Source organism: Dermacentor andersoni, chromosome 2, assembly GCF_023375885.2.
Source record: "Dermacentor andersoni chromosome 2, qqDerAnde1_hic_scaffold, whole genome shotgun sequence".
In the NCBI taxonomy this organism is placed as follows: Eukaryota; Metazoa; Arthropoda; class Arachnida; order Ixodida; family Ixodidae; genus Dermacentor; species Dermacentor andersoni.
The window spans coordinates 136047793-136171399 of NC_092815.1; the positions used below are offsets into that span (position 1 = coordinate 136047793).

The 123607-nt window shown below is 49.0% G+C and overlaps 4 protein-coding genes and 1 non-coding gene across 9 annotated transcripts; 3 read left to right on the forward strand and 2 right to left on the reverse strand.

Annotated features, from left to right (window-relative positions):
• Nucleotides 1-7699: 7699 nt before the first annotated feature.
• On the forward strand, nt 7700-18186 carry LOC126540049 (NPC intracellular cholesterol transporter 2 homolog a-like). Its single transcript, XM_050186855.3, has 4 exons — nt 7700-7894; nt 13589-13687; nt 16214-16389; nt 17751-18186. The coding sequence occupies exons 1-4, from the start codon at nt 7783-7785 to the stop codon at nt 17832-17834; spliced, it is 471 nt and encodes a 156-aa protein (XP_050042812.1). The 5' UTR covers nt 7700-7782; the 3' UTR covers nt 17835-18186.
• A 3349-nt stretch (nt 18187-21535) lies between these two features.
• Nucleotides 21536-65322, forward strand: LOC126540035 (uncharacterized). 5 transcript variants are annotated; one of them, XM_050186837.3, is made up of 8 exons: nt 21536-22058; nt 46681-46907; nt 49662-49922; nt 58409-58511; nt 59531-59653; nt 61969-62132; nt 63609-63678; nt 65092-65322. In XM_050186837.3, the coding sequence occupies exons 2-8, from the start codon at nt 46689-46691 to the stop codon at nt 65241-65243; spliced, it is 1092 nt and encodes a 363-aa protein (XP_050042794.1). In that variant the 5' UTR covers nt 21536-22058; nt 46681-46688; the 3' UTR covers nt 65244-65322. The 5 variants fall into 5 exon arrangements, with proteins under 5 accessions (XP_050042794.1, XP_050042792.1, XP_050042796.1 ...); XM_050186835.3 differs by having other exon boundaries at nt 21539-22058; nt 61966-62132; XM_050186839.3 differs by lacking the exon at nt 59531-59653 and having other exon boundaries at nt 21542-22058.
• On the reverse strand, nt 32883-33758 carry LOC126540042 (uncharacterized). The gene has a single exon (XM_050186849.2). The coding sequence runs from the start codon at nt 33748-33750 to the stop codon at nt 32902-32904; it is 849 nt and encodes a 282-aa protein (XP_050042806.1). The 5' UTR covers nt 33751-33758; the 3' UTR covers nt 32883-32901.
• Nucleotides 65323-92535: 27213 nt separating the features above from the next.
• On the forward strand, nt 92536-122827 carry LOC126540054 (intraflagellar transport protein 81 homolog). Its single transcript, XM_050186861.2, has 14 exons — nt 92536-92766; nt 93642-93737; nt 96280-96495; nt 97207-97362; nt 98247-98357; nt 99514-99598; nt 101002-101165; nt 101566-101661; nt 102771-102911; nt 102970-103119; nt 105537-105755; nt 107165-107251; nt 108011-108174; nt 122168-122827. Exons 1-14 carry the CDS (start codon nt 92623-92625, stop codon nt 122421-122423), a joined length of 2085 nt encoding a protein of 694 aa, XP_050042818.1. The 5' UTR covers nt 92536-92622; the 3' UTR covers nt 122424-122827.
• On the reverse strand, nt 112340-112411 carry TRNAT-CGU (transfer RNA threonine (anticodon CGU)). Its single transcript has one exon. It is a non-coding gene; the product is annotated as a tRNA-Thr (tRNA).
• Nucleotides 122828-123607: the final 780 nt, after the last annotated feature.

Below are 123607 nucleotides of genomic sequence, written 5' to 3' on the forward strand. Positions count from 1 at the left end.
CGAAAGCGACTTGTCCATATTGAGACAATGTGGGACACCAAGTGCGAGCCACACATTAGCGGCCTCCGAAAGAAAAGTAACGTGCAGGTTGGAAAGGAGTTAAGGCTAAAATGCCGGGTAGTCCATGTCGCTGTGTTGGCTGCGGCAGCAGATGCCTGGTTCACCCGATTGTTTCGCAGTGCAAGTTGCTCATCTTTAACGGCGACTGCCGCTGCAAACAGGCGGGACACTGACCAATCTGCATAAGCCGCTGGTTGTCGCTCGTTACTAGACCGCCATGTGTGACGACGACGGTGAGCCGTTTACGAGCTCGCGTCGAAGATTCCAGTGTATCTCGACATACAAATTTTATTTCTGCTATTGCACGAGAATGTACATACACTGCTTGTCTTCTGCCAATAAAGTCGCACGTTCTGTTCACTCACTTGTGGCTTGTTTGTATGGGCGTCAGTAGAGGCTCTTTGGTCTCCTGGCAATTAGAACGCACCGGCTACGCGGCAGCCGAGGCGAGTACGGCGCGTACGAGCGGATACAAGCGTACACGAGCGGATACAAGCGGCCATATTGAATAATGCTCTAAAAAAAAATGCGCATTTCCGCTTCCTGTTTTAGCAACGTCATCTGGCGTCCACCTAGGTAAGTTCCATGCGCTGCCGCTGCTTATTTTCGAACCACTGCGGAAGGTACAGTTTCCCTTCTCTAAAGTTGTTCTTTATTCTATGACGCCCATAAGCTGGTACTTCATTCTATGGCGCAAACTTCGACGCTCGTCGCAATGGACCCTGACACCGACAGATTGGCTCGCGATGGTGGGCTCAACTTCAGCGATTTGAGCACCGACGAGCGCGACCTGCTGCTGAGGGCTCGCACTGCCGGCGTCGTTGCGTACTACGACGGCGGCCTCGACACCGGCTCTCCGGAGCGGGAAAGCAACGAGGGTTTCCCACGACATCACATGGACGTGGCATTCTCGCTGCTTGTTCCAAATGAAAGTGTCGCGAGCCAGCAGAACCCTCACAGCACGACGCGATAACGAAAGTACTGAAACTCCAAAGCGTGCGCGGCGCAGAGTCGAGCGCGCAGAGTCGAGCGAAAACGAAACCTTTCGAACACCCATATTACTGAAGGGTAACGTCAAAATGTTATTTTTTCTTAGAGTCGAATAGACGTAGACAAGTAGCATTTTTTCCGTCTTATAATCGAATGAAATGATATTTTTAATACGAGTAGTTGAGTATTAGTAACACAAATTATGAGGAGTCCTTTCGTCATCGGGCTAGTACCGGAATGTCGCTGGGGGGTCTCAAATCGTGTCATGCATTTACCTCAATTTCTCGGTTACTAAAGCTCTGTTCGCGATTAAATTGACGCCTTAGACGTTCTAGAACATTGCTCTACCACTTTAACTTGAGTTTCTGGTAACCTTTAGTGTCCCTTTAAAGGGCCTCGGAGAGCGGACATTTCAGCGAATTGCCTTTCTCGTTTAATATGTGCGCAACGCTCATTATTAATTAAGCAAGCACTCAATTGGGACGACCGATTCACAGTGCGCAGCAGCTCGCGTACTGCACGCCAACTTCCAAATAAGGTTTACGGGTCGCCGAAACATCACAGATAAACGCAATGGCTACGAAAGAACATTCGTGCCTCCGGCAGTTAAAGAAACACATTCTTTACAGCGAAGCTGTTTGTGGCTAGGGTCTCGTGAAACTGCCATGCGTGCGAGTGAAAACTATCATCATCAGCAATGGATTATGCCACTGCTCGCGCATTCGTCGTCTTCTCCCACAGCTGGCTCCGTTGCCGCTCATCACGCCAGCGTTGCTGCCATACTGCCCCTCCCTCTGCGAAGGCGTTGACGGCACTGGCCCACTGCCAGTGGGTCCGATGACTTCGGTCCCAAATTCTTGCCTCAGTATATCGCGAAATGAAAACACGAATGTGCATAACGAATGTGTATAACGAATAATAACACGAATGAACACGAATATATAAATATAAATGTGTGTGCGTACCTTTCGTCACGATGACCACCGATCAAGACAATGAATGTGCTCGTATCTCTGATTGATTGATTGATTGATTGATTGATTGATTGATTGATTGATTGATTGATTGATTGAAAACTTTATTATTCCACCGAGCTGGGGTGCCCGCCTCTTAATCTACACGTAGTTAGGGGGGGAGGACGAAGCAGTCCCTGCGCGTTGAGGACGGTGAGTCTTCACAGCCTCAACGCCCAGGCGGACTGCTCGACGCTGGTCGTCTTCAGCCTCACTCTGGATCAAGGCCTCCCAGGCGTCTCTTTATCGTGTGCTACACAGCTTCGCTGGTCATCTACCTTCACAGAGTCGAATGGCTCATGATTTAAGTCCCTAATTCTAAGCAGCGTTAACATTCATGGCTGTTACGAACATATTGTTTTACACAGTCATGGCTTACAGGGACAAAGATCACCGTTCTATGTGGCTTCGAGAAGGCCTTGAAAGGTAAGACGACAACGACGACGAAGACGACGACGAAGACGACGACGACAGCAGTAACAGCAGAGATCACGCCGGCAAGATTTCGGATGCAATCAATTAGATTAGCCTTATCAAGCCCACATTTGACTGTTTCTCCAGAGTATAAGCACCTGGCACTTCCCTGGCATAGCGAATCCTGTTACACTGCTGCATTCCCTCCCTAAACTTCTATTTACACAGGTCGGGTTTGGTTCCTTCCCCCCTCTGTTCTTTGTGTAATGAGGAGGAGACGATATAGCATTTTCTTCTATCTTGTCGCCGCTTTACTGCGTTAAGAAAAAGATTGTTGGAGATAAGTTTTCGAAGAATTGGCCTGGACTTGACAGAACCTGCAATTCTTTCGTTCGGGATGTCCACTTTGGGATTCAGCCACAGGGATGCATGCTTCGCTGTCCAAACATTCCTTACAGAATCTAAACGAATGCCCTGCTAAATTCTTTCTTTTCTTGTTTTTACTTTTAAATGAATTATTACTCATTCAATATGACCTTCCTGATTTTATTTTAACAGGTAATCCTACACTATTCAATGCTATTCCCATAGATATTAGGAAATTTATGGTCCATAATAATTTGGAATAATCCACCCATTTCTTGGCCAATCCCCCATCGTGGGTAGGAGCCACACGTTTAACAGGCTACAACAACAACAACAACAATATACCATTTTGTGGCAACGAACGCATTCTCGACGCAACGCATGAGGCCTTTAAAGAATTACAAAACACCGGTGCCACAATCTTGATCGCCTTGTTCGTTTTTAAGAGAGAGAGAGAGAGAGAGAGAGAGAGAGAGAAAGAGAGAGAGGGAGAGAGAGGTAATTCTTATTCAATAGCAAGCCAGCTACGGGGCGACGTTTCCTTGCGGAAGGCAAATCGGCGGCATGTGAGTCAAGCGGTGCATTCGAGGAACCGCGTCGTGTAACACCTACAAAAACTCCGAACGAGGTTTCATCTCAGTGACGCGTCCCGTAAACAAACCCTTAGCTTCGGTCGCATTGTGTGTCAGCGAATTCAAAGATGAGCTCGAGTTCCTGTGCCTTCCGAGCAGCTACGTGGCGTCAGCTCAAGCATCACGTCGAGGGCTTTCGGGCGATTCTCGTAGCAACTGCAGGGCAGGTACACAGTCTGTGCCGGGCTTTGTTGGTGCACCATGCGTAGATAAGATAGCGGACTCCAAGCGAAAATCCAAAAAACGAACAGAAAACACAGGGGTAGCGCAGTTCGATGCTGTATATATCATTCACAATCGATTGTTTATATAACTCCGTGGCTTCCTAATAGTTTAAGAATGTGTATAATAAGAGTAGGGTATTGGGGTATGACATGGGACGGAGATACGAGAGAACAACGCAAAGGGGACGTCTGAGTGCGCTGCTAGAAGTTTGGAGTAGAGGAATTGCTCTTTGCTCTCCCGCGCTGCAGTTCAAACTGTGTGAGTGAGTGAGTGAATAAACTTTTATTTGGTCCAGCAAAGCGCGATAAAACGCGCACCCGGCTAATCCCACGACGGGACTGACAGATCTAGTCTGCCGGCCCGATCGCGGGCGCGCTGGACGGCCAGGATTTGATCCTCAAAGACAGGACTTCGCAGGAGCGCGTCCCACTCTTCCTTGGTGAACTTCGGGCCCAGCGACCCGCACTCCCAGAGCATATGAGGCAACGTAGCTACCTCACCACAGGCCATGCAAGAACAATTTGGATAAATCTCTGGATATATGCTATTAAGGGACGCCGGATTTGGGTACGAATTCGTTTGCAGAAGTCTTAGTGTGACCGCCTGCGGCCTGCTTAGCTTGGAGTGAGGCGGGGGGAAAACCCTTCTCTCTAAGTAAAAGAATTTCGTGATTTCGTTGTGTGTGAGAGGAGCGTCTCTGTGTCCGGGGAGAGAGTCGCCCGATCCGAGGGCAGCGCGGTCGGTAAAGCCACGCGCAGCCTCGTGGGCAGACTCGTTGAGGTTCAGAGGAACCCGTGTGCACTTTTGACTCTTAAGGCAGCGATGCTCTTTCATAAATGCAAACAACGCCGTGTCTGCCATTGAAGGACCGTGTATTGAGATAAATCGCAACAGCTACTGCGTGTGGCCGTAGCGCCGTGTTGTGTAGTGAAATCTGCCTATATATAATAAAGTGCTAATACTGCATTGTATCTCCTGCCTGTGACGTGGAAGAGCTCTTGTTCGTTGTCAGGCCCCGGAAAATCAATATATGTATATTCATGTTAGCATTTTTTTTAATTAGGTGTGTGACTTAGGAAATCATTGCTGGACGACGTAAAATTTGACGCGGGATCACCAACGAACGCACACACACTCAAAGGAATGAGAAGAAAATCATGGGACCTATATATTATATTCAATATCTGTCTCTACGTCTTTGCTTTTTGTGCTTTCCCAATGTTTATCACTACTTTTTTTTTGTGCGGTCGTGTGCGAGCTGTCTCAACTTCGTACCCTGTTGCTAGTTTCATGGTTAATTAAACGAAAACGACTGGGAAGGCGGCCTTCTGCGTAGGAAGGACATTTGCTTTCGTCACAGGAATGGTAGCGCATTGACGCCGCCTTGTGGATGGCATTGCAAGACCAAGCGGGATCTTGACTTCCGCCGTGGCAACGAAAGCTTTATTGACCATAACGGAGGTCTTACATATTATAGTTGCACGAGTCTCTCACTCTGCGCATAAACCCAAGAGATCTTATTACTGGCTTTGTTCTTAGTTAACATTTAACAATTGTTAAATGTTAACAATTGTTTAAAAAAGTTAACAATTGAACACTAAGCCAAACCAGCTTCTGGTTCACACTCCTGCTGAATTCAGTTTTTTTTCTCTTCTCGTCTCCTAACACCCAATGAGTGTCTTTCCTCTTGGTTGCCATAGTCGGGGACCTCCCACCCCCACCCTCCCCACCCCTATCGGTGACCCCACCCCCCTGACGCTATCGTAATAAACACAAGCGGCTATGACCGCTTCGGTGGTTTAGTGCGGATGGTGTACACCCCCTGCCGCTCCTATGTAAATGACTGTTCGAGCACTGCTGCGACTAACTCTGCCGTCGACGCCTATGGCAACAGACGTGTCGCGGCGTTGAACTGCACGCAAATGGTGTAAGCAGTGGGGACTCTTTATTGGCTTATCCCTGTCTACTAATTGGCGGCGACGAATGCAGAGCACACATTAGGCGGGGCAGAACTGTGCATCGGACGCGCCGTGTTATCTTCAATTGTCCTTGCAGTGCCGTCATGACGTAGATGCCATTTCCGAGAGGCGCGCTGATACTGTCCGCGAAGTTGACAGTGTGAGTTCGCAGCGGCGCCATAAACATATAGTAAAACACGTTACCGTGAGGCAGTGCCGGTAGTGTGTATACGGGAGTGTTCCCCTATTATCGTATATACTGCCGCACAACTATTTAGAAAGTGTAGTACGCCTGTTCATATCACACTTTTTTTGCACGAGCATGGTGATCAACGGATTTACGTTTCTATATCTCTCTCCCTAAATGTAAGCAGGTGTGGTGCCATTCCCGGTGGCTGTTGCCAGCCTGATCCATCGCTATTTTCCCAATTGTCCATTGTATATGTGTGTTTTCATACCAAATATTCACATAATAATATGTGCGTGTTAATAGCCTGCACTATCTCCGGGATCGGAGTCTTCAGAATCTGCGGTATCGGACCACGAAAAAGGTTTTAGGCTTCGCTGTCTCCGGGATTGGTCCACAAAAGGGGTCCGAAGCATACCCGTCACAGAAAAATGGTGGTAAGTCGCTGAGAAAGACTTTGTCTTTAATAGCCAAAGCTAAATTAAATTTGTCTGACCACAGTATTCGAACAAAGGACCCCTAGCCCCATTGGTGTGGAGCAGCCAAGCTGATTACAAAAAACAAGGAGAAAGAAAACAAGAGAGATTTAAATAACTCGGTGCACGACACAATTTTAAGATAAACGGTATTGGGTTGTTAGGCCTCTTATGACCGAACACCGCTTATCTTATAATTGTATCTAGCAGTGTTTCTTTCTTTATTATTATTCTTTTTCTCGTTGAGCAGCTTGGCTAACATTAGCTGGGACACACAGTATAGCGGAAAGGTCGGGACAGACAAAGCAACCTCAATTGCGAAATCGTGCAGTAACAGTTGCATTTGCATCTGGAAATTAAAGCTTTTGGTTACGTCCAGAGGAAAAAATTGCAGCGCTCGCAGTGTATCAATGTTCGCGAAAGCAGGTGTACTTCGGTTATTTCAGTCAGCGTCTGCCAATGACAACGAAAGTCAACCAATTCTATTCAGAATGAGAACGTACGTGACGGTCTATTTCCGATCCAAGTAAGTATACCGTAGCTGTTGCTTGATCGTGCACCTACAACCTGATCAAATCAAATGCGTAAGCCGCATTCACGCGCCACTCGAAGAGACAATTAAAGCTGTCATAATGGGCTGGTGTGTTACAATTCGCGGAACTGCGAGTAGGTTTCCCTGACCCGACTATTCGCCGCTACTGTTTTGCATCAACCGCCGCGGTGGCTTCGCAGCTAATGGTGCTGCGCTGCTAAGCACGAGGTCGCGGCGGCCGCATTTCGATGGGGGCGAAATGCAAAAAACGCCCGCGTCCCGCCCATTTGGTGGCACGTTAAACAACCCCATGCGGACAAAATTTATCTGTAGACGCCCCCACCACGGCGTGCCTCATGAACAAATCGTGGTTTCGACACGCAAAACCAAATAATTCAGTTCAATTCCTGTTCGCATCGCTGAATAAAGAGGAAAGAAACTCAATTCGGTTCGCAATGAAAACTGCGTATGACGTCTTATTACCAATCTAGGTAAACAACGCATATCCTGCTTCCTTGCGCGCCAAAAGCGTGACAACTAAAGCCCAATGTGTAAGCCACTGTCACGTGACACTCGAGGCGAAAGGCTAGCCTCGGCGGTTCATCTATCCGATCCCAAAGTTTGCGATCCGGAGTCCACGTGCTGTGTGCTCACTGCACCAAGTAACCCTTCTGCGTTCTCACTTCATTCTCTCTCTCTCTTTCCGCGCAAGAGCGTCGACAAGGAGGAACGCCGCCGCTGACGACAGCCGCCGCGGCCTTTGCGTTACTCACGCGCTGCCCGCAGTGACTCCGCTGCTGCAGGGTTCCGATTACGGCCGCCGCCTTCAAAAAGCGCGAGCACGAGGCACGCGTAACTCCTTCAAGCACGCTACTCTCCCTAACCGGGCGCTCGAGTCCCATCGTGCGCGCGCGTCTCGACGTGCAGCGATGGCCGACCGGAACTCGACGTGGACGCCGACGATTTTGGCGGCGCTCTCCGTCCTGCTCACGGCATCGCTGGCGGGGGCCAGCTTCAGCACCGTGGAATTCACATCCTGCGGTGGGTGCACAGACGCAAGGAATTTGATGATCAGGGTATCCGCTTGTAAGCGACGATTACTCGGTGATGTGTGTGTGTGTGTGTGCGTTCGAACCTGATATTTTAATACGTAGCTAGTATGTAGCGTTCACGTTGAACGCTATATCTCGTTGGGCACCCTGAGTAAGGGCTAAATTTTTAGAGGAGCACTTATGATTCCGATGCGGAGTGTCGCCGAAACAAGGGGACGGCCAAAGCTACCGCGCTATATTGGTATGTTGCAATTACGGAATTGCAAATCGGTATGCCTGTTGCAAAAAAGATGTCAAACTTATAGGTATGTCCTGTACGTGGCGAGTAAGCAATGGGGACGATGCCACTTTCAAATCCTTGCGCCATCTCCCATTAACATAACAGAGTGCGGCAACGTCCGTCTTGCTGAGGCTACGTGTGTCTTGTTTGTAACAAAATTAACCGCGCTGTTTTCTTAAATAAGCTAAAACTCACCTTCGTACCCTCAGCTAGCGTACTGTAGCAACACGGATGATATCGTAGCCAACCTCCCTAGCTTCTTTCTTACTTCTTTCTCGCCTCCAAACAGATCATTCAAATCAATCAATACGCCCCGAAATAACGATTGACGTGACGTCACACACTGATGCAGCACCCTGTGATCAGGGGGCCGTAACGAATGTCCGCCATTATTAACTCCGCTATTTCCTCACTCCTCCCCATCGAACAAAGGCTGAGGCAGTTTCAGAGTACGAGTGCAGTTTGATTATAGGAAACTTCGCAGGTCGAGGAAGAAATACGGGAGAAAGCGTGAGAAGAGAGAGGCCGCCCCTTTTTCCCAGTTGCATCACAGGTACAACTGAACGAACTGACGTTTCTGAAACGGTCTAAATACTTTCCCAAGAGGGCTCGTGTAAGCCTCCTGTAGGATGTGTAGGATGCCTAGCCATTATTACTACTGGTTGCTGCCGGACTCCAATTTATGCGTGTGGTGCTGACAAGTACGCGCATACGTTTACTTCGCTCTTGCCAACTACCCCTAAACGTGCGTGCTGTGTTGTCACAGCTCACTTGCGCTGCACCAGACGATGTCCTGTCACCAGTGCAGCAGTTAAGGTCGTCTGTGCGTCACATATGTGCGACGGTGCTGTGGAACGCGCCACCCGATCCTTGACGTCTGCTAGTGGTACACAGAGAGCAGACACCCAATCAAACATTCATATATCGAATGCGTCCAAAAGCAGCGCTCGTTCCGAGCGATTCCAGCAGCTGACTCCCAGTCATGCAGACCAATCAATGTCCCGTGTAAGGCAATGCGCATCTGCTTATCCCGGCAACCACTCTCGGCGCCGCACACGCGGGCAAAATATTGGGCGCGCACTGTTTTCGTGAGCAGGATCGTTTACGTGGACTGCATAGTGAGGCGATAATGGATTTCTCGTTGCACCTTTCCTGGTGACTCGTAGTGCGAGGATTTGGTGGGAAAGATAAAACCAGCTCAGACATGAGGAAAACAAACATGTTAAAATCTTTCAAATCTTTCAAGCAATCGCAGAGGGCGTAGGCCTAAACAATGGAATTTCGCATACTCTTGTTCTCTTGTCCGACGCAGTCACGTTTATGTCACTAAAATTAATCAAACATGTCAAACTGTGACATGTCTCTGTGTTGTACTTGTCACATTCGGGAGTCGCTGACTGCGCGTATTGACTGTGGCGTCGGAACTGCACGAGGTCGTTGCCACGTTCCAAAAGCCCTCTATCACATGCTATCCGCATCTGCGACTAGTGATGATAGGCATCATTAGTGTTGAAAAAAAAAGAAAAAAAACATACAATAGCCGCATTTCAGGCTAAATGTAACCACCCCGTTAAACACTGGTTCATTGCTTCTTGAGACTGGACCACTATTCACATTTCATTTAGATTCATCTCTTCAATACCTTACCGAGGAAGTCCATATTATTTAGGCGGGAGTCACCTACTTCTTATACGTAACATCTCCTGCTTTTTAATGCGAACAATGGATTCGTGAGCTTACTTCCAGGCACGTTGCAGTAGTTAGGTAGGTATCTTTCTGCCTCGCCTCGTTTCAATAAAAGGAATATTCAAGCGCCCGCGATGATGGGATCGAACCTCTCGCTCTAGCCTCATAAGCAGCCCAACGCTTCAACCGTAAGGCCACGACTGCACGCATGTTTCTCTCGTGCCAACGTCAACTAGCTCTTTCAGACGGATAGATCCAGGTCGTAACGGAACAAGTTGTAAAGTTTCTTTGGCGAAAAAGAAAAAATTCACAGTCTCTTATGTTATCCTTAAGACGACTTGAAGGCGAAAGCCCAAGCGCCGATGCATTAAAGACGGACACAGGATGTACATATCCCCCTTTAATTCGCTTAGTCTATTTCGCTTAGTCATCCCCCATGATTTCAAAGGTCGTGGTTTCGACTCCCACACGAGATCGTGGGTTCGAGTGCCTTAATTAACTCTATCTTAATTAATTTTACCTTAATGAACTTAGCATTCATTAACACGAAATGTCGTGGGTTCGACTCCCACCAAAGGTCGAGGATTCGCAGCCATTTTGTACCTTTCGCGTCGTCGACGCGACTCGTTTTCGCTCAAGGTCGACTGCCTAATAAGATAAATGAGGCTGTCGTTTTAATAATAACAATAATTCCAGTAATGCCGTCGTTGTCACATATCGTCTTCGTCTTGCCTCTGTCGTCACACACAGACTCAAGTGACACACGTGCGCAATTGCTTGCTTTACACCTTGGTCCATCTAGTACCTCTTGAGGAACCCCAGACGACGGTGGATAGCCAGCTACCAGCAAAATGCTTCGCCTGACATTGATTCCCACAGAGCGTGAGGTATGGGTGGATGGATGGATGGAAAAACTTTATTTTCGTCAGAACGCATGTGCGGACGATTCCGTGCTAGATGGCCATCAGCTCATGGCTGACGGCGACCTAGGTGGCCCACTCCGCGGCCCTGGTCTGGACGACCGGGTCTGAGCTGGCCAACACGGCCTCCCACTGCTCGAGAGAAGGATCACGCATAATATCCGCCGGTGGCGGCGCTATGCTACAGCTCCATAATATGTGGTCATAGGTGGCCAGTTCCTGGCATGCGTAATTTCTTTTTAACGTTGTCGTCGGCTCGAGTAACCTATAACTCCCCTCGGTGGTTTAGCGGCTATGGCGTTGCGCTGCTCAACACGGCGTCGCGGGATCAAACAGCCGGTAGCGGCGGCCGCAATGCGACGGGGCCGAAATGCAAGAAGGCGCATGTGCCGTGCATTTGGTGCACGTTAAAGAAACTTTTCAAAAGACAGAGGCATGGGTCTCTCATACGCAAAAACACCCGTGCTTCCTTTCACTAGACGACAGCTGAATAATTTCCAACTTAGGCTTGAAGGGCAAGCTTTGATGTTCGTGAAAGAACATAACCTTCTTGGCGCTATTCGTGACCGCCAGTTGACATGGGCATCACACGTCCACGCAATTGAAAAAGCAGTAGACCAAAAATGTAATAAACCTACTTCGGCGACTCACTGGCACAACATAGAGAGGATCAGTCTCTTCACTATTACAAGTTCATAACGCACACACAAAACAAAAAGGAATTGCTAATTCGGCACCTATTCTCTATGGTTTATCGCAAACTTTGGAGGAACGTCTTCAACATTTACCGGCAAGGGGGCTGCGAGTGTGTCTTGGGGTTCCGCAGGTTACCTCGAGTTCTCTAGTAATTGCTGAAGCTCGTCACCCACCATTTTCAGTCATATGATGGGCTGAAACATGCCGACATTTTTATTGCGTCTTAGCTCAGCACGAGAAGCATCCATTAAACCTCGCGCTTAGTGAATGAAACAAAAGTGAAATTCACGACGTTGTTCAAGAACATAAAACATTATTACATTATGTGAATTATGCAAAGTGGATGTTAGTTGCCATCCTTGTATGTTAATAAGTCCTAAAATAGAATTATCGGTCGAGGGAATTATATCTAAGAGAGATGCGTTCACGGTAGCAGCGCAGCAACTGGCACTATTCCAAATTTACTCATTATATCCCCAGTAAATCCACGTGTATACAGACGGTTCATGTCATAAAAATTCCTCGACTTCAGCATTTGTCTATCCACATTTGGAGCCAGAGCAAACATTTAAATTATCCCGAGAGGCATATTACACCGTGGCAGAACTATTTGCAATACTATGTGCTTTGCGTTTCATAACATCAGAAAAAAAATACGCTAAAATGGGCTATATTTAGCGATTCGCAAGCCGCTCTCACATTACTACAAAGCAATGAGAAACATTCTTTGAACATTGCTATTGTATGAGACGCTCAAATAACACGCAAAAGCAAGCACAATGAATCACGTAACTGCATTTAAGTGGATACCCGGGCACTGCAATACTTCATGTAACACTGCAGCGGACGCAGCTGTGAATCGGACGCACAGTAAAGCAGAGATAATCAAGCTTCCTATCTCGCTTAGTGAAGTCCGTCTGTTCCTGAGACAGATATCCTGTCATCTCATCGAAACTGCTTGGTTTGATCAGTAATCTAAGAACATGGAGTTATATTTTATGGGATCATGTATAAACATATCAATTGCGTCAAATCTGAGAGAAAACAGAAAATTAGAAGCATTATAGTGCACCACCTGCGACTTGGTACTGCACTTACGAGACACCTTTTATACAGGATAAAACGTGCCTCTAGTCCGCAGTGCTCTTGTTGCCATTTAGATGCAGATGTGCATCATGTCCTCCTCGAGTGCACTACATATGATCCACAACGAAGGGCATTGCAAACAAAATTGTTGCTTTTAGACAGAAGGCTATTCACTCTAGAAAAGATGCTTGGTCCATGGCCAACTGCGGGCCTTCAGAAAAGAGCACTTCCTGCTTAAAACAAAAGTTCTTCGAGGGCACCAACATTTCGTGGAAATACCAAATTTCAGTTTATCCTAAGTTAAATAAGTGATAGAAATGTTGCTCGGGGTTCAGAATTGATTTATGTGGTGATCGTAATCTGTACGCTTTGTGTAATTACTTGTGTTTTGTACCTGCAGTGTAATTACATGCGTTCTGTGTTTGGGTATTCCAAATATTTGACTTTATATATGCGTATGTGTACTGAACTCGTGCATAAAACTTTGCTATTCATGCACTGAAGGACGGTGTAGTGTTTATTCATCTTGCTTTATACTGAGCGCCATATTTCGTGACATTATTCTCCCTTTTTGTGCATATTTGTTTCCTTTACTAAGTGGCGAGGAGCCGCCGGTGCCGCCATGAAGGCGCCAACCTCTCCTATTATTCATTTCAATAAAAATAAACAGGTGGTGAAAATTGATCCCCAGTCCACCAGTACGGCATGCTTCATAGTCAGATCGTGGTTCTGGCACGTAAAATCCCAGAATTTAATTTAATTGAGTAAGCTATAGCCGTCTTTAATGTTTTGCAATTTGTTTTTGTTAGAACTTATGCAAGCGCTACGCAAAGTCTAGCGGCTAGCGTTCTAGTAGCTTTAGTGGGTTTTTGTTTCTCTTTGTGGTACACAAGGTCGAGGCGTTAGAATAAATCGCCGCCTACGATCCCATGAAAGAAATAATCTTTAGCCACTATTTCATTCTTATTTCAATATTATTCAAGACTAATTATCTGTCTTATTTTTTCTGGCACAGGGGGCGATGTAATACAGGTTCGCGTGGACCCCTGCGAAAAGCTGCCTTGCACATTTAAGAAAGGCCGATCGGCGAAGATCGAGATGGACTTTCACAGCGGTAAGAGTTGTTTTCCAGTTCTGTAGTGGTGAACCAGGAAACGCTTGCAGGCGATAAAGGCGACGTAGCTCCGTGTTTGTCGTCTCTTTCTTTGTTTAAACTTGACACATTGACATTGACAAATGTCATGATCAATCGAATCAAGACATTATGCTTAATGCAACCAGATTTCGAAGTGCAGGGCTGTACGCTGATTGTTTTGACAAAAAGAAACTTTGTTACAACGAATACAATGTGTGCTTTGTTTGTAGAGATCGCAGAAAAGAGAGAGGTGAAGCGAGGAAGGGCAGGGAGCTGTTAGCCAGGCAGGCGTTCGGCTTCCTACCCTACAGTAGAGAAAAGGAGATGGAGACATAAGTGCTGGAAAGCGATCAGATAGCTCATTTGGATGGCACTGTGCGTTGAATTGATTGTCATCGGCGAGGGCAATTTCTTTCCTCGGAGGCCTACGAAATACTGGAGTCAATTTTTTGCGAGAGAGAGGGAGAGAAACAGAGGGGAAGAAAAGCAGGGAGGTCAACCGAGATGCACGTTCAGTTTCGTACCCTGTATAGGGGGTAGAGGGGTGAAGAGAGAGAGAGAGAGAGAGAGAGAGCACCGTTTCGCCCACATTTGAAGGTGCGCACTGAGTCTACAAATGGTCGCCAAGACCTGCCGACTTCAGGTGCTGTAATAACGCTTTCGTGGCCTTGTGCCATTGACACGCACGGTCCAAGGATCTTTTTCTCCTTAAATGGTCTAGAGCCCAGCCGGTTCAATTCCGTCCAGAGAGGTTCACGCTTGACGTCGTACAGGGGACAGAGACATAAGATGTGTTCAGTTGTTCCTGTAGTTCTACAAGAGTCGCACATGGGCGTGTACCTTATTCCGATGCGCAACTAGTAGGCATTTCTAAATGCCACCGCTTACCTACAGTCTCTACTACGCCAAGGTCGTAATTTTCACACCGTGTTTTTCCAGATTCATTTATTTTTCCAGTGCAGTTTTACGTAGTGTTATATGTTGGGTTCCTATTTGTCGCGCCTGGCCGTAAACTGTTCGGCATAGGAATTCTTACGTGATTGCAGTCGCTATGTAGCGTGTTATTCTGCTTGTTTGCTAGTTATTGTGTTTTCTTGTTTGTGAGTGACACCATGTTATGTTTTGAAGCTGTGTAAGTGTACAGAAAAGCATCTTTTCTCTCACACGCTCACTATAAGAGGAAACGTATCTATAAGCAGTACTCCTGTTCTGTTGATTTTAATAATGCCATAGATACATGTGTAGCTTTCTGTGCTTTTGAACCCATCGCAAAGGGAAGCGGCATCTCCCTGTTGCAAATAGGTTACGCGTCGGTGCTAATTCGTATTGACAGAACAGAAAAGGCGGAGTGCAAGGCGACCTTTTGAAATAAAATTAAGACGATTACATGCGGCTCTTTAAAGGTACGCTTTGCAATGTGTTGAATGTTGCGGGCAACGCTAGGGACGCGCAAAAAAAAAGAAAACAAAAGTAGGAGCAGAGGCACAGCGATGCCGTACTTGTAGTTATCTGCGGGAATAAAACAAAAAATTTAACTATTCGTTAAATTCGGCTGTCTCGTCTGACTTTTTACTCTGTTTCTTTCGTGCCCTAGGAGTACTGTTGCTACAACGCTATAGATTACATGCTTATGTAAAACGTATGTGCAACAGAAGCTGGCTTCTCCTCACAACCATGCTTTTTGCGAAAAAGCCAGCTTTAAAGGTGTATGCTACATGGGAGCGGACATCTTCGAAATTGCTTCGAAGTTCGCACGAGCGGCTTTAACTAGCAATACACACTAGTACGTGGTAGCCCTAGCGCGAAGTTGTGTAGTCGCTGCTGTTGCCATCAGCGATTGTTCCAGTTTCCTTAAATAAGAAGTGGGATTATATAACAACGCACACGTCGTTGAATTTTTCTTCTAGAAATTCATAAGCGATTTTTTTTTCTGAACCTGTCGTTCCGAATTAGGACTGCATGATGAATATCACTCAACTGATGGTGATAACACTAACAGGGCTCACTTGAGATCGTTGTGTATACATGGCTCTGAGAGTAGCAATTGAACATAGAAGGAAGCGTTCTATCGAAATAAAAATAAAAATTCGGCGTAGAAAAGTCGTCGACAGGAACACAGTGCACATGATGAGTGCTGCTGCTGAGGCAGTGAACCGCCAAGAGTGGAAAAAGAATGTTTCCATAATTATTTTTCTTCTGCTCGTTTGTACTCGGCGAAAAACTAAAAAAAAAAAAAGATGTCGCGCAGGAAACCACAAGGACAAGAACACAGAAAGAACTGAAGGAAAGAAAACAGAACAGCGATCTTCCTGCGCACCAGTATCCTTGTCCTTGTCCTTTGTGCGCTAAGTTTTTTCACCTTCATTACCAGCCAACTATATCCGGGGAAGAAACGTTTTGTAAAACTCAACGTTTTACGTCTTCATCGATGTGTGTAGTATTTTGTGCTGCGTAGCGGCTCATCGGGAGTAAGCGTTTGCTGTACCGCGAGGCTTCTTCTTGCAGTGAAGAACCAGTCCAGCGTGAGCGTGGCCATCATGGGAAAGTCTCACGGCGTGCTTCTTCCGCTGCCGTTCAATCAGAAGGACGGCTGTACCAGCTCGGGCCTCGATTGCCCTCTGCAAGCCGGTCGGAACTACACAGTCGCGCGAGCTGTCAGGGTCTACCGGATCTATCCAAAGGTGAGTCAAAATGGTTTAGCTGCACTGCGATTCCACATTGCACAGAAAGGAGAGAGATATGAACAAAGTGTGGACTACGGGAAAATTAGAGGTCCCCTTACCAGCCTTCTACACTGCAAACAAACAAGCCCGGTGCGCAGTTCATACATTGTCGATCGCGTCTTCACGGTATTGCACCTATGCACGCTGCTAAAATAGCCCGTGCGTAAGCTATTCCCAACGCAGCCAGCCTCCTCGCCAAAGCAGACTACGTCACAGCTTCCCCTACCGCGCCACTGGCACCGCCTGCAATGCATCGATCGCCTGCAACAAAGGCGGACATGCTCACACTTCGGTGGCTTACTAATAGCCACGAAACGCAGAGCGCGCGAAACCGACACAGGAAATGAGCCGTGAAGCAAGACATCGTATTTTCATCTTGTTTTGATGCTCGAAAGGAAAAAGACAGAAAAAGAGAGAGAAACGTGCCGTGCCCTCTCAGCTTCGATATGGGAGAATGCCGAAGAGGAATGTTGCCTGCGCATGCTCCAGTCGAGGCAATGGGAGAGAGCCTCTACTAAGGTGATGGTAGCTTGCTCCCTCGAAAAATTCGCCTCCCAATATGTCATTTGACATATTGATAAATGTGCTGCTAAATTCTTCTGAAAAATTCTTGCGCTAGAGCGCTCTCTAGACGGCACCTTATAATTTCAAGTATATATTAAAAAAAATTCTGACGGAGTTTAGTGAGGAATCCTTAAGCATGGGTCGAGCCCGGTTGGCTATCCTGCATTCGGGGAAGGGGAAAGAGCTAGGAAGCTCAGTTCACGCGCAACCACAGAGCTAGGAGCTTTCACTGACACAACCATAGCCTGTCATTGGTTCTACGTACTTACCTTCAGGAAACCCAAGAAGCTTCATACATTTACGAATGTCCAGACGCAAAATTTGGTCAATGTTAGTTGTTAATCGCTGTTCAAAGAATGCACCCCTCGTATGTAAGCTTAATATGAGAATATTTTTGTTCATTGTTACGGTAGGTAGAGCTAATTCATTACCAAAAGGCTGAGAAGTCGGCCTATGATAGCGCGCACTAGGTTGTTGTTCTGATAGGACGAAAGGGACCATAACATGTATATTATACATGTTATGTATATTACTTGTATATTTACTTGTATATTACTTGTATATTACTTGTGTATTTGGGTAATCCCAAATATACAAGTTTTATCTGTTGTTAGGTCGTATTCATTCATTGCCCGATATTAATCCTGTTCAGCCATAAGTTGTTATTGGGTGTTCGATGTCTCTCTCTCTCTCTGTTCTTTTTTTTTAGCACTACCTTTGTAAGCCGTGCGCGTCGTATCTTTTCGCCGTCGCAGATGGAGATCCTCGCGGTGTTTCAAGTAAGCGGCAAAGGAGGAGACGTCTTAGCCTGCGTCGAATTCCCCATTCACATTATGTGAACCACAAGGAACGGCTACAGGAAGCTACCTGGATACCGGGCAGCTCAAACAGCCCGCTGCGCGGTATCCCAAGAAAGCAGGCAGCAAAAACAAATCGTGGACGCGAACGACAATGCGGGCCATCGACCAGCGTGCGACGTGCAAACGACCACAAAAGAAGTTTCAACAAAGCCGCGTATCGTTGGTTGCGGCAGCGACAACTGTAAAGTGCACCGATGTGGTTGAGAGGACCGCTGCCTTTGTGTAAAAAAAAAAATGGGGGGGGGGGGGGGGGACAGAGATGTGTGTACAGCGTTGAGAGCATAACGTTATTGACACGAATAAAACACAGCTACAAACACGTTTAGACTGATCTGGAAGACTGCCGAATGTCACATATGTTGCGCGACAGGAGCAATCAGGGCGTACGTGCCGGACCCAGAAAGAATGAATTATGAACAGACGATGGTGCTCTGGGAGTGCGTGGGTCAGCACTAAAAGCCATGCGCGGTGTAGGTGCGTGTAAGTGTGGAGATGTGCCGGTACGTATGGTTGCGCAGAACGTGAATTTAGAAGTGGCGAAGTGGCGCTGTGCTCAGCGGAGCGATCACGTTCGTCTCATGCGAGTGGTTTGTGAGCAGTGCGGTGTTGACTGAGGTTTTATGTTTTCGTTTTTCCGTATAACCTGATGAAGTCTGTCATAATTCGTCACCAATCACTGTAAAGAGCCTGCGAGACTGCTTGCAACGTTTGGTAATTGAAGAATAGCTAGCTAAATCTTAGTGGACGCTGTCGAACATAACTACAAAACGGCCCAAGTGGATACAATTTCCGCGCATTCAGTATCAACAAATGAACGAATGAATGGTGCGCACCAATGTCACCAAGAAAAACTGTAATTCAAATACTAAAACGTGTAGAGAGTTTGACGTTGCGAGAAGTCAATCATGCTCTATTTCTATCAACCATTTCCATTGCCTCAACCTTTCCATGCGGAAAGGTTGTGGTAATGTTAAACAAAAGAAATATATTTTATCATCATGATAAGCTGGAAAAAAAGTGAAGGTTGCTACGACGCAGCGTTCGAGCAGTACCAAACTGTCGTTCAAGCTACTACAAGAAAGCGTGATGCAGTCTTTTACCTTCAGTGAATAACTTATCCATGTGCTAACACGTATGGAAGGCTTAAAAACAAAGCTTTGTTCGAGATTAGTACACAGTGTATAGTGAACTTAACCACTGCCCACATCCTTACACAACATCATTGATCATATTATCACACAAAGTGCATATCGCCCTGTGTCCACGAAGAATTCTTGTAAGATGTTAGCATTTTGTTGAAGTCGGCTCACCGACATTATTGAATGTTTCTAGTGCTTTATATATATATATATATATATATATATATATATATATATATATATATATATATATATATATATATATATATATATATATATATATATATATATATACATATATATATATATATATATATATATATATATATATATATATATATATATATATATATATATATATATATATATATATATATATATATATATATATATATATATATATATATAAATGGGTACGACAATAGGTCGACGGAGGAGAATGGAGGTAGGAGTGGCCGTTGGTCTTTCTAATTCTGTTCCTAGTCTTTTTATTGGAAACAATAGAAATTTTCACATTTTTAACTAGCCGAACTTTCTGCATTGACTCCTCGACCACGATCCTAGTATGAGAGAGAGTAGGGACGAAGGAAAGGCAGAGAGGTTTACTAGACTTTGTCGAGTTTGCTACCCTGCACGTGGGGAGGGGGAGTGAAAGAAAAAGAGAGAGAACATTATGCACAGTGTGCTAGGGCCGTTTAAGATAGCCCTAGTATACTGTGTAGAACAGAACGACGATTGCCCAGACTGCCTATTTTATGTGTCAATGTGTTTTTTTTTTTTTTTTCATGGCCACGACAGTACTAAGGAGTAGTGGAGAGCCGTATCCTTTAGAGGAAGCTATTTGTGTGCACCACTTCCAGTCGACGAAGATTGATAACTGTATTCCGTTATCATCAAGGATCGTTTTTCTCATCGCCAACAAAATTACTTCGTACAGTTGACGTCCCACACCAGCAAATTACACGCTCAAATCGGCCGAATGTATACCTATCGTACCGCAGATACGGTAGTGCCCGGCGAATGTAGGAAGGTTCCTCTCTCTCTCTCTCTCTCTCTCTCTCTCTCTCTCTCTCTCTCTCTCTCTCTCTCTCTCTCTCTCTCTCTCTCTCTCTCTCTCTCTCATTTTTCGCTGTCAGACTGCGAAGTGAGCGTAGCGTCTGGTCATAAAGTACAGACATTCCATGTCACGAGCTCCATAAGGTACACGAGAAATGCACTGGCATGGTAAAGACGACCAACATTGTAGACACGCATCACCCGCGCGACCGCGTCTTTCAACCGACCTGCTTGAAATCGCCTTTTGTGCGTCCTGAATCGTGTTCCGCATTCTCTTTGTCCTCTACGAAACAAAAGGTGCGCGTGTGTGAGCTAGACCGAAGCTGGTCGAAGAACGTAGGTTGAAGAAAGAAAACTGTACGGACGACGGCTTTTCTCGTAGCATACGTGCCCGCCCGGCTTGAAGTGTGCTTACGCCTTTCCTGCGAGGGAGGGCTTTATTTGTGGACTTCATTGATGGCTCGTGCCCATACAATTGCTGGTGCAGGCAAAATGGTTGACATGCGCGTGCGTAACGGGCGTCTTCCAAAGGTCGAACTGTTATCACATTCAAGCTCGGGGCTCGATTCAGCGCCCTTTCACCGCCCAACCACGCCTGCCATAGCTTTATCACTGCTACTTAGCCGGCAGCGTCAATTCTTCTTGCGAGGCAACGAATAGGCTGCCTTCAAGAAAGCGTGACAATAGATTTCTGCGTTTTTATTGTGTCGTATGATGCCCTATCATGGACGTTGTTAAAAATTTTGTTACTCGCCCATCCAAAGATTAAGTGAACCGTGGGAGCAAATTAATCAAGAAAATATTACGCTGGTTGTGACAAATGACGCCCTAAGCTGATTTGCAGGGATGGATGGAGTGTGGATAAGCGATAGCTTAGGAATAGAGGTCGCTAACTAGGTGGGAAAATCTCGGTGGAGGTCTAGTCGTCACCTTGAACGTGAAAACAGGTACACTAATGTTGCGGATTGCGCTGAATGACAACTCCGACGTGTAGGTAACACACGGATCTCCATGGTATGTCATGAAAAACAGTACGTCCTTCCTTCCTGTTGTAAAGAACCACTAGTCTCTGTCAATGCCGTAATAGTTGACCACCTACAGAACGTCACGTGCCCTCCTATCTTCAGCATGCGTGGCGCAACGAAGACACGCGGCCAGAAGTCGAATCAAAGGCGTTTCACCACCTTGGCAACGGTATCTCAGCGTTGTCAATGAGTTTCACGCCCATCTGAATATATATCCGCGGAATGGGAGCGAGCCGGGAGGATTTGCGTGCATTGCCGTAATTGCTAATCTCTCTTGCTACCAGCACACGCTTACCCATAGCGGCCGCTCGCACACTCGCGAGCGCACCTTCCTAGGAAGCCACGCGATCACCCTGGCATCTACGCGGTATGCGCTGAGGTGTGGGCTCGAAAAAGTACTCGGACGCACGGACAAAGGCGGACGCTACGCGTGCCCTGAATTCATCGCGGCGTGCGCCGCGATAGCGAAGCACTGCGACGCCGCGCAGTTTCCGCAATGCCCTCCTCTAGTTTCTGGACTTAACAGTGCAGAGCGACACAGGGAGGATCCTCCGCACGTTCTATTCAACGCAGAAAATAAAGCGACTGCGTGTATAGGCGCGCTCTGCGCACTTATTTGGAGAGACGCATAGGCACGCGTTTCCAAAGTCGTCGGCTCGCGACTCCGTTCTGTGATGCGCTCGTCGTAATTGGAAAGGCCTCGCGAGCAGCAATTAATCCAGCGGAGCGGGGAGACCGAGCCCATCGACCGCGCCCACGCAGCCACGTCGCGCTGGCGCGGTTACGGAACAGCGGGCTCGGACCGCGGCCAAGACTAAGCGAGCCGTGACCAGCGCCGTCGACGTCACGGTCAGCGCGCCGCTTGGCCGCACTCCAGCGGGCTCCGCCGCCATTAGTGGACGACCGAGCTGCCGCAACCACCGAGGGACCCAGAGGCGGAGCTGCTCGCTCTTCACCGAGCTGCGTCTACGCCGCGGCAGCAGGTAAGCGATGACCCTCTCGTAGTTCCTTTCACTCGGCGAGCCGCCTGACGAATCCGTGATTATACGAACTTAACAGCGTACCTGCTCGGTCGCTAGGACCACATACCCCTTGTCGGAGACCCAGGAAGCCCCCAAGCGCGGACTTTGAACTTCGGCACCATGCTGGTTTGATTCCTTAAAGAACTAAATAAAAGAGGACAGTTTCAGGTAGGGGTGGAGGGAGGCCTGAAGTATCAGGGCCCGTATTCGCAAAAAAAAAAAAAAAGAAAGAAACACGCCTTCTTACGCTAGAAATATACGAAAGAGCAGGTGGTAGGTAATAGTGATCGTGCACACATTATTCCAGGGACGAAGGCCGGCCGACACAGCTCTTATTCGAATGAAAAACTTAGCGAATTCGAGTCCAGCAGAAGCGAGAAGAATTGAAATGTGATCATTTTCGCCCAAGCACGGACATGTCAGTAGCATACACGAGCGAGCCCATAGATAAAGGAGAACCCCGTTGCAGGGAGAATATTTTCGTGGGTGATTTCGTCACAAAGCCTACAGCAAAGCTGTTACGGCGCAACGAGAAGGCAACGGCTGAATCGTGTGAGACTGGTAGTTAACTGTAATAGCCGGACGCCGTGGCCGGTCATCGTAGCAGATTTCGTCTGTAAGCTTTTGCGGCGGTTCCTCTTGGACGCAGGGACAAAGAGAGAGAGAAAGCAAGGACAGGAAAGGCAGGGAGGTCAACCAGAAGACCACCCGGTGTTCTACCAGTGACAAAGTGTTCACGAGCATCGTATGGTCTGAAGAGCAAGCCACGCCCTATCGCGCGAGGAACGTTTTGACATTTAGAATTAATTTGTCCGCTTCACAACGACGTAGCGCACTGTGACCTTCTCTCTCATCCCTAAAGGTGTTAAAACTGAAAATTCACGCGATTAAGGAAAGAATGGCGTGGACTGCTGCACGCGCTCGGCCACTGTACTTGCACTACGATTTTCGTTCTTTGTTATGAACAACCTAGCCCAAAAAACACCTCACTCGATCAATTAATAAGTTCACCCAGCGACGTAGGGAAAAAAAAAAAGCGGGGAGGGAGGGGGGAGCCGAACTTCAGCTGATTTATTTACACACTTGGACGCACTTCAAGAAAATCGTCAACTGAAAGCGAGTCTCCGCGCAAAGATTTCCGAATATAACTTCAAGAGTCCTTTTTGAACGTTTTAAGTTAATTACATACCCTAAAATTCTACCGCGCCATCATTGAATGCCTCGTTAATATCCTCACTGTCAATATAAGCTTTCACTTTCTCCCGGCTGCGACGATTCTTTGTAAATACGCTTACAAACATAACTTCCAGTGACGACCGGTCGATTTATCGTTTGATTCATGGGGTTTCATGTCTTAAGCCAACTCCGGGGTTATTAGAGAGGCCGCAGTAAAGGGCCACAAATAAATTTTGGCCACTCGGGATTCTTTAAGGTGCACCTAAATGAAAGTACAGGACCGTTTTTGTATTTCGCCACCATCGTAATGCCGCCACGGCCGGTAGTCGAAACTGCGACCTCATACTCGCCAGCGGAATGCCGTAGCCAATGCTCCACCGCGGCGGTTAACGAAAGTTGGGGAAGCCGGGTGCAGGGCATTGCAGTATTGGCACCTATCTTTCCACGTAGCTCCCACTTCGCCTTAATCCAGTGAGGAGCAGCAGAATAGTGCACGTCCTGCCGTCTTTCTTGCCCATGTGAATCCAGCGCTATGACGTTTGAGGTGTAGCAGGCTAGAGCCACGCTCTCCAGGCCGACCTCTCCTCCTTTCTCTTCGTTAAAATCTACTCCTCTTCATGTCCAACTCATTGCATCAGCCGCACTTACGAAAATGCATGAATATTTGTTAATGAATTCCCGGCTGCAGAATTTTGCCAGGAACAACTTAAGGAACTCACCAATATCTGTTTTATGCATGAGTTTTACTTACTATCATAGACACTTGCGAAAGACGGCGTATCAGAGCCCCTTTCAAGCTCGCGGCCACTAGATGCGCTGACTTTAAAAAAAAATAATTGTGGCGTTCGACGTCCCGAAACTGCACAGTGACTTACGAGGGAGGCCTTATTGGAGGGCTCTGTATTAAATTATGATCCGCCGGAGTTGGTTAACGTGCACTTAAATACAAGTATGTACATGAGTGTTCTTGCCTTTTGCCTCTATCGAAACGCGGCCGCCACTGCCGCAATAGAAAATCAAGATATTCTGGAGCGCCACCTGCATTCTCAGCGTGTCCCAGCAAAACCTATAACGTTATGTTCTACAATAACGAATATAGGCTGCAGATTTGCATGTACGTATGGTATGCACAAAATCTGTCCCATAAGTTCATGCAGTGCGTCAGCAAAAAAAGTGGCAGCGGGTGGATTGGCACCACTCGCTCAGTCTCTCCACTCGATAGGACCCGGTTGACCTCTAGTACGAGCTGGTCTGCTCATATATGATGAAACACAATACTTCTATGCGTGCAAATGTTGTGTAACCTATGTATAGCGTTTGTCCGAATGACGATCTACGAACAGAAAAAACAAAGAATGAATGTCGAATTTCTGGCGATTTCGGGCAATAATGCTGCAGAAATTCATGAAATGTTGCAAAATGTATTTGTAAAAGATGCCCTATAAAGGAAGGAACGGTGTTCAAGTTGGATCAGCATTTTCGGAAAGGCCGTGAGGACCCTCAAGAACTACTCAATATCAGGACGTCGATCCACCTCGTACGACGATGAAAACATCGATCCTGTGCGTTCTTTCGAGCTCAGTGACTGCCGACTGACTGTTAGAAATGATATTAGGAGCACTTGGTTTGGAAAAATCACCCGTTCACTAGAATTTAACTTAACATTTGGAAATAAAAACAATATGAGCCATGCTGGTGCCGGAACTTCTGACTACTCAGCGAAAATTGGGACGAAGGAGTGTTGCAATGATTGGAACACTTCGCACGAAACCCGTTAATTCTTCCAAGAAGTCGTCACCGGCGATGAAACTTGTATTTACGATCACGGCATCGAGCTTATGCCGCATAGCAAGTAGTGAAAAACAAAGCTAAGCAATGGCTAAAAAATAAAAAATAAAATAAATAACTAAACAAATAAAGTCACAGTTTCGCCAGACTGGTGAAGCGCTGGTTGAAATAGCAAATTGTTAGATAGCTATACATTGTAAGGAGAATAGCTTTATCGGCCGTATAAGCTCGTAAACATTCGCTTATTCCCTAAATTAACCAGCACGGTGTCACGCGCACACAGGCAAACAAAGACAACTCACTCGGTGACCACGGACACTCGCTGCCAAAACGCTGGCGTGAGGAAGAGCGGCAGCCGCAGTGAGCGAATTTACCTTCGTGCTGTCGATCGCTTCAACGCGAACTAAGCGGCGAGAACACAGCGCCCACGAAGTTAACAGCCCTCGGCGCACCTAGACGTTGAATATGGCAGGGACCCTGCCATTTTCATGCGGCTCGGACGACACCTACGTGGAGGACTGGCTGACGACATATGAGAGGGTAAGCGCCCACAACAAATCGGACGATCCCACAAAACTGAGCAACGTGTTCTTCTATCGCGCTGGTGTCGCCACTCTTTGGTACAACAACCATGAAACCGATTTTGCGACGTGGTCCTCGTTCAAGACCTCTTTAGTGCATGGCTGTGTTTGGTCGCCCTGCTGTGCGCAAGCTGCGTGCGGAATCGCTTTTGCGAGAATGCACACAGAAGCCGGGTAAATCATTTGCCAGCTAAATTGAATATGTTCTGGACTTGCGTAAGAGAGTCAACGCGACGATGTCGAAGTTCCGTAAAATCCGAAATGTCATGAAAAGGATAGAGGACCATGCTTTCAACATGCTACTTGCAAAGAATACTCACTCCGTGACTCACATCGTCACTCTCTGTTAAAGCTACGAGGAGCTACGCAAGCAGCGCTCGTTGACACGTCGCCCTTCATCGCGTGAGGAAAACCACTTCCGGTTTATATACCACCTCCGACCAGTCAGCGCTGCTTGCAGAAATGAAGGCTTTCGTCCTGGAGGAAGTTGTACACCAGCTCTCCTTGATGACATTCACTCAGCCGCCGCGTATACAACAGCCTGCCTCGAATTTTATGCCTCCGCTCCGCCGCGCGATCGAGCAAGAAATCGCCGAAGGTTTGCCAGGCCAGCGCCAATATCTTCCTGCGGCGGCACCACTCAACTACGCTGAAGTCGTTGCGACGACCCAGTGGCTACACCACTCGGCTACGCTGAAGTCGTCGCGATGACCTCTCTCCATACTTGCGGAGGAACTCTCTCCAAGGATGCCTCTCCGTTACGGCAACGTCGTGGCGGGACCCCGACTGCAGCCCGCCATGCAGCCATATCAGCAGCCGCCTCGTACTTACGCGTCGTGTGACATGGATGGGACCTGCCCAGCGAACAGGTGGCGTATCCCCGACAACCTGACAATATGCTTTGCGTGTGGCTGTGCCAGTCACATCGCATATTATTGTAATCGTGCGCATCCGCTAATCGCCGCGCCACCCATGACGAGCCAGCCCAACCGTTAATATTACGACCCCCCGTCGGCTATGTCACTGACACTGCGCTCAACGCCAATCACCCGCCGTTCACCAGCTCCTCGCCATCGCTCACTGCTGCCGATGAGACCTCACCCCGTAACTCGGGACGAGGAAAACTAATCGTCGCAGTCCAAGAGGCACGGGCTACGACACCGCCGAAATGTGAAAGTCCTCAACGCAGTCCCTCGAACGTAACCGAATTGTTTGTTGACGGTGTTCACGCATCTGCATTCGTGGACACAGGAGCGGCCGTATGTGTTATGGACGCTTCGCCGCTTAATTACTGCGGAAAGTCACGACGCGCCTTTCTGGGTTGTCCCTCCGCACAGCCAGTGCTCAGCATATTCAAGCCTTGGCGGCTTGCACTGCTCTTTATTTCCTTAACGATGTTCCATACTCCATAAAATTCATCATCCTTTCCTCGTGTTCTCATTTCGTTATCGTCGGCTGAGATTTTATCTCGCGTCAAAATGCCGTTATCCATTGCGCACGGGCCGAAATAGAACTCTCGCTGCTGTTAGAATTGCCGCTCACCTACAAATCTTTGTTTTCGAGCAAACTACTTGTCCAAGCCGACACCCACGTTTCTCCGAACGCGTCAACGGTCGTGTCTATGTATGTACTGCAGTGGAATCTCAGGCGCTGTTGGACTACTGTCTCCATCCTACCGCTTTCTCACTCGGAAAAGCCTGCTGCTACCTTTTGCTACAGTGGACATCACACAGGGCTACAGCACCGTTTTCGTTTGCAAGCCGTTCCCATACCCTATGATGCTGCTCCGAGGGGAATGTCTTGGCAATGTAGGAGCCATCGAAGACGTACAAATTATGGACGTGCCCGATGACAGTTAATGTGCTAGTTCCAGTGAGCTCAGTGCTGTTTCTACGTGTGGCCTATCGCCGAGTGGTGTGTTCGGTTCTTCTATTGCCGATGACCTTACACCGGTCCAGCGGTCTCGGCTTTCGTGCCTCTCAGAATAATTTCGTGCTTCTTCTTTCGATGTAGGGCAATCTTCTCTGGGCCGGACTTTAACTGTTGCACATCGCATCGACACTGGCTCGCAACCGCCATTACGGCAACGTCCGTTTTCTGTATCTCCTGCAGGAGGTCGTGTAATCAACGAACAAGTCGACGAAATCCTACGCCGGGAGGTGATACGACTTTCCAACAGTCCATGGGCATGCCGTGTCGTCCTTGTTACGAAGAAACATGGTTCTGCGCGGTTCTGTGTAAACGACCGGTGCCTCAACAAGATCACTAGGAAGGACGTCTACCCTCTTCCACGCATAGACGGACAGTCTACAAGGCGCAAAATTATTTTAATCTCTAGATTTTAGCTCAAGCGCCCATGACAGAACCCGATCGGCCGAAGACAGCTTTTCTCACACCCGGCGGTTTATACAAATTTAACGTAATGCCATTTGGACTTTGTAATGCACCCGCAACTTTTGAGCGCCTGATGGACACAGTACTGCGCGGCTTGAAGTGGCACACGTGCTTGCATCTTGATGACGTTGTTGTTTTTGCTCCTGACTTCACCACGCACCTTCAACGACTGCGGTGTGTTTTGACGTGTTGAACAAACGCTGGCCTACAATTAAACCTAAAGAAGAGCCGATTTGTGGCTTGGCAGCTGACGATTCTAGGGGCCCTATAACGTAAAACTATTCCAATATGTTTTTATTCCAATCTCCTGACGTCAAATTTGCGTAACCGTCGACGCAAGCATCGGGCGGTGTCCTGCAGGGTAGTCCGAACAGACCAATCAAACGCTCTCCTCGTTTATAGGAGGTCACTTTTGTTGGCTTTAAAAACGAATGAAATTGCCTACGGTGGGCTGCTTGTCTAATATAATTGGCTGACAAGAGGCGAGGAGCACGCTCAAGAGAAGAAGGATTCGATAGGGCCGAGCCAGTGCTCTGAAAATCAATAACTGGATGAAGAGGGTGGTGCCGGCGTCTGCGATTGGTCCGCTTTCCCTTACTTTGCTTGTGGTGGCTGGTCGAAAATCGCGGCGGCATGCGACGGAAGGTTAAAAATGCCGCTAAAACAAAACCTCAGCAAAGAAGAGTTGGCAGAGCGAAGTCGTAAACGTGTCCAAAGTGCTAGAAAACGTTACACGGCCACGCAAAAAGGTTTATTGTACGCAAATAAATCCATGCTCCACGGCAGGTGCGAGTAGCCAGTGCCTGAGCGATCGGCGGCAGCCAACTTTTAATCCTTTCGGAGCGGGGCAGCCTCCGGCTATTCAGAAAAAAATTCAGTGTTGTTCGGCATATTAATGCATCTTTAACGCGTACACGTCACCTTGACGCGGTGAGTTTTCGCGTTCTTGTGACGTCACGTGACAGGCAGGTGAAGTAGGTGCAGCCCGACAACTTTTGACCAATAACCGAGTGTTAATGGCTAAAAGGCGTCGGATCAGAAATAACAATTTCGTTTGTTCGGTCCAATGTTGCATAATCAGTGCGTGCGCACCATATCAGATGGGGAGCTATCGCGGTTTTCGTGACGTCGCGTGACATACAGGCGAAGTGGGGGTGGTCCAAAAATGTTTTTGAGCAACCGCGGAGGGCTGATTGCAGAATTGGAATGGAAAAGTTTGGAATAGCTTTACACTACAGCGCCCTAGGTTACGTCGTTTCCAAGGATCGAACTCTCCCCGATCCAGTCAAACTTCGAGCCGTCGCCGAATTCCCTCAGCCGACGTCCGTCCAAAAAAATTAAAGTATGAGGTTTTACGTGCCAAAACCACGATCTGATTATGAGGCACGCCGTAGTGGGGGACTCGGGAAATTTAGACCGCCTGGGGTTTTTTAACGTGCACCTAAATCTAAGTACACGGGTGTTTTCGTATTTCGCCCCCATCGAAATGCGGCCGCCGTGGCCCGGATTCGATCCCGCGACCTCGTGCTTAGCAGCCAAACACCACAGCCACTAAGCAACCGCGGCAAGTTTCTGTCAAAGAATTGCGCAGTTTCATAGCTACGTGCTCTTACTTCAGACGCTTCGTTCGCAATTTTGTCGCCGTCATATCGCCCCTGACGAAGCTACTTCAAAGCAACGGGCCCCTCACTTCGTAGTCGTCCGAGTGCGACGAGGCCTTGACAAAGCTCTCTCGTTTACTAACGTCTCCGCCAATTTTGCGCCATTACGAACCGACAGCACCCACCGAGGTGTACACAGATGCCAGCGGTATTGGCCTCGGCTCTGTTCTTGCCCAGCGCAGACAAGGGTTTCCTGAATATGTCATGGTTTGTGCAAGTCGTGCGCTTATGAAACCTGAGACAAATTACACCTTGACAGAAAAGAATGCCTGACCATCATCTGGGCACTTACTAAATGCCAGCTTTATTTGTATGGCCGTCCATTTGATATAGTCACGGACCACCATGCACTATGTTGTTTGTCGTCCTTGAAAGATCCCTCAGGCCATCTTGCTCGATGGGCATTTCGCGTGCAGTACTACGATATCCGCGTGCTGTACCGCAGCGGACGCCAGAATTCTGACGCAGACGCCTTCTCGCGCACGCCTTTGCCGGACGACAATGCCTGCTGCTTACTATGCCGGTTTGTGTTTCTCCGCTCGACCTTACCACCATCGCTTCTGAGCAGCGCAAGGACCATTGGATTGCCTCCCTTATAGAACTGCTTTCTTGTTCACCAGGACAACCAGCTTGCGTCGTCAAGCTCACCATTTCGCCATTCGCGACAACCTGCTTCACCGACGCAATTATAACCCCGACGGGTGCCAGTGATTGCTAGTAGTACCTCGCAGTTTGCGTTCTGAAATATGCGTAGCTTTCCACGCCGATCCACACTGTGCATGCTTGGGAATTTTCAAAACTTATCAACGCCTTCGACAGCGGTACTACTGGCGAGGGATGTACAGCTACGTTCAGAATTTCGCTCGCTCTTGCCCCGATTGTCAGCGCCGCAAATCTTCACCCCGCCTCTTGCCACGCGTTCTGCAACCTTTACCTTGCCCTACCCGCCCGTTTGGGCACATCGGCATTGATTTATATAGGCCCCTTCTGCTGATATCGGGTGGAAACAGCAGGGCCATTGTGGCAGTCGAACACCTCAAGCAATATGCCGAAATTGCCACCCTCTCGGCAGCTACCACGCGCAATGTTGCCACCTTCCTGCTTCGTGGGTTACCTCAGGAACTGCTCAGTGATCGCGGACATGTCTTCCTGTCCTAAGCAGCTGAAGCCATTCTTAAAGAATGTCACGTTGTTCATCGCGCAACTACGGCGTACCATCTTCAAACCAATGACCTTACAGAACACTTCAACCGTCCGCTCAACGATACGCTTGCCATGTACGTCGTCTCCGACCACACATATTCGGACGTCATTTTGCCCTTCGTAACCTACGCATACAACACAGTTACTCAGAGCACCATCAGCTTTTCCCCCTTATTCTTCGCCCGAAGGGCGAAGCACTGACTGCGATAGGCTTAGCTTTGCGGTCGAACTTCTCCGACTGTATTCCAACTGTATGTGGGTACAACTAACGTGGACACGACATACGGAGGTATGGTATGGTGTGGTGTGGCAAAACCTTAATGAGGTCCTGCAGACCGTGAGTCTTCACGAAGCGGGCCGCTCCCACGTAGGAACCGGAAGGCCGAGCCTCTCGGCCGCATCGTGGGCCTGCTGGACAGCCCAGAGTTGGTCAGCCAGAAGAGGGCTGCGGAGAACCGCCTCCCATCTGGCCGAGCTGTTATTGATGATAGAGAGTGACCGGACACACCGCCAGAGCATGCGGTCTAACGGAGGTGCGCCAGAATTTCTGGCTTAACGCGCTATGTATGTTCTGTAATGACATTGCACGGGCGCCACTACGCGGCCCGTAGAGATTCGCGCCAATAAAATTACGTCACTTTCATGTTTGAGCACTCAAATCGTATTGCACTTTTAATATTTAATAGTCTGAAAAGATTTAAGACCCGTGCGCCGTGAATGTTATGTTTAATGCCATTCGTTTATGCGCAGTCATTCTCAAAATCCTCAGGAATGATTTAGTCAAGAACTTAAGACCTGGTATGAGCTACTTTCGTGATTGAATAGTGTAGCAACATAACCCGCTTACACGGCATGGATAAGGCTAATTATTGCCTACATTAACCTAAATGCAGTAGAACCTCACCGATACGTTCCCGTTACGTACGTTTTCCCAGCGCCAACGTTCGCAGTCAAGAACACAAGAAATGACCCAAGAGTTACGCTCGTATTTACCAGTTCATATGTTCACGGAAAACGCGATTTGTCGGCAGCAACGTTCATTACGTCGCCAAACTGCGATCGCATTATACGTTTTCCGGCCGCTAGATCCCATGTAAACAAGGAAATACACGAGGTGCGCGCGATCGACATCAGTATATAGCTGCCCGCCGCAGCAGCTTCACCGCAATACTCGCACGTCCGTCTCACGTGAAAACGCCGGCGCCCACTCATTTTCTCATTTCGGTACCAGCAAATTTTCTCCGGGTCGTCGCATGCGGCATTCACAGCAATCACCACCAATCCAACTGCGATAAGCATCTTCACTTATCTGTGTTACAGCACGTGGTGCGTAGTACCATTGGTAGCGTACTGCACGCTTTTAGTAGGCGATAATCCAGACGACGGCGCGATGTGGGCATCACGTTTCGCTTCGGCGGCATCCGGCTTCGCCCATCAGTTCGATTTCGTTTCGGTTCCCCGTCACCCCCTTAAAACATCACGCAATAGGAAAACAACAAAACGCGTCTCGGGCAGCCGGAGTACCACCAACGCGCGTGGTCGTCTCGTGCCGCAACGATCCGAGCGATGCTTCGCATTACGCAGATGTCAACAATAGCCGAGTCTGTCGAATTTCAGTTATTCGGATCGTACATTTTCCCGGTTAGTACGTTATTCTCGCGGCTTTTTTTCGAAACTATGAACGAGGTTCTACTGTATATGTGCGGAGCCCCACGGCGACATCGACGGAGAAAATTTGCTTGGAGTGTCCATATAAAGGGCGCCCCACATTCAGTGTTCTTTCGGCGTTTATTGGCGTTTCGTCACCCGGCGTCGTCCCTAGGCGTCGACGATGAGGGTGGCGCGCTCTTAGCGCGATGAAAACACGGAAACAAGAAAGGCGAACAAGGACAAACGCAGCGCCGCCGGAAGCGGCTCGATGAGCGCAGACCAATCAGCGCTGGTCTGTCTGAAAAACATTTATTTAGACAAGTTTTGCGTCAACACTAGGTGGGCTCCCCCTTACGGGAGCCCATTGGCGTCGGCCGCCGCCCGGGCCCGCTCGACCAAGGCCCGTTGGGCCGTCAGGTCAGAGCAGCCGAGCAGGGCTGCCTCCCAGTCCTCCCGGGAAGGGTTGGGTAGGGGGGTTAGATTTGGGGTTTTTTGACATTCCCATACCATGTGGAAAATGTCTGAGGACTTTTCCCCACAGTGCGGGCACTCCCCCGTGCAAGCGGGGTCAAAGTATTTTAAGGCTGCCGGGCACAGCAGAGTTTTGGTATAAAGGCGAAGGAGAATGCACTCCTCCGCCTTTGTGAGGCCCTTACAGGGCTTGGGATAGATGGCATGGCCGGATTGGTAGAGCTGAACGATCTCTTTGAAAGTATAGGCAGGATTGGGTTCGGGGTCCGGATCGTTGGGGGACGAAGGTGATGCCCGGAAAGTGAGCGCGCGGGCGACGGCATCGGCCGTCTCGTTTCCTTCGAGGCCCCTGTGAGCGGGAGTCCAGATAATCGTACGGTGGGATGGGGCACCGAGATAGTCGCTGTTTTGCAAAATTTTGTAGGCAAGGTACGGTATGTGCCCCTGCTCAATATTGCGGCAAGCACCCCTCGAGTCGGTGATGATGACCCGCGAGTGTTGATCTGCGGCGGCTAGCGCGATGGCAACCACCTCCGCGTGTGTAATGTTGTGTGCACGGAAAGTGAGTCCGTTTACTGCTGTGTTTTGGTGGACGACTGCGGCCGTGTACCAACCCCCATGGTACGGGCCGGAGGCGTCCACGTAGAAGACTCCGTGTTTGTGTCCGTAGTGGCGAGCCAAGGCTTCCGCCCTCGCGAGGCGTCTGCCACTATGGTCCTCTCGTGTCATGTTGACCGGAAGAGTGCGCACGTGCAGGGCATACCTCCACTGTGATGGGATAAGTACGTGCTCTTCCGTATGTATTGAATGATGGATGTGTAGTCGGGCAAGGAGGCGGCGACCCGACGGCGTTTTAGAGAGTCTCGTGTATTGGTTCATCAAGTGTGCCTCTCGCAGCTCTTTAAAGGTGTTCACCATCCCCAGGCCCAGGAGGCGCAGGTTGGAGGTACTGACCGGGAGGTCGAGGGCACGCTTGTAGATTTTACGGAGAATGACTTCGAGTGCATTCTCGTCAAGTTTGCGTAGGTGGAGGTATGGAGCCGAGTAAAGGACTCGACTGGTTACAAATGCATGCGCCAGCCGCAAGGCGTCTTTGCATCGTAACCCCCCGCGCTTGTTCGAAACCCGGCGGACCATCCGGCCCACCTGGTCCCCCACCTTACGCAATTTGGCCAATGTTGTGTCAGCTTTGCGATTTTTGTGAATAAAGAGCCCCAGTACTCGGATCTCGTCGTGTTCGGGTATGGGTCCACTGTTAAGGGAGAGGTCGATTTTGGCGGTGCACTTTGGTGAGGGGCGTATGTGCACAAATTCAGATTTGGACGGGGAGCACTGAAGGCCGCATCGACGGGCATAGTTGTCTACGATGTCCGCCGCATGCTGCAGGTTGGCCTCCATTTCTCCTACCGAGCCGTGTTTAGCCCAGATGGTGATGTCGTCGGCATACAGCGCGTGCTGGATGCCGTCGACCCTCGCCAGCTGAGCGGGAAGTCTCATCATCGCCAAATTGAATAGGAGGGGCGAGAGGACCGCTCCCTGCGGGGTCCCTCGCGTGCCTAATAGGTATGGGCCGTGTTCGCTGTCCTGAATCCGAATGTATGATTGTCGGTCAGTGAGAAATTGCCTAATGTGGTTAAAGGTGTTTCGGCCGCAATCTGTTTGGGAAAGATGTGTTAGAATAATTTCGTGGGTCACGTTGTCGAAGGCCCCCTTCAAATCCAAAGCGAGTACTACTTTGTCACTTAGGGGATATTCGATCGGGTCGAGAATTTCTCGGTCAAGTTGAAGCAAGACATCTTGTGCGGACCGGTGTGGGCGGAATCCGAACATGGTGTCTGCGAAAACATTTTTGTTCTCCAGAAACTTAGACAGCCTGTCGCGCACCATCGTCTCCATTAATTTTCCCACACAAGAAGTAAGGGAGATGGGGCGGAGGCTGTCTGTGTTGATGGCTTTACCAGCTTTTGGAATGAAGGTGACCAGAGCGGTCTTCCAATCAATTGGGAGGGGTGTTTCCCCGATCCAAATGGAGTTCATGTAAGCGAGGAGTGTGGAGTAGGCAGAGTCGGGAAGGTTGGCAAGTAATTTGACTGTAATTTTATCCCGTCCCGGTGCCGTTCCTCGCTTCATTTTTGCTAGAGAGAGAGAGAGAGAGAGGAAAGGCAGGGAGGTTAACCAGAGAAAAAGATCCGGTTGGCTACCCTACGCTGGGGAGAGAGGGGAGGGGGAGGTAAAGCGGTAAAAAAGTAGAGATAAGGAAAGGAAGGAGAATAGACACACAATCACAGGCGGTCACTGTCACTGAATACTGTCATCGCACAGCACAGTGACACTTGAAGCACTGTCAACACCTGTTCAGGCTACAGCCGCCTGTCCAATTCTGTCGCCCTCAAGAACCGCAACAGTGCACTCGTCGCCCTCTGCTGCGAAGGCTTATGATGGCGGTATTTTAAAATAAGTTCCTCTGTGAGAGGTCTTTTGTCAAAGCGCGCTATCGCGGTTGCGAGTAATTGTCTCTGTAAATTATATCGAGGACAGTCACAAAGAAGGTGTTGAAAAGTCTCCTCGTCACCACAGTCCTCACACGAGGCGTCGTCGGCCCATCCAATTCGGTAAGCGAAAGACTTGGTGAAAGCCACCCCTAGCCATAGTCGACAAAGCAGGGTAGCTTCGCGACGGCAGAGTCCAGGTGGAATACAAAGGCGTAGAGAGGAGTCAAGATTGTGGAGTCGGTAGCCGTGAAAACTTCCAGCGTTCCACAAGGAGAACGTGATGTCACGGCTGATCAATCGAAGTTTTCGAGCGGCATCTGTCCTTGATAACGGTATCGGCTCCTCTTCGTCCCCTTGAAGAGCCGACCGAGCAGCGTTATCAGCGTGTTCGTTCCCTATGACTCCGCAGTGACTTGGAAGCCACTGAAATCACGTGGTGTCCTTTATCAGTTAAGGTATGAATGAGTTCTCTAATCTCAAATACCAGTTGTTCGTGTGGTCCGCGCCGCAGGGCCGATAGCAGAGATTGCAGTGCAACCTTCGAGTCACTGAATATTGACCATCTTCGAGGTTGTTCTTGGCTGACGAGACGAAGTGCAGCGCGAAGGGCTGCAAGTTCCGCGGCCATCGGTGTCGTTGGGTGACATGTCTTGAAACTGATGGTGGTGGCTTTCGCTGGGAAGACCACGGCTCCAGAGGAACACTGGAGAGTTGCCGATCCATCAGTATAAATATGTACGTGTTCGGCGTACCTCTCGTGCAAAAGGAGCAGAGTTAGTTGTTTAAGAGCAGGTGATGATAGCTCAGATTTTTTCCTGATTCCTGGTACGGTGAGGTGTACTGCGGGTCGAGCCAAACACCATGGAGGAATCGATGGCTTAGTTGCGGGGGTGAAGCCTGATGGGAGGCAGGTATAATACTTCGAAATCGTAGTACAAAATGCTGCCTGAGGCCTTTCTGATGGTAGTGCTGCCAGATGGTGGGAACAGGCACGGGCAACGTGCCTAATGTGCACTCTCAACACCTCTACCGCAATGTGTGTTTGTATAGGTTGGTCCCGAGCAATCGTAATAGTCGCTGCTGTCGATGTGCATTTTGGCAAACCAAGACAAACCCTGAGAGCCCGAGCTTGAATAGCCTGTAGAGCACGAAGATTTGTCTGGCAGGTGTTGGTCAGTAAGGGCAAACTGTATCTCAAGAAGCCCAGAAAAAGAGCCCTGTACAATTCCAACATTGCATACACTGACATTCCCCAAGTCTTTCCTCCCAGAAACTTGAAAAGTTGGGAGATTGCTGTCAGGCGCTTTTTCAAGTAGGTCACGTGCGGGCTGCATGACAGATCTCTATCAATGATTATGCCAAGAAATTTGTGTCTTCTCATAAGAAACTATCTGGCCATTTATTGATATGGCGTAGGGTGTCATTGGTTTGCGAGTGAACGCCAGCAGTGCGCATTTGTCTGACGAGATTTCAAGACCTTGGTTGCGGAGGTATATAGCTGTTAGAGTAGCAGCTTTTTGAAGTCTTGCACGTATCTGAGGACGTGTCACACCTGAGGTCCATATACATATGTCGTCGGCGTACATTGATATCTTGATCACTGCTGGCAGATGATCAACGAGACCAATGAGTGTGAGGTTAAATAGGGTAGGGCTTAGTACACCGCCTTGAGGAACACCTCGGTACGTGTAGTGTAGTGCCGTTTTGCCATCACCGGTACAGACAAAGAACGATCTCATAAAAAGGTAATGAGAGATCCATTGGAAAACTCGACCACCTAGGCCAACCATCTCAAGAGCATCGAGGATAGCCTCGTGAGATACGTTATCGTATGCGCCCTTGACATCCAAGAACAAAGCTGCAGATAGTCTTTTGCGTGACTTTTGAAGCTGGACGTACGTAGCGAGATCATTTTTGCTAGGCCCTCCTTCAGGTCGTGCAGCTAGAACGGTTGGTCCATCTCCGCGTTCTCGGAACCTGCATACGAATACGCGGGCCCTCGGGGGTCCTGCTGAGTACAGAGGTATTGATCTCGGAGTTTGCATGCCAATTTTGAAGTGTCTCCATCGAAGCAGTGAATGGCTCGTTGGAGATGTTTTTGTGTTTCTGCTCGAGTTTGGGTGGGGTCGATTAGGGCGCGGAAGGGGCGCCACGTACTCCGGCTGGACATTTGTCGCGCGGCCGTGTTGCATCGGTCCACCCAGTTAGAGTCAGCGAGTTGGGCCGCGTACTCTGCCGCTCGTTGGGTGAGCTCAGCGATGCGAATTTTGAGTTTCCGATTGTGTTTTTGCCGGCGCCATCGGCGGACAAGGCTGTGCCGGGCCTCCCAGAGATGAAGGAGGTGGTTGTCCACCTCCGGGGTCGCCTCTGAGAGTTGAATTTGAGTTTCCGTGGAGCGAAGGGTGGAAACCAATTGCTGGGACCAGACGTGGTACCCTTGCTCCTGAATGGGGGTCGAGTTGGTGTATGTTTGTCGGAATTTGGTCCAATCGGGCGATTTTGCCTGTGCGAAAGGTCTTGCCAGGATGGGTGCGAATAGTTGTATTGAGTATGCAGTGGTCGCTACCGAGGGTTTCTTCGGTGTTGACCCAGTCTACATATTGAATGTTTTTGGTGAGGGTAAGGTCCGGACACGTGTCCCGGGTCACGGAGTTACCCACGCGAGTTGGGTGGGCAGGGTCGGTGTGGAGAGTAAGGCCCATCGTGGACATCAGTTCCGCCAGCTTACGTCCACGTTTCTCTTCACGCGCGTATCCCCAAAGTGTGCTGGGGGCGTTGAAATCGCCCACGATCACCAGGGGATACCTGCCCGCAGCCTTTAAGGCGCGGCTAAAAAGGTCTGCGAAAGTGATGTTGGCTAACTTAGGGGAACAATAAATGTTGAGAACGTGTAGTGGTGGGTCCTGTTTTCGTAGCGGAAGGAGGGTCACCATCACGTACGAGAATTCTGTTTTGAGGTCAAGGTCAACGAAGTTGGCTGTGTAATTTTTATGCACGCAGATACAGGAGAGGGGGTCCTGCTGAAACGTGGTGTAATTTGTAAGTGTGGCGCCGCTCCCTGGCTCCTGGAGGGCTACCACAGCAGGAAGGTGCTCGAATGTTGTGAGGAAAAATCGTAGGTTGGCCCGCTTAGCGTGGGCCTTGAAACCTCGACAGTTCCACTGGGTAATTAGGATGGGGATGGCCAATTTGGATCGGGGGAAGTTCCTGAATTTAGGGGTGCCCGCCATGATCGGTAAGAGTGGTAGGGGGTTGCGAAGACGATGTTCCATCGCCAGCACTCACGGGGAGGAGAGCATCCTCCATTCCGGAGAGTGAGCAACTGTCTTCGTCATCGAAATCGAGTTGTCGTCGAAACATTTGGGGTACCGGCCGGACACGTCTTTAATTGGGCCGCCTTGCCGGGTGGTGCGAGAGGTTTGCGCGATTTGTTGAGTTATGAGAGAGGGAATCATCTCTGTCAACTTGGCAATCGCGGCATTCATGGCCGCGGAGATTTGGGTTTCAAGAGCGCTAATCCGGCTGTCCATACGGGCCTCGAGGGCGTTGATCCGGGCCTCGAAAGCGGCTACCGCGCTAGGTGCCTCCGCCGGCGCTTCTGTCTCGCTTTCCATTACTTCTACTGCGGGAGTAGGGAGGGGTTGCGTCAATTTTGCTTCGAGTGCTGTAATTTTCTTTAGCAGCATCTCATTTTGCGCCTGGAGAGCCGCGATCACGTTTTGTTCGGCGCTGAGCGCCGCAGGAGGAGTAGAGGGAGGGGAAGAGGAAGCAGCCCTGCCCGCGCCGCTCACCTGTTTTCCTTTTTTGACGGCGTCGGCCCAGGCCCCGGCCGCGTATTTAGAATTGCTCGTAGGTACAACGGGGCGTGCCACTTTTGACGGAGCTCGACGTTTCTGCGCAGGCGCGAGTAAGAGCGGGCGCGAGAGAGAAAATCTGGGGGCTTTTGCTCCTTGAATATATGACTCAGCCTAGGCACTACGGAGGAGGTTTCTTAGATTGCGTTGTATTCGTTTGTCCCCTGACATGCCGGCATTGCGGAGTTCGGTCGAGTTGGTTTATACGCTCCGCCGCTGGCTGCCCGCGCGGTGAGGCAGTGGGCGCGGACGCCGCTTGGTGATCGCTGTGTCTGAAGGGACAATGTTCTGACTGGTGTTTTATAAGTCGCGGGTCGAATTTTTCGTCGCGACGATAGATCGGATTTTTTACAAGCACTGCTCCAGGAGGGCACATGTAACCGGCAAACGGAGGCCTCAGGAGAGCACCTGAGGTTATATTAAAGCAGGCGGCGCAGGATCTCCGGGGCACCCAAGCGGTAGCGGGGGGATCAAAGCTGGAAGCCGGGCGGCCCGTGGGTTGGGGCCGCAGAGGCCGAAGCGTGCCTGGGGGTGTTCGCATAAAACATTGGCTGTCCGCGATAGCGGACAGCCGATCTTATACTCCCCTGGCACGCGCAGGCCTCTGCGAGCCCCAACCCACGGACCAGTCCGGCTTCTAGCTTTGATATCCCCGTTGCCGCTTTGGTGTCCTGGAGGCGCCGCCAATAATGCGAAATAATGACACGTTGTTTTCATTAGTAAAAACATGATCGATTAAATATGATTGCGTCGAGCCGCCAACTTGCGATGCTAAGTTCAGCACAACCGCGCCCCGCGACTTCTGCCGGCACGGCGCGCCTAGGGACAAGCGCATACACCGCGCCCCAAGGGACTCCTCCGTAGTACCTAGGCAGAGTCGTATTTTCAAGAATCAAAACTCCCCACATTTCCTCTCTCGCACCCGCTCTCACTCGCGCATGCGCGCAAACGTCCGTCGTCTCCGCAAGTTCCACTCCCCGTTGTACCTACGAGCAGTTGGAAATACGCGCCCCGGCCACGCCGTGTGGTGGCGCCGTAGATTGCCTCCCGGCTTCTCCGGTAGGGGGCGCTGGCTTGCCGGTCTTGGTAGAGTTACTGTATATGCTACCACAGGTAGCTACCTGTGGTAGCATATACAGTAACTCTAGGTCTTGGTGACGTCCCGGTGCGGCGACCTACCGGGAAGCTCAAGATGGCGGTGTTTTTTCTTGATCGCCGTTATGGTCTTGCCGCCCTTTTGGGCGGCTATTTTGGAGTTGCGGAACTTTGCAGTGCACTCGCGGGAGTTCATGGCGTGTCCACCACCGCACACTGAACACTTGGGCACGCATTCGTGAGGGGCCCGCACCCCCTCCACGAGTGGAATCTGTTGCCCGCACAGACCGCAAGTGTCCTGTCTCAGGTTTGGGCATGCATCCATCCTATGGCCGACAGCACCGCACTTGCCGCAGGCCGGGATTGTACGGTAGTAGGGTTGGACGGGTACCACCATGTTGTCATAGTGAACAAAACGCGGTTTGTCCTTTCCGGCGAAGGTGACACGCGCTTTGTTCGATGTGCCAAATTTTCTCACTTCAACAATGGTACCTGCTCTCCAACGCACCTTTTGCTGAAGTGTCTCCGTCGTGTCCGAGTTGCACACCACGATGACACCGTGGCAAACGTTTCCGCCATCTTGCCGTAGGTATCCGTGGAGCGGGACCGCTCCGCGTTCGGTGTTGACAGAAAAATCCCCGATCACTCGGTCTGCCGTCTCGAGGTCCGGAGTATGGATCACAATCAAATTTTGTTCTCTCGAAGGGAGAATCGATGCGGTCTCTGCCCGCTCGGACCCGAGGTAAGCCGTGAAAGCGGTCCCGTAGCGATTCTCTGAGAAGGCTTCGTGCAAGGAAATATGCTCACGTGGCTTTACAACGATCACGTAGTCATCCGGGTTCGGTTTTAGTAGCGGGCGAGGCTTCCACTTCGTGAAGACCTTGCCCTTGCTTCCAGCAGCGTGCGAGGCAGGAGGCTGCGTCTTGCCGGCTGCGTTGCCGGACGCCGGGGCGGCGGCGGGCGCCACAATCTTGGCTTTCTCTTGCAAGCGGCGAGCGGCCGCGTTGAGGAGAGCTTGGCTTCGAATATTCGAAGGAATCGCAGAATTGGGCTCCTCAGTCGTCGGAACCGTCGTCCAGGACATCGCGTCCGGGTCGTAGCCACGCTGGGTTAGCGTAGAGACGGCCATATTGCCTTGGGAAGCAGTCTTCACGCCGCCGGTCATCGGCGTCGCCGTCAGGCTGGACGGCGTCGCCTACGTGGCGGGGTGAAAAACTGCTCTAAAATTGCGGAAAACCGGCCCACCTGGTTGAAATCGGTGTCCACGTGCGCCGGGTGACTTGCTTTATCAGATGGTAACAAATTTGGTGGCGTACCGTGAAGTTATCCGTGGCTCCGGCCGAGAATTGGCGGAGCCGATGCTCAGCACGTCTGAAGCGAACGCTCCGGTTACGGCGCCTCCAATCAGCGCTGGTCCGCGTGCCGCTACTGCGATTGGACACTCCCTTTCTGGCGGCGTTCGTGCGACGACGCCGAGAGAAGCAACGCCAGAAAACGTCGGTAAAAACGCTGAATGTGCGGCGGCCTTAATTGCTATCGCAATAAAACGACGAAGAGAAGTGGACTTACCGTCAACGCTGTATATACGCTCAATTGCCTAGCAGTGGAACACAGAGCGAAAACGCCTATAACCTGCACCACAACAAGTGCTTAAACATTGGTGTTATATACTCGTAGCCGTCCTGTGCGTTTTAATGCGCAAGCATTCTTTGGCGGGTACCCCAGCCCCGTCACGCGAAAAGTGTAATGTCTTGTATCTGAACATACATGCGTAATTTTCAAAAATATTTAACCGCTATAACAGTGTAAATGTAGATGAATGGTAGCTTTATAAGCGATAACGGACAACTTAAACAAAAAAAAAGAACAAAAAGAGAATGGCCATAGAGATACGTACATAGGGCTCCTTATAAAATGCATGTGGAAGCTGATAGTAGCGGTGGGCCAACTGAAATTAGGGGCTGGATCCACCTGAAATTTGGGGTTGGGTCAACTTGAATTTTAAAGGTGGGCCTGCTCAAATATTGTGGTGGGCCAAATTAAATTATAGGGTGGGTCAACTTAAAATTTGAGGTTGGGCCAACTTGAACGTTGAACATGGGCCAACTGAAATTTGGGGTGGGCTAACCTAAAATTTGCGGGCGGGCAACTTAAATTTGGGGCGGGGCTAACTTAAATAGGAGGGTGGGCCAACTGAAATGTGGACGGTGGTCAGCTTGAAATTTGGGGGTGGGCCAACTAAAGTTTGGGGGCGGGCAAACTTAAATTTGGGGGTATGCATACTTAGAAAACTCCAGTGAAGTTTCCGCATTCTTTTTTCGTCCATTTTACCAAACACCAACGTTCGCACAACAGACGTCAGGACCTAATTCGTACGTCGCAGAGACATTTGTGGTTTACTGGGCTGGATGTAGCAGCGAGCACAGCTTCGAGCGGTGTAGCACGACATAGCAGTGTTTGCTCTTGTGCCCCAATTGTAGGCGTAAAGTTTCAAGGTACGAGACTTGATTAATTCTTGAAAAAAAAATTTACAGCTCCAAGAGAAAATTTTTATTGACAGGAAAGACAGAGAGGTACGTCGACCCGAGCTGGTGATCTCTAGCTTGCTACTCTGCATTGGGAAAGAGGGGAGGGAAGGGAAAGTACTGGGATGGATGATGATGAGAAAAGTGTTGAGTGCTTCTGTACATTCGCCGGTGACCCTACAGCTCCAACGCACATGTTGGAATCTATGTGAATATACCGAAAAGGTGGCTGCGTTCCTCAAGGTCGAAAGTATGCGCTAGTTTACCCAGACTTACCTGCTTAATTGTGACGTCAGTGATTCCAGCTGCCACGACACCGAAACTACTTATTACAGTTTGGATATGTTTGTACGAACATTGCTCGGAGACATCTGAACAACACTGTCGGACCTGAATGAGAGGCAAGGTATACCGGTAACATTAAGGCCGACCGCAAGTACATAAAGCTCTAGAGCCCTGGCGTTGAAATTGGGCAGCAAGGAATGTATAGCTTGTTTGCGAAAACTTATCGCAGAATTAACGTTATTTTGTAAGTTAGCTTGTGTATACATGCGAGTGTTATTCTTTTTTCCTTCTCGGTAAATGGCTGACGGTCGTCGCAATGCAAGCTGCAATGTCTTGCTTGTCGCGGCAAGATGGCGGTCATGGCGCTTCCGAGCTTCATTTGCCTTGATACCCGGAGATGCAGCGAGTCGCTTCAAACGCATTGCCTCTCTTGCGTTGGTCCGTCGCGTCCCTGGACTATGTGGTGTCGGACGCGCCTCGCAGCCCTGATGCATGCGACTTATACGCTCAGCCTCTCTTGAGCGCCGCTTGCGTTCAGCGGCTGCCGCACGTCGCGTGTTGGGAGACACTGGTTTGGCGAGAGCAGGCATCCTTCCCACACGATACCGCAAAGTAAACTGCCGCCACCGCCGCTGCCACACCACACCCAAGCAGACGGTCGCCACGCGCGCCTCGCGGCAGTGACGTCAGGCCACACAGCGCCGAAGTGGGAGGACACCTCAAGCGCCTGACGACAGTGACGTCAGGGCGCACCGTCGAACACACGGCCGCCACGCGTGCCGATGTGATGAGTCATCCCACGCGGCGCCGAACCACCCCGACACCCGCACTTGACGACAGTGACGTCACGCACGCGAGCCAATCAGGAGGCGCACACCTGCGCCTAGCGACAGTGACGTCACTACACAGAGTGGACCAATCAGGAGGCCGGAAAGCTGTGACATTTTCTGCTAACGGCAGATGACCTTGACAATGAGCCATTAAAGGCTTCCTTCCCCCTTAATACAGCAAGCGCTTGAGCACTGACTCTTCGGCGAGGGCGGTTGCTGGCCATGTACATACGTATATTGATAAAATAACCCACGTGTGTTACTATGCAAAAAAACACTAAATAATAATATGTGTCTAGAAAAAGCATTTGAGGCGTTTTAAGGGCACGTAAAGAGAAATACTAAAAGTTTAGAATCATTATCTATTTTTTCAAGTCGCTGCTTTAACTTGTAGGGATAAAAAAAATGGGGCGGGGAGGTCGGGTTCATTGCCTTTTTTTAATTAAGTCGAAAGTTTGCCCCTCCGTCATCAAACGTGTGAAGCACGCATGTTATGCTACATAATTGAAAAACACGTGTAGGCCACTTTTGAATTTCGTGCGCAAACAGCAATATCTGTACCACAGTGTTACACCTGCCGCGGTAGCACAATAGATATGGCGTTGCGCCGCAGAGGTCGCGGGTTCGATCCTCGCAGCGACTGGCGCATTTCGATGGGGGCAATAACGCCGGCGTACTTATACCTAGGTGCTCATTATAGAGCCCCAGATGGTCAACGCTACAATTTACTAACCTTAACGTCAGTGTGACGACGCGTTTTTTGCCTTTTTTTCTTTCACTCATTAGGCTAAGTCATTGTTTGCATTAGGATGAAATGCCCTCCTTTAGCTCTTTATAAAAGCGAAGCTTTCTTTAACTCGCCGGTTTTTGTGACAGTTGCTGCGGCCTGGCTGTTCCCTTGCCGAATAGGCCAACCAATCACAGCGGAGTATGCGCGCCGACTGCGTCGTCGGATTCCTTGCGCCAACACAATATGGCGCTCGCCTCCGGCGGCCGTGTGGAGGACAGACAAAAAAAGAACCAGAAAGCTCGCCTTCGAGCAACCGCGGCTGCTCGGCAATGAGGAAGTAAACGCTTCTTGCAGATAGAATGAATTCGAACTTCGCTACGTACGTATGCACATGCTGCCTCTGAAACCATGATGTGTTTATGTGTGCATGCGTGCGTGCGCGCTTCGACTCTTTAAACACTCACATTAAGCTTCGCTGTATATAGATTCCAACTGATTAGATCTGCTGCATTTTTAATCGACAAAAGGTAAAATAGTTACGAAGAGACGGCGCCCAATTTGGTGTCGCCGACCGCTAGCACGGAAAATCTAAAGGCCAAATTTTGCAGGCAACCGCAAGCTGGCGTTCTCGCACAGATGGTGCGGGACAGCTCGTGCAGGTAGATAGGACAGCTCGTGCGTCGAAACGCAGCGAGAGCGCAGAAATGTGTTCCAGACAGATATGGGCGCTTCGGCTGCTCGCGTCACCACGCGCCTGGAGCCACGTCGAGCGTATAAGCGTATAGCGCTACGTTTCCTATATGCGCGATCTGGCTGCAGTACGCGCTCGCGCTCATGTGCTCGTCTGGCCGCGCAACGTGGTGCGAAGCGGCTTTGTCCTGCATCTGCTCGACCGACGGATAGTAGCTAAATCCAGGATTGTAATCAAATCCGGGGCTGTCACTAGCTAAGTACGAAGCGATGTCTGTTAAGGCGTCTTTGCCACCATACCAGCAGTTAAAGAACTGGCGCGCGTGTCTTGTAGATGCAAGCAGCCATTCCACGCGAGACGCAGCAGAAGCAAGGCGCATAGACGCGCACTTACACGCGTCGGCAAACCCACGTGTAGTCGCCACCGACCTTAAGCCGAAACCACACGTACGCTTGCGGACGCTCACAAGCTCGCGTCTACGCGCCTTGCGCCTGCCATGTCTCGCGAGGAATAGTAATTTGCATCCACAAATACTCGCGGCAGCGCGCGCTCACTGGGCTCATCACAGATGCCTTGGAAGACGCCACTTTGGAAGAAGCCACTTCGCACGGTTATTGAGTGTTTCAAAATGCTTCGATACCTGTAAAAGTAATTGTTATATGTTTAGAGCTGTTAGAGCAGCACAAAGAGGAAAGGTTAAGTCCTTTCTTGCGTGATACAAATCTGCTTCGCGCAGAGTTGAATGTACCGCGCCGTAGCTGCGTAGCTAGGCGCGCCGACGCGAGGCAGCCCAAGCGCGCGATAACAGAGCAGCTGTTCATGACCGCTCACTGAGATCGCGCCGCGTTTTCCACGCGTGCGAGCCGTGCCGCACTGTCTGCGCATGCGCGGGCGCGCGGACGCGAGCTTGCGCGCGTCCGCAAGCGTACGTGTGGTCTGGGCTTCACGCTTTCGCGTCTTTACTGCGTTACCGCGTTAATAATGGCAGTTTCAGTGTCCTAGGACTACAATTTTGCAACATAGTTTAACGCAGTATTCCCCGTTAGTGTCCCTTTAACTGCCAAGATTGCAGCGTGCGTCCTGCTTTGCCGACGAAAACGGGGTTCTGAGCGTGGTCGACCCCAGTGTGGTTACCGCGTTGTCTTCCCTCGCCGAAGCGCACGGCATGGCGGGATACCAGCTGCTGCTTAAGTGGTTGCTCCTGGGAGCTGCCACGTGTCCCTCGGGCGCTCTGATTGGGCCGGGAGAGGAGAAGACGACGGCCATATTCCTCACCAGCAGCGGAGGCGCGTCCGTAGTCGCCAGCTCCAGCAAGAAGCCCGCCACGACAGCGGGCCGCATCACTACGAGAGGCCCGCGTCCAGCCGGAAGCCCGCGTCCAGCTGTAAGCTCTCAACCAAATGTGTACTAACTTAGTGCATGCCACAGCATACGGCTTTATCAACGATTCATTCACAGCTTCAATACTCTTTACTACCAACAACATTACTGGTGATTATTATTATTATTATTATTATTATTATTATTATTAGTAGTAGTAGTAGTAGTAGTAGTAGTGTGTAATTTCGATGTAGAGGCATCGGAAGGAAGCTTAAGCTCTGCCAGATCTGTCTACCCCAAAATACCAAATTAGCCTCTCACGAAAAAAGAAAAAAAGAAAAGAAAGTATAACATATCGAAGAAGCACGATACACACACGAACACATGCGCACAAAGATTGTCACTTCTACGGGAACCAGCCCCGAAAGCACAGTCCAGCAACTGTAGGATAATCCGTGATTACGCAGGACTGAATGAGTCCACATAGTGTTCTTCATATACGCACAAGGACAACACCGCTCGGACATCCGCTCGTTAAAAAAGTTCTAAGCGGAACCTAAAAGACAAAATACAAATTTCATTTGTAGACAGTGTATAAGATTAGTCTCCACTAAAAAATCGCGAAGGGCACTTGCAGCACGCCCCTCCTTATCAGGGCATCATCACAGTCCAAGTGCTTTGCTCACTGTGAGAAGGCGTCTGTCAAGGGTGTTCAAACGACGACCACACAGGCGAACCAGCTATTGGTCATATTCAGCACCTTCTACGACATGCTCCACTGAAGCGTCGGATGTTGTTGTTGTTGTTGTTGTTGTTGTTGTTGTTGTTGTTGTTGTTGTCGTCGTCGTCGTCGTCGTCGACGACGACGACGACGACGACTGAATGACCGACTTATTCATTGATCGATTATATTGACTTAAATAACAATAGGGAGCTGTTAGCGCTCCTCATAGGTGCTGATTACAACTATGCTTCGTCCGACATATGAAAGAAAAGAAAGCCCAGGACGAAGAATAAAGCGATAGTGTGACAGACATAGTGCGTCACATAGTGTGACTCGTACATAAGACAACTGAAGAATAGTTAATGTAGTGCAAACACCAGTCTTCACAAGGAGTACTAAAATTAGTTCCTGCATTGTTACCGCACTGGAACGCGCAGGTTTCAAAAGGGAAAAAGCAGGAAACGCGAAGAAGAAAACTGCGGGCAGGTTCACAAATAAGGATCTACATCTAACAACAGCGTAACAGAGTACTGCGCCACAGAGTAATGGAAAGGCAGTTGTAGAATTCACACGAGACGACCACGTGCCACGTAGAAATTTTAGGAGGAGCTGAAGCTCTCCTAAATAGCCAAGGTCCTAGCGGGAACCAAATGTTACCTGCGCTGGAGTGCCGGGCCATCTTCTTCTTTAGTCCATCTATTAAATATTTACGCTCTGCGTCAAATTCAGGGCACCCTAAGAAGTAATGATCAATGTCACCAAGAGATTAACAATGCACACACTATGATGATGTGCCAAGTTTTGTCTTGAACCACCACGCTGGAGTTTGCGCTGACCCCGTGCGGATGCGATTAAGGAGAGTGGTTTCAGTTCTGTTGAGTTCCTTAATCGTACAAGGCTGGTGCGGTGGAGACCACAACGAACATGGATGGCTTAAGGTGACCTGCTTCGTGTCTCTTTTTTACCTCCTGAGCAGCCGTCTTCGTTGGCCCGAATCACAACGCCTTGAGCACAAAACTGTCAGCGGCTTCGTTGCCTGCTACACCGATATGTGAAGTTACCACATGTCGGAAACCACGGTAAATTCGACGTTCTGTAATTTTGCGACAGCGTGTAATGCGCGCTGGATGCACTTGTCAAGGGGAAGCCCGCGCTGTAATAAATAAAGCGCATCCTTGCTGTCAGAAAAGAGAGCAGCAAGCTGAGGATGATGTGAATTCAATTTGCACAAGGCTGCTTGAATGAGGACACTTTGACATGCGGCAGGAGACACGACGCGGACACGTTTGGCAGTCCATGAGATATACTGAGAACCGGGATTGCACAAGCCGCTGCACCAGCTCCATTCTATTTGTCCACAGGGCCGTCCAGTCGTTCTCTCGGCCTCCTTGCATCACAGTGTCTGCTCTTGAAGCTGCACCACCTCAGTGAGAGTTATGCGGGGTGAGCTCTTCTTCAGAGACTTCGGAGGCGGTCTAAATCTCGCATCTTTCTGGCACTAAACCCACTTCGTTTCCTTGGCCTGCAATTATTTACTAGAAAACTAGAACGTCAGCTAGTAGTGGCTCCTGGCGTTCTCGTTCTTTCGTAAACTGCACATTCGCGTCAAGCGCCTTACACCTGAGGCGGAATTAAGACCTCTGGTGATCGAACACCTCGGCAAAATAAATATCCGACATCCCTAACACTTGAAATATTTGCGTTAACTGAAAAACTGCCTTTACTTGGGACATTTCTTTTGGTCTTCACGTCCAAAAAAAAAAAAAAGGCGAGAGAGAGAGAGAGAGAAAGAAAAGGCGGGTAAAGGCAGGGAGGTTAACCAGACAGATGTTCGGTTGGCTACTCTGCGCGGGGGAAATGGGATGAAAGAAAGAAGGAAAAACTGAAAGGAGGCAGAGTTCACGCGCACAGTCGGATCAGAGTTCTTCAGGTATCTGGCGTGTCACACGGTGTGTCACAGCCACAGGGTGTCTACTGTATACGTGTCTTCTCAAAAATGTTGATTTTAGGAAAGTCATTGGAGAGCGCTTAGCTCTAAGGGACCCAAAACTTCCGTCGACGCCTATACCGCACTCTTCCTTCCCTGTCTTCCAGGGCGGCAACAGCGGCTTCGCGAGCTGCAAGTCGCGTCGGGGCGCCGTGCCGGACATGGAGCCGATCGAGGTGCTGTCCAGCCTGAGCAGCCCCGTGCAGTGCCTGGCGGCGTGCCTGCTCAAGTCGCCGCGCTGCAAGGCGTTCGCATTCGGCAACCGCAGCTGCGATCTCCTGCAGCGCTCCCCGTGCGACTCGCGGAGGCCGATGCGCGACGCGCCGGGATTCGCTCACTACGACGTGCTCACGCGGGACCAACTCCTGGTGCGGCTCCCCGCAGAAACTTCGTTCGTTTACGCGAGGTCTTCGGTACAGCAGGATTATTTGCCGGGCTAGTTGGCGAAAAAACATGCCGGAAGTGTAGCGCACGAAATTCGGCATATCGACGGAAAAAAAAAAAGAAAAAGGAAAGCTTTAGCAGATGTATGACAATCCGCGCAACTTGTATGCCATGAGAGAGGGCGAAGCTGTACGAGAGAGTTCTCACGCCTCACGGAGGCCTGTTTTACCTCTGCCGGAAACCTTATACCCAAGACCTCGCAAACGCTTTTCTACTACAATGTCCGCGGTTCAGTTCCTTCTCTATACTCGGTTTCTTTTTTAAATACCTTCGCTATATCCAAACCTGTCACTTCTATTAGCACCGACGGCCCGCAAGAGGCATGCGCTGCTGGCTGTTCATGGACATTTGATACCGATTAGGCTGTCGCACGAAGACTGCTGCGGAACTCGCTATAACAGCATCGCTATAGAAGGTGGCCACAGTGCGGAGCGCTGTTCTTCAACGTCAACAGAAAATGCGAAACGGATGATGAGGTGCTCTTACACGAAAGAAATGACATCCATCGAGTTCTTCGGGCTGAAAGCCTCTTTGATATTGTTAACTGCTAAAAACGTTTCAGTACGAAGAACTCGATGAATGTCAGTTTCCTTTTTTTTAGATAAAGATAAAAAGAGGAGTTGTTATCGCCGCTTTCTGGCGACCGTTATACCTCTTTTCGCTTGATTGATAATATAGGATAACAACTAAGGTGACTATAACTGCCTGCACACTTTTGAAAGCCATGCGGTCTTTTCAAGCGAAGCTTGCATTGACTTACTAGTTTCAGTGGCGTTGTCGTTGTCACGCAAAAAAAAAAAAACAGTTGCTCCCAGAGCAGAGCAGCTGCGGGAAAGGGCTGTTTGATGAGTTGACAGCTGCGCCGGCGCCTGAGCGTGAGTCATCAGCAAGGATTCCAGCTGCATAGGCGCGCGCTCACACCAAGCGCGCAACCAATCAGACCTGTTTGGCTTCTGCCGGGGACGAAGAGGGCAGGAAAGGGTATCGCGCGCGCTGCGCCGGCTTCGTTTCCGTTCAGTTCAGTCTCGGTAAACGAATCGGACAGCCACGCGCTGTGCGTTCCCCGAGAAACAGGCAGCCTTCGACGAGCGGCGGCGAGAGCTCGCCCGTGAAACGGCTCGCCGTCATCGCGCCGATCCAGCCGTTAGAGCCGCCCGAGCCCGAGCAATCCGACAGCAACGAAAAGAAGGTCCCGAGCTGATGCAGCGGGAAGCCGAAGAAATCTGAGCTACGCCGCAGCAATTTTCTTTTATGAGCAGCTTTGGCCAACGTTTCCACCACTTCATTTAATTACGCAGTGCCTTGTAACCCAGTGGTATCTCACATGTTGTTTTAACGCTGTAGATTGAGTACGCTGTTTTAGTAGAGCATAGGATGTCATCCTTTTTCTTGCAAGAGCACTACGCAATCTATCTCGCCTTTTCTGTTGACGCTGAAGAGTAGCGCCCAATTTTATTGTTTTCCAAGTATTCGCACTACTTCCATCATGGTTTCAGTCATTTCAACAGCCGCTGAGGAAAGAGGTTTCCAGGGAGAAGTAACGTTCTTCAAAGGTGGTACAGCGATGGTAACTGTGAGAAGCGTGTGTAACTATAGAACGCATATTGCTCTAAAAGCTTGTGGTCATATATATTGACACGTGTACTTATATTTATCGGGTGACCACGTTTCGCCGCCTAACAAATCTTATCGCACAGCGCGGGACGCGCTTGCATGTATCTGAAGTTTCTGGAAAGTTATCGATGCTTCTATCCGCAGTCTGTTGTCGCCGAACCTTGTGTTATCTGATTTATTCGCCTGACGCGAATGCTGTAGAACTTTGTGGAAGGCACGCGAGTCCCAACGATTAGTCTGGAACATTCGACGATTCTGTATAAAAGCCGACGCGCTTGACCCGCTGATCGGATTTCCGACGATCGCCGACTGTGTTCGCCGCTTTCGTTGTGCTATAAGTGTAGCCTGTTTTGTGGGCACAAGTTCGCCCAATAAAAGTTAGTTTTCTCGTTCACAGTATTGCTACTGTGTTCTTCTACGTCACCACCACGTGACATCTGGTGGAGGTGCTTTGCGTTCATGTACCGGACGCCCCCACAAAGCCGTGACTCAAGCCCTCACTCGGAAGACACCAACGTCGCCAAGAACCAGCGAGGTAGCCGCAGGCTGCAAGGACTGCCCCCGGAGCACGGACTTTTGCCTGAGACGACTAGGAAGATGGCCACCACGTCCACCCCAATGGCAGCCCCAGCGTCACCCGTCGTGCTGCAGCAGCCCAGGGAGCCTCCGACGTTCCGCGGTTCAACTTTCGAGGACCCGGAAAGCTGGCTTGAGACGTACGAGAGAGTCGCTACCTTTAACAACTGGAACAGCGACGACAAACTGCGATATGTCTTCTTCGCTTTGGGAGACGCGGCCAGGACGTGGTTCGAGAACCGAGAAGCCACCTTAACGACCTGGGAACTCTTCCGAAGCGGCTTCCTGCAGACATTCGCAAGCGTCGTACGCCGAGAACGAGCCCAAGCGCTATTAGAAACCCGGGTGCAGCTCCCTAATGAGACGACCGCAATCTACACGGAAGAAATGAGCCGTCTCTTCCGCCACGCCGACCCTGACATGCCCGAGGAGAAGAAAGTCCGCCTGCTGATGCGTGGTGTGAAGGAGGAACTTTTTGCCGGAATGGTACGAAGTCCACCGAAGACCGTCGACGAGTTTCTTCGCGAGGCCATCAGCATCGAGAAGACACTCGAGATGCGAAACCGGCAATTCGACCGCCGCACAAACTCGACAAACTACGCCGGAGTTCAATCACTGGCCACCGACGACCTGCGCGAGACTATCCGAGCGGTCGTGCGGGAGGAGCTACAAAAGCTATTCCCACCATCACAGCCTCAAGTGGCTTCGATTGCCGACGCCGTCCGTGAGGAGCTCCAGCAACAACTTGGAGTAGCCCCTGTATCGCCGCAGCCTGAGCCGCAAGCGATGACCTACGCCGCCGTCGCACGCCGTCAAGGTCCCCCTACGCGACCGCGCCAGGGCCCTGTCACGCCGCAGTTCCGTCGTCCGCCGCCGCCAGCGCCAGCACGACCACCCGTCGCCCAGCGCACCTACGCGAGGAAGACGGACATTTGGCGAGCCCCCGACCACCGCCCGCTCTGCTACCACTGCGGTGAAGCAGGGCACATCTACCGCCGATGCCCATACCGGGAGATGGGACTCCGAGGGTTCGCCGTTAACGCGCCGCGACCACAGATTGGCGAAAGACCTCGCGATATCGCCGACTACCTCGCCGCTACTCAGTGGAGCTCTCGACGACCGTCGCGTTCGCCATCACCAGGCCGCTACCTGTCGCCGCAGCGCCGACCATACACTGGCCCAGCCCGGGGCCGGTCAGCGAGCCCATATCCGGAAAACTAAAAGCAGCAACCGATGGAGGTGCGGTTGCTGTTCGTCGAACTGACGAAGATCCTCCGCCGCCGACGAAGACACCGACGAAACTACCTCGACGACATAACGACACGCCGCCGTCCCGACGAAATCAGGAAGCCAAGACTACACCGATGAAAGAAGACTTGACGACGCGACGTTCCAACTTCAGTTCAACACGACGCAGCCGTGATCCGACGCCAAGACCTAACTGTAACGCAAGACAGAGAACCACCGACCTCGACGTGCTTCTCGACGGCCACGCAGTCACCGCCTTAGTAGACACAGGAGCCGATTACTCCGTCATGAGTGGACACATCGCCGTCCAGTTGAAGAAGGTTAAGACTGCATGGGAAGGCCCTCAAATGTGGACCGCTGGAGGACACCTGATTACGCCGACAGGAATGTGCACGGCAAGAATTACCATCCACGACCGGACTTACCCTGTCACCTTCGTTATCCTCCAACAGTGTTCACGAGACGTCATTCTCGGCATGGACTTCCTCAACCAACACGGCGCAGTCATCGACCTGAAGTCGAAGTCAATAACGCTGTCGGAAGATAATGCGATACCGCCGGAGCGCCCTCGTAGTCACCACGCCTTGAGTGTGCTCGAACATCAAGTGAGCATCCCGCCTCGCTCCAGCATTTTTATTTCGGTCAGCACCGAAACACCCACTGACGTAGAAGGCGTCATCGAAGGCGACCAACGTCTACTGCTAGACCGTGAAATTTGCGTCGCAAGAGGGATCGCTCGACTGCACGGAGGACACACGAAAGTGTTGCTGACAAACTTCAGCCAGGAGTTCAAGCACATCAACAAGGGCACGACGATCGCATACATCGAGGAAATTCTGGAAAACAGCAATGCGTTTGTCCTCTCGGATTCTGCCGCATCTACCCCGACGACCGTAGTTCCCGAGCCAGACTTCGACATAAATCCAAGTCTCCCCACGATTAAGCAACAACAGCTCAGAAGTCTACTTCGACGATACAAAGAGTGCTTTTCGACGTCATCAAGGATTCGACAAACCCCAGTCGCAAAGCATCGCATAATAACCGAAGAGGGCGCTCGACCTCTCCGCCAGAGCCCATACCGAGTTTCGACGCGAGAACGTGAAGCTATAAGGCACCAAGTCGACGAAATGCTGCGCGACGACATCATCCAGCCGTCCAAAAGCCCGTGGGCATCTCCTGTAGTCTTGGTGAAAAAAAAGGACGGAACCCTGCGTTTCTGCGTCGATTATCGTCGTCTGAACAAGATCACCAAGAAGGACGTATACCCCCTCCCACGGATAGACGACGCACTGGATCGGCTCTGCAACGCTAAATACTTCTCGTCAATGGACCTCAAGTCTGGCTATTGGCAAATAGAAGTCGATGAAAGAGATCGCGAAAAGACGGCCTTCGTCACCCCAGACGGCCTCTACGAGTTCAAGGTTATGCCATTCGGACTGTGCTCCGCTCCTGCAACGTTCCAGCGCATGATGGACACAGTTTTAGCAGGATTGAAGTGGCAGACCTGTCTCGTTTACTTGGATGACGTCGTCGTCTTCGCCGGAAATTTCGACGATCACCTGAGGCGGCTTGCGACAGTACTAGAGGCCATCAAGTCATCAGGGCTCACTCTGAAGCCGGAAAAGTGTCGATTCGCTTACGATGAGCTTTTGTTCCTAGGCCACGTCATCAGCAAATCAGGAGTACGCCCCGACCCACAGAAGACAGCTGCCATCGCAAAGTTCCCGCAGCCAACCGACAAGAAGGCAGTGCGCAGATTCCTTGGCATGTGTGCCTACTATAGACGCTTTGTCAAGGACTTTTCACGCATCGCGGAGCCGCTAACACATCTAACCAAATGTGATGTCGAGTTCAAGTGGGAAACGCCGCAGGCCAAGGCATTTCAAGAACTCAAACGACGCATGCAGTCGCCGCCGGTACTTGCACACTTCGACGAGGACGCCGATACCGAAATCCACACTGACGCCAGTAGCCTAGGCCTCGGTGCCGTCCTAGTCCAGAGGAAAGAAGGACTTGAACGGGTGATATCGTATGCTAGCCGGTCGCTGTCAAAAGCGGAAAGCAATTATTCTACGACTGAAAAGGAATGCCTCGCCATCATTTGGGCTACAGCTAAATTCCGCCCTTACCTCTATGGCAGGCCATTCAAAGTCGTCAGCGACCACCACGCGTTGTGTTGGCTAGCTAACTTAAAGGACCCTTCAGGACGGCTGGCGCGGTGGAGCCTCAGACTACAAGAATACGACATCACTGTAACATACAAGTCCGGAAGAAAACACTCAGATGCCGATTGCCTATCACGCGCCCCCATTGACCCACCGCCGCAAGATGACGAGGATGACGACGCCTTCCTTGGCATAATAAGCGCGGAAGACTTCGCCGAACAACAAAGAGGGGACCCGGAGCTAAAAGGCCTAGTCGAGTATTTGGAAGGGCACACCGATGTTGTCCCTAGGGCATTTAAGCGTGGATTATCTTCGTTCACGCTTCAAAACAACCTACTCGTGAAGAAGAACTTCTCACCAGTCCGCGCCAGCTACCTTCTTGTTGTACCGTCAGCGCTGCGTCCAGAGATACTGCACGCCCTACACGACGATCCAACCGCTGGGCACCTCGGATTCTCCCGGACGCTGTCGAGAATACAGGAAAGGTATTACTGGCCGCGTCTGACCGCCGACGTCGCCCGTTACGTCAAGACATGCCGAGACTGTCAACGACGCAAGACACCACCGACAAGGCCAGCAGGATTACTACAGCCGATCGAACCTCCTCGCCGACCATTCCAGCAGATTGGGATGGATTTGTTGGGGCCGTTGCCGATGTCAACATCCGGGAATAAGTGGATCGTCGTGGCGACGGACTATCTCACCCGCTTTGCTGAAACTAAAGCTCTACCAAAAGGCAGCGCAGCCGAAGTGGCGAAATTTTTCGTCGAGAACATCCTGCTGCGACATGGTGCTCCAGAAGTCCTCATCACCGAAAGGGGAACGGCTTTTACAGCAGAGCTCACCCAGGCCATTCTGCAGTACAGCCAGACAAGCCACAGGAGGACAACTGCCTACCATCCGCAGACGAATGGTCTCACGGAGCGCCTCAACAAGACCCTCGCCGACATGCTAGCAATGTACGTCGACGTCGAGCACAAGACGTGGGACGCGGTCCTGCCGTATGTAACTTTCGCTTACAACACGGCGGTGCAAGAAACAACACAGATCACGCCGTTTAAGCTGGTTTACGGCAGGAACCCGACGACGACGCTCGACGCCATGCTGCCCCACGTCACTGACGAAGAGAATGTTGACGTCGCTAGCTATCTCCAGCGCGCCGAAGAAGCCCGACAGCTCGCCCGCCTGCGGATCAAAAACCAACAGAGGACCGACAGCCGACACTACAACCTCCGACGACGCTTTGTCGAGTACCAGCCCGGTGACCGTGTTTGGGTTTGGACCCCTATACGCCGACGAGGACTGAGCGAGAAGCTCTTGCGTCGCTATTTCGGACCATACAAGATCATCCGACGTATTGGCGCACTGGACTATGAGGTCGTGCCAGACGGCATTTCGCTGTCACAGCGGCGCCGCTCACGACCTGAAATTGTCCATGTTGTGCGACTCAAGCCGTACCACCAGCGTTGACGAACTTTGGGACTTCGTGTAACTGACCTTTGGACTTGATTTCTTTTCGTTGTTTTGTTACTTATGTTTAGTAAGTGTCCTTTTGTGTTTCGCTCTCTTATATTTGTAGCATCGGGACGATGCTTTTTAAGAGGGGGGTATTGACACGTGTACTTATATTTATCGGGTGACCACGTTTCGCCGCCTAACAAATCTTATCGCACAGCGCGGGACGCGCTTGCATGTATCTGAAGTTTCTGGAAAGTTATCGATGCTTCTATCCGCAGTCTGTTGTCGCCGAACCTTGTGTTATCTGATTTATTCGCCTGACGCGAATGCTGTAGAACTTTGTGGAAGGCACGCGAGTCCCAACGATTAGTCTGGAACATTCGACGATTCTGTATAAAAGCCGACGCGCTTGACCCGCTGATCGGATTTCCGACGATCGCCGACTGTGTTCGCCGCTTTCGTTGTGCTATAAGTGTAGCCTGTTTTGTGGGCACAAGTTCGCCCAATAAAAGTTAGTTTTCTCGTTCACAGTATTGCTACTGTGTTCTTCTACGTCACCACCACGTGACAATATCATCTACTTGTGTACCATCGAGTGTATATGCAGTCATAGTTTTAGGCGTTAATCTATACATCGTGAGCTTCGTTTGTCGAACCTTTCTTTACATATATTGCAAAAAAATTATGCAGTGTTCGCCAAAGCCAGGGTCAGGGCGTGAGCTTTTATATATATGCAGTGTACAGTCGCGTTCATAGAAGTAAGTATGAGTCCTTGAGGTGGTTTAAGTTCACTGGCGCTCTCCTGTCTTCATAGTAGAGGCAGTCTAAGGCTACTGTTTGCACACCGCGAGATTAGGCCAGCGTTAGATGTGATAGAGGCAACACGGGACCTCACGTTCAGTCGGACCACTGTCGCTGTACAGGCTACACTTTTCTTTTAAATAAACGTGCAACTCGCACTGCCCTGGGAATCGTAGGGCATCATAAAAGTCGTCATCTTCATCAGCTTGTTTCATGTCAACTTCAGGAAGGCCTTTCGCAGAAGTCTCTAATTACCGCTGTGTTGCCACCAGCTGACACTGTATGCCTGCCACTTTCCTATTTCTACTGCGTTTCCCTTCCCTTGACACTCATTTTATAATTCTAACAGACCACCTGCCTCTATCACTTGCAATGTCTGTTAACTTATATATATATATATATATATATATATATATATATAAAATCTTATTTTGACTGTTGAAACATCGGTGATTAAAAATAGAGGCAGCGCCTAGGAAAGTCTAGACTGCGAAGCTGCTAACGATACAAATCGTCCTTGGGAAATGTCATAGCACGTCATTTTTCAGCTCACCAAGGGGGATTCACAAGACTGCCCACCCGTCGCTACTAGCAGTGACACGAGCACAGCCCGACCACTTGTTACTCCCGCTGAGGACAGGAGACGAAAAAGTGAGCTTCGACGGATACTGTGTTTAACCTCTTTCTGCCTATAGGTCCATGCTTCTAGCAGTATAATACTCCTTCAATTTTCTTATGAGATGACAAACTTCCATGGTGAACATTCGAGCGCGTTGAGCAGACAGGATAGGAAATACAACATTTCACAGCAGAGCACGAGTATGAAATGAAAAAAAAAAAATGTCAGTGGCAAATCGCCTCGGACTGTATCTGACCTGCCAGAATAGTTGACGAATACTTAATTCAGTGCTTAATGTGAAAAGGTTATAGCGATTAAATAGACCATGGTTTTCACTTACAATAGTGTAAGCCACTTTCAGTACTAGAATTAATAAATTATTTTTATTGAACACTTGCATGCATCGATAGAAAAGCGTGGTGGCGAGTTCGCAAAGCTTCTCATTCGTCGGTGCTGTTTATCATTGGCCGGCTACATTGGCTAATAATTTACAAAGCATCATGACTTGCTGCCATTTGCTCTTACGAACAGTTCTAGCTTAAGACATTTTTTGTGAATACAGGCCCTATGGTATAGCTATTATGCTAACACGAGCTGGCAAATAGCGGTTCAAGATCAGTTCTCTGTTAATATAGTGGTATATTTATGTGTCATGCGGGATTTGATAGCCATGCTTCTGTCTTAGCCAATTCACCGTCCATTGCGTCATGTTTCAACGGGGCCTTAATTAAAGAACGTTTGTCCCAAATGTCCAGGAAATACGCAATCGCAAACGTAAAACAAGAAAACATCGTCTCGACTAAAGAAATCCAGATTTTGATTTCCTTACAGATTGCAGATACACGTTGCCTGTAGGTAAGCTCTTCTGCGAACTAACAATTCTGAACGCGTTTACAAAGTTAGCACCGTAAGCAGAGATACCTGTTACATCGCCAAGTATCACTGTTGTACAACACCCTTTTACCCAGTCGACACAGCACCTCACACTGCACCATTGTGACGTTCACCAATGTTTCTGTAAACCAAGACCTTGGCACGGGTGGTGACGCAGTCAGAAGCTCTACGTTGCATGATGTGACGTCAGAGCTTGGAGGCTGGGCCACGCCCCTTGCGGCGGAAGATGCAGTCGGGATCCAGGCTTTGAATGACGTGACGTCAAAGCCCCAAGACAGAGGTATTACACTCACACTTCCATCGTTCCATCGTAGATATACTTTGTAGCGGTCTGCTTCCCAAACTTTCTTTTACCGATCGCTGGCAACGTAATAGATAGCCTCCACGATTGCCACGCCTGACCTGGACCACGTCCTTTTTGTTTAATCGATGAGTGGCATGTTGGTGCCCGCAGGAGGTAGGCAAAAGCCCGTACGTGAACGAGCGTGTGTGTGAAGAACCCAAGTAGTTCTTCAGTGCATTCATGTAAAGTCAAAATTGCGCGTTGGTAACCACTTCGAGCCCCTGCAGAGTCCTGCCTAATGCTAAAGCTTGCTAACCCGGAAGGTTCACCATACAGCAATGTATGCAAAACGCTTTGATTAAGACCCATCCGAGAAATTAGCGTAGTCTATTCATGCGCACATTCGCTGTGTGTAAGCTAGCGCCGAGTTTCGAGGTCAATTTGACAAGACGAGCGCACAACCTACGTCACGATCTTTCCTTGGCGCCGTATGCAACGGCCAATGTGTGCCAGGAACGTGATCGCACAAGTGGATAATAGCAACTTTGTTGCGCACACATATCCTGTCGTCGTGCTATCATGTCAGAGCTTTTTCTTGTTTTTTTTTTCTTTTGCACTTAAACAAGGAATTACGATTCCGCGTCGTTAGACTGTCGCTTGAAAGTTTGGGAAGCACTGCTCCGATGGAATAACGTAAGCCTCCGGCGTAACACATGAGGCTCCAATGCGATTACTAGTTTATTCGAGGAAAAGGGAGCGTGCAAATACATAGTATTATCACAAATTGCAGCGCAATGATTCTTAAGGCCTTCTTTTTGGCGGTTAACTAAAACTCCTCATTGGGTTTTAGTTACAAACGCCGTGATACTCGCTGTAGCGTTTGCACCGCTCTCAATGGTAAGTAAGCACTCGCCGAATATAAAAGACCATAATTGACAGTGACCATATCCAAGTTCATACACGGTGGCCTTCTTAAGAACGTTTACAAATTGCAAGATGTGCTTCCGTGGAACTCTCGACTTTCTTAAAGCTTACGCCGGAGGCTTACTACCTATACATGTATAACATCAATAGTATGCCATCAGTTTCCATATTTGTATTCCTGGCCTATTTTTTTTTATTTCACTATTATGCTTAATGCATGGCTACTTTTGTATGTTATGAGTACCTTTACACCTACATGGCACTGAAAAACCACGCATAGAACGCAATTTTTTATTTTCTTTTTAAGGACATGAAAAACATTCAGCACGAAACCATATGCATGCTCTCTCTCCCTCTCTTTAATCTGTTGTGTGCCTTAAATTTCCCATACATGTTCACTTTATAGTTCTCCCAACACTTACTTCAAATGCGTGTCCGTTCAGTGTTGTCCCGTTCCAGTGCCAACCAAGCACTCTTTCTGTATGCCAATTTACTAGTTAGAAACAAATGCTCATAGATTCATTATAGATTCTCTGTATTTCTGCACAAATAATGAGAAACAATGTTCAACGTCTCCAAAACGACTGAAATGGCTTGCCCAAGCAAAAGCCACGTCCCTCAACATTAAATACATATTGAAGACTTTTCATGAAACATGCGTTGCAATTGGCCTAGCAATTTTATCTTCGTAAAGTGATAGAGAAGCAGTAAGAGAAATTTCCCTCATCCAATACAACCCGAAAAGAGTTCCCTATACGAAGGAATCAACACGCCTTTATTGGCAAAGCCGTTTCAGCAGGCAAAAAAGAAGATTTGAGAAAGACAGCGGCACGGAGCACAGGTGCGAAAAAGAAAGAGGTTTAAGCCTCTATGTTATCAAGAAGTAATTCGCTGGAAATCTGCATTTGATTTAACCATTCATGTTGTTTACGCAAGCGGGCTATATGAGAGAACAATTCTGCAATGTGCTTTGTTCTACTGGCGCCTGCAATTGATTAACTTTCATATCAACAAGCTTCTAGTTTTTTTTCTCTCTCTCTCTACCTCTTTTTTTTTTTATGAATATGCTTGGTGTTCAGGAAAGAGCCCAAGGTCTTTTCATAATGCCATCAGGGTTGTAGAAAAAACTAAAATGAAAGGGTTATGGTGGATCGTGGGTGAAAATTGCAGGGCGAAATAGGGGGACAGAGTAAAGTTTGAGAGGCTTGAGAGACTGTTTGTATAAAATGGCGTCCATATCCTTTGTGCGTGCCGGCAGCTTGTTGCAGCCACTTGGCGCAGCCTATGCTCGAGCAATTCAAACAAAGAATGATAAGCGCTTGCTTGCCAGTATAGGAACAGAGGCGACCTGTAACGAGCTCTGCGACCTCGCGGCGCGCTTCCAGCAGCGTTCGTGTTCCGTGCCGGCCCCACGACGTTCATGGCGGCGCTGCGTGCCTGCTCGGCCGAAGGCCTGGCCATGGCCATGCCCGTCAGCGCCCAGGACCACGACGCCCTGGTGGAGCTGATGCGCCGGAACAGGGCGCCCAGGCTGTGGATCGGCGTGCAGAGGGTGCGCGACCGTTCGTCTTTCTTTGCTGCTGTAGCCGCGTCTGAAGCGGGAGACACGGGGTGGTACGACGCGACGTACGTGAACTGTGACTGCTTCGACTTCTGGAACCTGCGACGGAACCTGTCGGAAACTTAGCCTAGTGGAAGCCTTTGTTGATACGTGCATGTCGTAACTTGTAAGTGACGGGGATCCACGCGCAGTACAGCAACTTGCGTCTTCTGTTTAAGCCATGGAGGAAAGAAACAGACTAGAAGGGAGCGACACGTGACAACTTCTAAGCCTACAGTTATGAAGAGTACATAAAAAGAAGGCTTACCCGGGAAACAGGTCCTCGCTACGTGACAGTCAAGCGGTAACTTCTAGCCGGCGGGCACGTGGACATTTCGGTGGGAGAGTATAAGGAGTATTCACGTGACGTCACCGTACCCTGTTTCGCAGTACCATCAACAGCTTCCACTGCAGCTGCAGATGTAAGCGTATCGAGATGAAGCGCAGCTTTTCGCCATGCTGTATGTACTACAATATGGCGGCCTCGAGGGTGCGCATCTCCTCTTCTACTCCAGATGCGGCGTCTATCTTGGAGGCAATCTGCGCTGGGTTCGAAGGCTAGCCGACCTCAGATTTAACTAGTACCTTCGCTTGTGGTGCGCTGTGTTCTTGCGAGGCTAGTTCGCGTTGAAGCGAGAGGCATCACGCTAGCGTTCTGACTGCGTGTTTGTCTGTGCGCGCGTGACTGTCTAATTATTTTATATCGCAATCAATGCTTCGCCTGTTCAACGAAGTTCTAACTTTTCTTTCCTCCATCGTTTAAATATCGACACAGCTAACATTGCAAGTGGAGGTCCGCCCCATTATGGAATGACTGCCTCTGCAGACATTCGGCCAGGCCGTTCACCGGCAATACAATTAGCGTCCCATTCCCGAACGACCCACCCTCTGCGTACTTCACGCAACTGTTACGCGTGTTATTATTTTTTTCCCTTACTTCTTTAACAAAAACAAGAACACGTGCGTTTTTTCGTGTTTAGCAGGCAGTTGAGCACTGCCCGCCACTTGTCGGCCCACCGTTCGTCCTTTAGTCACAGCGACACCACCAGGTGCACGCATCGTCTGCTTAGATGCTGCCTAAATGTTGCTCGCGAGAACACCACACAATTACCAGCCCTGCAGTGTTGCCAAGACTGGTTCAGTGGTATACACTACTAATTTCTAACAAATTTATGCAAAGTGAAATTTGGTTGCAGTTGTCCTTTAAGGCTGTTTGTAATGCGGGCCGCTCTCGCGAGCATAATTTGCAAGTTCTTTTTATTTCTTTTACTTTCCATTTACGTGGCGACGTGCCCATTTCAGCACGCTTCTGGATGACGAAAACGTTTAACCAACGCCCTTTTCTCAATAAGCCCGTACGCGCCATCTTTCTTTGCACTATACCTGTTCTCCTCCGTGTTCTTCTCGTACCCCGACCCTATACCACAGAGCGCGAAAGGCAACACCACATTCATGAACGGCGAACAAGTCCCGGAGTCCAGCCGACGATGGGGAAAAGGTACGCATTTCTTTATAAGTTACGGCGCGCGCTCAAACGCAGACCACATATTCACGTAGGCTGCACTAACGCCGCTGCATGATGAGCAAATAGAAAACGGGCAGCAGCAATTTGACAGGATAACACTGGCGGCACTGCGCATGGCTAAAGCTTGCTGCCTTTGTTTGGTGGCTATAGCAACGATCGCATTGTGGCTCTCGTTAGTAATAGCATAAGAACCATATTGCAGTGTGCTGTATCGTATGTAGGTAATATAGTGACTTCACCATTACAGTCGTGCTTCATTATATGCTTACTTACCTGTGGATAGTACCTTTACTAACTATTTAGCTACAAACGATGAGCCCTCGTTCAGAACAGTGTGGGCGCTATTTTATCACGCAGGCGCATGTGTTCACTGAGTCATCCTGAGGGGATTCAAAACACAAAGTGCTGCGCGTATGCAACTCTAAATTACATTTTTTTACGCATATCATAATCTAAAACACGGACAGGTACGAGGGCGAAGAAAGGAAAATTTGGGACGAAGCATATTAAAAAAAAAAAGGAAATGCGCGGAATATTTTTTGTCAAGGTGGTTTTCGTTGTAAAAGATATCGCTCCGACTATTACCAAGGGGTGCTAGCATAATATTGGTATGATATTCATTCATACGGGTAATTGGACCACGTGTTGTGTACAATCTTAACGCGTTTTCCCGGCTCAGTGCCAGCTCATCTCCGTATAGTGACAAAGAGTTCGTATAATTTGCAGCTGTAGTCGCTAAGTCCTGCTCCGTGCTTTCCAACAGAGATCTCTTCACATTCAAAAAAAAAAGCAAAGAGGCTAAAGTTTATTTGCATAAAACTACTACAAAACGCACGGTCAGCTCTCTTTTTCACAGTGCCGCTGACGTGCGTGCTCTTGCTGACAAATCGCTTCTTCATGTACACGTAGACGAACTCGAGCTAGCAAGGCGCAAACACGACGGGCATCTGCATGCGTAAAGTCAATGTGTTTGCTGCGCTGCTGCATTGTGTGGCTTCATCTAGCATGCGCTCGTCGAATATCGGCTGTCGCTTCTGAGGTTTCCTTGCATGCCTTTGAGTCATTTGCTGCCTTTTCGTTTTCCTACTTCGCGTAAAAAACATATGACAGACAGGACGCTCCAGACAAAGTGACATATGTGCAAACCAGCGCGAACGCGAAGCAAATTTTGCGTGAATAGATGTCTCGGAGGTACATATGACTGAAAAAAGGCTTCAGAGAAGCGGCTTCACGCATAAGTGCTAACACCAAGCATGATTTGCTAGATGTATGTATGCATATATAGAAAGCAGTCAGTAATTTTTAGTGTGTACAAGGTCGGAGAAAAGTTGCTTTGCGCACTTCCAGTAACGCTTGCACGGACCCTTTTCACTGTGATAAACGCAGGCCAGCCAAACAACAGCGGAGGGACGCAGATTTGCGTGGAGATGATCGAGTCGCTGGCGCACCTGTGGAACGATTACGACTGCGAGAACAGGGCCGCCTACGCGTGCCAACAGTCCACCAGTGTGCCGCAGTCCTCCAATGGCCCGACATGAGCGGCCTCGTTTCCCACTCTATGCCGCACTCCTTCAACGACCTCATCCCCCATAAAGCGCATATTTGGCAACTCTCTCACCAAGGCTACGTGACTCTCTTTCCCGCGACGTAGGCGGTGGCAGAAGCCAGCCGCACTACAGCCTGATGTGCTGGGAGGAATGTCAGCGCAGTGTGTTGCAGACTCGATTTGCCGTAATTAGTGGCCTTGAAGTGCGAACGGAAGGCGAGGACAATCAGGACAGGCGCTGTCGCCCTTGTTGCTCCCATGTTCCTTTTGCGCGTCAGTGCTGCCCACTATGGAACACCAGCTAGCCAGCAAGCAAGCCCTATTCAATAAGCCATCGGAAATACAAGCACGTACACGCATATGACAGACAAGAGGCTTCAGACAAAGTGACACGCACGAACCAGTGCGAACACTAAGCGAATTTCACGTGAACGAACACACACAAAAAAGACATCAACAGACTCCAAACTCATTTGCAGCGATACATACCAGCAAGTACTCACAGAGGACACTACCATCTTCTAAAGAATAACTCATTTGCTGCGCATATAAAGTCGTCCTCGCCCGCCACAGCAGAGCCTGTTGGAGCTTCCCAAATACACACAAAGAAGCCACAACTATCTGAGAAATTGTGGCGCAGAACCCCAAAGGAACTGCAAAGCACCAAAGCTGCGCGGTATCTCTACGATTTGTAAGGCTTCAAACGAGAGTGTTTAGTGGTACTCCATGGTAAAGAGCGCTATGGCACTGAAGCACTCGGACACATGTGACAACTGAACGAAAACATGACACGGGTGAAACGAAGCGCGAAGCAACAACTGTCGAACCGTGACATAACCACAAAACATTTGTTAGATGGAGTTTCGTTTCGTACGCGTCTTGCTCACATTCACTTGTGTTAGTATCCACCCAGGGCGCTTTACCATGGATATATCACATTAAGCATTTTAACGCTCTTATTGGTCCATAAGTTGTACTTGTTTTGTCTCAAGGCTGAAAGCTTCACCCTGAAGGGTTAACATTGAATCGTTGACGGAAACAAATGAAGCTTTCCCTTTTGGCGACTTTCGCGGCAAATAAACTAGTTCATGGTTATACTGCGCTTAGTTTTACACAGAAGATATTAAGTGAAGGACGGGACGTGGACGGACGTAGCGCAAACTACCAACCCCCGCGCCATATATCCTTGTATATAAGCGCGTTCTTTAACAGTATTAAACAGTTGGTAGTTTGCGCTACGTCCGTCCACGTCCCGTCCTTCACTTAATATCGTCTGTGTAAAACTGAGCGCAATATAACCATGAACGTTTACCAACTAGCCCCCTTCGTTGCTTTACGAAATAAACAAGTGATAACTGCGACGGACCATACCGAAACAGCATAAAATAAACTTTGAACGCTATCGCTGTCGAACCCTCGTCACAAATAATTGGGTGCGCAAGAGATGGTCAGAACTATTAGTTTTTCAATTACGGCTTCTCCAATAGCAGATACAGTTCGAGGTCGCTGTCGTGTAAAATAATATGTTTAGAACCTTAAGGGTTAGGGTCTTAGCCACGGGATCAAGCAGCACCCTTTAGGGTGTTAACATCGTTACAGTTATATAGCGCAGTGACTAGTGCGTCCAACAGCTAATTGCACATTGTCGCTGGGATATCTATTCTATTCGCAGTAGCGGGTGAAATTTTCGCCACACTTTGGCTGGGTTGAAGTTGAGGAAGTGGCCTTGGCGATACGATAACCTCGTCAGCTTAATGGGGACCTAAAACACTTTTTGGACATAGTAAGAAAACGTTGCTGACCTGCACAAAAGGCTCCTGTGAACATGTGAGCCAAATATTATTGAGCTGCGCCCAACAGGGAACTTAGAATCTCGTGTCGAAAACAGCGAAAAATCGCTTGCTCTCGCTTCCGCAATGTCGTCATGCAGTGTCATCGCGAGCAGCTGGACCCGTCAACAGCTATTGGCTGAACTCGCGATTGAGAGAACAGACTCCGTAATACGTAACTGCTAATTTTGAGCTAACTAAATGTAAAATATGTACGTCTGCGACCTCAGGAAGGCAGAAATATAATTCAATCTTTGCACTGCCGGTCCACGAACGACAGCTGCTCGTAGGTGCGTCTGTTGCGCATGGATGGATGGATGGATAAAAAACTTTATTAGGGTCCTTTAGGGCGCGCCCTAGCGCGCAGCGGGCCGCTCCCACGTCGGGACAGAGAGGCCGAGCCTCTCCGCTGCGTCGTGGGCCCGTTGGACAGCCCATAACTGTTCTTCGAGGTTGGGGCTGTGTAGGACAGCATCCCAGCGTGAAGAAGTGCTACTTTCATCGCCGCGTAACGCGGGGCATCGCCAGAGCATGTGAGGTAAGTTCACTAAGTCATTGCATAGTGCACATGCATTTGTCGTCTGAATTTCGGGGTACATCTTGTGAAGAAGTAGGGGGTTTGGGTATGCCCCCGTCTGTAGAAGCCTTAGTGTCAAAGCCTGAGGTCTATTGAGTTTGCAATGTGGGAGGGGGTAGATCCTCCGAGCCAAGTAAAAGTGCTTAGTAATTTTGGTGTACGAGGAAGGAGAGTCCCGATTGTCAGTACCCCCGGCGTCACGCTGCCCGGTAGCTACGCGGTTGATGATCCCTCGCACAGCTCCGTGTGCAGACTCATTGAGGTTGGGCGGGGCACCCTCGATCTGTCCCATGTGGGCTGGAAACCAGATTAATGTGTGTGGCGTGATCTCTTTGCTTCCTAATATCCCTAGGGCCAGCTCGGATATGGTTCCCTTGGCAAATGCCCTAACAGCTGCTATCGAGTCACTGTAGATTGATGTCCTCTTGTTGTCCAATAAGGCCATCGCTATTGCAGCCTGCTCTGCGATTTCAGAGGACGTCGTCCGAATCGAGATTGCGTTCGTTATTTGGCTTTCATGATTTACGCTAACTACAGCGAAGGCCTGTCCGTCGGCGTAGCGCGCTGCGTCTACGAAACTGTTCTGCGAAGCCCGTTCACTAGCCTTTTCCAGGAGAGCCTTCGCGCGCGCCCGACGTCTTCCCACGTTGTGTTCTGGATGGACGTTTCGAGGGATCGGCGCGACAATGATGCGGTCCCGCTGCTCTCGAGGGATGCTGCAGAACTGTGTTTTGATTACTCTGGAAGGAACGCCCAGCTCCTGTAAGATGTGTCTTCCAGCTTGTGTGGTAGATAGCCTGATGAACTGGGCCCTCTCCTGTGCTTCCGCTATTTCCTCTAGCGTGTTATGCATGCCAAGCTGAAGTAAGCGTTCCGTGGGAGTGTATATGGGGAGGCCGAGAGCTCTCTTGATTGCCTTCCTGATTAATGCATTTAGCTTATCCCTCTCCGATCTTTGCCAGTTGTGCATGGCTGCGACGTAAGTGAAATGACACATTACGAACGCATGTACCAATCTCACGAGGTTATCTTCTCCGAGGCCTTGCTGCCGGTTGGCCACTCTTCTGATTAGTCTGATGGCATTGTCCGTCTTCTTAGTGAGTCGCAGCACTGTCTGGTTGTTTGAACCACTCGACTCTACCATCATGCCGAGAATCCGGATAGCATCCACCCTCGGAATATATCCTCCGTCTTTTGTGCGCCGTGTTATGTCGCATTCGGCGAGTGGCTTCCATCCCTTTGGTTTCGGGCCTCTGGGCTTGGGTCGATAAAGTAGCAGTTCCGACTTGTTCGGTGAGCACCGAAGGCCCGTGGACTCAAGGTATCTCTCGGTAGCATCAATCGCCTCTTGCAGGGCCGTCTCTACCTGTCCATCACTACCTCCTAGATAGCCTCCTAGATAGCAGCGGCGTGCTGCGTATGATAGACTACCACGACCCCCACGGGGTGTCGCGACACTTAACGTTCGCGCGGGGATCTGCCCTCTGGGCTTCTCCGCTGTGCAGCTTCCAGCGCGCTGGCGAAGACGAAAAGAGAGAGAAAGCCGCGTATCTGTTGTTAAGAATGGCCGTACGGGGTGGCAACGTGCCAGCTTTCAGCCCGCTGCACGTGTTCCAAGCCCACCAGACGGGGCGGCCTTCGGAGAACTGCGAGGGGCCGGCGACCACGTGGCGCGCGATCAGCTCAGGAAATTGGTACTTGGCGGAGCCATCCGGGACAAAGCAGTTCTACGAAGCCCTCTGACGTCGGCACTGAAAGCTGGGCGATACCGAGAACTGCGGATGACCGGCGGCCACGTGGCGCGCGGTCAGCTCAGGAATGTGGTACTTGGCCGCACCACCCGAGACGGAGCACAGTTCTACGAAGCCCTCGGTCGTCGACTCCGGAGCCTTTGTGTGTATGGGTTCGCACCTGTGTGTTTGCGTGTGTGTGGGCGTAAACGATAGTGCGGGACGGCGGCAAGTTTACAATGCTTGGACGAACCTTCCCGACCATTCCTGCTCCGTTCCCGCCGAACGATGACGTCGAACTATGACGTCAAGCGGAGAGCTTATAAGCAGCGTTTGCCGGCTGCTAGGGAGTGCTCGTGTCGTGCTCGTTGTCGGGAGCTGAGTGCTCTGTCATGCTAGAAATGAACTAGTGAGCTGTGTGCTCGTAAACTGTTTGCTGTATGTTAGTCTTGCGGGCTCCATATGGGAGTCGCGCTAGTCAGCCAATGTATCTTGTTTTAAAATGTAAAGACTGCCATTAAATCCTGCTCGCCCAGTCCTGTCGTCCCAAGTTCATCTCTACAGCTACGACCGCCAAATCCAATACTGTGCAATAACTCCATTTATACTTGCAGGAACCAAACAACATTTTCTTGCGGCATGAGATTCTTCACTTAGAGGTCTTTTAGTAGTGAGGCTATTCTATGATTAGTTAGGAAAGTGCTTCAGGGCCCCCTTAACGAAAAGGATGCACGGAGTGAACCCATGCAGCTTCGAGCTCTGTCGCACTGAACTAATGCAGCGCCGCCTGTCGCACCTGATGTCGTGTTGTGAATAGGTTCTGTCGGCGACTGCAGTGACGTTGCTGTTGAATAAGGTGGCGACAAAACATGGCAGAGAAGAAGTGACCCTGCTTGAGAAGTTTGAAGATCATTTGACGCGCGTCATCATAACTTAGGCTGGGCAGCGTGGTGGGCCTCGTTGAGTAGCGGTAGCTAGTGAAAGCTGAAAAGGATAGCAAGAACTATCCTTTTCATTATATACCCCCGGCCAGCAACGCTTCCGGTGACACGCCAAGTACTTTTAAATCTTTCGACGCAGCATGCAATTTATAACTGTCGAATTGCAACGGTCATACGCTCTATACTTGCTTGTTTGTTCGTTTGTTTAAAATGCTGTCAGCCCTTGGATGAGGAATATTGCAAGGGTGGAAACAAATACATTCGCCAAGACATGTCAAATTAGTTACATTTATTTGCAAAACACATAGCTAACTCGTCAACCGCAAGTTGTAATGAAAAGTGTGGCCGCAGACAGTCTGGCGCTAAGACGGCTTTTTGAACCTGTCCAGCCAAGAAAAAAAAGTTATCTTGTAGGCTGAGTAGCCATTAATGGCTCTAGGCAATTTTATCCTTACACTGCTTGAAGAAAAAAATATTGAAGATGATATACATGGTTACTTCAAAAGTACTTCTTCTAATGGGAAGTCACATACTCGCTGCATTGGCCTGGCAGAACGAAAAAAAGATCAGGAGATTGAGATTTAGAATCCTTAGCAAGGAGCTCTCCAACCGATGCAGGTACCGATTGCAGGATAAGTAAGATATCCCCGATGTTCGCAGAAGTGGCGGCGTCCACGAATGCTTGAACACATATAAAGGAATCTCAAATATCAACTACGTCCGTGGGAGTAATTCTTAGGCATGCTTTAAAGACCTGCCTTGCAAAGACTTGCTCTTGCAATTAATGCCATTGTGTAACAATGACTAAGAAAACTTCCAGTTTGCACGTCTTCGTTCACAAGGACGCACATACAACGCTATATAACTTTACGTCACAACTGCACTCCCCATGGTGGAATGTGGAGGGCTTCTTCCGAGATTCTCCCAGAGGGACATAACTTTTATTTGGGTACCGGCCCATGAAGAAGTCCCAGGCAACGAAGCCGCTCACGAGCTCGCCCGAGCACTCCACCACCGGGCAACTCTAGAGCAGCCAGTTCCAGGGATAAAAGATAGCATGACCACGTACAGGGAAATTGTCGATCACTACAAAGCCGAAAGAAGAATCTTTCCGCCTCCGCATCGGTCTCTCTCTCTGGAGGACGCTCGCATTTGGCGACGCCTCCAGGGAAACACAATTATACATCCCCACATTGGATCTACTTAACACAGACGAGGGACTATAACGACGCCCTCTGCAAAATTTGTAAGCAAAAAGGTACGCTAGCCCATATAATATGGGAGTGTGCTGGCTCCCCAGGGGCCAAGGAAAACATTGAAAGTAGAGAAGCCTGGGAGGCCTTGCTCCAGAGCGAGGCTGAAGACGACCAGCGTCGAGCAATCCGCCTGGCCGTTGAGGCCGTGAAGACTCACCGTCCTCAATGCGCGGGGACTGCTTCGTCCTCCCCCACTACCTACGTGTAGGTTAAGAGGCGGGCATCCCAGCTCGGCGGTACAATAAAGTTTTCAATCAATCAATCAATCCCCATGGTGGATCTCGCAAATTTATATCTTTTGAGAAACTACAGTCAAAGAGTGAGTGATTGCGCAGCAGGCAGGAAAGCGACCGTTTCAATGTCACTTTCTATTGCCTGTGGATGTGTCTGTGTTTTTTTTTTCTCCACCTGCCCTCCCTCTCTCTTTCCTTTTTTTCAGTGGGAAAAGGGTCTGTGGAGCTTCTGAAGGAAGACGACGATGCGCTAGTTGACGATTTGTACCGCTCCCCCGTATTCCTCACCCTACGTCATACTTTACAAGAACCTGTAACCAATGACCATTTCTTCTTAGCCCGCCGTCGTTTTGAAGATCACAGAAAAATAAATTAGAAATTACTCTCAAGCAATTAAGTATTCCTGTAAATTATCAAAATATTCGCTCCTTCCTGGCTTTTAGATTGGGCTTTAGTTACAGGAGCGCCTGCATGGCCCTTTGTAGGTGTCTCTGTGACACAAGGTGGTTACCATAATAGATATCTGAATCAATAATTGGATCCTTCACCCAGCTGCCGGTCGTACTGGAAATCACTTTATTACCGCCAAAGTTGCTGTCTTTGCTTTACTTTTCTTTAAAAACAGCAATATCTGCCTAAAATTAAACTGTTTGCGCAAGAATTTCCACCGTATACCCTGCCTTAATTTCTTTTCTTGGTTTTCTCTCTCCTATGGCTTCTTCGCCGATCCCCCATAGTGGACAAGCGCCATAAGGAACGAGCAAGCAAGCGTGCCTGCATCGTCTGAGCTTTGTGGCTCCTCGCAACGGTGCTCTTCGTCGACGACTCTCACCTAACCAAAACTAATCCTTACATTTTGTAATATGTAAAACAGACCGTTGAAACGAGTTCAGCCAGGAAGCACATACAGCCGGCCGCAGAGGTTACGGGACGTGGGATTTGCGAGAAAAATATTCCTGCGAAGCTTGGGGCGGCACACATATATCCCGTGAGCTTTCGTGGCCGACTGTACGTGCATTTGTCATCGACTTGATCCCCAACAACTGCCGCCACGTCCACTGGCAGCAGCGATGTGCCTCTATGTGCAGTGATTGTGCGCTTCTTGTCTGTGTGTGTGGTCCGAGACTGAGTGGCTAAGTTATAACGTAGTGGTTGGTTGAGTGGCCGAACTAGAACCTGACATTTACAAACGGGGCACATGTCAGCGTCGTAAGTGTAGGCAAAGAGTCTCCTGCGACGAACTACTCCAAAGCGTTACGCTCTGACACTAAAAGATGTAATCGCGAATTTTTCTCGCGCCATCGCTTCGATATTTACATTTACTTACTTCACAAAGGTGAAAAAAAGGGAAACTGAAGAAAAAGAAAAAGTGTCTAGACTTGATTATACGTAGACAAATGAAAGAAACCAGGAAGTATAGCTTGATGTGATATTATTGAAGCCCACCAGTCATGATAAGCAAGCACGTGATGACCTCACGTTAGGTTTACGTGTCTTCCGCAAAGGCAACAAGTGCGGCAGCAACTGGCGGCTGCCGCACTAGCACGTTGCAGCGAAAAAGGCTTAAATGCGCTGACAAAAAACTATCGAAGTGGCACATATCTGGAGAAAATGCGCAAAGAGCTGATGAAACAGCACAATAACCAGTGTGCATCGATTAAAACCTGCTGGAAAGCCTAAATTATTTAGCCGAATTCGCCGAGCGTAGCCGGAACTCGGAGGTCATGCGATGGGTCGAGTTTCGGAGGCTCGGGTGAGAGAAAAAGCGAAGGGAACTGCTTGCGAAGGCTGGCTGTGTGACGTCATGCTACCTCACATCTTTTTTCTTTCATTCCTCCAAGCTTTAGAGTATGTGCCACTGTTTTTGAGGTCATCGTCATCGCCATTTTCAGTTTCATGTCATCTAATGTTGGAATAAGTTTAATGGGATTAATGAATAGCAAAAGTGCATAGCCTTTATGCGGGTTATAAAAAAGCAATTGCAACGATGAAAAAAATACATGCGGCACCTCACGGCGACGACGGCCGTCGGGGTCAACGGCAAACATTCGCTTGGTGCAGTAAGAAGTATATGATATAAACCCTTGATTTTTTTTTATAATATCCGCGGCACTAGTTGGCAAAGTTGACGTATGGCATTGGCATGCTATATGAAGCTAAGGACACGGCTTTTATAAGAAAACAAAGACAGTGAGGAATTTCGGGTGTATATATATATATATATATATATATATATATATATATATATATATATATATATATATATATATATATATATATATATATATATATATATATATATTGAGGAACAAAGAAAAGTACGCTGAACAGATCCTAAATACACCAATACGAGTGAGAGTTAAGGTCACGTCAAATTATTCTTTTATTGTTTGCAACGTCTCGTCTGTGGTGATCATTGTCTTCATTTGCATTCGTTTTATATCATATGCACGCTGAGAGTCAAGCTCGTGATTTGTTTTGTACATAGGCAATGTCGTTAACTAATATTTGGTGTGTATAACCAAATGTCATCGGTTTGTGTGCCCTGTGGTGCCGAATGTATATGGGAGGGGGGGGGGGGGGGCAGGGCCCTCTGTCAGGCACCTCATGACTAGTCTCTGCTTCCACTTGAGGCTTAATAACTTTCAGGGAAATAAATTCAATTAAAGGATTTGTCGTGAACCGAGGAGTCCCATCGGAGCCCCGGAACAAGAGGACCAGCGTATAGCAGGCTTCTAACTTAGCGGGAGCTCCTTGGGAGGCGTCTCGAAGTAGGCCAGTTTGATGCGATCTAACGAGACGACCTCTTCACGACCGTTCAATAGGATGGTGGTGTGCTTCAGCCTCTTGAGGTGGGCAAAGTACGGCCCATCGTAGGAGGGTGTAAGAGGCGCCTTTACAGCGTCTCGTCTGTGAAAAACGTGCGTGGAAGACGTCAGGTCTGGATGCACAAAAATGCTGTGGTCAGAAGACCGAGGCAGGACGGGGCGCAGTTGATGAATGCAGTGCTGTAGGCATTGTATCGAGGTACTGCACCGGCTGGTGAGAGGGGGCCGAAGGAACGAACTAGTCTCCAGGAAGCCGCAGGTATGCACAGTAGGTGAGTTCGGCGGCTGAACAGTCAAGGTCGTGGCGAAGGACGGCGCATAGGCCGAGAAGCACCATAGGAAGGTGGTCGACCCAGTGCTCTCGATCGAGGCACTCAGTGAGGGCAGCCATGACCTTGCTATGGAGCCGCTGAGATATGCTGTTGGCACAGGGAGGGTATGCCGTGGTACGGCAGTGGTGGAAGTGAAGAAAGTACGCTTAAATTGCCGGCAGCGATCAGTTGTAACAATGCTGGGTCATCCGAAGCGGGAAACCCATGCTCAAACAAAGGCTTTGGCGACCGTTTCCGCAGTGATGTCCAGAATGGGCTAGGGCTGTGGGCCAACGGATGAAGCGGTCAATCATTGTCAAAATGTACCGGCAGTCGTGAGAGGGAGGAAGCGGTTCGACCCAATCAAGATGGACGTGATCAAAGCGACAGCCAGATGACAAGAAAAAATTACGTGGGAGTCTTCGTGTGGCGGGTCACTTTGGAGGTCTGGCAAGCGAGGCACGAGCGGGCCCACTGGCGAACATAGGTGTTAAAGCTCGACCAGACGCACCACTGTGTAACGAGGCGCTGCGTAGCACGGATGCTGGGATGGCAGATGTCGTGAAATGAGTAGAAAACGGCGCGACGAAAGGCAGATTACCTGAGAAGCACTTGGAAGAGTTCATACGGAAAGCGTACTCCCGAGCCTTGTGATCAGTTGGAACGTCAAATGGCTGGCCCTCCAAGAGCTGCCGGAAGTGCAGGACGGTGGAGTAGATGGCGAACAGCTCACGGGCAAAAACGCTGAAGCGAGTCTCGGCAGGTTGGAGCTTCTGAGACAGGAAGCCCAGTCTGTGCCACTCGGAGTCAATTTTCTGTTGCAGAACAGCGCCGATGACCACGCTGGAAACACCCATCATTGAGTGAGTAGGCACGTCAGTCGTCCGGTGGATGAGAATTAAGTGCCGAATCGGCGACCAGTTTGTTTAGCAGCCCAGTCAGTGGATGCAGAAGCTCAGCGCCGTACGGAATAAAGCGTCTGGAGAAATTCACTAGGCCCAGGAATTCACGCAGCTGGCGTAGGGTAGTGGATGCTGAGAAGTCTTTCACGGCCTGGACTTGAGAGCGCAACGGACGAATTTCCAGCGCCGAGGTGCCGCGTTGTGGTGTCGGTGGGCGCTACGAATTGAGATAACTAGGGATTCCTTTCAGAGCACTGTCAGTGACATCAGTAGCACTGAACCTTGAAAATGGTACGTCGCAATTAAATAACGATATTGAGATGCATCAGTGAATAAAGAACCACCAAGATTACCGCCACCGATAGCTATAGTTTTTGACACAGTGTTAAAAGTTGCTGAAATGCAGCGCCCCCTGGCAGCCCGGCATTTTTGTGTTGCTGCTGCGCCATGCCTAGCGGGCAATATATAACATACAGTTTCCCATAGAGTTTCTCACTACATTATATAGTTGAGAAACTCTATGCAGTTTCCTACAAAAATTACTAGAGGGAACTCTGGCGCTGCAGTCGTTGCCCTACCATGGGAATGATGGGAAGTACATGGATTTGTCTGATCTTCATGCTTGTGGATTCAGACGTTCTTGTGGCTTTGTATATTACGCTATATAAATCTTATTGTCGTATATTTCAACGCAATCTATATTCTTCGAAGTGCAGAAGACGCCGGGAACGCGTACAATTGTTATTAATTGCAACGATTGAGCTTGTCCAGGTGGCCAAATCGAAACGCGCCAAGCGTCTCAAGGCACTGGCATGCCCGCGATAATTTCATAAGGGCGTTTCATTCGCTTGTCGACACATGCGTTCGTGGCTTAATGGTTTCAATATCAGGCTTCTGTGCTAGAGTCCCTGCGTTCTAATCCTGCCATCGGGCAATATTAATGATGCTTACTTAATTATTTATTACGCAATACACTGTTGAAAGTGACGAGTTTACAAAGTCACAAAGCCGTTTGAAGCCAAAAGGACGAAGTTTAGACAAATTCATGTACTTCCCATAATTCCCATGCTGGGACAACCACTCCCATTGCAGCTCCCGTAGACACTAGCGCCAGAGTTCCCTCTAGTAATTTTTGTAGGAAACTCTATGATATATAAGGGGCCGCAGTAGTCGCGTTTGGTCAATAAAGATGCGAGTTCGTCACTACTAGGCGTGCTGGCCAGTTTCTTCGGTGGCTGCGCTTCGCGGGCCAGCAGGGTTCACATTCACTGAGCCATACGCAATTGTATCAGTTTCCTTTATTTTTTAAAGATGCTAGCTCCTCTGAAATAAATTTCTTTCCACAATGCCCAAATTGGCAAGCTGAAAAGAAATAGAAAGCTGTGAAACGTGATCGGTTGCGTCGGACGAATGCGGTTAATGGGTAAGTCCCCATAAAAGGCGTCGCTTACACAATTACACAAGTTCTTACACAATTACACGCCTCCGCCAAGCGACTTTTGTCGGCAGCTAATACCGCCCTAAAATACCGCGCAGCGACAACAAAAAGCAGAAAATACCGCCATCGCCATAGCGCAGATGCAACGAAGAAGAAGCTGCAAGCACGCCCGCGCGCGCCACGCCTCCCTTGAGCGAGAAGACGATCAGCTACCGAACGAGATCGGGACGATTTTGTGCTCTGCTGGAGATAAATCAATAGAAGGATTTTCAACACCCCTTGTTCCTCATCGCCGCCATGCGTTCCAGTTCTGCACGGAAATCAAGCTCTAAGAAAAAGAAAGTTCCGTCGACCAAGTCCACACGACCGAAAGAAGGCGGCGGACGAAGCAGTGCAGAAACGAGGGCCATGCCAGGAGCGGCGACGTCGCAGCAAACCCTGCAGGCGAGTGCGTGTAGTCAGCAGCCGCCAGACCAGCATAAGCACACCCCTTCAACGGCACCGCAGCCACAGTATGCGTCACCAAGCGGTCCATTGACGCCAGATTGGTTCACCAGCGAGCGCTGGACAACCCTGCTAGGGCTAAAATCAGACCGCCGACGGCCATCGAACTGGCGTCCCGACAGGCCACCATCAACGGCACAGCAGCCACCGGCAACCACCGTCCAGCGGCCACCGTCCAGTCTCCGCGACGGCGAGCCGAGGATATTGAAGTCGACGGCAGCTGATGTCCAGCCGTCGCTGGCTCTGCTTCCCTACACTCCGTCAACAAGAAAGCTGGTACCTGAAGAGGGAGCTACGGCGGATGAAGCAGCATCGCTCAGGCCACCTGACGCACAGCTGACGGCAGATCGGCACACGTCGGCGGCGCCCGGTAAACAGCCACCAGTTCGTCGCCTTGGCAGCCAACAGGCGGTCGCGAATGCTGCGACTGCTCCGGCCCCTCAGCCATCGGCGCGAGCTAGCCTTCAGGAGACCACGTCGCACAGCCGATATGGCACGGACGCGGAAATTACCCGGGCTGCGACTCTGGCTGTTCGGCCATCGACGCCAAGTGGGCTTCCTGAAATCACGTTTTCCGGCCCAGACGGGAAAGCCTCAGAAATTGCCCGGGCCGTGTCTTCAGGCTCTCAGACATCGGTGACAGCTAGTCCTCCGCAGTCTACGTCGATGAGTCGAGAACGCACAGACGCAGAAATCGATAGGGTCGTCAGTCCACTCACTCCACCATCGGCGCCATCTAGCATTCCAGAGACCACGCCTCGAAGCCCGCAAGGCACTGACGACGTGGAATCTATCCGGGTTACGACTCCAGCAGCTCAGCCATCGGCGCCGGAGAGCCTTCCGAGGACCACGTCGCGAAGCCCGGAAGGCACGGCCACAACGCCATCTGCTCCAGCATCGGTGCAAGCTAGCACCCCGGAGACCACAATGCGAAGCCCGCAGGATACCGAGGCGGAAGGCGTCCAGGAGAGGCCACAGGCAGAGGATGACAGCGCGGTAAGCCAGCAATGTTCAGGGCCGTTGACGAACAGATCCAGAAGCACGCCGTCGGTGGTGCGAATCCTCGAAGACGGGGTGATATCCGGATCGCACGGCAGTGACAGCGCAAGTGTCACGGCCACGGTGGACACCGGCCAGGGCACCAGTACGCGATGCCCAGCCACGCCACTCGGCGAGCACAAGCGGGGGCGAAATGCCGATCCGGGTGTCCCCTCGCTGAGCCCCTCCCCTCGCTTCTACGGCCCCGTGCTAGATGTGACCACGGATAGCGTGGTCTCGATGGCGGGCAACACAGAAGAGTTCTCCTGGGCGACTGAGGCCAAAGCGCGAGGCTTGCTGTTCACCCTTCTGCACTGCCTGTCGACGGCCCTGCTCAACATCCTCATCAAGCAGGTGGTGCACATTCCCAAGGCGAAGATAGCCTACTACGTGGCCTTCGGATACATGCTGGGCAGCATGCCCGAGGCGTTCGCTCTGAAAAATCCATTTGCACCAAGGCACGTCCAGGTAGGGGGCCTTCATTCTCGTGCAGCCTCATTCAGTTAGGTCGACAAGGCCCTCTACCGAGTAGATTCCTGACTGATAAAGCTGATAGCTTTATAACAAAAACGAACAAAATAAAAACGCATTCTTTATTCACAACAGCAAAAATAGATCATTCGACTTCGATCAGTAAAGTACTCACAATGAGTATTTAGCTATAGCAGAGCTACAACATGTAACTGCATCCTGATGACACATAACAAGATATCCTCAGTGTATGTAACTTATTATAATTCGTACCTACGGCAGCCCTCAAAGCGAGCGTTCACTTATAAAAGCAACATAGCAGATACACTTGGAATGAAAAAAGAAAGGATTACACCTAGCATACTTGCGAGGTTTTGCAGTATCACAGCCCAGTTCAAGCGAAGCTGTTCTTTTGGACAGGTTGTATTAAGAATTGCAGCTGCCTGTAATGAAACCAGACACTTAAAAACTCTGCCCGCGTGTGACTTATTCTTTGACCCATCCGTTTAATACGTTGCCCATGCCCACATATAGCACTTTGGAGCACTTGTTCAGTGAATTTTTCAGCAAGGAACGATCTTCAACAACACATATTTAAGTTCACAATCACATCAAGCATAATTTTCCCCCATTCTCGCTAAATTTCATCTGGGCGGCTGTTAACAGTTCATAACAACTAGCTAAGTTCTACGGCGTTGGTAAAACGCATAACGCTGTGCGGTGCTTGCTTATGTAACCTAATTCAAAGGCCGTAATTAACCCACGCGCATTGAACTTTTCCTACACATTACCCACAACCTGGCCCTTATTTTCACCATGTATGAACAAGCTTGTGCCTGGTTTAGTTCGTCGAGGACGCCGGATAAATCTGCTACGTGCACTGTATTACGCACAAAAATAGATACAGAACGAATATTCAGTAATGATTTGCTGTGCTCATAATAAGCCAAAAACTTCATACACGACACACCTAACGTTTTCATAATTTCTGTCGAACGTGAACTCAATGGGACGTAAAGTTATCTTGATCAGAACACATGGACACGCGTGCTGCACACGCACAGATATTCAACATGTCACGTTGCCCATCTTCTTCGTTTTGTGTACTTCCTGGCGCCTAAGACACCCCGATGAACTTATGAATCTATATCAATAACCAAAGTTGAACAGTAAACTTCCTTTATTTTTCTCTCTTGTACGGACACCACGAGATCACGCATATAACGTATTCGAGTGCTTCTAGTTGCACTGAAGCATTCGCCTTGTATAAGATTAGATTTATTACAAAGCATTCCAACTGATCGGTATAGTAACTGATGCTTAGTAGTTCGTATTGGACTTGCATCAGCAGTCGCAGCGTCCCCACAGTGTGCGATCATGAACATAGCTTCACAGGCAGCCTATTATCGTCCAGTGTGACATTTGAACATTGGTGAACGGCATATGCATAAATAAGGCAAGACAATTTGCGTAACGTCAGCTACAAGAATATCCTGCGACTCTACAAGAGATATCCGAACTGAGATTATGCCGGAACGCTTGATTACATGTGCGGCGTGAGCGCATTCTTCAAGCGATGCTGGTGTCAGTGATTTGAGAGCGGGACGCCAGCGACAACACACATGTGACGAATCGGCCTGCATGTATAACTACGTACACTGCCTCTGAATGTGTGCTATATAGTTAACCGCTCTGTTCTCTAGGCATTGCGCAATAGACCCTTGAAGTTCTCGAGCAATGCTTCGGCAAAGGCTGGTGCACTGAAACGTGTACCGGGGATCTCGGATATTCTGGTTATGCGGGCGGAAGAACGACGAAGGATGTGGTGCGCAAGGGACAATATAACAATGAAGATGAACTTGGGCTCAGAGTTGGCGTAAAAGGCTGCAACCGTTTAAAAATTTGAGAACAGTAGTCTCGGACACAAGAGCGTTACCCATATAATTAAAGATGACTAAAATCGCAGGCCTAGATATAACGCTGGGGGCCAAGGGGGCCGCCTACCTGGGTCACGCCCCTGTTTGCACAGCAAGAGCGCCCGCACCATCGAGATTCAGACAGCGAGAAGCGCGCCTCTGCGATTCATTCACTGTGATACTTGTAGGGAACGCATCTGCGTAGCGATACCTTCGCTCGCGGATATGAGGAGATGCGACCTGGTACGATTGCGCGCCAATTGGCCACCGGTATTGTCATCCAGAGTCAATATCCAGTAAGGCTCCCGTTCAGCCCAGTAGAATTCGCCGTGTGACAATCGCATGTGACGTATATGCTTTCAGAGCGGGGGGTATGCGCTATCGGATCATCACGCCGCGCGATAACCCAGTATGCGCGAACCGCGTTACACTGTATTATCCGCTTTAGTCACTGACCACATGGAACGCATTCCGGCTTGTTGTACGAAGTGGCGCTCGTTCGTCCGTAAATGGACGCGCCGACGTCTGGCGACGTCATACTAAAAGCAAATTCCGGCAGAACGCATCTCGCGATTAGTGCCGACGCTAATATCCACACACCGTGCTGCCGTCGCAGAGACGCGTTATGTGCGAGGCGTGTATGCGGCCGGATTCCTCTCCCGCGCTTCCCGCTGAACACGCTGCGCCATTCGGCGACATCATCGCCTACATTCCGCGCGCAGCGCCTGTGCGAATAAAACATTCAGATAAGTTTGTCTGAATATGCATGGTGGGCGCTCGATTCCGTCCAAGCAGCCGAGAAATATTTAATAACGTTTTTGCCATTAAAAGAGCGGCGTGTACCATACGGCGTATAATTACCTGTGGTGTCATCATCAAATAGATTAATTGAAGAGCGGCATATGTCCAACGGTACGTACGCAATGAGCCAAGTTGACATCAAGGAGGATCACTCTTTGACAAGCGACACACACACCCAGTGGCACATACCCAGACATGCCCAGTAACCCAAGTAGATAGATAGATAGATAGATAGATAGATAGATAGATAGATAGATAGATAGATAGATAGATAGATAGATAGATAGATAGATAGATAGATAGATAGATAGATAGATAGATAGATAGATAGATAGATAGATAGATAGATAGATAGATAGATAGATAGATAGATAGATAGATAGATAGATAGATAGATAGATAGATAGATAGATCTTTTTATAATTCACCGCTCGCAACCTGCCAATTCTGGTGATAAACTTAGGCGGAGCACTGCTCGTACCACTGACGTAGCGAAAACAGAATAAAATCATATTGGAATAGAACCATTGCATTACACTGGCCCTGTTGAGCTATGACGTAAAGCTATCCTAATTTTTTTTCTATACAGTTTCCTTCCTTAGCCCTCCGCGATTGGTCAAAACATTTTTGGCAACGCCCACTTAGCCTGTCAGTCTCGAGGCTTCGCGAAAAACGAAAGCTCCCCATCTCAAGACGACGTCTATACACTAATTATGCGTGATTAGGCCGAATAAAAGAGAAAAAAAAACATTTATTTCCGATTCTACGCCTTTGTCACCATTAGCGTTCCGCGACAAGTGAATGTTTTCGGATCACATCTACCACGCCTATCTGCACGCGACATCACAAAACCGCGGAACGCCACACGTCAGTGACATGTATGCAATAGAGATGTATTAATGTTACGAACAAAAGCGAACGTTTTGTGGAAGTCGGAGACTTCCCCGTTTCGAAAAGAATAGAAAATGGCTGTTCACTTATCGCTCCGGCGCGGTGTATTTGGAGCTGCTGGCGAGTATTCGTTTCTTTGGGCATAATATAAATTGCGTGGCAGTATAACGTTGGCGAGTCCTCTTCCACACGTATAAAACATCGCTTTGCCAAATCTTAAAACTGACACCCGCCGTGGTTGCTTAATGGCTTTGGTATTGCGCTGCTAAGCACGAGGTTGCGGGATCGACCGCCGGCCACGGCAGCCGCATTTCGATGGAGGCGAAATGCAAGAGAAAAAGAAACACCCGTGTACTTATATTTAAGTGCACGTTAACGAACCCCAGCTGGTAAAAATTATTCCGGAGTCCCTCCACTATGGCGTGCCTCATAATCAGATCGTGATTTTTGCACGTAAAAACCCATAAATTGATTGAAGTTTTTCTTCACTGACCATCCATTTTGACGGTTGCCTTGGCAGTATAACGTTGACGAGTCCTTTCGACACGTATACACCATAGCTTTGCCAAATCTTAAAGGATCATGCGTTCTGACGGCATTTTTTACGCCCCGTAGCAAACCGCCGCAGTCGTCAACGAGCCACCGCAAACTATGGCAGGGGAAGTGGACCAATTGGTGACGACGGTACCACTCTCAACATCCGGTTATCTACTTTCACTGCGCTAGCTCTGCCCCACCAAAGCCCTCTCCTATCGTGTGCGCGCCTCGCCTCTCGTCAGCCAATTAGATAGGAAAAATGCAGCGAATCCAACGAGTTGGAATCTACACACAGCGAAGCTTTTGTGGGAGTGCATAAAGAGGAGAATCATGCCGACGGCTGTATTCAGACATTATAGATAGGCTAACGCAATGCCACCGCCGCTGCTACGGATGCGCGAAGGCGAGCGCGGTACAAGGGTCGAAGATGAAAGTCGCGGGAAGTCCTGGCGTATTTCTGGCTTTTATATCTTTCCCCCGTACAGCCGCCCCCGCGAATGCGCCTCCGCGGCGCTGCCACGGATGCGCGGAAGCGAGCGTCACCTGCTGGTGTTGCAAAGAACCCAGCGCCCAGCGGCGGTGACATCGCGCGCGTCCTCTGCTGTCACTGGTTCGCCTAATCGGCCACAGAACAACCACGCAACTCCTACTGTCACTCAGACCCGGCGATAATCGCAAAGAAAAGCTTCTCTTTTAAAACCTGTCGCGGAAGGCAATGCTATTCGCTTTGACGAAGCAAAGGTCACCTATTAGCTCTCCAATAAACGAGGAGAGCGTTTGATGGGGCTGTCGACACAACCTAGAGGGTCACCGCCGTCGACGATTGCGTAAATTTTGCACCAGGAGATTGGAATGAAAGTCTGAATGGAATAACGTTGAGTTATAGCACTCCTGGCTGGGGCTTCACTTTGTCTGCGGACGGGCGCAGGTGGACCTTGTCCTCCGAGGGCTGTGCAGCCTGACGTCGCTGATGCTCAAGGCGGAGGCTCTGCGCTACGTGGTTGTGAGCGACCTGGCCGTCGCGTACACCCTGGTGCCCGTGTGCGTGACGCTGCTCTCGTGGTACTTTATGAACGAGAACATGGGTCTGACCATGTGGCTCTCGATATCGCTGTGTCTCTCCGGCGTCGTGGTCGTCATGCGGCCCACCATCTTCTTCAAGGAGTGGGACGAAGAGACCACGCAGACTCGCCTCATCGGATTCTTGTACGCCTTCGGCAGCGCCATCACGCTGGTCATGCTGATCGTCTTGTATCGCCACTCGAGGAACGCCACTAGCAAGTAAGCGCGTCGCGCGGCACTTGAAATCGCAGTGCAGGATCGAAACTTCTTTTTTTTTCGTTCCGGCTTTCGCTACAGATTTAACGACAACGCTTCAGTTACGGTTCAGCTCCGGAGCGACAGAACAGCGGTTCAAACTGTTTTGATCCGGCTTACGTACGTTTGCTTAACCTAAAATTGATTACAGCAGGGCAATATAAACTTATTTTGTACAAAAGCTGAGTGGCGCTCCTCAGCTGCGCGAACTGACTAAAAAAAGACACGCGTGCTGTTCTTTTCGAGTCACAAACAGGTTAGAAAAAACATACGCTGACTCACCATTCCTGGCCCTGCGAATATACAATTGGAGTAACGTGGTTCAGCCACAAGTGCAGACAATGCATGGATGAAAAGGTCCAGGGAACGTGGCCAATCTGACCCGAAAGCTGTTTTTTTTTTTCACTTTTATTTCGGAGTGAAAAAAAGAAAGAAAGAAAAATCCTAATGCATACGGTTCACTGCCGTTTCACCCAAATATAAAGCTTTTTTGTTTTATTTTCGGTTCAGTTCTGGTTCGATAAACTTTATGGCGCCACTCGATTATCTACCGCGATTCCTGCCGTCAACTTTCTGGCTATCCCTATGTATCTGTGTGTCTATTCGGGGCAGCATAAAGACCTGGGCTATGTAAACGTTATACACTATACTTTAGAAAGAACACCATGGAAACACTGCTACTGTGCACGGGAGAGCTTTCTGCGCATCAGAGGTGCCCTCATTCAGAAAAAGAAAATCAACTTCGGTTTGATTTTCTTTTTCTCAGTCCCTCAGCACTCAAATAAAGTTCTTGTCATGTCATGTCAACTTCGGTTTGTCAGCGAGACGTCTTGAGAACTTTAATTGCAAGCGTCATTGGCGATTGTGCATGTCAACTAACAGTTGAGCACTCCAGTTGTGCTGGTACTGTGTTGACCCCGCAGAGTTGCTGGTATTCGAGCAGTCTGGCAAGAGATTACGTTAGAAAACGACAGGGAGGAAAAGCTGCAGAAACGAGGCAAAAAATTAGTCGCAGTGGTCGAGTCTGATAGGTCTCCAGCATCACGTTTACAAACACGATGCGAGCAAAGTTTGAAGCCAGATCTGGGCGAGTACCAGGTTTAAAGCAGAGCTCGCCTTGAATCGCCAGTCCCAATAGAGTACATGTTGGGCGTCTCGAGTTCACTCCACATAGTGATTTGCGCCCTGTTGGGAACGCGAGCCCGACATGCAGCCAATAAAACAGCTTCTTCCTCCCAATCCTTTTTGGCATTGGAACATTAAAAAAAAAAAATTTAATTTAATTATCTCGCAAGATCGCGTGCGCTTAATTCTGAAGAAACTTTTTTTTTAGGTCTTTCTTAATGTAGTTATAGCATTCCTAGGATACTTTACGCACTTTCCATTGTAGGTCTGCCTGTCTGCCTGTCTGATGTCTCTTTATGGATCTAACCGTTTTCTCGCCAGCTTGGTTCACTGGGTACAGTTCATGGTCGAATATGTAGAGCGTAGGGTCACTGTGCTGAGGGAACCGTGTTCGAAACCACTCTAGTCGGACCAACTTGGATTACTGGCTATGTGACTCATAAAGAGCTATAGTGGCTCTCTATAAACCATCAATGAACCGCCACGTTGTGAACGTATGGACTTCTGTGGAAGCTCCGCTACCAGGTAGCGGAGCTTGCATTGCATTGCATTGCATGCAGGCATTGCAGCATTGCATGCATTACCTTGCATGCAATGCGAAGCACATAGCGTTCCCTGCATGCGTTTCTCGGTAAAGAATATTGTTGCGCAAGCTGCCGCGGCGCCGGCAGCTTGTCTGTAGCATACGAAGCAGGCAGTGACGTAACTACACTTTCGTAGGTAAAAGAAGGACCCGCCTAGCAATTGATTTGTGTTGTGACAATGCTATGGGAAGGCCAGGTATAGTGAGGGTTCCTGAAGAGCAGCATGCATACGAGGCGCGGCGAATTTCTCTTCTCTCTGGTCCACTCCTTGTAGGTGCGCGAAGTAGCGGCGCAAGCCAAGTCGCAGGCTGTCGAAACGTCTTAGGCTAATAACTTAGGTAACGTGCATGCGACTGTCGCCACGTTAATAATTTCAACCTACATCGCAATGGGTAAGCGTTCTAGTTGTCGTTTACTGCTTCGCTGTCCAACCACCTTCAAAGCGTGGATTGGAGACCATGTTTTTATTTTATACATGTACCGTTAGGTTGCATGTAGATCAATGTAAAATATCGGCAGGGAAAGCTAAATATGGTTTAAAGTGACGATGAAAAAGAAACACCCGCAGAGTCCATCACATGAGGAATGTCGACGTTAATGAGATTAGCACTGAGGCGACACGCTGTACTGCCACCACCGTAACGCGTCATCTATGAGGCGTACGTGTACTGCAGCTGGGCTCCGCTCTCGCGTGCTTCCTTTTGTACACGATGTGCCATCTAGCGGTGCCGCAGCGAAGCCCGCGCGTGGCGCGTGTCTGAATGTAATTATATTTGACAAGATGGACGAATATATATGACGCCAGGTTCGATTCCGCCCAACACCGAAAACATTTAAAGGATTTCTTTGACGGTGAAGAACGGCACATGCCCAGCGACACTTACGAAGTGGTATACACACCCAATGGTACGTAGCCAGCGGTACGCACCCAGTAGCGCATACCCAGTGACTCAAGTTGGTATTGAAGATGTTAATTTTACAGCGGTACATGCCCCCAGTGGCATATGTTCAGTGAACCATTCTGGCGTGAAATATTCATTGAGGATTGGCACATACCTAGCGAACAAAGTTGACGTGAGAGAGCACATACACCCATGGAGTGGCACTTGTATATCCATGCAGGCAGTGCTTGTTCCCTCCTCAAACAGTCGCGCTTCGATCGCTGCTCCCATAATCACCCTGGCTGACGTAGGTGACTATTTGCTCTGAACCCCTTTTCGCCCGAAGCTTCGCGACCTATCTGGGTCTACTTTGTTGCATCTAGGCGCTATTAGAGTTGTCGGACGATACCACCGCTGGCGTACACTTGTAGGAGTTGTCGGACGATCTCGCCGCTGCCACCATTTGTAAGGGTTGTAGGTCGTAGGGAGGAACTTGGGAAGAACTAGGCGTACAGAGTTTATTTACAGTATTTAGATTTTAAACAAGAGATACATCGAGTCTAGCGTGGCTCCCAAATGGAGCACGCAAGACAAACATACAGCGCACAGCTCACGAGTACGATCACAGAGCACACTGACGAACACCCCCTAGCAGCGACAAACAGCCGCTTATAAACACTCCGTGTTCTCTAGATCCCTAGTTGAGGAAAAAACGGCAGTTCACTGCCGATTCGCAGCGTCCAACGTCAACGCAGTCGACCCGCCTTTTTGGAGGAGGAGGTGTCTCGTCCTTGGTACTTTGTGGTTGCATGTGTTTGCGCTGTTACAATTCTTTATGTCAAGTATGCACCAACTCGCCCAGAAAGAAGTTTTAATGGAGGAGGAGGGCTCACACACACACGTACGCACAGCTTTCACTGCCCCCACCGAGGCCAGACGGGCTTCGCAGAACTCGGGGCTTACTTCTTGACCAAAGGAGGCGCCTCTTATTCCCCAAGCTGACCCCCGCCGCGTGGCCCCCGGTTCTCCATTGTCTTGCGCCTTGAAAGGCGCGTGTGACGTTGCCGCCAGATAGATTCCTTCGGGAACTCCTTTGCTCACAGCAGACCAAATCGGCGGTGGCAGGTTCAGTAACAATAGTTGGTCCGCCGATCGCGTTTAGCCATAACGGCGCCGAGGGGTTCTTGAAGCGGCACCTCGAGGTCCCAACGAAATGAGTCACCGCAGCAATTGTGGTAGGCTTCCATGGTTCTCTTCGGGGAAGCTCGCAAAGCTCGCAGCTGCAGCTGGCTGAGAAAACTTGCATGTTGCCACCTCGGCAGGCCATTCTTAACTGCGCAGGCACGCCTTATCATCAATCATGTGGTTGGGATGATTGTTTTAAGCTTGTTCTTTATAGAAACGTATGCTCTTCTGTGTGTAGTATGCGTGATTCCAAAGAATGTACGCACTGTTCGCTACAGTTAGCTGAGAGCTTATAGCCTCTTCCCTAAGGGGGTATGAGCCATTGCATCTGGGAGTACGAATCATAGATGATAGTTTTCTGTCGAAGTTACGCCACGAAGAAATTCCGGAATCCTACAGCCATAGACAGCTTCGCTGTAACATATCTGACGAACAACGTTTGCCATATATGTGCGTTGATGATGATCGCGTGAGTCTGTGATGACAGCTCGTTGGTGATTTTTTCAGCGCGCAACAAACATGCAACTAAACGCGCTCGCTCAAAACCATTAGTCCCCCCCTCCCCACCCTAAACACTGGTTTGCCAAAACGAGCGGATGCGTGCATGTCTCGCCTGCATCTATGCACAAATTCGAAGAACCCCCATGCATGTGCAAGTTCTCGCTGAACAACGTTTGTCTCGCGGCTTCCACGTGGAGGAAATTGCGGGCGCAGGAAATTAAATACATGTTTTCATACCTCGGCACTCCCAAGTAATTAGTCTTAAAAGTCGTCGTCCCTTCCCGTCACAGGTTCGTGAACTTCAACAGCGGCCTGACCCGCACCATCATGTCGCTGCTCATGGCGATGGCAACGGGCACGTTAGACGAGCTGATGGACGGCCGCTACTTGGGCACGCTGGTGATGATGAGCAAGCTGGGATTCTGCGCCATCTTCTTCCTCAACAAGGCGCTACAGAACGAATCGGGCGCCTTCGTCAGCACCGTCAAGTTCAGCGCCGACATCATCATGTCGGTTGTCCTGCAGATCGCCTTCCTCGACCTTTACCCGGACGTCTGGAGCATGGGCGGCATCGTGCTTGTCGTCCTTTCGTTCCTGGTGACCATCTGCGGAAGCACCGTGAAGCCCGCCTGGAAAAACCGGCGACGACGCAAGTCGATCCAGAAGCGGCGCCGGTCTCTGAAGGCTGCAGACGAACAAGACATCGCGGCCATGGCCGCCGCCGCAGCAGCAGAAGCAGCAGCCGCTGCGGCTACCTCTGGGACAGCCTCCTCGGACGCAGGCGCCCGCTAGCGCCGCCATCAGCGCCGCTACTTCCGTTCGAACGGCACCGAAGCGGCGCTCTGTATTCACTAAAAGCGTGTGCAAGCACTGCTAGACACGACCACAGTCGCCTGGGCTGCGTGCCTGCTTATCGAGTTGTGTGTTGTATACGTAATTGTATAAACGCTTTACGTTTGCCTCCGCTTCAGATGTACGAGGAACATCTAAAGATACGTGCTTTGCGCCGCCATTTATCGCACCATTGAGATTCTGTACAAAAGGCGTCGAGACATTAAGCGTCCCCACGCGGCGCCGGTGCCTAAAACCCCATGCCATTAAACACTGACGGAACAACATATATACACCCCTTATGCGCGCCGACCTTGGAGTGTGCTCGACAGCAGGAAGAGCTGTCGAAGCCCGCCACTGCGAAGACGGGGAAGCATTAGTGGTCACAAAGCCTGGCAAAGGTGTCCCAATGACTGGGTCCAAAGGTACGTACTGCTGGTATTCTTCGGCGCTCGAGAACTGTGCTACAGCTATATTTGAAAGTTCAAGACATTCTTTCTTGAAATAAAACTACGGCCGCACGTATATATTGTGCCTGGACACAATGCCGGCATGGGTATGAGATAAGAAGTATATGCGAAAAATACTGCGAGCTCTTAGTGTGCATCCTAATATTACAATATAACAGTATACTCCGATGTGGCTCGGTATAACCGTGGTATTCTTCTGCCGAAGAGGATGACTTCGTCTGTGAAGAGCATGACGTTGCACTTCGGTAGGCACATTCCCATGGAGGCAGAATGCGAAAATGCGGGCGTGCTGGTAGATTTAGGCTAATGGTAAAGAACCTCGGCCTTTCAATGTTAACCCTGAGATTGTCACTATGGCTTTTTTCATAGCTTAGGCGCTGCCTTTTAGACGTAAATATACCCAGGTATGAGACAGGAGTATGCGGGACTATAGCACAGCGCGTCCTTCAAGGCCGCGTTTGTTTAGTGTGTTTGCCTGCTAATTTTATTAAGCAGCAGCCCGTTTTGTGGCATACTTATAAAGGTTGTTTCCACGAGTACTTCAAGTAATATTTAAAAATAGTCTTTTTGAAATAAAAGGGCCGTTCCTTCGGAAACATGCCGTTCGGAGATGCACTGGTCGCCATCGCCTACGGTGTGTCTCCGCAGGAACAGTTAGCTTATTTCAAAGCGGCTATCTTTAGTCTTCGTAGAAATGCCCGATATAGATGGTATACGTCGTCAGACTAGATGAAACATTTCTCCATTCTAGGAATTGGTTGAATTATACTTAATAACCCTCAAAAATAAGGAACCGAACGAGTGGGGGGAAGCAAGAGGCCACCCTTTTCCGCTTGTCAAGTCACTCTGTGCAATGAATGCCCCCGCGAATACTTTTTGCCTTTGCTTCTGTAGGACGGTCTGCAACCGCGCCCCAGCGACAGACCGTCCTACGTGTTTCAGAACCAAGGACCGCATGACGGATTACAATGAAATCACGAAGGCCTACGGCCTGGCTCGCAGGACTGTCCTACCCCCGCACCCGAGGCTGAGTCGAGCGGAGGCGGTAGTACTGAGACAGCTCCAGACCGGATCGCTACCGAGCCCGAGACTGATGAATCGCATGTACCGCGAAACATATCCGACCGATAAGTGCCGAGTCTGCCGGAGGGAGACCGCAGTCTACACGCACATCGTGTGGGACTGCGTTAAGTATCGAGAAGAAGCAAAATCAAGAACGCTCCCACCGCGGCTCGAGCCAGCCGCGAAGAGCTACGACCGAGACGATCAGCTCTGGGCCGTCCAGCAGGTCCTCGAGGCGCTCGAAAGGCACGGACCCAGCGAGCCGGCAACGGCGAGCGGAGACCCGCGCCGAGTAACGGCGACTTCGTAGATGACGTAGCCCTCGTCGGGGCGCGCGAGCGCCCAACTGCACTGCAGGCATAAAGTTGGCTCCAATCCAATCCAATTTTGCCTTTGGCTGCACAACGCCGCATCGTCACTTCTGGGCAAAGAATCTGTGGAATACTTTGCTTATCTCGCTAGCGCACGCTCCGCTAATCCCACAGTGAGAAAATTTTCGGCTGGAAACCATACTGGCTCATTGCCATGAGTATTTTCATCCCTCTTTGCTCGACAATAGCTCAAGGCCGCGCGATGTATACATACCTACATGCGTGTGTGTTTGCATGTGCAGTTAGTGTGTTTTCGTCATTAATGTGTGTATCGTTTCATCTTTCACCCAACTCACAGGGAAGCATTACTGCGTTATATCATTTGTTCACCCAACACCCAGGTTAGCATGCCAGGCCGCCAGCAAGGCTGACATCTCCGGCTTGTCATAATATCAACAGCTCTGTATCATTCGGCACGCTGTTCGGCGACAGCAGGTGGTATATATAGGACGCTGTGGCATCCAGGCACATCATCGCCAGCCTTCCATATAGTGAGAAACTCTATACAGTCTTCGGAAGCCCATAGGGTACAACACCGTATAGCCCCTCGAATCATAGAGTAGATACACACCTCAATAAAGACGATCACTATCATCATCACCCCCGCGTGGCACTCGTAGTCAGCGCCGCCCCGCGGCTCACAGCGCCCCACCATTGAGCTCTGCTTAGTGTTGCCATGGTTACCACCTAGATGGTAACCAACAAAGCGTTGCCCCTGGAGACTCTCCGACAGCCAAATTCCCACTGCGGGACGGCGAAGGGAAAGCGGGAAGTCGGCGGACCGCTTCAAAGATCGACCGTCCTCGTTTTCGGTCGCATACTGCATTTCCGAGCTGGCACCATGAGCGAGCAATTGAAGTTCATCGTTCAGGAACTGAACAAGGAACCTTTCAACAAGAGGCTCAACCTCATCAGCTTCGATGCCTTTCGGCCAGACCAGCTACTGCAGGCGTTGAATGACGTCTTCGCCGAGTTGGACCCCAAGGTTTGTAAAGCGTGACCCACGGCCTCACATTCTTGCTGCTTGCACGCGACTGTGTGGTGTTACGGTAAGCGCATTTACTTTTCTTTTTCTTGCGGATCATAGTTTACATGGTGTGCCTATACATGACCAGGAACTGTAAGATGTATATCACCATAGCTATAGTTATTTAAAAATGTATAATACAGTTTCAGAAAGAAACTGCTGTTGCACATAATCACGGTAAGTCGACATGCGCATTTGTGCGTTAACGCATCTTCCACGTGAACTGATATACAGGAAAGTACAAGCCGGAAAAAAGAAAGTCAGCTAAGAAAAGCTTGCTTTTGACTTTCATAAGCGACACAAGTTTAATGCAGGCCATGCTGGTTCATGCTAGTGTGTAATCAATATGAGACTCTTATTGTTATAGTATATAACATTACCCTCCATTGTGGCTCGGTTCCAGTGATGATGTCCCTATTTTATCATCCTGAACATTAATGAAATTGTGGATTTTTTCCCTCAATTCTGGACTAACATATATATTAATTGCACCGCGCGTTTACTTTAATGTTCCTCAGATTTTAGTTTCATCTGCATCAACATCGCGTGTAGTTCGCGTCTTTCACCCTCGCTCTAGTAATCGCCCGCGCATAAGAGGTATGCGACCGTCTTGAGGGAGATAGAAACAAGAGGTAAAAGGCAGAGAAGTCCGGTTGACGATACTTTTCGAGGGAAACAACGACCACAACATTTTGAACAATGAATCGCCCGCGCATTGTTTGTTCCTGCTTGGCCGGTCCTGAACTTTTCTAGCAGTAGCTGTGAACAGAGGTGCGGCTTGCGTAAGCACTGCTGGAATGCGCGCGTCACTGACTTCAGCTCGATGGTTGCAGATGAAAGCGGACGTACGCAGCGAGGATCCCGAGCAACTGGCCATGAAAAACCTCGCCTTCCTGCGCATATTGAAGTACAAGCCTCCGCCTGACATCGCAGGCCGGTAGGTGGCGAGCTGTGGGGGAAAAATAAATAAATAATGACAAGTGTTTGCAGATGCAGGTTTACAGGACTGGAATAATAAACGTCGGCGACGACGATGTCTAATGTTCCGGAGCTCCTCTTACAGAAATTGTTGCAAAAATTGCGTTGCATTTATATTGAGTCGCACTTATGTTTGTATTGTTGTACTTATCCTTAGAAAAGTAATACGTGTTGAGTAATGTTAACGAGTGTTAACTATGTATTGAGCAATAATAATGCTTGACGATGATGTCGATTGTTCTGGAATTCCCCTTACAGAAACACAGAAATTATGTTGCATCTATATTTATATTGTATTTAAATTGACTACAGTAATATATTACGTTGTATATATTGTCACGTGGTAGTGACGGTGAAAAAAAATAGCACCCAGCAGCGAAACTGTCAATAGCTTAACTAACTCCTTATTGGGCGAACCTGTGCCCACGAAAGCAAGTTACATTGCTCAAAGCACAACGATAGCGGCGAACACAGCCGGCGATCGTCGAAAATCCAATCTGCCAGTCAAGCGCGTCGGCTTTTACACAAGAGTCATCGAAGTTTCCAGAGTAATCGCTGGTGCCCGTGTGTCTTCCAGAAAGAACAACAATTCGCGTCGCGCATACAGTCAGATTGCACAAGCTCCGATGACAACAGACAAAGCACAGAACCATCGATAACATTCCAGCAAGTTCCAATCATGCAAGCGCGTCTTGCGCCAATTTGTTAATGGGTGAAATCCAGCCCCGAGAAAAGGATAAACAAGTACTCGTGTCAATCAATATATATCTCAACGTTCTGTTGAGATTCAATTGAATGCCATGTATAATTTTGTTAGGGTCAGCAAGCTGGCCGTGTGAACGCACTACTCGACGCATATTTCCCAGTACGTATTTACTTAAGGTACGTACTTGTCTGTATGAGGAATGAAAAAAGAGGGGGAATATAAACACGATGAAACCAATCAGGGTCCATATGATGATAGTGAAAATACGCCATTTTCGAATATACATGCAGCCGGGCAAGGAAAGACAGTTCTTACGAACGATAATCAACATAACGAGCAGGTCAAACAGAGTTATAGGCGTCCCCTCACAAACAATGCGTTCGCTCAGCCACTATACTGCAAGTTCTAGATGAGAATGACCTGCACGCTTTTATTCAAATACACATCCATGCCACAGAGCAATCTGCTTGATAAAAAAATTGATTCCGGATGTGGCATTGCGATAAAAGAATAAAATCTAATTCATTGATTGAAAAGAAAAACAGCGCATGTTATGCATATAATTCATTATGGATGTATCCTCTTACAGGGCAGAACTATTCAAGGAAGAAGTTCAATGCTTATCGTCCTTACACACGGTCCGCTGTGTCGACGCGCAAGACAATTTCTTGGCTACTAGCGAGGAAGCTAGCGCTATGATAATCATACAGCACTCGCCACCAGCGCCTTGTTGTTCTGCAACAACCCCGTCAGTTAGAAAATACCGCGTGTCTCTTTCCACTTTCTTTCCAATATTGTTCTTCTACGCTCCACTTTGTTATCAGATCAGCAGCCAGCCCGAAGCTACATCTCGTCAACATTTCCCGGCTGAATGTACACATCGTATAACAGGAAGCTGTTGGGACTCTGGTTCGTGTTCGTGGTTCCGGGTCGTGCGTCACACAAAGGGTCGCTTGCCTATACGCCGCCCGGAGCGCCTAAAATGTGGTAGCTGGCCTGCACTACACCGACAAAATCTAACCCACGTCGTCGTCCGTCTCTATCGCCGAGAGATGTTTCTTGTTGAGGGAATGAGGTCGCGAGGCGGAAGGAAACGGAAAGCGGGTTTATTCTACATATCTACAAATGGCTCCATGGTTATGGGAGCACACTACATCCTAGTAGGCTACTTGGTTGAGTCGAAGCACACTACATGTCGGAACCCACTGCATTCCTGAGCAATGGGCACTTTACATGTCTGAGCACACAGCGCACACAACACCTAAGATGTACGTTTTCATGAAGTCGTCTTCCCCAGGTCACTATAGACGAGGAAATTCAATGACCTTACCGCGGCCAATAGGAATGGTCGAACTGTTCGCAGCATCGCGCCCACGATGTCGCATCACCCCGCCGCATTCCGCCTCTGATGTTGCGTCTTCGCTCCCACACATGACGCAATGACGAGGTAATCGGGAAGCAGCAGTCGACGCCGCTCACACGGTCGGTCGTCGACTCCTTGCAGCTTGGGCTGCAAGGAGTCGGTTTGCGGTTTCATACGAACATAGCCAGATGGCAGCTGCTTGACAAACTCGTAGGCTTCGACAGACGAGGCTTGACAGCGGCGTCGAGTTGCTTGAACAGAGGCTCTTGACCACTTCGGAAAGCTGAGGCACCCTCCCGCTGGAATGCTGGGCTTGTCAGCAGATCTGTAACGCCCCTCCCCCCTCCCTCGCGACCAGTCTCGCTAAGAATTATTTCAGAGGAACTAGCGTCTGCAAAAACGGAGCAACGCAAGATACGAAGAGCCGCTGACTCACGCCATTCGCATCGTCGTCCGCAGCGGCTCGTTCCGCCAGGGCCTGGTGTCGGGCGCCAAGGATGTCGTGCTCCCGCTGCTCGAGTGGACGCTGCGCGGCCTGCCCGAGCTGCGCAAGAGGGCCTACCTGGGGCGATTCCTCGTCAGGGTCGAGCTGCCGCCCGAACTGGACGGGGACGTGGACCTGCAGGCGCTCTACGCGCAGGTATGCGCCTCGTGTGTAATACGGGAGCAGCACTTTGCGCGGCTCGTGAAAGCGGCGGCTGGTCTATAGCGCACGCGCCTTCCGTATAGAGGACCAAGCTCACGCGGTAGAACGGAGTGTCGTAAGAACGATTGTAAAAGACTGGTCGGGCGATCTGCGCCTCTGAAAGTCATGCCTTCCGGAGGACCGATGGATATGTCCACTCGGTCGCTTTACATAATTCTGACCTATGTGGCGAGTGGATTGCTTGAGTGTAGGTGTGTGACTGCACAGTTCTGACGAATAGAAGCTATTTCTTCCGATGTCGACTTTCTGGAGGTGGCGAATCCAATCAAGTCTTTCAGAGTGGATAAGGTCTGCGAATTCACCAGCTACAATTCGTAAATTACACTATGCGCCGTAAAGTTTTAATAAAACACAGAACTTGAGACTATTTATATTTAGTTGATTATGCATTTAGATTTGTCGCGCAATGTAATGTCCGTCTAGTCGAGTATTTCAGCTCAAGAAGTATAACAGTGCTATCTACCAGAGGCGATCTTTAAAAATTATGTATGGTCTACAAAAAAAATACGAAGACTAACACCCCCGTCGAGTCAGCAACATCGCAAATTTCGAGGTGTTATTTTTCGCGCGCGAGTAGACTGGCACTTCTCAAACAAATATGGTCTGAGCAAGCGGCACGCAGAACCAGAACGCTGATCAACGCAGTACGAAGTGGCCATGGAGCAGTTCAAGGAGGCGCACAAGATGAGCGAAGCGCTGAAGGCCAGCGGGCTGAACACCCAGGAGCTGCGCAGGGACATCTCCCAGATGGAGCAGGAGCGCGAGCAGCTGAACAAGAAAATTGCCAAGCTTCGCCGTAAGGTATACCGTATACCGTCTTTTAATTAAACTATTACATTCTTTTCTTTCTTTTTTTGTGTGTATGTCAAATGCGGGACTAACGGAAGAGGGACGTACGACAAGCAAGTGGCACTATCGTCAGTATGAATGATTTCATTCGAAACATGAAAAGACCTTGGCGTTGGATGTTACTACGTGCATGTGGTTTCTCTGTTCCCTCGTTCGACGTTTAGCATTACAGCATAATATGAATCGCAACTATACCAACATTAGCTTGTGAAAAGTTTCGATGCCACTGTACGCGTGATCATCGGTCCCGGTTATCACTGTAGTACTTCCTTGCTGCGAAGCAGTCGATATTGAGCGAAGCGGCGTCATTTCCCTGAGCTACGGTGATCCAGGCCTGCTATATACATATGTCGCTTTCTTCCCGAGAAGCTCGAGCATCGCAATTGGCTTTGGATGTAAACGGACTGCTTTTGAAGTGAGGTGTATATTTATGTGAAGGAGAATAGGTTGTCAAAAGCGTGCGACTTCTTCTGCTTCTGCCATAAATTACTGCTTCTGCCCAGTGTAATAGTGACGTATAACACGGTGCATTCGCTTTTGAACCCGGTAAACTTATTCGATGAGCAGTCGCGCAGCATTGTCACGTCACTAACAAACGATGCTACTGCGCCCGTACCGAGCAAAGCGAGCTTCTGCACCCATCAGCGCGGGTCGTGACAGGTTAGCGACATCGTGGGAATACCTTCTTCGGCAAAGTCGTGTCGCTCCAGAAGTAAGACGACCTTGGTTACGTCGATGGCTGGTGGAATACAATGTCCTTACACATGTCGATTTGTTCGGCTAGGGGTGAAAAAAGGTACCGATCAATGAAAATTGTTGTCGCGAACTCGTCGCAGGTTGAAACTCAGCGTAACAAGGACGTCCTGCTGCAGTTGGCCAAGAATCTCCGCGAGGAACAGGACAGGGCGGAGACGCTCGCCCAGCAAAGGAACAGCCTGCGAGACGCGGTGAGTTGCGGCCTCGCACGTGATCCCGCATTACTCGAACCTGCGAACTGTTGGCCTTGTATATATGTAGAGCCTTGGATAGACTTGGAAAACTTCTATGGTAGTTGTAGTACGGCGTTTGCAGTCGGGACGGTTGGATGGAGGCGCTGCTAGTAGTTCGTGAGTTCACTGCGCTAATCGGTACGAACATTGCGCTTGATTTGATGAACAGACAACGTGTCAGCAAGTGCATCTGTGTTCGCAAGCTATCGGGCGCAAAAGCTTAAAGGGACATTACACACAAATCTTAAAAACATCGTACTATGGTAGGTTAGTCAGTCAGAACCCTCTATACATATATACTTACTTGCGTGGGAAATAAGGGCAGAGTTTCTCTTTATTGAATTTTGCGCTTGAACTGCGAAGCTCGTGGCATCGTACTGTCTTCGCGGATTCATAACGTTACCGCGCGTTCGGATCGTTCCTGCGCAGGCAAACGAAGTTGCAACTAGCAAATTTTGACGATCGTTTATTCAAGAGCGTAATTTAAACATTTTTTTATTAATAAACAGACGCATAGTCTCGGCCTGACGCTGCCAAATTTATGACGTGATCAAGAGTTTGCGCGGGATGTTCAAACTCACATCAACGTTTTTCTACGTCCCTTTCTGACCTACCAAGCTGCTTCTCCAAAGTAAGTCTCACCTGATCGCAACACAAGCCGTAGACGTACGTAGGACGTTTCTGACGAGGGTGATAAAAAGAGTGACAGGACGCCTCGTCGCTAAGTGGAGCTACGGCCAAGTCTGTCCTGTCACTACTTCTGTTGTCCTCGTCCACAACGTGCGATGTCTACTGCTCGTAATGAATCGCCAACAAGCCCACATTCGCCATCTTATAGCGTAATAATCACAACCTCCCAAATTTAGCTCAACGCCGAAGACCATGGCAACAGCGAAAGCTGAAAACGGGGCAAGTGCAACCATGAGAGTATACGTGCTGATACTGCACTCTACCTTTCAGTCACAGTCCCAATGTTCATGACTACCACGGTCTCCGTCACACTGAAACATCGTGCAATTCTTTCTTTTTTTTTTCAGGATTGCCGATAAGAAAATGATGCATATTTAATACACCGCCGACCATCATCTCTGTACTTCTTGTTGTGTCACTGCAGCTGAACCACTGCGAACAAAAGATCAACAGGCTGACGCAGCAGCTAAGAGACCTGCAGCATTCGGGAGCCGGTGCAACACCAGAAGGTATTTGTCAACCCTGAGTTGCAGTTATATTGTGAAACATACACTTAGGTTACGGGTTGACGCAATTCCACTATACTTAAGAGGAGGCTTTAGCTCGGGGCTAAGCCCGTTTTCCCCATTCAAATACATGTAAAACGCATAAATGTTTCTATATGAGACGACCGCTGGACCAATTTCAACTAAATCTGTTGCGTTTGAGAGAAAAAGTTAAACACAAACTCAGGAAGTGGATTTCTTAATTTGGGCCTCTAGCATTGTGCAAGAATTGCCGAAAGAAAGGTAAATTAAAGAAAAAGAACAAAAGCACGAAATTTACAAATCCGTAACTCCGCACCAAAGTCACATATCGGATTTCTGTAAATTGCACCTGTTTGAGTATCTAAAGCGGCCAAATTTGATATATCGGCTTAATATTTAGGTGAAATTGTTACAATGTGTACGAAGGATTTGCAAAAATCCTACTCACAAATAAATGAATGGTATACGTGAAAGAAATGTATGTAATACATCAATTATGTCCACTTTAGACGTCTTATGAGGTGTAGTTTACAAAATTGTGAAATCTTTATTTGTTACTGAGCTGAATTCTGGGGTTTTACGGGCCAAAACCACTGTCTGATTATGAGGAACGCCCGTAGTGGGGGATTCCGTATTAATTTTGATCCCCAGAGGATCTTTAACGTGCCGCCACTGCACGGGACACGGCTGTTATTGCATTTCGCCGTCAGCGAAATGCGGCCGCAGCGGTCGGGATTCGATCCCGCGACCTCGTGCTTAGCAGCGAAACACCGTAGCCGCTAAGGCACCGCGGCGGGTTTGTTAATGAGCTACAGAGTTGAAAACTTGATACTTGAGTTTTCTTTTCTTTTCTTTTGCTTTCTTTTATTTTTGCTATTTTGAAACAGTTCTTGTAAAAATATTGACGGCCTAAATAAAACATGCGCTTCGTATACGGTCACTAGATTACTTGTACTTTTAAAATACAACAAATGTCATGCAATTCTGTGCAGTGGTTGCAGAGAAAAACGATTTCTCCGTTTCGATGTATTTCGACAGGAACTTCTGAGCTAAAGCTTCCCTTTATTTAAAAAAAATTATTAAATGATTTGGGGCTCTGAGCAAGTATGGCTTACTATGGCGGTGGTGCGCTATGGCGCGACGTGCGTCAGAAGATTATGTAACTAGATCAATAAAAGTAATTAGCACATGTGACGAAATGAGCCAACAAAAAGCTGACGTGACACTGTTTACCTCAAAAGGAGTAAGGACAGGAAAAGTAAAACGAGAATTAGCGAATCTTCCGACGCTTTGTCTGGAATTATATACGTAAAGACGGCAGTAATTACATCAAGTGTGGGATCGAAAGCGTCATGAGCAAACGTTCGTCTCTTCATGCTTCGTAGGCCTGATGAAAAAGCTGGAGGAAGAGGTCCGAGCCAATGGCTACCTGGTGCGAGACAAGCTGCCCAAGGAAATAGCCGCCTGTCAAAACGCCATAAGAGACCTGCAGAAGGTGGCCGCCGAACCAGCAATGGGGCAAAACGAACTCAACAGGCTAAAGGCGAAGGTATGTGCAAATCGTAAACTGTCCAAGACAGGTACACTGAGCTTCACATGAGGTATGGCGTTTCCATAGTCGTCGTCTATTGGCCACTACCTCTGCTATGATAGCTCTCTGAAATTTGTGCTGAATATTGTGTAGAGTAACGTTGATGCAAAAAAAAAAAGGACAGTCGCAACAAAGTGCCTAACTCCGACCGCGCAAGAGTATTCAGAGGAATCGCTTTCCTTCGGTATTGAACTCCAAGCGGGATCGTAACGATCCCCGCACGCACGACAGTAGCGAAGCTGTCGCGTTTATTTTAATTTTTTTGTAATTAAACCAAAGACAATGTTACCCCCTAGATAATGTAATCAACATATTAAACTGTAATGAACAACAGTATTTTGCTGCTTTTTCGGCACAGGTCCAGGCTGAGAACCAGGAAATCAACGCTCTTTATGAGCAAAAGATGCGAAGTCAAGAGCAGGCCGATGACAAGTTGACGCTCTTCAGGCAACAGGTATGTGTAGCTATATTACGCGGTTTTGACATGCACTTATGTGTGCAGTTTTGCCTCAGTGGCGCTATTACAGAACGGTGGTGGTAATGGCGCGCAGTGCATGTTCATGGAAATCGCGAAATAACTAAAAGGCTCAAGTGAAGAAAGCGGATGCCAAGCGAATATTGTGCAACACGAAAATCTCTTGGAAGCTTTTGAACAAGTTAATTAATATTTCGTGTTTCCTAACGGCCGCCTCCGCGGTTTACCGTGTCAGCAACGAACGATGGCAGCTTGTGCATACATTACGATTTGGGCATTCTCCGATGCTTCCTGCGAACAAACCTTACCGCATACGTCCTTCGAAGAAAAAAAAACGCTTTCATTAGATCACTATGATAATAAATATGCATACAGTATAAAGCTACCACTCCCTTTGAAATACACGCCGAGACATCTTTGCAGATAGACAGACGCGCAATAGTACGACACTCCGTGTAACCACTCTTATATGTTCATTCGAAAAGCTCTCAGCCGTCACCATGATTTTCGCTATACTTCTGCGTCTCAGCTTCAGCTATACTTCAGCATTCTGCGTCTCGGACGCGGAATTTGGCGAAGTTCCACAGAGTGAGTTAAATGTATATTTGACGATAGCCCGTGGTCGGACCCAGTCCTCAAACGACGTCACCTTCTTGGGCCGGTAGCTTTTCCCGCAACTTCTAGAGTCCTTCGCATTCCCCCACGAGGTTATGAACATTTGGCGTTGCCTGTCTTGCGCGTGAATGGCATATCACTTGCGAAGCTGAATGCGGGCGGTCGGGGTCATTGCATGCCGTCGCCAAGCCAGAAGGCGATGATGTCGTCAGTCACGACGTACCCTGCTCTTGCCTTGGTTAAAAGGATTTGTGCCCGTCGGGATAGCTCTATGCTACGCCGAGATTGCGACACAGCTAACCGGTAAGCAGTCGGCAGCACGAGGACGAATGCATTTGCGGACTTCTTCCGCCTTGCAGAGTACCCCCACCTGGATGAGTGCTTGCCAAGTGCATATTCTAATAAGAGTAATAGCGCAAAAGAACATGCACGTATATACACGACGTGCATACGCTCCCTTAATTTATCCGCAGGCTGCGGTCATCGCGCGCAAGAAGGACGCCGCCGCAGAGACGCTCAACGAGCTGCGACTGCAGGTGTCCCAGCTGGAGGCTCAGCTGCAGGAGAAGCAGAGTCTCGTCGCCGGCGGTGAGCAGGTCCTCAAGGGAGACGAGGTACGCCCGGGCAGGCCGTGCCTGTGCCCAGTGTTCGAACTTTCTGCACGCGCCGCAGTTCAAGAAGTACGTGAACGCGTTGCGCGGCAAGAGCAGCCAGTACAAGCAGCAACGCCAGGAGCTGGCCGAGCTGAGGGCCGAGACCGGTGTGCTGGCCAGAACGCAGGAGATCCTCGTGCAGAAGGAGCGGGACCTCACGCACAGCCTGGTGAGTGCGCGAAACTGCTGCGACGCGGTGAAATCGCTTAAACACGTGCACAGGTTGCTTGAAAGCGGGGTTATATTACTTGCGACCTCGGAGACTGCCGCTGCGGCGGGTAATGCTCGACCAAGGTATACGGAGACTTGCGTGTAGGCTCCCGATACCAAGGCGACCTAATTTTAAATTGGATGTTTGGTACGTCCCTCCGTCTTGCCCATCAAAAGTGCGCTGAATCTGTGAACTGCTTATTTTCAGACCTTGATGCAGTAGACGTGCTCTCGAAACTGCGACTGGATCACCTTCCTCCGATTAAGAATGTTTTCTTTATATTAAGCGCCAACAATACAAGCTCTGTATATATCGGGTGCTTCTTTTTATGCGGGACACTTCTTTTTAAGAAATGTTGTCATGTCTGCGCCCCTGTCGATATTGCTGAAAGGCTACGTGGCTAATCGGACATTAGGAGCCAGAAGAATTCACCGATAATTTGCCTAATTAACTAAAATATGATAACTAACTGTTGATTACTAACTTTAGGGCACATGTATTTGTTAAATTGAAGACGAGGAGTAGTGAAGTCATGACTGGTTAGCAGAAATCTTACAGTTAGCACCAGTCTCGATATATGCAACATATCTTAATGTTGCATATCTTTTCTAGTTCTACACTAACGCCCATGTATTTCGTAGCACATTTTAGTGCTACGAAATACATAGGCGTTGCAGTTATGTTTCCTGAAAGCGTGCCTATAACAGATGGGGACGATTGGGAACGCCGAGACATATTTTAGCTGGTTTTGAGGAAGGATATATCGAAAGTCCTAGGATTTCTGCAAAACCGATATGACTTCACTACTCGTCGGTTTCAATTTCGCATTTTAACAGCCACCTCTACCTTTTAGAACCATTGAGTTTTTTGGCGGTACCGCGATTCGAACCCAATACCTTCTGCGTAAGAGGTGGCTGCTCTGCCACTAATAGGCCACTTCTGCGTTCGGCGAGGCGGATGCTCTATTATTTAGCCACCGCTGCGCTTAAGCGCAGCAGTTTCCTTTGTGGTAGAGCAGCCGCCTCGTGTGCAGGCGGTGCTGGGTTCGAATGCAGGTACCTTAAGAAACCCTAATGGATAGAGTTATAGGTGCCGCTGGCCTGGCCGCTCGACTCTGTGAAAGGGTTTTCATCGCGAATGGAGGGCCCCATATTTCTGACCCCCCGCCCTCTGTCCAACCAACAGTCTTGTTGTAAAGCATCTTCCATGGCTGCTGGGGGCAGACCAGAGCTGTAGCCGGGTACCTACCAGCAAAATGGGTAAAAGCGTGTCCCAGGTCAAGTGCTTTGCCATTACGCGAACTTAATGCTTGGAAAAAGAGGTATGTCCCCGGTCCGAGGGTGTCCCCGCCTAATTAGTTCTTGGAATGCCACACGGGTAATTACCGCCATATGCGAAGACGTGGGTTCGTGTCCGACCTGCGGCCAGTTGCTTTTTTATCCACTTTCATTTTCCATTGATTTATATTTATTTAGTTCAATTAACAAGTACAAGTAATTTCCCCTATGATGTCTTTGTTGGCTTCATACGATATGACAAATAAAAAATCGGGCCACTCAGTTTCCTTCCTTCTCGTTCACATATATATATATATATATATATATATATATATATATATATATATATATATATATATATATATATAGAGAGAGAGAGAGAGAGAGAGAGAGAGAGAGAGCAAGATAGAGAGGGAGAGGGGGCACGGACGAACACGCGACAGCAAAACATTTCAATGAACAGCGTTCCCCTTCTCAGTACTACGAGTGGCCCTGTTCTGTGAGGGTGCAGCACGCTTTTGGCATTCACGTTTTAAGACATGAGCCAGCAGTGAAAACGTTACAGGTGACGCGTACATTGAGCGTTCTGTGCATAGTGTCACGTAAGCTAGCTGTTGGTTGTTTGTAGCCCTTACAGAAATTTGGTGAAAATTGATTCTCGAATACGGAGAAAACTAAGCATATTGTCCACGCATAGAACGCCAAGCTCAACCTTCTTCGGTGCCTTCTTTTTGACACTTCTGGTTGTCGACCCAACCGCAGCAAAACTATGGGTATATAGGAGACACCAGCTACGGAACAAAGCAATCAGCAAAATCTGGAACACTATTACTTAGGTACAACAAATGTTAGTATCATTGATCCCAATAATACGACCGCTCTTTGTATAGGGCAAAACCATATACTACTGCATCTTAATATATCAAGCCACGCCATCATAACTTCCAACATCGTTCTTGCGTTCGTGCTTGAACTGTACGGTTCGCGCTTCATTTGTGTACTACCTATATATTACGGTTTCGTCAGTTGTTGAGTGCATCATACATCGTCAGCGGCTTACCAGTTGTACTGCTAACCAGGGTGATCGTGCCGTCGCAGGAGGCGCTCGAAGAGAAGCACGGCGTTCGCGGCTACCACCGGCTGCAGGGAGCTCTGGAGAACTTGTCCGGCAACAAGGCCACGCTAGACGAGACAAAGATGGCGACACTCGAAGATATGTCCGCCATGGTGACTAACCTCAACAAGCGAATCGCCGAAAGGAAAGGGCGCCTGGCGCCGGCCATAAAAGACCTCAGACCACTCCGGAAAAGCTACCAGGTAAAAGCGGATCACACTGTCAGTATACTTATAGGAAAGCATTAAACAGTGGTGCACTTTCTAGACAGTCCTTGCACGTCTATAGTTCTGCAATACCAAAAAAAGTGACTCGCCATCCCAGCCCCGCGAAAATGGATGTCAGCGAAGCTGTTGAAAACCACTACTACAACTGCGGAGGAGGTATACACAATGCTTTATTGCACAGTTCCTCCTCCGGCGCATTATTCAGCCACAGGAGAATGTAGTCGTGCGGACTCCCCCTGTGCTGGAATTCCACGACAATACGACCAGCGGCAGCATGCCGCCGCTGGTCGTATTGCCGTTTCTTTTCCCTCTGCTGCCCCTCGTATTCACGCTGCTCCTCGGGAATCTTTACTATGCGTTACCTACCCATAGCGGTGCTACAACAATGAAATCAGTTGCTAGGCTAGTTCTTTTATATGTGAAAGGCTAGTGACGTCACTCCCAACGTCGCAAGCTGCCGTCACCGCAGCAGCTTGCGCCACAGTAATCTTTACCGGGAAACGTAAGCCGGGAGCGCTACGTGTTTCGAATTTCTAGCAGGAGCGCTTTATCATCAATCATGTGGTTTGAATGCTTCTTTTGTGTTTGTTCTCTATTGAAATAAATGCTGCGCTGTATGTTGTAGGCGTGAAACCAAAGAATGTGTGCACTTTTCGCTTCAAACGCTGAAGGCTTTTTCTTTCTTTTTTTTCCTCCGTGAGGACGCCGCCGCAAAAGATCCCAACCAACTATAGAATAACAGCTTCGCTGTAAAATATGTACCACGCGCCTCACACGAACTATACGAAATGTCAGTTCTGATAGAACTGCGGCAGCACGTGCATCCGGAGGCATCGTGACCTAACTCATTCTATACCAGTCCCTGCCTCCACAATACAACGGTGAACGTGGTGCCGGCACGGAACGTTCTTGTGAAGGGTCCTTACAGCAGCAACAGGGAAGCAATGCGCTTCGAACCCAACCTCATCCTTTACTCAACACGGAACAAGCACATGTCCTTCGCAAAGTTCAAACGAACACTCTTCTCACGCCACTAATGCTCTACAACTTCGGTTGGCGTCGCACAGCTCACTGTCCGGAGACAAAGGCCAGATACAGAACACATTCTGTACTCATGTAACACTGCCATTACCTCTCCTTGTTTTCCTTACCCTTCCCCTCCTTCCTGGAGTGATTTGCTTCACTCGGACTCGGCGGATCAACAACGGGCCTTAGCGGAGCAAGCTCTCTTCTTTACTGGGCCTTAGTGTTGGCCTTAAATAAAGTTTTTTTCCTCCTCCTCCTCCTCCTCCTCCTCCTCCTCTAAGTGTAACGGTCCGCGACATCACCAGCCCGCTTCGTCTTATTCTCTAACAGACATGTCCTCTAACTCATTTTCTGCACAGGACGTGACAATGGAGTACGATAAAAAGAAAGCAGCCTACGACGCATGCGCAGCAGGCCTGGAAAGTAGTATGACAAGTTTGGAGCAGGTACGTTCATTTATAGTCCCTGTAAGGTGGCATAAATTCAGTTTTGACTCAGCAGTATAAGTGGCGTTATGAGGGACAGCCAAGAGCGTTATGTTGCCTTCCTCTTCGACTTCGCACAATAATTGACAGAGATGGCGACTTAAAAGAATTGCCTGTCAGCACACGTCCTAGCGCGCGGCGGGACACAAGAGCCGCGCCAACGCCAACGCCAGCGGCCAGCGCCAACTTCACGGTGGGCGTACCCGCAACGCAGGAAGGGATGATCCTCGCCCATATATATTTTGTTGATATATCTTGTTGTAGATTATCCTCGCCTATTTATATATAAATTGTTCAGCAAACGTTCGGATCGATCGACTGCGCTCGCGCTCGCCGACAATGATAGCGAGGGAATCAAATGTAGGCTAGGGGGCGGGCGCGACTGGAGCAGTATGCCACTCGTCGATTACATGCCCGCTAACGCTATCTCTAAATTTTCATGGCGACGAAATCCAATAGCAAAGACGTACAGATGTGCGACCAGAGAGATCGCACGTTTAGTTTGTGGCCAAGATTGCCGGTCCTCTCGCATTCATTTTTTCAAAGCAAGGATATGGTGGGGGAACGAGTTATGTGCGTGGTGACCTGCTGTGGTCTACAGACGCATACGATTAGCGACCACAAGGTGCACTCTTCATTGGAAGCCCTATGAGGCTACGCACATATAGCTTTTATTAACCGAACTTCTTGTTCTTTCTGATTCCATGTTCTATGCACAAGGAAGTGTCCAGCCTCCGAAGTGAGCTGAACAGCGAGGAATCCAAGCTGAACTTCCTTCAGCACAGCCTTCGGATCCACGAAGTGCAGCTGAACTTCCTCAAGGCTCGTGGCGTACTTGGAAATCCTGCAGCCGATGCCGGGTCCAACGGCCAGACTTCCCTCAGGTAGGGACACCATGAAAGTACTGCCTAAGCTATATACGATAACAAATAGTGGCGTGCGAGCAAGAAGCCGCTGCTTCAGGACCAGACCTGCAATCTTTCCCGCACTCTTGCATTCGCGTTTTCTGCCAAGGCGCCAGCGAAGGGCAGAAACGTTACCTACCATAGCACTAGTAGGGCTGCAGTATGTAAAAATAAATAGATCAATAATGAGCATAATTAATAACAATAATCATCCCACAATTAACATTCATTATCTACGCCGGGAATAAGCACGACTTAATGTGTTAATCTCGGTATTTGCGGTAGTGAATACGAAGTTTCCGACTAAATGTCTTCGGCCAACACTGAATGACAGGCGACAAGCGTCATTTGTTAGTTTAGAGCAGGAACACAGGCGGAAGTTTGGCACGCGACTCGCTTTCTTTTGAAAGCACGGTCAGAGGCTACAGACCGATGCAAGATCTCTGGCTGCATTGCTGTCACACACGTGGTGTAAGGCAAATGAAATGTATGTACGTTCATGGTTATAGGGGCCCTGAACCACTTTTTATTGAAGTTGATAAATGCACTTGAAGTTAAATTAGAGTATTTCAGAAATAATCTGCCGCAAGAAGTTTTTCAGTGCGTTCACCAGAAGCGGAGTTATTGGCAATCAAATGTTTATCGTTCGCTGTGCTTCCGCTCCTTCAGTGATTTGCACTGAGAAGGCTACGGCGGAGCGGAGTGTGCCCGCAACGCTCCGCCTACTGAATGTCATCGTGACGCGCAGTTCAAATTTGATTTTGGATGTTCACATAGACGCCACTACAGTGAACTCTCGTTAAAACGAACTCGGTTAAGCCGAATCCTCGCATAACCCGAATAATATGGGAACGTTTGTTTGGTTTTCCATAGACTCAAAGCAAAAAAAAAGAAATCCGCTTAAGACAGACCGCCTCAGACGTGCTCTTCGGTTAAGAAGAACATTCGGAATGAGCCCACCACCGCTAACGATCCCGGAGGCTAGGGTGCCTCGATGCACAGCGCCCGGGTGCGCGCGCATCAAGGCACCCTACTAAAGGCCTGCGGCACACATCGCCCGTGGACAGAGGCGAAAACAAGAAGACACAAAAAGAGACTAGAGACGTTTCACTTCGTGAACGCGGGTGACGTGCAAGCGTATGGGTACTATAGCGCATACGAAGCTATCGGCTTTTGGCGCGCCTAGACTGTCCATATCGCAGATCGTATTAAAGACAGGGCTCGCGCGGCCGCGCCATACACAGCAGCCGCCAGAGTAATACGCCCACTTGTAGACATTTTCTTACTAGAGAGTTTTAGATTAGGGGACGCAAGCGGCTTGCGTACGCAAGAAGTAAGGGCCACGGTACTGCGCATGCGCAGACACCTACGTCCGGATCTGCGCATGCGCAATACCGTCGCCCCTAGTTCTTGCGTACGCAAGCTGCTTGCGTACCCTTATCTAAAACTCTCCACTGACTAAAAGCATAGTGTCAGCGCGCACAGGCAAACACGAACACATCACACTCGATGACCGCGGACGCTCGCTGTCAAAACTCTGGCGTGGGGAATCGCGGCAGCAGCAGCGAGCGAAGTGACCTTCGCGCTGTCTATCGCTTCAGCGCAAACTAATCGGCCAGAACAAAGCGCACGCAAATCTACCAGCCAATTTGGAAATGACAAGGAAATGACAATTTTCCTTTTCATACAAGTATACTGTATATGCAATTTTTGCGACTACGACGCACCAAACGCGGTTGTCCACAGCAAGCCGCAGTGCGCTCAGCCAGTGGACTCGTCGCGGCATCCCGCGGCGGCCGTGGTATCTACGCTGCGTAGGACGCCGATGGTACATGCAATTGCGGCTTTGCTTGTGTGTACGGCTTTGCTTGCGGCTTTGCTTGTTTGGCCTGTGTACGACAGTGCCAAAGTGCGCGCTCGCGCTCAATCTTCCTGTCTGGCTGTGCTACACGGTGCGAACCGGCTTTGTCCTTCACCGACTTATTCGACGGATGACAGCCACAACCAACCTGCACATTCTGAAGCGCTGTCAATAGCCCAATACGAAGCGAAATCTGCCAAGGCGTCTAGCCAGGAGCGGCCAGGAGCGAGCGCGCGCCGCCAAGCGTGCTGGTGGCCTGACCTTAGGTTACGCGTGGTGCGAGGGTAGTTGAATGTTCATAACTAGTCGAAATTAACGAGACCCACGGCTACGACACCAATAAGCAGCTGGGGTGGCCAAACTTGTAATTCCTACGTGGGTGGCCGCTGCCGAGCGTGAGTAAACGATAGTCTGCTTCTTCCGGAAGGACGTAACATTCTAAAGCAGATTTTTCCTTACTTCACACTTCGCTGGGAGGAAAAAAGATCCCCCTCAGCGATGCCGAAGCCTAAACCCCTCCCCTTCCCCCTTCCCTGAATATGTCATTACCAGAGCAGTTCTGTTACACATCATTTGAGGTTTCTTTTGAGCTGCCTCTACTTGCTCGCTTAGAATTTTATTGCGGCTGAAAGCTTACAGCATCATTGTTGGTGCGGGCGTGCACAGCTTATCATATTTTCGCTTTACTTCTGCAAATCCTGGCAAAAAGGCTATGGAAATGCTGAGCATTGTCGAGTCATGCGTAAGCATGGTTTGGCTTGGCTGTTACTTCGTTTTTGATAGCTTTGCTTACTTGCTTTTCCTAGCTTATGCGCGTCTACCCATGGCTTTTCTGGTGGCAAAGAATGCTTAGGATTTAGTAGGCAATTGTCAGATTTTCTCGCCGCGTCCGGCCCCTTCAATGCAATCGTACCAATTGAGCCGGAACGCCGGACATGAGTGCGCCTCGACGGAGCAGAGCGGTAGAAAGGCAGCACCAGTAGCTGCACAGTAGCGCGTGAGGCTTTGCGTGAGGGAACCAACGCGACGCCATGTCACCATCACTGTTGCTCTCGCAAGCCTCTGTTATGATGCGTGCATTCCTTGTCCACGCAAGCTCTTGCCGGCGTCCTGACTGCGCCTCGGTAAGGCCCAATGAAAGAACACCAAGCGTCTCAGCGCGCTCGCTTGCCCGCGAGGTGTTCATAACTCGAAGGACGCTCAGCAGCGTTCAATGGGGCATTGGGTCACCCCAATATCTCAAGTTGGCCTACACCCAAATTTCAAGATGGCCCATCCCCAAGTTTAAGTTGGTCCGCCCCCAAATTTACCTTGGCCCACCGCCAGATTTCAAGTTTGCCTATATCCCACATTTCAGTTAACCCACCCTCAAATTTCAAGTTGGCCTAACACCAAAGTTCAGTTGTTACACATCCAAATTTTAAGTAGGCCCAGCGCCAAATTTGACCTATCCCTAAATTTCAGGTAGCCTTCCCATGCATTTTATGAGGAGTCCTATGTATCTCTATGTATATTATCTTTTATTTTTTTTATTTTTTGCTTTAAATTCTTTATTATAAAGCTACCAATCATCTTCATGTACACTATCATAAAAATTAGATGCCTTAATTTTGCAAATTACGCATTTTTGTGCACATTACACTTTTGGTGTGACAGAGCTTGGGAGCTCGCCAAAGAATGCTTACGCATTAAAACAGGACAAGCGCATTAGAAGCACCAGCGGCGGCTACCTCATCCGTATTTTTTCACTTCAACTTTCTTTTTATTTCCACTGTGAACACCATGTACAGACAGAATATATTTAAATATATACACAGGAAAAAGTTCATTACGTTTTCTAAAAGAAAAGGATGTAGCCAGCTAGCAACTATTTCTGATGCTATGGATAGCCTATGCTTAGGGAATGAATATCTTGCATGTTCACCTCGCTACGAATTGCTTTGCACACATTTTTGACCATGAAAAATACCTGCAGACTGCAGTGTTCCCTTCGGCAGTCTTTTATCAATGGTGTGTGAAATTCACGCGAATGATATGTGTCTCGGTATTGCTTCTTTTTCGAGTAGGCAATGCTAACGACTCATGAAAAGAAAATCTTCTAATAATTAAGGTACAGCATTTATTAGGGATGGAAACATCACGATTTGCGTGCAGAGGTCACATATATATAAGAAGCCAACAAACATTGACACCAAGGACAACATAGGGGAAATTACTTGTACTTAATAATTGAATTAAAGAAAGGATAAATTAAAGGCAATGAAAGTGGATGAAGAAACAACTTGTCGCAGGTGGGAAACGACCCCACGTCTTCGCATTACGCGTGCGATGCTCTACCAATTGAGCTACCGCGGCGCCGTTTTCTCATCTACTGTCTTGGGTATTTATGTTTCCTACAAGAACCCTGGGAGTGTTAGCCAGCGCCACCACTCACAAACCTTGTCGGTGGATGTGGAACATCCTTTCCGCCGCATGCGTCACGAGAACGTGATCTTTTTGGGTGAAGGCAACTGGTGCGTGTGTTTGCGTATGTGTGCGTGCGCGTGTGTGTGTGTTTTTCAACCAACGACATTTTGTCGCCGCAAGGTTTCCTTGTCTCTGTTTCGTGGCGGGGCTTTTCCCATGTGACATCACTTTAGGGTGTGGTTATACTCACGTTCCTGACGCGCTGAAAATGAATCCCGGAACTTTTCCCAGCTTTACGCGTAAACGTGCTTTAAACGAGGGCTTTTGGTCCGTTTTAAAAGCCGATTTGTTATAAGGCCGACAAGGTTTTTTTTTTCTGTCCGCCAAACTTGTCCTGCAACAAAGTGGTGGTGTGTCTCAAATCCCCCACCTTTAATAATTAGAGATAGTCGTCGCTAAAACGTACATGCGGTATACCTGCGACTAGATAGCGCACTTTTACGGATGGATTTTCGAAAGAGGCGTAAATTACCTTGATGAGAAATCGCAATGTCTATATAGTTAGCTAATTAAATGATTTACTCATTCACCTTTTTTAATTATTCGTGTTAAGGACACATGCTGCAATTATGTAATTCAAGCCGGGAAGTAGTAAAATAATGCACGGGAGACCTCAGGATTTTGCTCTCGGAGGCAGAGCATGATTTTCCATTTTCGTTTGGGATGCAGGACCGCACACGTTTACTTGGCACGCAATGGTGCTACGAGAGAGGGGGGGGGGGGGGGGGCGATGGAGGGGCAGAGTGTGAGAAGGGGTTGTGTATGCACCATCTGCACCACTAAAGTATCGCAGGTTAGGAATAGGAAATAAGAGGATTGGGTTGGAAGATGTTGGGTGAGAGTAGAGAAAGGAGTATAGAGGAAAGGAAAGAAAGGGGGGATAGGTGAGGGGATAAATGTGAAAGTTATATTAAAGGTGTGGGTGAGAAAGTGTGAAATAGAGAAACATACTATCCGCATCCACCGCCAAGGGGAACGGCTCAGCAAGCAGCGGGCATTTATTGCACAAAATGTAAAGAAAAAAAAAACTAAATTAAACGAAAAAGGAAATTCTTTCTTACTCCGTCTTGAAGGGATTGTTTAAGTTCTTCTTAGATGTTCATTGCTTTTCTTGTTGACAGATCCTTGATTCTTGTTGGATCCATTTTGTGTTAATTGTTAGGTCCGTTGTTAATCCTTGTGGTAGTTGTTTGGTCCATTGCTTGTTCTTGTGAAGTTGAAAGCTTTAAGCTATTTGCTTTTGATAGTTGTAGACATTGCGTTAGCGTGTATATATCTGTTATTTTCTTGTTTTGTTGTGGTGATATTGGCGGTTTGACGAGAAATAGTGGTTGAGGAATCCTCACCAATAATGGTTTTTATGCACTATTTCTTTCTCATAACCGTGTTGGAATATGTTCGAAGACGTTGTTTTCATTTTGTTTTCACTATTTCCGTTAAATTTGTATTGTTTTAACACTGTATCGATGGAGGGGCAGCAGAAATTATTGGAATGTCAGCTGCCTCCCCTTTGTAGCCACCCTTGAAGTGATTTCTGCCTTGCAGAAATTCCAAAACTTGCCGCACTTGCGAGATATCCATCCATAAGAAGGTAAATGTACTGCGAAATACTCTGGAGTTCTGGTTGTTTCCCAAAAGCGTCCCTCTGGCAATTCGAGACGATTTCAATTAACTGGAACATTAATGCATGTGTAGCGAACTTTGGAGACGGATACCTGGAAAGTGGTGCTATCTTGGGATTTCGGCTAAGTAGACAGGCTTTCGCTACTGCTAGACTTTAATTTCGCAATTGTAATATGTCTTAAAATCGCTAATTTGCGAGGCCGAATCAAAGTCTACGCCCCTGTTTTTTATTAGCCAAAACGGGTATTTATAGATGTACGTACTGTTTTACGTACCTTACACTATCCACATAGTCCCCACACCGGTTCAGACATTTGTCCCATCGCAGCATTAAATTTCAGATGCCCCTGTGGTAGAATTCAGCGACGCACGCGGCCTCCCCGAACGCTCATTGTCATGGAAGTCCTCACGGCATTTTGCGAACTCGCAACACTACCACCTCACACTTCCCAAAGCGAGACACCTTTCCCCAAACGTGGGCTGCATTTCCCTGTGGATTTCGATGGGCGTTCGTCCCAATCGTTCCATAGAAAACGAATCGCACTTCGTTGCTCGTACGCCCTGGACGTGAGAAGCACAACCGCCATCTTCAACAACTGACAGCAGCGCCGTGCCGCCGAGCTACCGGCAGATAAGGCCGGGCCGGTCCAGGAAAGGTCCAACGCTGGGAATGGATATGTTGACTTCGCATTTACAGCCGTAATTTGGCTAACAAAAGTAGGGGCAAAGATCTTCTGATTAGCCCTCGTACTTTATTTGCATGTTCACAATATACTGGTCACAGTCAACTATAGTGAACGGCAAATTGTGTACTTGAATACGTTAAGTTCGGTGTTTAGGGTAAAACATCCTAAATACATCTGTTCTTGTTGAAGTTTGACCACTTTGCCGGCATACAATTTGAGGTCATTGTAGAGCGAAAAGAAAAATTAATTCAGGTAATCTACGTGAACCTGTCAAATTGTTCTTTATGACCCATGCTGTTTCGAGAAGAAAACATCTTTGAACTAAACAAGAAAGGAGCAAGAAAACTTGCGCACAAACGCTCGACGGTGATTGTAACCTAAGCGAATAGCCGAAAGCTTCTGGAAAGCTGCTTGCTTTATTAAAGGAACGATGCGCTTGAAGGCGTAAACTTGTTGCAATTGTAATATTTGGGCGTTTGCTGTTTCATTGCGTAATTCCGTGAATAATAGAGCCGTTAACCACTACATCTGTAGCGCTAGTATAGACCCTTTTCGCGGAGCAGTGTGCTCTACAGGAACGAGATGGCGCCTTCGGCAGTGCGCCGCAAGTTGCCTCAAGCGAAAGCGCACCGATGCGAAACCACAACCTCTTCTGCCTCGCTGCTGTGCGATCGGATGTCGCAAATTTACCTGGGTGTTCGCTATCGCACTGTGCTCAATTCATGCTGCAAAACGTAGAACGGTAGAGGACGAACGTCTGCAGTAGTTGGCTGCTAAAATAGTGACTGGAATATTAGGGATGAAATGAACCTGTGTTGCCAAGTTCGCGGACCGCTGCTACACAAGGACTGGACTGCCTCAATTGTCGGCCCATCGCGATGCACGGCCTTCCTCGAAAATAAAGAAATGCACTCATACGCCAGCATTGTGTCGCTAACCTTCAATGAAAGAACCTCAGCTCCAGAACGTCGGCAAAAATGTGTACCGCTCGTTACACTGTGACAAAGGAAGTAACGCAGCTTCCAGGCATTGTACACATTTCTCGCACGTTATCTACACACATCCACCCCTACTCACTTGCCAACTTGCGCCTACTCTATCGCCAACGTATAACGAATGAGTGAATGGGCACACTCTTGAATTAATGTGCCGAAGCATGGGTGACGGCGACTACACCAAATGCGCACGAATATTCGAAGCTGAACGTTTCACGACGGTCCACAGAGTAAGCGAGCGACTAGCGATAATATGTCTTTGCAGCAAGCTATTAAAAGTGCTGAACATTACGTTCCAAGCGTTGTGCTATCACGCACACCTGCTAGCAATTAGGCAAAAAGTGAACAATACTAACGTTACTAAGTGAGAAACATGACAAGCCGTTTCTCCAAAGTGTTCGCCAAATAAAGAACCAATAGAAAAAATTCGCAGTTCCGCCCGAAAGGCGAAGCAGCGATTGCGATAGCAAATTAGTAGACAACAGTACGAAGTAAGTATAGTTGTTTTATCGGCCGTATAACCTTGTAAAAATTCGGTTACTAACTAAATTAACAATGATAGAATATCTAAGCGTGACTCAACTAGGACGTAAAAAGAAACAGACTCACAGAAGCAGCGCTGTCTTTGTGTGTCTGCTTCTTTCTACGTCCTTGTTCAGTCCCGCTTACACATTCTATAATGGATTCAAACCAACTAGCCCGTCAACGTGTTTTAACTAAATTAACCAGCTCGGTGTCACGCCCGCACAGGTAAACATGAACATACCTCACTCGATGAGCGCGGAAACTCGCTGTGAAAATTCTGGAGTGAGGAATCGCGGCAGCAGCGAGCGAATTGACCTTCATGCATGTCTCGCTTCAGCGCGAACGAAACGTCGAAAGCACAGCACATACGAAGCTACCGGCACTACGCGCAATCTGCAAACATCGCGCAGTCGCTTTGCAGACGAGGCCCGCGCGGGCGCGCACTTTAGCCACGTCGTAGATCGTTTTCAAGACACACCAGCGCCGGCAACGCGTCCCTACGGCTTCCGCAATTCGCGTGGCCAACACCGTAGTAGACGCCGCGGTTGTCCCCGCTTTGTACGGAGCGGCGGGCGAGGAGGACAACGAGGCACCGTAGCAGCCGCCGGAGAAGAACGCCCCTCCTCCATCGCTTCACCCCCCTGCCTCGCGCGCCACAGGACAGGGCACGCATCCGGGTGGCGTTCCTCGCTCATGCGCGCACGATTGAACCGCGTTCGCCGGCTCACCCTCACACGCTTTCACTCATGCGGTATCTCACGGCGACGGCGACGGCAGATATGCGCCTGGAGTGTCCATATATTGCCATCACAGTAAAACGCAGTGATGCTGTTTTAATTCATAAGCGAAACGTTTGGACAGCTTAAAATACATTTCTTACCCCGCTTCTAGTACACCACCTCAGCTCGATTATGTATACCGTATATATGCTGCTCGTGCAGTTTGGACAAGGCGTAATGAGTTCAGAAAGCGCTTACATGTCATCTGATACCGTGGCCAAAGCTTTGTGTCGTCCACCCAGTCACCGTCTACGGCATCCGCCGAAACACAGGTTTGCTGAGCCGCAACGGCGTCATGCAAACACGGAGGTAACGCAGGATGCTGAGGCAAGCAATGGACGCGTCACGTACCACCTGACAGCAAGCAGCAGTATGGAGGGACTTTAGGCATAGAGTTTCGTACAGTTGTTAGGCTGTCCTTCCCGAACGCTCCACCACAGGATCTAAACCATCAGAAGCCGCAAAGCTGGCGACGGACGCGCCGCGCAACTCGGTTGCACAAGAGAGCACGTGCCCTTTGCGTCAGCGCTAGAGTGTTCTAGACAGTGGTACAGTGCACCAAACGGCGCTTTCCCGCTGAGGCGCCGCGTGTGGAAAAACTGCGCGAGGGCGCTGCGAGCGAACTGAATTAGGGTGGAGACGCGCTTCGCGGCATATTCAACGTAATTTCGCTGCAGGTGCCGAGACCGATTGCGCGCGTACGCTCTTATAATGGTCATTTATTTCAACTGAAAATTTATATTGACACAATTTTGCTACATATACGTTTCAGGCATGGGTTATACAACTCGACGTCTTCAGTTTTGGTGTCGTTGTCAAGTGCACCGTCTCCTAGGAGCGCGCATTCGTTGCGCGGACGCTGCCAGACACCCAGTTTTTCTCGCAGAAAGTCTGTGCAGTAAAAGATTTACGGTTTTACTTGCTTTGGTACGCCCACGACTCTTGTCGGCCGGTACCAATTGTAGCTTTAGCCAGGTGAACTGCTATATTTAACATTGTTTTCTAAAAGTAACACGTAATTTTGCCACAGAAGCTGCCTATCTGCAAGATGAAGCTGCGTAAGAAACTTTTATTGATATCGTGTCATTTTACGAGCGCTTCTTGTTGGTGGAATATTGATCAGGGACAATTATCAAAGAAAACAATATCGTAGTGAAATAAACCGTGGCGCTAAGAGATGCAGATGACCAATACGCTTCTAGGTAAATCTAAGGGTACATAGACATATACATCCACGACATATATGGTATGGTAAAACTTTATTCAGTACCTTTGGAACGCGTGTCAGCACGTAGCGCGCCGCTCCCACGTCGGCACAGAAAGGCCGAGCCTCTCTGCTGCGTCGCGGGCCCGATGGACAGCCCAGTGGTACCGTGCACTAGGAGCCTTCTAGTTCACTGTACCATAGGGGTCCTTCAAGATCGGGGCTGCTTAGGGCAGCCTCCCAGTTTGACGTGACGCCGCGCGCGCGCACACGCGCGCGCACACACACACACACACACACACACACACACACACACACACACACACACGCACACGCACGCACGCACACACACACACACACACACACACACACACACACACACACACACACACACACACACACACACACACACACACACACACACACACGCATGACGCCATGTATGCAAGAGAAAAATTATAAAACTTTCTAGGTGCACTGATTGAAAATTGAAAACTGACCGGAATAAGCATGTTTCTTAGCTGCACCAGCCCCAGGTGAACCAATCGACTTTCCGAGAAAAGGAATCGAAGATATTATTGGACGTTAATATACGAACAACAGCGTTAGGGAAACGATATTGCCTATGTACTCAAAGTGAATCGGGGCGACCGGGAATCGAATGGTATTTGCTACTGGAGATCGTATTCGAATTCAGAGTTCACTATTAAAAATTATCGAATAGCCCTTTCGGTTCGAATGTAACACATAACAGCACTTTTCACGTCTCGAAGGTGAGGGGCCAATGCAATTGCGAGGACTTTTATTCCAAATCATTGCGCTGCTGGAGGGCTGTGGCTGTTGCGCAGAGGCGCACCAGTTTTCAAGAGAATTAATGCACGGGTGCTAATCGGTTCTTCTCAACAAGTTCCTAGCTGTCATTCAATATAAACGCTCCATTGTGGGGCAGCCTGTAAATCTGCTGACTCGGGCAAGGAGAACATTTCTTTGACAGTCTCACCATGTGTGCAACCCGTTGAAACTGGGAGCCTAATGCGTACCACACTAAATTATCTTCTTCAACGAACACAGCACATCTGCAAATATCTCTACGTGTGTGTTAGGCATACCGTTCCTTTATTGCTTCATTATTGTCTTTATGATAGGGCACCGGATAACTGAAAGGAACTGTTTATTATACAGGAGCTACTTAGTTGAGCGGACGTACAGTTCGGAACGGCATTAGTATGAAATATAAGATAAGCGTAACATGCTTTTCTCAGAAATCAGACCCATTAATAATTTATTTCGTTTACACACCTAGGAAAAGTCCGAAGGACGCAGCTACCTTCTTCTTTTGCTTTTTTAAATAAACAAATTCTGGCGTTTTACGTCTGGCGATATGATCATGAAGCACCCTGTTCTGTTTTCACCATCTGGGGTTCTTTAACGTGCACCTAAACAGAAGTACACAAGTGTTTTTCCATTTCGTTCCCATCGAATTCCGCGACCTGGTTTGAACAGGTGAGCTCGAGTTTAGCAGTCCAATGCCATATTCACTGTGTAGCCATTAATTAAGCGATCGCACCGTTTTCTTTTTTTTTAGCATTGACTAAAAGAAAATATTCACACTGCTTACGAGCCAATGATTAGCATATATAATGACTACGTAACAATGTTGTAGGCGCCCAAGGTCTGACCGCAATAAAAGAGCCTGTACCAGTTACTCCATATTCTCTTATGTGAAGATGACAGAAACATGATTGGAATGTTGCACTGCAGTTCTTTTTTTTTTTCTATAAGAATACTTCCCATAAATCTGAGTACAGGGCGCCAGATGGGGCAGATATGTTTTATTTGTTTGAAGCGGCAAGCAGGAAGTTGCATATGTTTTTCCATCTGCGTTTCGGAAGACATACTGATGGAAAACTATATGCACAGAAATACACGCGAGAGATATATGCTGCTTGAAGAACAAGAAAAACATTTTTTCTCCATAGGGAACCATACAGGAGCATAGTAAAATGAAAGCCGACATTGCGGCCGCAATGCACGTGCAATCGCCGAGCGGCACTTAAAAAAAGAAAGGAAGAAAAAGGGAGAAGGAAAGAAGACAAAGAAAGGCATCTATACCTATAATATATATAATATCATTTATGATGATGATGATGATGATGAGGCATAAATATATGTAATATGCAATTATAAACACTGTTTGAGCGGTATGAACGCATATACCACCACGTGAAGTAGTACGAATGGCCCTTCCGAGAAGTATCGCCAGCAGTTCCCAACGAAGCGACCTCGATGCGGGCCAATCCACTTCAAACGAAGTGCCGCCACAGCATTTTTCGTCGTCGCGTGCCTCACTGCCGAGCATGCGCCGGCCCAGCCGCTTGTCCCACCCAACCGTATTGTAGTACACCCTAGTCAGCGCCTTGGCATCGGCGGTGAACGCACGACCACTACTAAAACGGGCCAAAGAGCCAAAAAAGTTATTCACTCTAGCACACCCGGTATAAATGACCGGTTGTTGCTGATGTGAATGTAAAAAGCTTTTGGAATGTCTCCTCCTGGGAGGATTGTGCTTCCTACATACAAATTGTGCTGACCATACTTTTCGTGTTATATGTTGCATTACCGCCACAACTGCATCCAAGAGTGAGAGGAGGGTCAGTCAAAATATTCCTACATGTTTAATCTCCTGTCTTCTATAAAAGAATAACATTGTTGAAGCAAATAAAGCACTAACTCTTTTTTTCTTCCTTTTTGTCTCTCTTTTTTTTCTGCATGCTCTCAATATCGATCCTTGTCACCCACCTTTCCGGGCGTGCTTTCTTTTTGACATACCCGGTAATCTACTGTCGGGGATGCAATGCGTGTCTCGGCATCCTAATAATGAAACTAACAGAAAAGTAGTGGGCACACAGTGCCAAAGAAATTATTGCACAGGTAAAATAATGCCGATCCCATGACAAGGTTCCTTAAAGGTGTGAAGACATAGCTTTTCGTGACTCAGCCGTGACTTCCAAGAATTACACCAAGAACACTATAGCCAAGGCTTTGTACTTCTTTTGAAGAGACTATGCAGGGTGATCACATTAAAGTATTACGGAATTTTAAAAAGTCGCCTGTGGCAGATAGCATAATTCTTGTCCTTGAGTTGTATTATTTGAAGAGGTGGACGTTACTGGCGCGAAAAATCAACACATATTCAACTGATTAACAAAAATTTACTAATTAACCTAATTACCCTACAGCACATATTACAATTTATCAATTGTAGCCGGTGAGCTTGCACGACATATCCACTTGAAATGAATTTTCAGGATGACACCAGTTTCGAGATATTTCCCAAAGTGTGGGCGTTCTGGTTACTTTTGTCATTCAGTGCATAAAAGAGCGTTTTGGTAAAAAAGTAGGTGAAATAGTGCATTTTTAGTGGATTTTATTTAATTAGTTGAACATATGTGCAGGGCTGTTCCTGCAGCAGCCGCCTAGAGGCGCTCCATAGGGCCGTACCATTTTTAGCATGGGAGTACAGGCATTACCCTTCAAACGTGGAAGTTCTTTCGTGCTGTTTTGATTATCTGTGATTTACCTGCTGATAGGCAGGTGCTGCCCTTCAAGCCCTCTGTGGCTTTCACAGGCTTGTATGTTCTAACTGCCACTCATTTGATAGTAAAGTGCTTATGCTGGGGCTGCTATAGCAGCAGACATTTTGTGACAATTAAAGGAAAGTTAGGGGGCAGAGCTTCATTTCCACAGGAAATTGTCCGCTAGCATAGTAACATTTCTGTCTCTACAATCTCAGCATGGTTTGAACAGTGCTTACAAATGCTACACTTGCGCAGAGCCCAGCTGAGTCACGAGATCGCCGAGCAGGAGAAGCGGGGCAAGGCCCTGCGGGAGCGCCAGAAGGAGCTGCGCGAGAAGCAGTCCTCACTTCGCGCGCAGACCGAGCAGTGGACGCACCTGCAGGCGCTGCTCAGAGCAAAAATGGCCGCTGTCACATCTTCCACTCCGTGGCACCAGGGGGCACCACCGCTGCCCCCAGGCAGCACGGCGGCGCACACTGACACCACTTCAAGGGACTGGCTCGTCCTGTGAAAGGTGGTCAAGATGGCCCTGAAGTGTGGCGACTTGCAGTTTGCAATCAGCAGCCTTGCGTGTTTGAATATCGCGCAATGCAAGGTCTACAGACTAGGTGTGATTTCATTCATTACATTAGAGCAAAAAAGAAAACTGCAAATGTGTGTGTAGAACACTGGGTTGTGTCAATGCTGTTTGCTGTGCCACCATGTGTCACTGTTCGCAGTGTGGTTTAGAAGTGTAGAAAAGCAGGAAAGAAAAAAGCTCAGTGCTGAAAAGAAACCTTGGTTTTAGTTGAACCATCTCTGCAAATTCATGACTATTGTGTTTATTGCATTCAGGCATCCCCCCCCCCCCTTTGCCCAACTTATGTAATACCCAGCCAGAGGCCTCTAAGTGGTAATAAATGATGAAAACCTTTCTTTTTGGTTGTATTTTGCATTTGCAAGCTACACAGGTGCAGACTGCTGACCGAGATACAAAAGCTATATGCTGTATAAGATACTATGCTGTGATATAGAATAGGTGCTATATAAGATGAGCAGAGTGTTATTACAAATGGCATGTCCTCCCCTCTTGGTAGTACCCATCTGGAGAGAAAGAGAACAGGGAAAGGGAACCTAGGGCAAGTTAAAATTGCATCAACAGAGAACTCCCAGGCTCTCCAAGAGAACCCAGGATTCTTTGTTTGCTTTGAAAGGTAGACAACATCCTAACTTGCTCGCAGGGCCAACAATAAACAAGCAGAAGGCAGTTGCACATTCACTTACAAATTCGCATTCTATACAATTTCTACCGTTGAACGAATGAACCACTCACTGCAGTCATTTGGGGGCTGTGGTGTTCTGCTGCACAGCACAAAGCCACTGGTTTGATACTCAGCCAATGGCAGTTGTGTTCAAAAAGGAGCAGACTGCAAAAAAATCGTGTACTAAAACTAGTGTACTAATTCTTTGGGGGCATGTCAAAGAACTCCGCTTTGTCAACCTAATTTTGAACCTCCACCACAGCGTAAATCAGTCTCGCTGTGAATATAGGAAGTACAACTCAGTGCTGCCAACCTCCAAAGCCAGTTTCCCCTAACTCGGACAAAAATAGTTCTCTAGATTTCCCTAGATATATTGCAGAATGGAGTTGTTCAGTTTGTGAACAATTTCCATAACAATAAGTGTTATGTAAATAGACTACAAATTATATGTATA

Bases quoted from the DNA above. Each gene is read 5' to 3' on its own strand.
- LOC126540049 (XM_050186855.3), top strand. From the start codon at position 7,783: ATGGCCGACCGGAACTCGACGTGGACGCCGACGATTTTGGCGGCGCTC. The intron at 7,895-13,588 runs GTGGGTGCACAG...TTTCTGGCACAG, and splicing joins CGTGGAATTCACATCCTGCG to GGGGCGATGTAATACAGGTT. The intron at 13,688-16,213 runs GTAAGAGTTGTT...TTCTTCTTGCAG, and splicing joins CGAGATGGACTTTCACAGCG to TGAAGAACCAGTCCAGCGTG.
- LOC126540042 (XM_050186849.2), bottom strand. From the start codon at position 33,750: ATGACACGAGAGGACCATAGTGGCAGACGCCTCGCGAGGGCGGAAGCC.
- LOC126540035 (XM_050186835.3), top strand. From the start codon at position 46,689: ATGGCGGGATACCAGCTGCTGCTTAAGTGGTTGCTCCTGGGAGCTGCC. The intron at 49,923-58,408 runs GTGCGGCTCCCC...GTCATTTTTCAG, and splicing joins TCACGCGGGACCAACTCCTG to CTCACCAAGGGGGATTCACA. The intron at 59,654-61,965 runs GTATTACACTCA...GCGCGCTTCCAG, and splicing joins GTCAAAGCCCCAAGACAGAG to CAGCGTTCGTGTTCCGTGCC.
- LOC126540054 (XM_050186861.2), top strand. From the start codon at position 92,623: ATGAGCGAGCAATTGAAGTTCATCGTTCAGGAACTGAACAAGGAACCT. The intron at 98,358-99,513 runs GTGAGTTGCGGC...GTGTCACTGCAG, and splicing joins GGAACAGCCTGCGAGACGCG to CTGAACCACTGCGAACAAAA. The intron at 101,166-101,565 runs GTATGTGCAAAT...TTTTCGGCACAG, and splicing joins TCAACAGGCTAAAGGCGAAG to GTCCAGGCTGAGAACCAGGA.